Below are 134,925 nucleotides of genomic sequence, written 5' to 3' on the forward strand. Positions count from 1 at the left end.
AGTGTACAAAGATACAAAACATTTTTATTATTTGGAGCTGTTTTAGAATTTGTTTTCAGAGATATAAGGAGATATAAGACTTGCCTAAACATTATATAATCATACCAAAGGTGTGCGAGGTTTGGTAAGATTTATTTATATATGTATTAGTCTTTGTAAATTGGTAGCCTACCATATCAAGGTTTTTTTGTGCTATAATGCTCACTTCACTTAGAAGGATTTTTGGACTTTGATATCACAAAACCAGTGGATTTTTTTTTCTTTGGCAGTTTGCAGATAAAGGCAAAAGCAGTTGTTTGACATTATGCTGTAAAAAGTTATTTATATGTTTTAACAATAATTATGATTTTTTTTCTATAACCATATGGAATATAAATTGACTTTATTATGCATACAAACAGAAGAACATATGGTGATCCATTATGTTATATAAACTTTAGTTGAGAGTTTTGGGACTTTAGCAATAGAACTTTTCCTGTTGTTTAAAAAAAATAATTTGGAAAGTTACAGAGTAAGAGCATATTATGCTCCTTAATTGAAAATAGACCTTGCAAATTGCTATTCATCATCCTAACTATGAAACAAGTTCTTTTTCTAAGTGTTAGGCTAATTCATTGGAAATATGTGATATTTTCGAAAGTAGGACTGTAGCACCATCTTGTGGAAATATTCATACAGAGTAATTGACAAAGGAGGAAAAAAGTATATTCCTGTATGTTTTTTTTTTAAGTTATTGCTTTAAACCAGTAATGATCAAATATTTTAAAATATTACCTGCCTTTATTTTTACCTCTTTTCCTTGGAAGCAAAGAGGATTTTATGTTAAGCAAGGTAATTATATTGTATTATATTTGATAATGAACCAGAGAATAATTCTGTTGTTTGTCAGTGTTATGGCAAAGATGTGAAGTGTTAGTCGATCCAGATGATTCAGGTTAAAGGGATTTAACATTGAATGCATATGGGTGATGCAGGAAAAAATAATCTTTCTGTAAGTGTGCAATTTAATACAATCTCTCTTTAGTACTGCAAAATTGAATATTTGAAGTTGTTCAACTATTTTATTCCTCCAGAAGCTTAAATGTAGTACCCCACAATGGGATTGAGCCTTTGTAATTAATGGCTTTGCTTCTGTTTTCAAGACCAAACAGGAGCTCACTTTGATCCAACTGAAGCCAAGGGTTTCTTACTGTTAGGGCAATTGCTGGTTTTCTAAACGTTAGTCCCTGACATTTGCTTTCTTTTTTTAAATTAAATTTGATTGTGGAAGGTAGTACCATCTTTTGAAGAAGAAATATAATGCATTCAAACCTTCTTTGTATGTTTGAGTTATATGTATAAATATTTAATTATTCAGTTTTATCATTGGAAACAGTTAGTACTTGTAATGGTATATGTCACAGTGAAACTTCACCGAAGTTGGGAAATACATGGCAAGACTGAAAATAGCAACAGTATTTTAATAACCACTTATGCAGTGCTACTTTGAGCATTGTCGCAACAGTTGAAAGAGTTGACATTCTATATGTGCGTGGGTGGATCTGGCTGAATGACAGGCAGATGTTAGATACCTTCAGAAACACAAATTACATAAATGCAGAGAAGATTCCTCACTACAGTTTCTATGATGTCTAGCTTTCTCCAGTGACTTGGAAAAATTCCTGTTGTTCAGATGTATGTTCTATGATTTTAAATCATTAATTGAATTACCATGGTTTCTTGAAGTTACTGAATTTAGTTATTAGTTTAAAAATCTCTAATTTTGTAGTGAAAAATTGTTTAGACAACTTTCATTTAACATCAATAGGATAATTACACTTTATATTAAGGAAAGTATTTCTGTATTATGTGGGATAATGAAGCATTATTGCATTAAAGTAGAATGCTAAAACTGAAGCTTCTATGACTATATACTTACTTTTTTATAGCAAGATTCTAAATCTAATAAAACTTACAGGATTCTCATACAGATATTTTTTCCTTCTGCTTTATGTAATGTCAGTATGTACTTTAATTTGTTTATTGGAATTACAATATGCTGTAGAAAGCGTGAGAATCTTCTCACCCCAAATCTGTAGCATTGAAAAGCAGTCTGATAACCTCTTTCAGTTACGTTTTCAGTTTGTGTATATACTGCCACGTGTTGTGGAATTCTAGTGCTCAATCATAAATATTAAGAAAATTATTGCAATTATAAATAAGAATATATTCTTTATGATGTTACTTTTTGTGTTTTCAGATCTGATACTTAAATTGTATTGTAGATCGCTCAAGTCTTGCTTTACCTAAATACGAGACAGTCTAAGTTCAGTTATGTCCTGGTGTTTATGCCTAACTTGGAATTTGTTGGCATCAGAAGCGTAACCAAAGCTCAAAGCCTTAATTACTAAGTGTGTTTTATTTCCTTATAATTATATCTGATTTTCTTATGCTTATTCTTATTCTTGGAGTTCTTTTATGTGTTTCTACCCTGCTTTAGCCTCGTATCTCATGTCAGGCTGAATTCAGTTTCTAGTTCAATAGCAATGGTGCAGAAGAAACCTGGCCTGAAAATGTTTTACTTTCTTTTAAATTTGCCTGATACAGAGTACTTGTTGTCTTGAAATCAGGTCCTCTTATGGAATTTGCAGAACTGACATCTAGACTCCGTGGAGAGGGAGGTTACTTGTTTTTCCTTCACTGTCTGTCAATGATTAGTAGAACCAACTTGTTTGAACTGTAATATAAAAATAATTTTGTTGCCTTTTTTTTTCCTGGTGATGTGATACATTTATTATAGAGTTTCAAAGAAATATACCTATGTGAAAAATGTTGCATCTGTGTTATTTTTTTTTTTTTGTTAGCTTTAGCTGCTGGTAGCATGTGGTGTTGTGACTTCAGTTTATATATACCTGAGGAGGCAGTTTTCTTTTCTCCCTGTGGAAGATCAAGTAGGTGATACTTCTTTCAAATGAGCTATATTTTAGAATTCCTTAAACTAGAGTATGATTTGGGCTGTGGAGATAGGTGTCTGGTGCCCATATGACTTCACAGCAAATTTTATGTGTTGCTGAAGTTGCTATTATAACCTGTGGTTAGAATCAGCCTATAAACCTACTGCTCATACTAAGCCAAATTTTTTTCCTAATGGCTGTTTTGCTGTTCTCCCTCCCTTTGCTCACTGGCTTTTTTGTTTGATCTATTGTATCTATTTTTATTTTGTTATAGTAGTGAAGAGCTAACATTAAGGATGGACACACTGGAGTTTGAGAAGTTCATTCTTGTCTCGTATAAGTTAGCTTTTCTGGAAAAAAAGTGAGCTTATCAAAATATATGAGAAACTGCTAATATCTGTGGAATTTACTTAGTTACTCTTTTTTGGAAATGCTTAGCATTCTTTAATAATCATTGGTGAACAGGGATTAAAACAGATTTTTCTGTCAGCTGCTTGTTTTGACATTGCAGTTAGCCATCAGTTTGAACAGTTGTAGTTTTAACATATTCTACCTTAAAATTATTTATTTGGCATTACATTTATCTTTCCAAGCACTTTATACTACCTATAATTCCTCTTTGATTTCTTTCCAGGATCTTTTTTTTTTTTTTTAACTCTCTGTGGTGACAAGTCTCAGTTGTTCACTTGTAATCCTCAGGCAGCAAAAAATTCTTATTTAGGAAACGTATTAAATCTGCAAAAATTATTTCATGATAGTATGTTGCTTTTGTGTTATTTAGGCAGATTTCTGTGTGATAGAGGTCTGTGTTGTGTTCTGTGTAGGATACTTACGATGATGCAGTCCATCAGCTATGTCATTTGAGTAGTTGATACAAGGATAGTGGTTAAAACACTTCTGACTTAAGATCCAAATGCGGGGAAGTCATCACACTAAAATAGCGATATTCCTTCCCTCAAGCATCTTGCAGTTTATTTCATGAGGTGTAGTAAGCTTAGTAGCTCTGTTTATGCAGTGTGACTTACAAAACTCATCCTGCATAGACTCTTCTCAGAGCTGATTTGGAAGTAGTAACACTTTTTACTATCTGGGAGAAAACTGCTCTACTTATAGGTGCATAACAGGAAGCAGTAGTGTGGAGCACTGGTGTTCAGTACAGCTATGTGTGTTGGTTTTCCTTACCCTTTATCTTTCCAGTTATTGTAAAGGAAGCTTCATATGCCATAAAGCAAAGTAATTTCTGATGACAGCAGCAGATACTTCATTTTGCCAATGTTAGATTTATAGTTATTCGTTTTTAGCATAAGCTATATCAAAGAATATTATGCCTCAGGGTATTTTAATCAAAGATGCTACTATATTTCAAAAACATACTGCAAGGTCTTCATAAGCTTTCACACTTCTATGTCAGTTTTCATCTTATCTGGTGTTGCTGCATTTCATTGAGTGCAAGTTGAAATATGAACTGGGATTAAGAGAACTGCAGTTAGAGAGCCTTGAATACATTCCATGTATGCTGAGAATAGTTTCACAAAGCTGAAGTTTTTGGCAGTTTTAAGGGATTTCCTCCCGCTGCTCCTCATTCCCATCTGATTATGCTATGAACTGCATTTTGTAACTGCTGTTACCTAAGTATACTCTTATGAAAATATTGGTTGTGTTTTGGGGGTATTTGGTTTTTGTTGTGGGGCGGGGTTTTTGATTTATTTTTTTTCCTTTTGTGTGTTTTTTATCCGTGCATGTTCATTTATTTTATAGGTGATCAAGTTGAAGGCTTTTCCTGTCGTCCTGACTTATGATCTGGGATTACACAGAGTTTTTATCCCTAAATCATTGCACAAGTAATTTATAGTAACTTCTTTGTCTGCTTCCTCCAACTATAAAATTAGGTGATTACTCTTGTTTTCCTCCTGAGAGTATTATGTGGCTTGTTTCGTTGTGTATGCCCACTTTAAGAATTACAGGGGGAAAAGCTAATGCAAAAAACTGTATTCAGGTAGTAAGAGTTCTCTTAATTGAAACCATTCCAACCATTCGAACCTATGGATCACCTAAAGGGTGAGTTCATGAGCTTACCTGAGCTTATGTATTAGTAGTAACTTAAGCTCCAGCTTCTTGTACTTTTAAAAATAGTTGACAGCTGTGATAATTTCAGATAAAGTAGTTGTGCTTTGTGTGAACTACAGAAAAAGAGGTGCTGATTTCGTGGAACATTGCTGGCCTAAATACTTTATCAAATTCCTTTTTAAGCTGTGACATAACAACTTAAGACCATTTACTCAAGTTTTCTGTAAGGTCTTTTACCCATGACTGTTGCAACATTTCTGTATTCTTTATATTACCTACAGCCTTTTTCATGAGGATGTACCAGCAAACGTTTATAGCGCTAAGTATTTTGTGATTGAATGTCAACTTGAAGCTGACTTCTACTTGTATAATACTGTTTTGATGCACTTGTCCTAAATTGTCTTCAGTGTGAAATACCCTCTTACCTCTATAGAGGGGGCAGAGTCGTTTTATTATTTAAGCATGAAAAAAAAACAACCAGCAATTGTTCTAGTGACTGTGAGGGCACTGAAAGAGGTTTGATCTGTTTAGTTACTGCATTGTTGATTTCACAGCTTTAGCCTTGAGTGAAAGTATTTTTGTTACAGGCATGGCTTTGATATACTTTGGATTTTTGATTTAGTGAGTTTTGTGATGGCCTTGACACCAACTTAAAAGATTGACATAAATATGTACTAATACTGATCTAGAATTACAAGAAGCTGCAATGATCTATAGGTGTTCTAGTAAGATATGTGAGCTTTGCTGTACAGGTAAGTTTTACCTTGTTAACAAACGAGATAAATCATCGTGACCCATGAATTATAGAATCAGAATAGTTAGAGCTGGAAAGGACCTTAAGATCATCTAGTTCCACCCCCCCTGTCATGGGCAGGGACATCTCACGCTAAACCATGTTACCCAAGGCTCTGTTCAACCTGGCCTTGAACACCTCCAGGGATGGAGCATCCACAACTTCCCTGGGCAACCCATTCCAGTGCCTCACCACCCTTAGAGCAGAGAACTTTCTTATATCCAATCTAAACTTACCCTGTTTAAGTTTCAACCTGTTACCTCTTGTCCTGTCACTACAGTCCCTAATGAAGAGTCCCTCCCCAGCATCCTTACAGGCCCCCTTCAGATACTGGAAGGCTGCTATGAGGTCTCCATGCAGCCTTCTCTTCTCCAAGCTGAACAGCCCCAACTTCCTCAGCCTGTCTTCATACGGGAGGTGCAGCAGTCCCTGATCATTCTCGTGGCCCTTCTCTGGACTTGTTCCAACAGTTCCATGTCCTTTTTATGTTGAGGACACCAGAACTGTACATAATATTCCAAGTGAGGTCTCAGAAGAGCAGAGGGGCAGGATCACCTCCTTCGACATGCTGGTCACACTCCTTTTCATAGAATCATAGAACTGTTAGGTTTGGAAAGGACCTTAAGATCATCAAGTTCCAACCCCCCTGCCGTGGGCAGGGACACCTTACGCTAAATCATATCACCCAAGGCCTCGTCCAACCTGGTCTTGAACGCTGCCAGGGATGGAGCATTCACAACCTCCCTGGGCAACCTATTCCAGTGCCTCACCACCCTCACAGGAAAGAATTTCCTTCTTATATCCAATCTAAACTTCCCCTGTTTAAGTTTTAACCCATTACCCCTTGTCCTGTCACTACAGTCTCTAATGAAGAGTCCCTCTCCAGCATCCCTATAGGCCCCCTTCAGATACTGGAAGGCTGCTATGAGGTCTCCACGCAGCCTTCTCCTCTCCAGGCTGAGCAGCCCCAACTTCCTCAGCCCATCTTCATATGGGAGGTGCTCCAGTCCCCTGATCATTCTCGTGGCCCTTCTCTGGACTTGTTCCAACAGTTCCATGTCCTTTTTATGTTGAGGACACCAGAACTGCACACAATACTCCAGGTGAGGTCTCACAAGAGCAGAGTAGAGGGGCAGGATCACCTCCTTCGACCTGCTGGTCACGCTCCTTTTGATGCAGCCCAGGATATGGTTGGCTATCTGGGCTGCAAGCGCACACTGCCGGCCCATGTTCGTTTTCTGATCACCCACCACCCCCAAGTCCTTCTCTGCAGGGCTGCTCTGAATCTCTTCTCTGCCCAACCTGTAGCTGTGCCTGGAATTGCTTCGACCCAGGTGTAGGACCTTGCACTTGGCATGGTTAAACTTCATGAGGTTGGCATCAGCCCACCTCACAAGCGTGTAGAGGTCCTTCTGGATGGCATTCCTTCCCTCCAGGGTATCAACCGAACCACACAGCTTGGTGTCATCGGCAAACTTGCTGAGGGCACACTCAATCCCACTGTCCATGTCACCAACAAAGATGTTAAACAAGACCAGTCCCAACACCGACCCCTCAGGGACACCACTCGCTACTGGTCTCTAGCAGGACATTGAGCCATTGACCACAACTCTTTGTGTGCGGCCATCCAGCCAGTTCTTTATCCACCGAGTGGTCCACCCATCAAATTGATGTCTCTCCAATTTAGAGACAAGGATGTCGTGTGGGACTGTGTCGAAGCTTTGCACAAGTCCTGGTAGATGACATCAACTGCTCTACCCCTGTCCATCGGTTCCGTAGTCCCATCATAGAAGGCCACCAAATTGGCCAGGCAGGATTTCCCCTTAGTGAAGCCATCCTGGCTGTCACCAAGCACCTTGTTGTTTTTCATGTGCCTTAGCATGCCTTCCAGGAGAATCCACTCCAAGATTTTGCCAGGCACAGAGGTGAGACTGTCTGGTCTGTAATTCCCTGTGTCATCCATCTTCCCCTTCTTGAAAATGGGGGTTATATTTCCCTTTTTCCAGTCATTAGGAACTTCACCTGACTGCCATGATTTCTCAAATATGATGGCCAGCGACTTTGCAACTTCATTTGCCAGCTCCTTCAGGAGCTGCGGATGGATTTCATCAGGTCCCATGGACTTGGGCACGTTCAGATTTTTAAGATGTTCTCGAACCAGATCCTCTCCTACAGTGGGCGCAAGGTCTTCATTCTCACAGTCCCTGCGTCTGCCTTCCAAGACTTGGGTGGTGTGGTCAGAGCCTTTGCCAGTGAAGACCGAGGCAAAGAAGTCATTCAGAACCTCAGCCTTCTCCAAATCCTGTGTAGCCAGTTCTCCTGAAAGCTTCCTGAGGGGGCCTACATTCTCCCTAGTCTGTTTTTTATTTGCTATGTACCTGTAGAATCCCTTCCTGTTATCTTTAATACCTCTAGCTAAGTTTAATTCTAACTGGGCCTTAGCTTTCCTAACCTGGTCCCTAGCTTTTTGGACAACATCCCTGTACTCTTCCCATGTCACCTGTCCTTGCTTCCACTTATTATAAGCCTCTTTTTTCAATTGAATTTTCCTCAGGAGCTCCTTATCCATCCAAGGAGGTCTCCTGGCCCTCCTGCTGCACTTCCTTCTAGTTGGGATGCAATGCTCCTGAGCTTGCAGCAGGTGATCCTTGAATATCAACCAACAGTCTTGGGCCCCTCTGCCCTCTAGGGCTGTATCCCATGGAACCTTCTGAAGCAGGTTCCTGAAGAGGTTAAAGTCTGCTCATTTGAAGTCCAGGGCAGTGAGCTTGCTGCACGCTCTTCTCACTGTCCTGAGGATCTCAAATTCGACCATCTCTCGTGATCGCTGCATCCAAGGCTGCCCTGGAGCATCACATTTCCAATGAGCCCTTCCCTGTTGGTGAGCACGAGCTCAAGCATGGCACCTCTCCTTGTTGGCTCCTCTATTACTTGCAGAAGGAAGTTGTCTTCCACACAATTGAGGAACCTCCTGGATTGCTTGTGCCGGGCCGTACTGTCCTTCCAGCAGATGTCAGGGTGGTTGAAATCGCCCATCAGAACAAGGGCCTGTGAGCGTGAGGCTTTTCCTATCTGTCTATGGAGTGCTTCATCCGCAGGTTCTCCTTGATCGGGCGGTCTGTAAGAGATCCCCACAGTAATGTCTCCCATAGCTATTTTTCCTTTAACCCTGACCCACAAACTCTCTGTGGATTGCTCACCTGTCCCCAGACAGAGTTCCATACTCTATGCTTTTGATGCAGCCCAGGATATGGTTGGCTTTCTGGGCTGCAAGCGCACACTGAAGCCGGCTCATGTTCGTTTTCTCATCACCCAATGCCCCCAAGTCCTTCTCTGCAGGGCTGCTCTGAATCTCTTCTCTGCCCAACCTGTAGCTGTGCCTGGGATTGCTCTGACCCAGGTGTAGGACCTTGCCCTTGGCATGGTTAAACTTCATGAGGCTGGCATCAGCCCACCTCACAAGTGTGTCAAGGTCCCTCTGGATGGCATTCCTTCCCTCCAGGGTATCAACCGAACCACAGAGCTTGGTGTCATTGGCAAACTTGCTGAGGGCGCACTCAATCCCACTGCCCACGTCAGCGATGAAGATGTTGAACAAGACCGGTCCCAACACCAGTCCTTGAGGGACACCACTTGTTACTGGTCTCCAGCTGGACATTGAGCCATTGACCACAACTCTTTGTGTGTGGCCATCCAGCCAGTTCTTTATCCACTGAGTGGTCCACCCATCAAATTGACGTCTCTCCAATTTAGAGACAAGGATGTCGTGTGGGACAGTGTCAAACGCTTTGCACAAGTCCAGGTAGATGACATCAACTGCTCTACCCCTGTCCATCGGTTCTGTAGCCCCATCATAGAAGGCCACCAAATTGGTCAGGCAGGATTTCCCCTTAGTGAAGCCATGCTGGCTGTCACCAAGCACCTTGTTGTTTTTCATGTGCCTTAGCATGCCTTCCAGGAGAATCCGCTCCAAGATTTTGCCAGGCACAGAGGTGAGACTGACTGGTCTGTAATTCCCCGGGTCATCCATCTTCCCCTTCTTGAAAATGGGGGTTATATTTCCCTTTTTCCAGTCATCAGGAACTTCACCTGACTGCCATGATTTCTCAAATATGATGGCCAGCGACTTTGCAACTTCATTTGCCAGCTCTTTCAGGAGCTGCGGATGGATTTCATTAGGTCTCATGGAGTTGTGTACGTTCAAGTTCTTAAGATGGTCTCGAACCAGATCCTCTCCTACAGTGGGCGCAAGGTCTTCATTCTCACAGTCCCTGCGTCTGCCTTCCAAGACTTGGGTGGTTTGGTCAGAGCATTTGACAGTGAAGACCGAGGCAAAGAAGTCGTTAAGGACCTCAGCCTTTTCCAAATCCAGGGTAGGCAGTTCTGCTGATAGTTTCCGGAGAGGGTGCATGTCTTTTATTTGCAACGTATCTAAAGAATCCTTTCCTGGTATTTTTCACGTCCCTAGCTAAGTTTAATTCTAACTGGGCCTGAGCTTCCCCATCCTGGTCTCTAGCTTCCAGGACGACATCCCTGTATTCTTCCCAAGCCTCCTGTCCTTGCTTCCACCTTTTACAAGTTTCTTCCTTCCCCCCCCCCCCCCCCCCCCCCGAAGTTTCCTCAGCAGCTCCTTATCCATCCAAGGAAGTCTCCTGGCCGTGCTGCTGCCCTTCCTTCTAGTTGGGATTGTAGCTTGTAGCAGGTGATCCTGAGCTTGTAGCAGGTGATCCTTGAATATCAACCAACAGTCTTGGGCCCTCCTGCTCTCTAGGGCTATATCCCATGAAACCTTACTAAGCAGGTTCCTGAAGAGGCCAAGGTTTGCTCTCTTGAAGTCCAGGGCAGTGAGTTTGCTGCACGCTCTTCTCTCAGATAAAAATGGAACTGTAAGTGAAACAGGAAAAGAGCTCTGGATGAACTAAAAGTAGGTGCCAGCAGGACATATTTTTTTAAATAATGTGTAAAAAGTTAGGTTCATAATGTAATGTGTCTGACAAGCAACCTGAAATACAATAATAATACTGAGCACCATCTGAAATTAAAATCGCGCAAATGAGTAGGCCAAATACACTATAGTGAGATGGCCATACTGATAATACAATGGAACATATCTTTCCATGACCAAGGCAACATGAGAATTACAATATAGTCTTCAAAGGTGATGTATGGAAAGAGAGAAGAAAGTTCAGACTCCTAGACTCTTCAGAAGATCAGCAAGCTTTCCACCTAGGAACACCTCTGAAGCTGGGAGAGTGGTGAGCAATGGTGTAAAAATGAAAATGTTTGACATAATTCTGTTTTGTGTCTGAGGAACAAAAAAAAAATAATGAGGCTGCATCCCTTTGGTGAGAGGTGATTAGACTTGGAATCTGAACTAGTGTTTCTGTTCAAAGCTTTTATCTCTTGTTCTGCTTCCAGGATTTTAGTAATCCCCTCTGCATTCTCCATGTTCTCATCAGAACACTTAACTTTCTGTTAAAACAAAAATATCAAAACCTCATGCTTTAGAACGTAGTCTTCAAGGTCAAGGAAGAGTTTGTGTCCAGTTCATGCATGATTGGTAAGGTGTATTGAGGGCTTTTGTGGGGTGGAATGGAGTTTTTGTTTGCTTAAAAAATATATGGTCCAGTATTCATACCATGAATTAGCATTAGCAAATATCTGAATATAAATTTCATGGAAATTTTTAGTGCAGTTTTTTTCTTGGCATGTATTTCCTCCTTTGCTGACAGCCATATGGACAGCTGTTCAGGGTCCCCTCTGACTTACAGATGGAGTGTCAAAGATCTTGAATATATTTTACTTTCTCTGCTTCATGAAGTTGATTTTTGCTTTCTGGCTTTTTTGGGGCATATCTCTGCTAATTGGTGCTGAGACACTGAACAGGTTTCCCAGAGAAGCTGTGGCTGCCCAGTCCCTGGCAGTGTTCAAGGCCAGGTTGGATAGGGCTTTGATCAGCCCGTTCTAGTGGAATGTGTCCCGTGCCCACGGCAGGGGGGTTGGAATAGGTGAACTTCAAGGTCCTTTCCAATCCCAACCATTCTATTATTCCATTATTGTTTTATATATCAGGAAACTGCACATGGAACAGTGTGAACTGAGTCAGTTCATTGCTGGAGAGAGAAAGAGATTTCAGCAAACTGAATTGGCTAGGCACAAAGAGCAACACCAGAGGAAGAAGGCAGGAGTAAGCAGTTGGGGGGCACTCCAATCAAGCTTGGGGTGTGTACCCTCATTGGCAGTAACAAACTGTGATATTGTTGCATTACTATATTTATTACACATCATACTCAGTTTCCTAGGGACTAAAAATCCCTTTACTACTACTTCTTGTTACTAGATTGATTGCACAATTAAATTGCCTTTTTTATGACTTATGAGGTGAGTGAATACTCTGGTACTTTGGTCTCCTCTTAGAGTACCTCCTCAGGGAGGCTCTTCTCAGCCTTCTTTTGGTCTGATGTGATTTTTGAGTGGTGTAGCATCTAAAATGCTACAGGTCAGGTATAGTGTCACAGATATCACAGTCACTTTGAATGCAGTGAAAACTAAAGCATCGTTCTTGGGTTTTAGATGCTTTTTTTAGGTGTTGCTAGACAGCTGGAGTTGTGTGTCGTGTTATATGTCTATATTCTTCCTGTCTTAAAATGACAGCCATGGCTACATAGCTGTGTAAGAATGAAACACTGCAGTAGTAAGCATAATAATAAATATGGTCATTATTCCTAGCTCTATAAAACACACAAAACACTCTCCTTTGATCAGTGAATTAGTAATATTCACTTAACTTTGATTAATTTTTAAATACCTTCCAGTGCTTTTTAAACTACTTCATTTTGTAATGGGCTAGAAAAGGAGAAATAAATTGTTAAGGTAAACCAAAAACTAGCACAGTAAGAAGCTCAATGCTAAAATAGTGATTAGTACACAAAATGAATTAGCTTCAAGTCTCTGAAATACAGCAAAATGAATTCCAGCTACCCATTATGTAGGTGCTTGTAGTTGAGCTGATGCAACAGATGCATACTCCTTAAAGATCCTAGTCCTTTTCCCACAGTTGACTGCAAGGTTTCACTCACTCTCTAAGCCTTTTCTCACCTCGAGAACTGTCCCAGAGTTCCATGTTTTGTCATTGAAATAGGTGCTTTGTCCCTGCAGGAAACCATTACAGCTGAGCACCTATGCAAGGATGGCAGGAGTTCCCTGAGAAAAGCAACAGGACCTGGACCAGATTGGCTTACCAGATAGTCAGACTACATCACTGAATCTTCTCAGGGAACCTGTTGTGTGTCTTCTGATATTGTTGGTTGTATGCTTTATTCTACACCAACATTACCTACTGTGCAAGTCTGTTCCTGTATTTTCTTGCAGGCTTTTAAAGTGCTACAAGTTATGTAACACATACTGTCTCAGTAGTAGGACAGTAATACTGCTTCAGCAAATAATTTCATAGACTTTTAGTCCATGTGAGGATTGAATGTGACAGTTGATAATCTTGAATGTTGCACACATCACAGACATGTGAATGAGAGGAGACAAGTTAATTTGGCAGGTTATTTAAAATTGCACAGATGTCAGAGGGCGTTTTTGCACTTTGGATAATAGACCTTTCAGACCTGTGTTGACCCTCAGCAGCACACTTTAGCACATAGCTAACTTAAAAGAAATCCACCTCAGTTAAGTTGTCTTGATTACTCATTTCACTCTTTCTTCGATTGCAGTGTCTTCTGCATTTATCTCACAGTATGAGTCCATCAGGTATGCTAGTGTCAGAAAGAGCGACTGGAATCAAGAGAACAACTCAATATGAGTTATGCTTCTTGTTCATTTTATACAAATCCTTAACCCCTTATATACTATTTCTTACGTGCACTTACAGTGATTTGGCATATTATGATTGGATACATGTCCTGAAGACCCTTAGTGACTAACATTTAATTGGTTAAACACAGGTGTGAGAACTCGACCTCGAAAGCTTGCCAACAGTTCACAGTTCTCATTAACTCGGTGAATTCCAGCCTCTTATCTTGCTTGCTTAAGCTTCTTTGGGCCTCTCATGGCCTTGCTGTATCTTTCAGGATTATTCAGAGTTTATGTACCAACTATGCATTCTCCCGTGAGAACACTGTCTCCACATGTTAGCAGTATTTCTGTTATGCATTTAATACTGAGCAGGGGAGGAGAATGTTGGGGCAGGGGACTTTGTTGTCTGCCTGTTAGTTTAATGTGGACACTTAAACCCCAAGTGTACTCAGCAAGCAACATTAAGCTGGCCTAGGTAGTCTTTTCACTCTTAAATCCATTTAAATAAAACTGTAACTATAGCATATGTAAGCATACCTAAGTTATCAGTAAATTAAGGAGCTCAGGTCCTGACTTGTTGCCATTAGTGACTTGTAATGTTGAGGTCATCACAGCCCGCGAGACCCAGGAAGTCTGTTGGCCAGAGCATGCTAATCTCTGTTGCTGTAACTGTGCTCTTGATGATAACCTGGCTAGTTTGACAACTCCAGTCTTAACAACTGGGGCAGAAGCATATATCATTAACTGAATGGGGGATCTGAAGTTAAATGATATTCTCAGTAGTTCATGTTATGCAGTTGTAATATCCCATGCATCCCACAATGATTGTTATATGCATATTTGTGTTTCACTACGGGAACTAAAGGGAAAAATACATTTTAAAATATGAATAAAAAGATCAAAAACCTAACTTAGTTAATATTAGGTTTTTCTAGAAATTACAAAATCAGGTAAGAAATAATCCTTTGAGCTTTTTCATAACACCTTAAAACTAATGAGTTTTTACCAAGCCTGAACTTACCTGAACTCAAGATTTCTATTTTTAAATGGGCTCAGTGCTATCCTGTTGAAAATTGAAGTTGTATTTGGAGTGATTTAAGGAATAATATGTTGTTCCATGTAAAGTAAGCCCACTAATAATGCACAAATAATACTTTTTAATCTGAACGTTGTCAGATAATTTGCTAAAGGATTGTTATTTTTTTGTTGCTCTGTTGTTAGTCATTATACAAAATTAAAAGTTGACTCTTACTGCAAATAGAACCAATAGCATGTTCATCTAAATAAATCACAAGTTATGATACATGTTTTCTATTTCAGTCTAGTTTATTGGCAAAGGTAGACAGACTTGTCTATGATAATATGAATAGTTTGGTCTTGAAGCTACATTTTCTTTATAGAAGATCAGCATTTGCTGCTTTTTCCAAACAACAGCAGCCAAGGTTGTCTTATCAGGAAAACAATTAGCTGCAGTTCTCCAAGTCATAGAGAAGGTAAGAGGAGCTTTGAAAAATGAAACAATGGTGTGAGCTTGCAGCAAGTTTCCTGTGTTTGGGAAGATTAAAAACTAAAGAACTTCCCAACAAGCTGACAAAATCGGCCCCTTTTTACATGTAAAAATCCTCAGAAGCTTAGAAATATCACCTTCAGATAAACATGTTAAGTTATACAAGTTATTGTAAAAAAGCTTAAGCTTAAACTGTCTGCAATATAGAGAATATTTCAAAATTGTGGCGTTTTTTTCAGGTAAATTTTATGTTCACTCTTTACTGTTTATGTGGGCCCTTATTTATAACACTGACCCTGAGTTGCAGATATTTAATATCTTTTAACTTTTAAGAGAAGATGCCCAAGAGTGTTTTCTTAAAAATCTCTGTAGGAATTGCTGGTTTATTTCTTGCATTTCTAAATGCCTTTCTAATCCCTCAGTATTTTCCTGGTGGCAAAGACAAATTATTGCACATAGTGGTGGATAGGCCCAGTTAGTTCTAGCTCTCTTACTGTTGTTATTAGCAATTATGTTACATAGTCCTTATGATAAGTTCAGTTAGAATTATTTTTGTAGCTGAAATGGAGTCTTACTTCCCTCTTTTCTCCTTTACTTTTCCCATACTCAGCCTGCTAATGTTTTCCTTCTTTACAAGTTGAAACTGTGCTTTTCTGTTTCCAGAAACTGCTTCTTGCATTTAATGCCTGGAATACATATCTGGGAGAAGAGAGAAAAAAGAATTCTTTGCTTTTGCTACCAGTACTAAAGCTGATTCTCTTTTCTAGTTTTATCTTCATATTTCCTGTTGTTGAAAATGAAAAAAGGAAAAGAAAATGAAAAAAGGAAAAGATCAACTGCCTATATTTTAGGATAAACAGAATTTACTCTATGATTATTTGAAAGAAAAAAGATCCAAACCCAGGATCTTTAAGAAATGTTAAAAATACTGTTTCCAGCTGTATTATTCTAATATGGTTTTGAGCATACCTGTTACCTTAACTTTTCTGAATAACACTGTACTTAAGCAGGTCCCTTTTTCTCTCCTTCAGTAAGCAAGAGGTAAATTATTAATGGTGTTTACCACAGTACCAGGTGAATATGTGTTTTGCTTGTCAATACTTTCATTTATGCCTTGCATTTCGGAAAATCTTTTTCCTGACAGCTTGCTTCACCTTTTTGTTGTCTGACCCTTAACAAAGTGTCACTCTAGAAATTTCAGATAATTGTCTGAAAGAAAATTCAGGAATGTCTATTCAGAACTTTTTCCAAATTACAGCCTTGTAGATCCCTATATTTCTGTTTCTCTACCTGTTCCCTTGATTTACCCAGGTGAAACAGTTTTACCTATTCACTTCCTTTTTACATTTCTTAGGACAAACATTGGGTTCTTTTAGCATGTTAGCTCTGTATGAACTGTGAGGCTTAATGGGGAACAATGAAAGTATAATTTCTCAATTCCAGAAATATCTCTTTAAAATTAAGATGCTTTAAAAGGCTTCTGCTTCTCCTTTTGAGACCCTTGAGGATATTGCATACCTAATGTTTATAGGACTTAAAGTTAGACATTTGTCACAGAAAAGTGCAAAAAGACAATATAGATAAACTTGGTGGATTCTAATGAATGAGCGTTCCTCTCACATAATTGCAGAAACCACAACTCTAAACTGAGTGCAGCACCCTTCAAAGGGAACTTAATTTCATACCATGAGTGGTGTAACATAGCTTGCTGTTTGGTACTTAATAACAACTTCAATTTAGGGGTAATGGTTTTACATTTAAAGTCCCATTAAAAAGATAAACACCTTTAAACTGACCACTCAGATCACTTAACAGTGGTGTCTGATCAGTAGAAAGACTATGCATTTTATCCCCTTTCTTTTGGGTTTTTGAGGCCCTCTGTCTGGTAGTAAGCTTTAACAAATTGTCTGTGTGAGACCTTAAGGCTACTCATGAAATTCAGGAAGACTCAGAGCTACTTACTTATATAGATAAAATTGCATCAGATGACCTGCGAGAAACAGGTACCATTGCAAATTCAAGTTACTGTTAAGATTCCTGTCAGCAATTTCAGCCCTTTCTTGCAAAAGCAACCAAATAAAGTATTACTCAAACATCTGTCAACAGAGACTTGAGGGTCTAACCTTCAGCTAAACTAGAAACCCGTAATGAAGGACAGCTGGTCCAAACTGCTTCTGCTTACATGAGGCTTCAGCACTTCTTTGATGTATAGGTAGGTCATGTTTGTGACAATATAATTTCCTAGAAGTAATCTGTCTAGCATAATTTATGCAGTCTGCTTAACTTCTTTTCGTTAGACAGCTTTGTTATTTATCTTCAGATTCTTAACATACTCTGTATCCAAATGTGTCATGTCTTTAAAACTGCTAAAAATTGCTGTGCTAGTTTTTATACTTGTAAAGCAATGAGGTATTTCATAATTTCCAAGCTAAGCAGAAGCCTTCTGATCTCCTTTCTATATCCCTGTCCTGTAGCAAGGCAGTAGAGCCCACTTCCTTCTCTAAAATGGTAAGCATTCCACTATTTATCCATAATACTCCCTGTGGCTTCTTCCTCTGCTTTATTTTAATGTGTGTACATGCTATTACACCCCCTTATCAAAGAGCTGTTTTTTTTTCCTTTAGATTCACCTTCTTTCCAGGTTACTTGGATGCTTCCAGAGCTTTTTCAAAGCTCAGGGTGATCTAAAAGTTGAGAGCTAAGAAAAACTGAGATTTTACATTGCATTTCCAAACGAGTTAAAAGGGGGAAAGTGAAAGGCTGTTCTTGACAGAACAGTGGATAATTATTGTCATTTCAGTAGACAGTTTAACTGACAAGAGATGGGATAGTTAATTTACTTGGAAAAAACATAGGAAGACCATTAACAATTGTTTACAGTGCATGACAGCATCTTATAATTACTACTGTTCTACTAGTAGTAACTTGAACCTCACTGTTGTCTTGGATCCACATCCCCCAGAAAACAGTGTCTTTGGGATCTTTTGGGTCTCTCACACACCCCACCACCCCCCCTTTTAAATTAAATTACCTTTTAGAAGCTTAAATTTAAGTACCTAATGGTTGAAGGTGTTGCTGAACCTGAAGATTTATCTTTTTTTTTTACACTGCTGTTCATTTTACTGTTCAAATTTGACTTTTACAGATTTCTTACATTGCAAACCTCCTGTGTTTTCTCTTTTGTGGCTTTCCTGTTAGGATCCCTGATTCTTTGTTTCAAATGCCATGTAGAAACTGTTGAACAGGATATTTTTTGGAAAGTGAATATATACAACCAGGGTCCTTAGTTTCTCAACCTTGTATTTAGAAACCCTAATGGGACTAGAATCAGGGTTAGCTGTCTTATATAAAACTGTCACCTTCCTCAAGAAAGTATAGAAACTTTTTGTAGGTGGAGAGTGGTTCCTTGGTGTGAAAAATCTTGTATAATGCTGAGTAATACCTGACTATTTCAGGAATTCTTTAATGTGTATCCACACTAAAATGTTACTTCCATGTTTGAGGGTGAGTTGGCTACAGCAGGCCCACGTTCTTGCTTCTGAGACCATGATGGAGAGGTGACCCTAAGAGCTGCTGACTTACTGTGTGTAGGTAAATGAATTTAATTTTTTATTTTTTTATTTTATTCCAATGTCTCTAACCCTGCATTAATTTTTTCTTTTTTTTCGTATCTCCGGGCATTGTTTTAGGTTACCTTGTTCCTTCTTAACATGTGTGAGTATGACTGGTAAAAGCCTGAAGCACATAGATATATCTGAGGTGGTTTGTTTGGGTGGTTCTTTTTTTTGGTTTTGTTTTGTTGTTTGTTTATTTGTTTGTGTGGTTTTGTTTTCTGGTTTTTGTTTTTTTAACAAACCCTGAAAGTGATTCAAAAGCCTCTGTGGATTTTATACAGACTTTTGGCTTCTTTGTGGTTTTAATTAGGTTTTCTGTACAGCTTTCATGCTTGAAAGCTACACGAGATTTAAAGTGCATATATGAATTGCACTTCTGTGTGTGGAAGGGCTTTGCAGTGTTCTGCTGTTGATGAAGTAGCTTGAACTATGCCAACCCTTACTTTAACAGTGACCTTTTCAAAATTTCCTAGTGTTTACTGACTTACAGTAGCTTTTATATCATTAGAAAATAAATCTTCCTTATATTTAGAAGAGAAAATAGTTCATAATTGTGACATGTCCCGCAAACTTCTTTGAATGACTGTTCCTGTAGATGCTGCAGGTTTGTCTTTGCTGATGCAAAATAACCAAGTTCAGTAACATGTAAGCTTTGTCATTTTTCTCACACATGCTAATAAAGTTATATTTTAATCAATAGAAAAATGTTACTTCACAACATAAAATATTTTTCTCACTGAAAATGTTCCACTTTTGGAAATTGCCAAGGGGAGTGTAAATCCATTTCTAAATGCGCAACAGATCGAAGACCCCAAACTGGCTGTGATAAACATGTTCATGTAATTTTGTTACCTATTCTAAGGTACAATCTAAATAAAAAAACTCAACAAGAAACATACCCACAAAATTCTGTCATTTCTCCTCCTTGTTTTTCTCTTCGTAAAAATAACCAGGCTTCTAATAGCCAGACAAATTACTGATGCACAGTGCTCCAGCATGTTTTCTCCTTTTAATATTTAGTACTACTCTCTTTGTGTTCTTGAGAGTATATTTTATGTATTTACCATAGATTTGGAAGACATTCACATTGTGGTACACACCTGTGATTGAATCATGTGAATAACAGGTGTCAAGCATAGAGCAGATCTCAATCTTGCTGACTAATTTTCAGAACTGTGAATGAAGAGGAAACTCTAGAAAGTACTGCCTGTTCATGTATGTATATGTGTACCAGTCCATTTTCTAAAGCTAGAAAACCTGAACTGATATAAAAATCTGAAGTACCATAAGAAAATTTGGATGATTAAATTATTTGAACTCTACACTTGGAACTCAGTAAGCTAAATACAACACAGAACCAGTGGTAACTGACAGAAACGCATTGGCAGATAAAATGTTAACAATATTCCATATAATTTAAGGAAAAAAAAGTCCAAACTATTGGGGCTTTTTTTCCAAATACATTAAGAAAAAAAAAAAGGAAAATTTGAAGAATTATTAGTTTTACTAAAGCAAATGTTATTAAGTGCCTATTGAGACTAAATTGGAATGGTCAGAAAATAATCATTCTAACAGTAACTGGGCCATTTCCATTCAATGAGTTACCTAATAGCGGATATTTTACTGGTTCCAAATGTTAAACTCTTAGCATTTCTAGTGGAAATCTCCATTACCCATCTATTGTTCTGAAGTAAATATAAAGAGAAATATATGTGTTTATAAATTTATAGAGAAAACAATCTCTGGTCAAGGAACTTCTTGGCTGGCGTGAACAGTGTATGAGCATTATTCAGGCAGTCTACCTCAGCATGGTGTCTATAGAGCATTTAAGTTAATTTTTCTTCTAGTTAAGTAAACTTGAAGTGTATCACTGTACCTTTATCTTCCTGGAATTGAAACATAGGACGTAATATGACTGACTGAGTTGCTTGCTAATCAAAGCTATCTGTCAAGATAATGAGGGAGGATTTTTCCAGTGTGGGATGGGATGGGAGGATAGGGGAAAACCTCATTGAAAGTAGAAACATGATTAGTGGGTACAGGCTTGGGAGCATTTGCATTAGGGTTGGCAGAGAAGTTGTTTTGCACTTTACGCTCAGGACTGATGTTTGAAAGTTGTTTATGTTTGTTATGCTGAGCTGTTTTATACACTCTCTAGGCATGTTTTGCTGATACATAGTAACCACGGGATAGCTATTGACTTAAATTTGAAGAAAACTGCAAGCTGTAGTTTAAACTGAATTGTTGCTTCAGAGTGAAAATTTCACTTGCTTACTGTAATACTTACAACTAAGTATGAGATTTGGGTGGTGTTTAACCCTCATTTATCACTTTTACATACCCCCTTTTACAGCTGGATTTCGAAATCTGGTTTTAAACTTCATTTAACATGCCTTCCAGAAAGTAAATATGTCACTAAGTTTTGGTTTATTTTACGTACTCATTCTTTGAGGTAGTTTAACTTGGTACAAACCGATGCTGCATTCAAACTTCATTCAGAATTGGTCAAGACTAGTTTATTTCATGTTACGGAAAGTGATTCAGAAACACCTGGAGCCAAGATTTATATCCTTACCTAAATTCTGAAAGCACTGTGTTTTTATAGCTCTTCAGAGGAAAGGCAGGAACTGCATTAACACCTGTTAGAGCAGCAGTTAATGCAATGCTGACTAGAACTTCAAAACCCCAATATTAATGTTAAAATGTGAAGGGGGGCAAAAAAGAATGTTTTATTTTTAATGACGGAAATTATTTTTCTCCTTTTTCAAAAATAAAATAAATCGGTAAAGTCTTAAAGCATTTGAGGGACATTATATTAATGCAGACAGGCTTGCTTCTTTATTTTCTGTTGTATTGAAAATGAAGACCTGGGGCACTTCTGAAAGTGATTATATTGGAATAATTATATGCAGATTTTAAATCCTCACGGATTACGTACCCCATTTGGAGGCTTGGAAACTGTTTTATTTCTTAAACAGTTGAAATATCTCTTTCTTACTGAAAGTTACCTTGTGCTTTGCTTTTTATTGTAGCAGAGGTTCATGTCCAATATGTCAGAAATCTAGGTTGCAAGGATTTTAAAATATCTGACTTTGAGTGCTTTTGTATAGTAATGCTATATCAATTGCAAAAAAAAAAAGTGTCTGTGTAAACCTGTACTGGCGTTTAAATTCTTCTTCAGAGATGGTGAAAATTACACTGTGTGTAGCCTCAGGCTCCATAATCTACACTGTGTAATTCCCTTGCATGAAGTAGATAGTGGAAAGCTGCTAGTTATAGAAATTTGGTCAGGTTTAGGCACTCCAGGTGGCTTTTTCAAGGTTTAAGATAGTGCAATGATGCCATCTTTTACTTTCTTCAGTAAATTTCAGTCATCCGGAATTGTCGTTCATCACTGACAGCACTCCATTCAGTATCGTTTCACTTGAGTTAGGGTTATAAATCATACTGTGCAATTTCTCTGAAGAGTATAAAACGGTTCCAACACTACATCTGTTAAGAATATAATGCTAGTCTTTCCATGCAGCAAAATGTTGAAGATTTAATCATAACAGCACCATTTAGAGGTGTCCATTCATGTATTTGGATACTTTAACTAAGAAAGATGGGTTGCTTCCTGAATGAGAAACAAATACGTAGTGGGGCAATCTCTTCTATCCAAGCTATTTTCTTTATGAAATGGAATTTTGAGGTATAGCTTTTTAAAATACCTTCAGGAGCTTGAAAGCAGTAAGTGTTTCCAGTATTTCTACAGCTGTGTGAAATGGTTTGCATATAAAAATGAAGGTGATAAATTATGGTTTCAAAAAAGGCACAAGCGAATTCTGTTAATACTTTCGGCAAAAGTTGTTTTTGTAACTTTCTTGAAGAGCGTAAAACTCAGGTAAAAATCACTACAAAATACATGAAAATTATGTATTGGATTTTTAAGTTATTTTTGTAATAACATTGCATTATTTTTGTCTGCCTCCCTAAATATATTCTGGAGAAAAAGAAATTTCTTCAGGTATTGGAGTGAACAGACATGAGTTGACAAATATGTCTCTAAATAGACCATACTCTCTTTTCTACTGCCTAAATTCCCAAGACTAATTTATACTTTCTGTTGTCTCCCCTTCCTGTATCCTTATCTCCACTTAGTCTAGTTTGTACTATGAACAGGTAGCTTTTGTAGCCAGTGTGATATTAGCTATCTTTAAGGAGCTGATACATGTTTTAAGTCTTCTTTACTGGAGAAATATTCTTTACATGCCTTTTGTAATATGTAAGTCTTTGGGTACTATTATATTTAAAAAAAAACCTGCCCAAAGCCCTCAGTGCTCATTCATACCCCCTTTAGAGCATTGATTCAAAACCTACTGAAAAGCTTTATTTGGTCACAATTCAGTGAAGTGGGTTTTCTTTGTTGTTGCTTTTGTTGGTTTTGGTTGGCGTTTTGTTTGTGGTTTTTGTACGTTGTGTGGTGTTTTCTTTTTTCCCCCACTAAGCCTTTTTCTGTTCTTTTCCGAATGTGCAACTATCACATTTGAATATTATGTTGTAATGCTTATGGATGATTTCACACTTTTAAAAAAAAAGTAAATATTGAATACTGGATTGCAGAATAATTAATTTTGTGCTAAATGTAAGTCTTTTATAATGCTTTTTTACCTGGTCATTTGGCCTAGAATTGGAACATGTAAGATTATAATAGATGTACTGGGCAGGGCAGTTGTCAAGAAGTTAAAGGAGAATAGCTTTCAGAAAGTATGTTACAGCAAAAAGTAAAGTCTTGTGATTAGGGGAGAGGTAATTTTAGTAAGGTTAAGTCTATCTTGGTAAGCATTGCAGTAAGACTAGATCTGTGGGCTGAAATAGTTGGTAATATGGTCCCATAGACTGAATGCCTATCAGTAGTTTGAATTTTTTAGCTGCCCCTCAACAGCTGGCAAACTGTTGCTTTTGTTAAATCTGACCAATTTAACAGTCCAAAGGTATATGAAAATTTGTCAAATATATGACAAGAAATGAAACCAAATCTAGTACTTCTTCTGAGGTTAGCATGCAGTTAGTGGCAAATTAATTTCATATATATCCTGTCATTTTGTCATGGTTTGTACTTTTAATTTTGCACTGTAACTGTAGTTTGGACAAAATGATGATCATTGGCCTAATTTGCAGGGTTGCAGACATCCAGAAAATATTTTCAGAGAGAAAACATTTCCTGCTGTTTGCCTTGCTCTTCTTGGTATATATGTTTATTATTCATGTATCTTTCAAGAACTGAATTGTTTTAACTGATTAAATTAAGTCATGAAATGTTCTCTTCCCTGGGGTCAGGGAGGAAAGGCATGGGAACATCTTAAACTGGCTTTGCTGGCTGAAGACAAGACAATATGTTATGTAACTACCTTAATACAGATGTATGGATTCTTTTGTATTCCTTTGAGGGAGAAGCCGATCAAGTGCTTAAGCAGTTCTGCAGCACCACTAAACTTTTTAGATGTGAAATTATAATTCATTGGACTGTGGAACCCTTTGCAGTTCCTGTCAGAATTAAGTACTCTCAACAGTGCAAAGGAAATTAATTGTTATAAATTATTTTAATACTTTTGTATAGAGCCCCAAACAAGGCTGCATATTGTCCTAAACAGCAATTAAGGTATTAAAATAAGGTTATATGTAAAAAGCAAAAATAACAACCCAAACAAGCCCTTTACATGTCACCCAAAAGGTAAGAAGTAATTTGGCAAGATAAGCAATACTTTGAAGACAAGGCTGCATGTTACTTTTTTCTTTTTTTCTTTTCTCTTCATGAACAGCTTGGAAACAAAAGCATAGATTCATCACCCTTGGCCAAAGAATTCCTGTTCAGGAAAGGCATTTTATGGGGAATTAACTTGACTCCCGGCCACTATGCGCTTGGATGTCAGGTGCATACCAGGTGCTTTCCTGACTTGGGACCTCTATCAACAGATAAATACAGAGGAAAACAGGTAAGATTATAAAGTCAGTTTCAAATAATAGCTTAAAGTAGAAGGATGGAAGATGGGGGGAAAGCTGCTTAAGGAAGAACATTGTATGATAGATACTTGCATGCAGTATGTGTGTGTATTTGCTGTTATCCATCTTAGGCAGCCTTTGCCAAGAGAGATTATTTGCATCAAAGTGCTTTCTCCTGGTTTACTTTAAATTAAATTGGTTTATTCATTTTGTCTCCCTTCAAATGGGATAAACCCAATTAAAATGTGGATGCCTTTATTTTCAGACAGCATGTTTGATTCATCTACTTTTCTCTGAATCATTTTGTGTATTCTTTTTAACTTCTCTTTTTTTAGTTGTCTTTTGAACATATGCTCACCTGCTTCAATGGATCCAAAGCTAGTAATAAAAGCACCCCTAAATATATAACAGATGCAGAAGTGAATATAAGTGGAAACAGTTGAATAAGGGAAGCAGACCCAGAGCTGTCATCAAGGTCTTCACAGTCACTAGATTTTTTTTCACCTGCTCGTGCAGTTCTTGCTCAAGATCTGTTGGCAGTGACTATGTATTTCATCTCTCACCATTTTTTTTTTTTTCTCCTCAACCTCACAGGGTTTTCCTGAGAGTTTGTGGCTATATTAGGTTCATCTTTAAATCCTACTAAATGTGCTAAACAGCGTAAAATGGTTGCCATTAAAAAGGCAAATTTTTATGCTGCCAATACTAATCTAGGGCCTCCTTCTAAAGTTTGTTCCTGGAGGCTCTCTGGAAATCTTCCAGCTTGTGAGAATCTGGTGTGGAAGGGTGCATGTCAGCTTGGTGTATGGAGAACTGAAGAACTAGGAGTTCATGGGTTTGTTTTCCTATATAAACAAAATGCATTTTGTAAAGAAAGGTGGAAATACCAGTTGGCAAACGTATTTTATGCAGTGCTTTGAATCTGAGGTGTGGTACATACAGAATCAATTAAAAATATCATGACCCTGTGTCATTGTGGCTTAAGAGCAAAAGAAAAGAATTCACATTTGTCTTTCTTCACAAATGTGTTTAAAAGCAATTGATGCTTGCTGTTCTCTGACTCATTCCGCATAGGAGAGTTGTGTTTACAGAGATTTTTCTAGATGTGTGAAGAAACTTCTGGGCAAGATGGCTTTAAGCAGGGTGCAGAGAAGTTTTGATTTTGTTACAAAAATAAGGATTCCAGATATTATGATATCTGGATTATTATTTTATATGCATTCCTTTCCTTTCAGAAGTGTTCTTAGATCCCGCTGAATACACCAGGCCTTGTTGCCTTTTGTACTTTGTGAATACAAAAAAGAATATAGATGTATCAACACAAGCTTAACAATCTCTGATTTGAGATAATAAAAACAATTATATGCTTCATTATGATCTTTATCTCCATTTCTTGGTTGTAATAACATAGCTGGACAGCAAACTCATCGTAAAAGGATCGTCTCAGTGGCACACCAGCATGATTCTATTAAGTTAAAAAAGAACACTTAAATGAAACCAAATTGACAAATTGCTTTTAAGCTCTGCCTACATAGACATAAGGATCTTTTTAGAAGCTTTCTCAGGGACATGTGATTGGACTATCTCCATCAGCAGCATAGAGTTCCCTGTTCTCTAACACAGAGTACAGACAGAAAAAACACTTTGGTCACCTTCTCTTTCTCTGTCCCCTTACCCCTATTCACATGAAGTGAAATGCAGCATTCCAGCAAATAGTGACGGGATTTTTTCAGCCAAATTAAACAATAGCATTCTGGTGCATGTTCAAAGGCATTTTGTAGTTTGTGGTCTATCTGTGTTCAATATGACTGCTTCGTTTTCCTTCCAGATCTGAGCTACAGTGTCCTCTGCTTTCTTATTCCATAGACCTCTTGAAACCACATTTCTTTCTTTGTTGTTCACTGTAGTGATCACTTGTCTGTACAGAGACAGAGCAGGACAGTAGTGAAAGTCAGTTTGGTGGGGGCTTGTGAAACTGCTGCTCTTGTTACACTGTGTACTTCCTTTCCCTCTGCTGAATATATGCCTTTAAATATAAATCTCAAACTAGCTTTGCCATAGAGGCCTATTTCTCTGTTTGTGAACAGGTGCTTTGTCCAGTGGGCATACAGGCAATTTATAAGTAGAACTTTCCTTTGTTTCCAGCCTCATTAGTTCTATATGGTTCCGAAGCTCTAAATATGCATAGAAATAACTGTGCACTAAAACATATGGATCCAAGTGCTGACTTCGGTTACATCACTGTAAATCTAGACAGTAACTGTTATCATTTGGATTTATGCTAGTGCTATTAAAATGAGTGATTTATTAGTGATGAACAGAGTTTTTATGGCCATGTCATTTTTGCACAAGTTTATAAGGTTGTTTAAGTACCAATAGTCACAAGTTTAACTCTTTCTTTTATTATGTGTAAAGAAGTCTTTGGCAGGTCATTCATTGTGCAGTAAGTGAATGGTATCTAGAGTATATTAATTAAAAGTCCCCTCATTTGAGGAAATGGCTTATTGGATTTTCTTTAGTATCTCTCACAGAGTCCTTAATGTAATTTTTTTTGTTGTTGTTTTTTTTTTGTTGTTTTTTTTTAGTTTAGTTTTCGTTTTTTAGTCTTTGTTTGATACATGTATCACTATTGCATGAGAATATCTTTGGCTCAAAGGAAGAGCATTAGCAAGACAGTGAGCATGTTTATAATTTCTTTCAGGGATACAGATGTGCAAGTGTTCCCTGTGGTACATTTTTTGACTGCTTGCAGAAATTATAACCAATATTCATTCGAAAGAGCAGAGGGGGCCACAGGGAAAGCTTGTTTCAGGGGTGTTGATTGTGATTCAGAATAAATGCTGCTAAGTCTATTGTCCTTCCATTCACAGCTCTTTGTGTTGTTTCAAGCTGCACTGAAAAGGGGATATATAAATAGGTTTGCATATGTAGAAAGAGTAATATAGGAAAATGATAAGCTGTAAAAACTTTTATCTTTGATAAACACTTTAAATATGTGTTGAGCATAAAATGCTGTGATTTTATGTCTTTTAAATAGTCTCTAAATAAATTAGTATCTTAGGATATACTTAATTACTACATTAATGAATGCTTTGAACGTTGTAAACATTCTGTAATGTGCAGAAATGAGGCTCTTGTGAGAAAACTGACAGTAAAATAATATGAATTTAGAGGTCACAGAGAAGGCAGTAATGACTTCTCTTGTAAGACCTGATACAGCACCATTTAAGCCTGTGGCAATGCTGTCTTGTGCAGTAATCGCTGACTCTCTGAATAAACCATACAATCTCTTTTTAAATGAGCACCACTGTCAATTCAGATTTAGGAGAATTTGAAGGCTCAAGTTGTATTTATGGACCTGAGCACCACAAAATCATAACTTTCAGGAAGAATGCTTTAAAAATAAATCTTTTAAAGAAGGTCCCTGATCTCTGCATCCTGAAGAACTGTTCAGTGTCTAAGAGTATAGCACAGAAAGAATTATGTACCATTGTGTCATTAATATAAGCAACATGTAGAAAGTAGGAATTTTTCTGAGATACTTATATGAATATCTGTGAAGTCAAGGCCCTAAGCAGGCCAGAAATACTTAGCCGTCATGATGTCCACAGCTTTTCAGAATAGATCCTACTTTTACTGAAAAAAAAAATACTGTAAGCAGCTGTTCTCATCTTGATACACATGCATAAAAGCTCAATGAGTTCCCAAGAATCTGTGAGAAATTATGAAAGTATACTGCGGGGAAAAGGGGCACAAAATCCCCTAAAGGTAGATGTTTAAATGATACAGAGAAATTGTGAACTAATATAAAATCCTTATTGAGGATGCAAAAGAAAGCATGGAGCTGTAGTCTTTTCAGACACGCTGAATCAATAGATCTAAAATGCTGAAGTGATTTCTGATGTCCAGCTCTAAGGCAATAAAAGTAGATCTTCAGATTTTTATGTATGAAAACTGGGCTTATAGAATAATAATGGCCATCAGGAGGATGCTGCACATTTCAGACCTGCCATTCTCAGTGTTGATATGCTACCCATATGTTTCTGTCTGCAATTTTGAGGCCACTGAGGTTGCATAACAAAAGCTTTTTTTCATCCAGCCTCTGAGTAGCCTCCCTCTGTTCTGAGTACAAGCAAGGTAGTTTGAACTTTGTTGTGTGGGATTGCTTTGCAGTCAGCTGTTACTGTTTGCTCAGCACAGCAATTTAATTCTGTTCTGAATTGAAGGAAAGCATTAAAGATGTCCTGAAGTAGTTTTAAAAGTAGGAAAAAGGAAGACTTATCATAACTGGTAGCATTATTCTTGGATATTTGTTCCTGATTTAAATGTCTTTGGAAGAAGGGCAATGTAGTAAAATAGAACTGGTAATTTTTAGAATATTTGTTTAAGAGTAGATTGCTTCCATGGAAAACCCACTATGTTGTTATCCTGCATGAATGAATGAGGAATAAAAAAAATGGCACAAGGGTAGAGAAGCAGTCTTCGAACTGGAAGTGGTTTAGTCAAAATCTTGGAGGGTACCATTTGGTTTTACTTTCTGGCTTGTTGGGTTTTTTCTTGTTTTCCTTCTAAAACCTCAAGGAACAGGAAGACTTTAGAAGGACAGAGTCTTCACCTTGCAGTCGTTACAGAATCTCAACATTCCAATTTATAGTTTGAAAAAAATATTTGAAAATTAAAGTAGGAACATGAAACTTTTCAGCTACTTTTTAACATTAAATACATTTTTGCAGGCAACTATAGGAAAGTGCATTCTCTGAAAAAAAAATAAATAAATTGTTATTCTCCAAAGCCAAGCAAGCTTTGGTAGACTTGAAGAGAGTCTCAGAGCATAGGAGAGTCCTTAGAGATGTTCTACAAATGATTCATTGTTTAGGACCCAGATATATTCCGATTCATGCAGCATGTTACCTGAGTAGAAAGTATTATAGAACCAAGAGAGTTAATTACTTGTTGCAAAATATTTCTTTGGTTCTAATTCTCCACAGTCAAACTGACATAAAGTCAACAAATCTAAGTTGAAGCCAGAAAGTATGGTACCTGCTATGCAATGCGTCGCCATTAATTTGATATTTGAACACTCAAAAACTATTGGAATCAGCAGTGGAGTCAATTTTGGTGAATTTGTCCTGTTGCTTTAGTTTTTGAGCCTGAGAGCTCCAAATCAAAACCTCTAAGATGTTTGGCATTAGTATGTATAGAACAATTTTACCTATATGCTCTATAAAGTAAGAGGCAAGTCTACTCATATCAGCAAATGAGTGATGAGGTAATAGATTGCACTAAACAGAATGAAGTACTTGTACCTGCAGTTAAATAGGTAATTTAACATTTAAGAAATGCAGTCGTATTTATATGTAATATATAGTCATCTACAGATCAGATTTTCCTAATAAATTCTGGTGATTTGTGTTAAATTAGTCTGTCTCCCTGTGTGATACTTGCATACTGGTTTCTGCGGTATTCTGTAGAATTATGCATACTCACAGAGATAAGGAGATCTAATACTAAAACTGGTTATTGTACTGGACAAAAGAGGTATTAATTAATTTCATTATCCTGTCTTCATTTAAAATGAGTTTTTAAGAGAAGTGATTTAAGTATAGCTGTCAAGGACTTCACCTGTAATTAGGTGTGTAGAAATGTTTTCTCACTGTGTTCTGCTGTATTGTGATTTTTAACTGCAGGATCTGCAGAATTTGCATGATAACAGAGCACTGTGGTTTGGTGGAGTTTCTGGTTTTGTGTGGTTTTTGTTTTGGGTGGGGTTTTTGTTTGTGTTTTTTTTTTTGTTTTTTTTTGTTAGGCATGTGAAGTACCCCTGATATTTCATTCATGGATTTAAGCTTATGTCTGTGCCTAAGCTTTGAAAGATTCCAGTCACATTCTTCCTAAGAAATACATTAAGTAAGAAGCACCGTATGTATTTATACATACAGCATATGATGAATTCTGAAGGTCTTCCAACTTGTCTGAACTAAATTCAAGGTAGAATTTCTCCAAGTTTAACTGAATTCTGTGAACAGGTTTCATTTTAATTTGAGTTCTTTTCATTGCAACACATTTCACAGTAGCATTACATAGTTCTAATTTACTTTCAGCCCAGTTAGTGAGGTACAGTTGATATTTGGTCTGCTATCAGGATAAGCCAGCAGGATAAGGTCATTTGTCCTTGGATTTCACCTGAGAGAATTTAATCCAGACCTTCCTCCTGTGGTAGGTACTGATTTTTCTAAAAATACTGTGACAAAACATTAGCATAATGCTTTATGATTTCATTATTCCAATCTCTGGAACAGACAATTTTTATTTTTGATAACACAGTGAGAAAATACCACATATGACAACATGTATTTATAGAATTTATGGCATAGGAATAAAGTTAACTCATGACAACATTTTTCATGAGTATCCTTACAGGCATGTTGTGCTTGCTAGTTGTTTTACGGGCAAGTATCCAATATATATTATATCACATCCAGGAAACAGCAGCTTTTTGCCAGCCTTACTTCTGCCAAGTTCTGTGTTTGAAGTGGAAATTATTTGCTAAAGTCTTATTTGTGTAGGCTATTAAAGCATGTTATACATTGGCAAAGACAGATACCCAGATAGCTGATCTTATATTTGAAGGATAAAAATACAGCATATTTTTGATAGAATGGCACTTCTTGTTAATGCAGGCTCCAGCTCAGCCCAGGAGCAGTGAAAGAAATGAACGCATTGAAGTTCCCTATCCATCTAGCCACTTGCGGATGGAGAACTACCTGGGGTTTGAGGGGGGGAGGGGGGGTGGGGGAGTTTGTTTTTATTTTTTAAATACATGACTGCAATAAAAAAACAGCTGGGTTTTGTGATTGGGAATTGAAGCCCTCTCCAAGCATGTGGTCCTATGTCCTCCAAGGATGGAGCTTTTACCAGTTCTTTGGGCAACCTGTTCCAGTGCCTTACCACCCTCTCTGATAATACCTCTATAAATGTATTTTGTAAAATACTGTATCATGGAAGTTAATTGTTATGATACATACTTGAATTATCAGATTACCAACATCTACTTTCTCTTTGCTCTTCCAGTAGTAACTGGTATTTATGGTCTGAACTGGGCATAGTAGTGGTCTCTCAGTAGTCCCATCATAACTGAGGTGGGCCTCTTTGTTACAGTTTTCACTCAAGTAAAACGTGTTTCATTCTACTGTTGGTCTCCTCACCCCCTTTGCCCAGTAATCTCCTCTGCCCCATACATGATGGACAAAAGTTGGCTTGCTTGTGTTTTGGGGGCAGACAATCCCCAAATAGCCTCTCTTGTGACATTTAGGATCTTGGAATTCAGTAGTCTTTCTGCTGGGGAAAATAAAGTAATAGCGTATTAAGAAAATGCTGTAGAATCTTCATCAGCTTAAGAATGCCAAAGTATTTTCTTAGAGCTATTTTGGGGGATGTAGTGCAAGAGAAAAGAATTAGGGACATTAACTTGAAGATAGAGTAGGTTCAGGTGAAAGTGTGGAAGACTTCACAGGTTTGTTAAATATATCAAACTGACAGCTCAGAAGAGGCATCAGAGCATATTTACAAAACTTTGGGCTTGATCCCAACTGTAGTTTTGCTGCAGTTACAGTTCATGCTGCAAAGTTGTGTCCCTGTGTTGTGATAGTTTGCTTTTTTAACTTCTATGGGTGGTTCCTTCAACATTATCAATCTTGGTATCATGAAACTCTGATAAACAGAGAATTACACAAGGTCTTCTCCTTTTGATGACTTCCTGATATAACCCTAATTGTAAATGAATAATTGTTACTTATAAGACCTGAGTGAAAAATACATATGTTGTGATTCTTACAAGCTGCAGGTGGGAGGAAGCGTGTTTTAAACTGTGAAGGGTGATGGAGAACTTCTTATACAGGTGCTTCCTTCATATTCACAGCAATAGCTGGTCCCAGTATGGCCATGAGTTCTGCTCAGTGATACTGGCCTTTTTAAACAACTTTTACATGTCTAATAAGTAAGAGCAGCGTACTAAAAGAAAAGGAAATTTCCTTTTGATATGGTGCTTGTTCCAGCAAAGTTCAATCAATGCAGATCTATACCACGAGATGGCGGTGTAGGTGCACTTTTTAGCTTTTCTAAGCTAAACCAAACTGTCCTGCCAAAAACCAAAATCGTGTTGGGATAATCTAGCCATGTAAAAATCTAGGAATTCCAAAACAGGGTTTTTATAATGCAGATAAGTATGTTTTAAATAGAGCCGAGAGGCATCCAAAGGCCTTATTTTTCCGAACCATGAGCTGGTTTTGATAAGATGTTCATTAGGGATTGTAGTGATAGGACAAGGGCGAATGGGTTTAAACTTAAACAGGGGAAGTTCAGGTTAGGTATAAGGAAGAAGTTATTTACTGTTAGGGTGGTGAGGCACTGGAACAGGTTGCCCAAAGAACTGGTAAAAGCTCCATCCTTGGCAGTGTTCAAGGCCAGGTTAGACAGAGCCTTGGGTGACGTGGTTTACTGCAAGGTGTCCCTGCCCATAGCAGGAGGGGTTGGAATTAGATGATCTTAAGGTCCTCTCTAACCCAAACCATTCTACGATTCTATGTTAATGTATGTTCTGCCAGATTATTATTTTTTTTTTTTTTAGACTGTCCAGTAGGAAAAATAAGGAGTAACCATGTTTTCTTGTGGCCAGTGGATGATAGTTTTTTTGTGCTTGTTACTTTGCTCATGGTATTTGAGTGTTTTAATTTGTACAAAATTAGTGCAAAAGTTCAAAAGAAAATGATGGACTCTGAAAACATTTGTATTTAGGATATTTTGCAATATCATCCTTAAGCACTGGAAAGAAATTTTCTAGCTTACTTTCTGCATCATAAAGTAATAAATTACTGTAATACAATGTGTACTTGATACTAATAATAATTATTTATTTTAGAGTGGAGAAGAGAAATTATTTTTCCAGTCAAAAGGACAATTTATGAGAATATAAGGCTTCAAATTAAATGTGGTTGCATTATCTCAGTTCTTTGGAAAATGTTAAGGGAAATTCTACTAATCATAAGCAGTCAGCAACTGTGTTGTCATGTCTTACAAATGTAGAAAATGGGCAATATATTTTGAAAATATCACTGTTGGACTGATAAAATAGATTTTTTCAAACGGGATAGTTAATGCTACTTTTTGTCTGAATTGGACTCACTAAATATTTGAAAACAGACTTCTGTGCATTATTATACAGTCAGGATTTCTATGTTTATACACCTGTGGTCCTTTCTTTAGATACCTGTTAATCTGTGCAGTTCTTAGAGGCCTCATAATGCATTCAATCTGGTTATTTGCTACTGTCTGTTTTACAAGTTTAGAAGCAAGGCAGGATTATGCTCTTAAATAATAGAAACTGTAATATACAAATATTCCTTGCATGTTGTTTGAGTTTTTTACTATGCTTGTGGAATTGAGTTGTTTCTGCCTATACTAATGGTGATATGGTAAGAGTTAGAAGTGAAAGCACTTTAAAACAAGGAAGGTGGAGAGGCAGAGAGACTGGAAGTTAAATGTTTGTCAAGCAATAAATGTGACTGTAGAGTGTGTTTTGGAAATTGAACTATAAATGCTCTTCTGTACATGTCAGTGATGAATAAATGGCAGGAAAAGTTTCTAAAGTTAAACTAAATTTCCTGATTTATTTTTTTGCCTTTCTCTCAAAAAGGAGAAAAACTCCATTACCTTACATTAATCTTACATAAAATAGTCTTACATAAACCTTCTAACATCTAAGAATTTCTGCATACCACATTCAGTGGTATGTCTCTCTAATCAGTATAAATAATCTAATCATTATAATAAAAATTGTCCAATAATATGTGCTCCAGCTGGCTTTTGCACACAGTGTTTGAAACTTTTCAGTTAAATGAGCTCAGTTGTAATATATGAGTTATTTATTTTTCTTGACTTGGATTAAAATGTGCTCTCCCACCTGTGTTCCCAAGTACCTGAAAAGGCAAACATACAGCTACAAAAGAATAAAGGTCAAACCATGGTCAGTGTGCCTTGCCTAAATAGGGCATTAAGAGCATATTGAATCTCTACTGTATTATTTCTCTTGATTTCAATTATTTCTCTTGATTTCAATTTGTAGAATTGTCATTGAAGAAGAAGTGATAGAAAGTTTCTTGGGGTTTGGTTTGGTTGGTTTTGGTTGCTTGTTTGTTTGGGGTTTTTTTTATGAATGGATGGGAACGAGATGATTGCTACAGAATACAATTTGACAGTGTAACAAATGAAACTGGGCTTTTAAATCCCATTAGTTCATTGGTAATCCGTTTTGCTCTAAATTTAGTGTAGCAGTAATGAAAAGCCAGAATCTGAAAATGTTTACTACAACTTGATTTGACTGCAGCCATGGGAAAGTGGGGAAAAAATAAGGGGGAGCTTCAGTAAGAAGGCGCTACCTCATCACCATTTAAAATGTAATGCTGTTTATCTGTGTCAAATAACTTGCTGTGTTGTAGCAAAGCACAATACTTGTGCTACAGTCTTGGAGGATTAACCAGTTAAGCTTTGTTCTTTGGCCTATTTATTATCTGGTTGGCAGAGCCAAATCTGTATGGTTTTCAGGGAAATGTTGAGGCTCTTAGTGCTTTACACAGGTAAGTTACTGATTAATGTTGCAGCTGTTGTGTGTGTTATGTCTCCATAAGTGTATTGAGATACGATGGAAAGAACATCTTGCTGGTATATGGAAGATAGCTAACAAAGAATGCTTGATTAATCCCAACAACCAGGATTTGGTGCAAATATGTTTACTATTTTGGTGCCCAGTAGGATCTGTGTTATGTTACCCAGGTTATTGAACAGCTTCAATATCGTGCTTCTGTAGCTGATAGGATGTTCAGGAACTTCCCTAGTTGGCTGGCAATTATTGTAGTGAAAAGTGTTTGGCAATCAGTGAAGTCATGGAAACTTACCGTTCAAGTTAACTACTGATGTTTGTTTAGCAGATTTCAGTACCTTGTTGAGGTCTCAGTCACTGCCCTGAGGAATTTACAATCAAAGATACTTAGAGATAACAAACCCACATTGTGTTTAATTGGTTGAAAATTGTTAGCCAAGCCAAGCATGACACATCAGGTATGGCAGATATCATATACCTTGCATTCCAGTGTTAGTAAGCCAGTGAAAACAATTTGCCTATTTAAATTAAATACAGGAGAAATTAAATTGGAATTGGGACTGGAGGAATACAGTGGAAAATGAGGTAACTCACATTGCTCAGTAAAAACTTTTAAAAGGGGTAGATTTTTATATTCAAAAAGCAGATGGAAGTTGGAGATAGGATTATTTTATTCTTCAGAGCAAACTGTTTACAGAGAAAAGTGGCCCAGAGAAGTTTGACCTTCATTATTGTATATAAAAATTAATCCTGGAAGATTTTCAATTATTCCTCAGCATTTTGAAGATGAAAAAAATAGGTATCAGCTTTGTGTGGGAAATGACTTATCTGGCTGCCTTCAGAATAGATTTTTTTTTTTTCTTTAAAGCAGTTTGCCTCATTTGGTTTATTGGGTCAATGACAGCCCAGACTTGAAGCTGAGTCACAAAGTGTGTCAATTACTTAGCGACCTCAATGCAAGCCTGCTCTGTGCTCAGTTTGCTCTGCTTAGCACGCTACTTCATCACATTGGTATCAGTACTTCATGGAGCGTTCAAGTGCAAGTCCTGCATAGTTGTGTGCTAAAATAGGCTATTGTATTTTAATCAAATTTAAAGCTGTCCTTTCTTATCTAACAGTGATAGTGATGTGTTTTGTCACTTACAAGAGAGTCACATAAAGTGAATGTCTTGTCGGTAAAACCATAACTATCTATATAACACAATTGTTACAGATCCATCATCAAGGTCACCCAATTCTTGCTTGGTTTTACTCAACAGATTTATTTTGGCTTAGTACAGTTAGATGGAAAAAGTAAAAGATGAAAAATAGTTTTTCTTTAATATTAAATTTGAAGGTTGGTAATATAGGTGGAGTGAGGTAAATACTGATTCGCTTTATTCAAATTCTGCATGGTCTGCAAGAAGAGTTGGAGGGAGGATCTAAGGAGCTACAGGCCTGTCAACCTGTCCTCGATGACAGGAAAGGTTATAGAGCAGATCAGCTTGAGCGTCATTATGTGACATGTACAGGGCTACCAGGTGATCAGGCCCAGTCAACATGAGTTTAGGAAAGACAGGTCCTGCTTGACTAACCTGATCTCCTTCTATGACTAGGTGACCTGTTTAGTGGATGAAGGAAACGCTGTGGATGTTTTTTACATAAAGTTTAGTAAAGCCTTTGACAGTATTTCCAACAACATTCTCTCAGAGAAACTGGCTGCTCATGGCTTGGATGTGTATACCCTTCCCTGGGTAAAGATCTGGCTGGATGGCCAAGCCCAAAGAGTGGTGGTGAATGGAGTTAAATCCAGTTGGTGGCCAGTCACAAGCGGTGTTCCCCAGGGCTCAGTACTGGGGCCAGTTCTGTTTAAAATCTTTATCAATGATCTGGATGAGGGGATCAAGTGCACCTTCAGTAAGTTTGCAGATGACACTGAGTTGGTTGGGAGTGTTGATCTGTTGAGGGTAGGACGGCTCTGCAGAGGGATCTGGACATGCTGAGACCAACTGTAACTCAACAAGGCTCAGTGCCAGGTCCTGCACTTGGGTCACAACACCCCATGCAATGCTACAGGTTTGGGGAACAGTGGCTGGAAAGTTGCCCAGTGGAAAAGGACCCAGGTGTGTGGGTCAACAGTCAGCTGAATGTGAGCCAGCTTGTGCCCAGATGGCAAAGAAGGCCAATGGCATCCTGGCTTGTATCAGAAATAGCGTGGCCATCGGGACTAAGGAAGTGATCATTCCCCTGTACTTGGCACTGGTGAGGCTGCACCTCAAATACTGTGTTCAGTTCTGGGTCCTTCACTACAAGAAAGACATGGAGGTGTGGAGCAAGTCCAAAGACGGGCAGAGAAGCTGGTGAAGGGTCTGGAGCACAAGTCTTATGAGGAATGGCTGAGGGAACTGGGGTTGTTTAGCCTGGAGAAAAGCAGGCTTAGGGGGGGCCTTGCTGCTCTTTAGAACTACTTGAAAGGAGGTTGTAGTGAGGTGGGTGTTGGTCTCTTTTCCCAAGTAACAGGTGATATGACATGAGGTAAAGGCCTGAAGTTTTACCAGGGGAGGTCTATATTGGATCTTAGGAAATTTATTTTTTTTCACCAAAATGGTTCTTAAATATTGAAAGAGACTGCCCAGGGAAGTGGTTGAGTCACCATCTGTTGAGGTATTTAAAGGATGTGTAGTACTTGACATGGTTTTGTGGTAGACTTGGCAGTGCTAGGTTAACAGCTGGATTCGATGACCTTAAGGGAACATGCCATCAGACTCGGTGAAGGTCATTTCTTAGAATAAAATAAAATTAAGTCTGGATTTGACTGTGAAGGAAGAAGGCTGATTACTAGTAATTAGGTTTATCCTCTATGGTAACTACGTTTGTGAATATTGGGTGTAATGATGTAGGTGAACCATCCTCTCTGGTAATCACACTTTATGTTAAATTCAGTAAGCAACTTTTTTTGATATTTCATTTACTAAAGGAAAATATGAGAAGAAGGAAAAAGTATATTTTTATAACAAGGAGTAGTTATTTCTTCTGTCTTATCCTTCTCAACTCCATGTACAATAAAAATAGAATGTTTTTTTTTTTAATTTTGTTGCTTTTTACATTCAGATTATTCAATTAGAACACTCCCAAGGGGTCTGTACATTACAGTCTAAGCAAGCTCAGGAGTATGCTTACTTAAGATTACCTCCCCATCTTGTGTATTGATGTACCTGTGGATTATTCTTCTGTTCAGTTTTCTAGTGGCAAAAGCTAACGGGAAGAACAGGAAAGGGAAACATTACTTGAAAGACAAACAAATAAAAACTGCTCCACAGGAGTGGGAGGCTGATTTAGTGCAGAGGCAGTGACCATATAGTTGATTTGCTATAGAGCTTGGTAGGAGTTGCGGCTGTATTACCTCTGAGCTGGATACAGACTTTGTACTGATGGGAGTTACAGCAGGATTATTTGTAACCTGAAGCTAAATAGTCCATTAAGGGATCATGCTACTGCATTGTGACTTCTACTGTCTCCAAAATCCTTAGCAAAGGGTATTTAACAAATAGGTCTGAGGAATAGCACCTTTTATTTTACATGTTTCTAGTAAGGTAGTTCTGGGGTTGTTAAAGGCATGGAGCCCTGACAATCCTGACTTGCTCTGGATCTTACTGTAAGCACCTATCATATGTAATTGGTAGGCTTATAGCAACACCCTTTAGTGGAGAGTTTACCAGGTATACACACATTTATAATAGGTTCTTCAAGATTCTGGAGAAACCTGAATGAAAATGGTCCCTAGGAGTCAGAGTGCACTTCCCCCCTTTTTTTTTCTTGAGGCAAGAGCACAAATGGGGAAGCTTACAGTCGATGATGCCCTTCCTGCAAGTGAAAGATTTCCTTCTCTATTTCCTTGAGACTTTGTAGGGCTCTTTCACCTTCTAATTCAATCTGCATCACTCGAGCAGCAGTGTATTGCTGAGCGCTGTCAATTGCCTTGTCTAGTTGCTAATCCTTGAACAAAAACATTTCAGATTTCTGATTTTATTTTTCCATTGTCCCATACATTCTGGGGTCACACTGTGCTCGTTGGCTATATGCTGTTTGGGATGAATCAGATATGTGTTATGGCACTAGTAATATGGACTGGAGTATCTCACTGGAGTCCCCATAATAATAATAATAATAATAATAGTGACTATGAGTCAGCTCAGGAGTGGCTAAGATTAACTCAGAGTTTTGAAGAGCCAAGAGGTGATTCATCCGTTGAAATAAAGAGAAGCTGCTAATAAACATTAGTAGACATTTTCAGAGTTGTTTGCAGTGTATCAGTACTTGCTGTAGTTAATGGGGAAGTAACACAAGGAACTGAGAATGTCATATCAGCAGCAGTTCAGTAAGCAATGACTTAGTAGATGCACACTGAGTTGTCACTGCTGTTGGTAATAGCACTCTCTAGTACCAAGATGCAGCAACAGACTTTACTGGTTCTGATACTGCAGCAGCTGACTTTTTTCCCCAGTCCTTAGTACTGGTTTTTTACACTTGAGATTTGCTGGGTGTTTCCTTGAATTACTGTATGTTAGGTGCATTTTGTCAATAGAATATATGTTTAATTTTATACAATCATAGAATGGTGAGGGTTGGAAAGGACCTGAAGTTCCAACCCCCCTGCCATGGGCAGGGACACATCACACTAAACCATGTCACTCAAGACTGTCCAACCTGGCCTAGAACACTGCCAGGGATGGAGCATTTACCACCTATTTGGGCAACCCATTCCAGTGCCTCAGCACCCTCACAGGAAAGAACTTCTTCCTTATATCTAGCCTAAACTTCTGTTTGAGACCCATTATCCCTTTTCTTGTGCTACAGTCCCTAGTGAAGAGTCCCTCCCCACCATCCCTATAGGCCCCCTTCAGGTACTGGAAGGCTGCTATGAGGTCTTCATGCAGCCTTCTCATCCCTAGTCTGAACAGCCCCAACATTTTCAGCCCGTCTTCATATGGGAAGTGCTCCAGCACCCTGGTCATCCTTGTGGCCCTCCTCTGGACTTGCTTCAACAGTTCCATGTCCTTTTTATGTTAAGGACACCAGAACTGTACACAATACTCCAAGTGAGGTCTCACGAGAGCAGAGTAGAGGGGCAGGGTCACCTCCTTCGACCTGCTGGTCATGCTCCTTTTGATGCAGCCCAGGATACGCTTGGCTTTCTGGGCTGCAAGCGCACACTGAAGCTGGCTCATGTTCATTTTTTCATTGACAAACACCCCCAAGTCCTTCTTCATCCAACCTGTAGCTGTGCCTGGGATTGCCCCAGCCCAGGTGTAGGACCTTGCACTTCAGTTTGTTGAACTTCATGAGGTTGGCATTGGCCCACCTCACGACAGTGTCAAGGTCCCTCTGGATGGCATCCCTTCCCTTCAGCATGTCAACTGAACTACACAGCTTGGTGTCACCAGTGAACTTGCTGAGGACACACTCAATCCCACTCTTCATGCCCCTGACAAAGATGTTGAATAAGACCAGTCCCAAAACTGGCCCCTGAGGGACACCAGTTGGACATTGAGCCATTGACCACAACTCTTTGTCTCTTTGTGTGCAACCATCCAGCCAATTCTTTATCCACCGAGTGGTCCACCTATCAAATTGATGTCTCTCCAATTTAGAGACAAGGATGTCGTGCAGGACAGTGTCAAACGCTTCGCACAAGTCCAGGCAGATGACATCAACTGCTCTACCCCTGTCCATCAGTTCTGTAGCCCCATCATAGAAGGCCACCAAATTGGTCAGGCAGGATTTCCCCTTAGTGAAGCCATGCTGGCTGTCACCAAGCACCTTGTTGTTTTTCATGTGCCTTAGCATGCCTTCCAGGAGAACCTGCTCCAACATTTTGCCAGGCACAGAGGTGAGACTGATTGGTCTGTACTTCTCTGTGTCTCCCATTTTCCTCTTCTTGAAAATGGGAGTTATATTACCCTTTTTCCAGTCAACAGGAACTTCACCTGACTGCCATGTTTTTTCAAATATGATGGTCAGTGGCTTAACAACTTCATTTGCCAGCTCTTTCCAGACCCACAGATGGATTTCATCAAGTCCCATGGACTTGTGCACATTTTATGCATAATTTATAGTGTTTAAAGTGGAAAATGACTCAGATAACAGGAAAGAAACTATGAAGTAGATTCACTGATCAGGAGAACGAACTTACTCTCCATAGAGTAGATGTGTTTGTTCCTTCAAATTGCAGTAGTTTTTGCATATCTGCCAAATCATTTTAACTGGGATCTCATGCTACTCTGCCTGCTGTGACAGTCATTCTGAACCCCTACTACCTCAAGCCATCTTCACAATTGAATACTGAACTGTCCCTGGCTGTTTTCCTATGTGGTTCCAGGTCACAAACTCGTTTACTTTAGATGAACAATGGTGTGACACTTATTTTCTCCAGCTATCAGACAATGTTTTGGACTTCTTTGCTGGTGTGTCCACCTGTAAGAGAGCTTTTGTACTTTTTATTTGTTGTAGATTTTTTCATTTTATCTGGTCAATGGAAAGAGAGAGATCAGACCAGACTCGAGAGTATCATGATACACTCCAATTGGTATCCAGTGTGATACATCTGCCCGCAGGTATTTTGTGCCTCCCTGCGTGTTGCTCAAAGTAGAAGCTAGCTTGATGTGTCATAAACTGTCATTCTTTTCCTGGTATATTTAATGCACATAACAACTGCTACTTTTGTTGTCTGTGCAATGCCTCAGACTGTGGTGGCCAATGCTCTTCCTTTGTCCGGACAAAATAGATTAATTGTATAAACTAATAACTTATGTTACTTTTAGAGGCAGAGACAGGACAGAAAGCACCAAGGATACTTTTACTGGCTGCGTTTGTGTCCTTGATTTTTTAAATTATGTATTCATTTTTTTTTCTGGTATCGGGTGTTAAGTGATCCAAGACCTACTTCACAAACATTTCCAGAAAAAAAGTTGTCAGACACTTTTCTTAACACCCACACACTCCTCCTATCAATGTTACTGTAAAATTGATGGATTTGAGACATGCTTTTAAGATGTGTTTTTCATTCTGTTTTTAATCAAGAAAAAATTATGTAATTTTCATTGCAATTCGTCTTCTGCATTAAAGGCTTTTCACTGACTGTGTAAGTGTTTTGAGGCCATCATTCACACAAACAACTGTCAAACATTTTACTCAGCTTTCCTATTTGTGTTTTTTTGAACAGAATTCTCCTATACCATGGGGAAAACACCTTTGTCTCTGTAAACTCAGGAGTACTTCTGCAGTTTGTCATCTCTTTCAATGCTCAGCTATCTCAAATTCAGTATGTGCACTGTTGAATGTTTACTAAATTCCTCCTTTTTGAGAAATGATTGGCTTAAAACCTTAGTTGGCTTAAAACCAAACAGGTGTTGTTTGGTTTGTGTCTGTATAGCCTTGCTTTCGCAGGAAAAATTCCTTTCAAAAGAAAGACTGTTAAGTACACATCTGCTTGTAGCATTTTATAATGTTTTACTTAAAGGGAAAATGTGGAGTAGCTAGTGTTTTCAGAGGGACTTCCTCCATCCTTCCTTTTAAAGTTTTTTCTCATGGTCTCTAACAGGCTGGTTTATAAATTGGGCTGAGCTGACTCTGATTACATATTTGACCTATATCTTGTTAAAATATTTTGTTTGTTCTGATTACTTTTGTGTGTGTGAGCATACTGGGTTTGGCTGGGATAGAGTTAATTTTCCTCACACTAGTTTATATGGTGCTACATTTTGTACCTGTGACCAAAACCAGTTTTGATGCAGGGGTGTTTTTATTGTTGCTGAGCAGTGCTTACACAGTGTCAAGGCCTTTTCTATTTTTCTTACTGCCCTGCCAGGTCACAAAAATGGCTGGGACAGCTGACCCTAACTGACTAAAGGGATATTCCACACCATATGAAGCTTGTGCTGAGCAATAAAAGCTGGGGGAAGGAGGAGGAAGAGGGGACATTTGGAGTGATGGCGTTTACCTTCTTAAGTAATCATTACACATGATGGAGCCCTGCTTTCTGGGAGATGGCTGAATACCTGCCTGCCAACAGGAAATAATGAATAAATCCCTTATTTTTCTTTGCTTGTGCTTGCAGCTTTCATTTTATCTATTGAACTGTCTTTATGTCAACCTAGGAGTTTTCACACTTTTACCCTATTGATTCTCTCCCCTAATCCACTGTGGAGGGAGTGAGCGAGAGGCTGGGTGCAGCTTGGCTGCCTGCAAGGGGTAACACGTGACAGTAAGTTGCCTTGCTCCAAAATTTTATCAACTCTCTCTTAATGAGCTCAGGGGTACTGTGCTGCATGTGAAGAGTTTATTGATCCATCCTTCTGACATATTCAAAAGTGGATTGTCCTTGACTTCAAGTGAGGAATCTGCTTGCAAGGAAAATATTCAGGTGACACTGTATGGGTAGTTACCATATAAGATTGCACAATGGAATTGTCTGAAAAAGAGATAGAGTTAAGAACATGTAAACATTATTTTGTTTCACAAAAATGTAAAACATACTTCTGTGATCAGTGAAGTGATTACTGTATTTTTTTAATGCTTTTGTGTTGCAGGTTTTGTTAAATCAGTAAGGCACCTGACTAGTTATGTCCCATCTGGCAACACTTCTCTAAAAGAGATTTGTATTATTGTAATAATGTATGTAATCTTAGTGAATTTCTGTCCACCACAGGCACTAGGGATCTTTCTACCTTGGAAACTGAATTACTTTGTACAAATATTTTGTGGTTTTTTTATTCTCACACTACTCATTTAGTACATGCTACTGCTGCAGCATTCAGGTAGATTAACTTCCCTTTCACATTTGAGTATATACACATATTTTTCCCTTTCCCTGGTAGAACTGGTAAGCATTATATAAATTACATGCTTCCTAAAACTCAGTGTTACTTAAGAAAACTATGCAAGTTTTCCCAAGTTGAGACATCTTTCTCCATACCTTCTTACAAAAGTTGTGTCAACTTTATTTAATTAGCATTGATGTGATATCAACGAACGACTGTACAGGCTGTTCAGAGACTTTTGTGTTGCAATGTGGTGTTCCTTTTCATTGGGGGATGACTAGATTGCTCTGCAGTACTGGCTTCCCTCATAACACATTAAAATTTAACCCATTCATGTTCTGGAAATAACAGGGTTTGCAGATAGCATTATACTAATGTGCAATAGTAGAAACCTTACTTTGTGGAAAGGTTGCAGCTTGAATAATTTAGTGTGAAAAAGTGTAATTAGTTTAGGATTCCTGAACATATCTTAGACAACAGTTAGCAATACACACATGCACAAAGCAGTCCATATTTTGAACATGGAGTGAGAAGAGAAGGGAAAGAAGAAGTTGGAAAGTTGTCTTTATGCTGAAGCTATTTCAAGTTCTTAGTAAGGTAAAGAAATAATCAAAAAGCTACAGGACAGTTTAGTATTGAGCTCTCAAGCAGGTGGAGTCTATTGCATTTTTGTTCTACTCTAAACAGTTGATTAATTCCTTCAAATTAAATGCATGTTTTGAAGTAGGAACATTCCTGTGTCCTTGTGAAAGCCACCAAACTCAAGGTGATTCATAGTAAGACTCTCCTTTGCAGGGATCCTGAATTAATCAAAATAATGCAGATATCCAACATCCAGAAAGACTGAGCAGTTTTGTTCAATTTCTTTTGATATGGTCTATTTTTATTAATCTAACTCTGCATGCACACTGGACATAAAATGGTATTGCTACATGAAAAGAATGTAAACATACTTCCCCTCTTTCTGTTGTGTAGTAAGTCTTCACGTTTTTTATTTGGAAATTTAAAGTAGATTAGTCAGTTACTAATTATTCATTAAACAGAATAGTTGGCAGTGCAACCTATTTTGGAAGTTTGCATCTCTGTGCTGGCTCCCAGTGTATTTCATAATAACTGTGAGCTATTTCTCTTTACTCTGTGAGCACTTGGTGGCCTCTGTCTTCACTGTCCCTCTTCTTTCACACTCAGCTGCGACATGGCCTTTGTTTCTGTCCTGATATTGATTATTAGGTCAGAAAAGTGAAAGAAAAACAACAGATAAAAAAGAAAGCAAACATCAGCTTGTACTTGCTTATGTTTTTCATGTGCAGATACAAAGGATAGGAGGAATTATTTAGTATAGTCCACTGAACTAGTAGCCAATACAACAGGATGAAATCTATAAAATAAAATTAGGAATTGAACATGTGAAAGCTTCTTAAGAGTGAAACTATGACAAAAGAGACATTTGGTAGAAACTATGGAAGTTCCAGCATGGTGGATTTTATAGAACAAACTACATCAAGTCTTTTCTGTAAAGAGCAGCCTGTACTGAGGTATGCTGGATGATCTAATCCAGCAGGTCTGTCTAGGTGTTTTGAGTTTTTTTGAATGACATAGAAGGACTGGATGCCAAAGATAAAGAAAAAAAGGTTAACTTTGAAATCCTAAACTAGTGCTCTAATTATCTGATGTGATAATACCTGGCAGCAAGAGGAACAGAAGGTGATATTAAGGTGAACTGCAACACGAAAAGTCACTCCCAAGTTTCATCTAAATCCTCCTACTAGGTCACTTAATTCCTACTCAATACAAAACCGTATTTTCATTGTAACTTTTCATTATCTTTAGAAGCTATGTATTTTTTCACAAGAAATTTTTCTTTTGTGACCTCAGTTGTCAGAGAATAACATTTTTGAAGCTTTTGATGGAGAAATTTAAATGAGTTTACAAAGGTTGATATTATTATAAAGCTTCTTTAAACTTATTTTATGCTGAATTTTCTTTGCAGTTTGCCCAGTGGGAACATTCAACATTCATATTGAAAGAGGTCCTTTTTCCATCTTGTTTTTCAATTCACATTTGAAATTACTTTGAAGGTGTGACTTCTTAAAGGTAAGGAGACTATCAGAGCTGTGGAAAAAAAATCATTCTTTAGACTGGTTTCACAGGATGCCTTAAAAATTAGAGGCATTTTAGGAAGGTCAGAATGACTTTACCAAATTATTATATTGTCCTGAGAAGCAGGACTAGGTTCACTGAAGTCCTGTAGGCAGTTACTGTTAAAGTAGATAATATAAGGGAAACTACTTTGATATTGCTAATGCGTTTCTGTAGAAAGTTGTGTAATACTTTATCCTGAATTTTAATGATGACCAAACACACTGCATAATTCAAACCTCATTGACAGAGCTTGAGGGTGGTTGTAGAGTGGAAACCTTGTACAGTTTGTTTCTGTTTGCTACCACTGGCAGTCTTGCATTAGAAGTGTGTGTGTCTTGGCTGGGAAAAAGAACGGTCTTCTATCATTAGGCAATAGAATTGAGCAAGAGATGGGATCTTGGGCTGTGATGGAGAAATTAGATGTTTTTTTGGAAATACACCAAAAGGTCAAGAATTTTTATGTAGCATCAAAGCCAAAGGAGGAAAGAACAGGCTGATCCTTTGTAGAGGTAGCAAGATTATTCTTGGTTTTTACAGTTATTTTCAGGATAGGTCGCTTCTAGGCAGGGATGAGTGTCAGATAGTGGGCACAGCTTTCCAGGATAGGGATATCTTGTTACCGCTGCCTGCTTTCTTCTGACAGTGATAGGGACTGCTATCAGTTTGATAGTTTCTGTGTACTTTGTAAGTAACATTAACTGTTTGCACAAAGCAGAGGGAAATATTTTCACTCTACATTGCTTTTATTTTAAATGGAGAAAAGGAACCCCAAAAGACTAAATGAAAAGTCTGTGTGCCAGAGAAGTACTTTGTAAAACATGCAAGAGAAGCTGTGTATGAACACAGTTCAGGTATGAACTTTTTAACTGAGTTTTCTTTTCTTACCCTGTAGGTAGAAGGAGCAAAAAAGACTGTGCTGTCCCAATTGTTGGGATTTCATAACAGTGTTGATCCTTTCCTCCTGTATAAAAAAACCCTCAAAGACTGTAACCAGCTACAGAATGTTCCCACGTACGTCATCTGCCTGACTGTAGTCAGTTCTGGGGTTCAGGATCTGCCCTGTTTACAGTGACTGAAATTAATAGATTTTCCTAGTTTATTTCATTTGCTTCTCACAGAGTAAATTAATTAATCTTACTCTTTTTTTTTTTTTTTTCCAATGTGGAAGCAAAAAAGAACAAAATTAGAATAATTATTATACAAAGTGTTCCCAGAAAGCACAGCAAACAAAAGAAAGCCAAGATTGCGACAGATAATATATGTCATTAGGAACATAGCTCAGAGCTATTGTGACTTGTGGCCATAAACGCAGGAAGTATTTTTCCTCCTGGATCCTTTTTAACTATAGGAACAAAAAAAAAAAGGAAGTCTGGTGATTGCAGGTATGGTGTGTGGGAGATACTGATAGGCCATATACATGTCTGAGCAAAAGGATGGAGGTACCCCTGTGTTTGGGCACAGCAAAAGCTTTTGAAAGGATGAATGACTTGTTTGTATATGAATTAATAACTCTTAATTGTTAAATTTTTTTTTAGGATGCTACCACTAATAGACCAGCATCTGAGATGGAATTACTTAACTTCTTAACAGAACTTCCTTTCTTAACAGTCAAATAACATGGTATGCTGCTCTTAAGCCCTGAACAATATGTTCACAGAATTGCTTAGAAAAACTCTGTTTCCATTATGTCAACATCCAGAAGTACATGCACAAGCTGTAGGCATTTTAATAATGAACTGTCTAGACTGATTAAAAACCAGAGACAAACACCACGTATATGAAACAAATTAACCCTGCTGAGATAATAAAACAATTTAATCTCCAGAACTTTACCTTCTTCTTCAATACAGATCAAATAGTGTATATGATTATCTCTATATGTATAGTGTATGTGTTTATCTCTACATGTGTTATTTTCTATGATTAATAGGTAATTTTCAGCTTTTATTTAGAGTTCAACAAACAGAACTTTCACTGCTTTCTCAGGAGACTTTATTAACATTTATGTTTGTATATTATATACATGCTCTTTAATCCTTCTGTAAATATATTCCTTATAACAACTGATTTTTTTGTGCTAAAATTTAGCTAAGTATCTTGCTAGTGGTTTTTTGACTCAACTCCATGTTTTTCATGTTGTATTTCACGGTTAATTTGATCATATTCAAACTGGCATAATGTTCAGCAAAAAATACATATTTATCACTTGCTGGCCATCTCACTTTCCAGTTGCATCTTTCCTGCAGTTCACTGATTTTTCCTGAAATGTTTTGAAAAAACTAAATTTTATCTGCAAATATTCTCTCATTACTATTTATTCTGCATTTAAATTAATTCTTCTCCAAATCTTTGTTTGTACTACACGCTGAGGGAAAACCAGTTGCCTTCATTTTAGATTCATACAAGCAGCTTCCGGAACAAACAGAAATGAAGTTTTGGTGAGATAAGCAGAGTTTGCACATTACAGGAACTCTTTCAATCTAGAAATCAAAGCTCCTAGTATATGAAATTACCACACTTGGAGTGAAATAATTATCTGTGTGGTATCTGGGAAAGGTGTTGGGGTTGGTGGTAGTCTTGCAGGTTGTTTATTTTTTTAGTATTTCCCAGAGAAAAGGTTGTTTTTCTTTCCAACACTAATTAAATGCTTGCTAGATGCAAAGCGAAGCACTGTTTTCTTTAAAAAGGACAGGTGGTTAAAGAGCTACCCAGAAGTTTATTTCAACACCCCATGGATATCAAGAGCCCATATGAATCTTGCCATACAAAATATCTCCATTCAAGAAAATAGTAAAAGCTCATAGACTTCTTGAAGGTAGGACTCTCCCTGTTTCAGGTCCTCCCCTATATATTGCAATCATTTTTGATGGCACAATCGGGCATATAAAATAAAGAATATGCTTCAGTAATGTGAGAATGGTAATTGTAGTAAAACATAAGTTAGCAGTGCAGAATGTGATGATTGCAAGAGTGAGCTTTCTATAATTTATTCAATTTTACTTATTTATCTCTTTCTGGATCCCCAGCAGGGTTATGGATAGTGCAAAGAAAACGTCTGAAGTAATCAGCGTTCCAGAAATCATACAGTGGACTCTAGAGGAAAGCATGCAAGCAAATTAAATAATGCATGTTTAATTTCATTAGTGGTTAGACATTATGTTGATCAGAATATAAAAAAAAGTTGGCAAATTTCGTCTCAAGGGAAACAATACTGAAGCTGAAGCATTTAAATTAAAAACAATATACTTGGACTTGTTTAAAGGAAAAGTTTTAAAACTTACATTTGTGATATTTCATGTCAATTCTTTTCATAATTATAAATAGTTTTTCAAAGAAAAAAGTGGCAAATTTTATGCATATTTTTCATTAATTTTTAGTGACTATATTGGAACTTTAACCCTATCAGGTTCTATGGGGAAAATGTAATTGAGGTCTTGATGTTAAAAGAAGATAAAGTAGCTTACAACACAGCCTTAAGTCAAGATTGACTATTACTAGCTCTTATAATGTAAATTTAAAGTTAAGATATTGAAGGTCTTGTTGGAAGCAGTGGGGAGTCTTCTAAACTAGCCCAAGATGCTACCTTTGAGAAACTTGCCAAAGGATTATAAAATCATCACTGCAAGTTTCATCATGATTCTTGTGAAAAACCTTGTTTTTTTCCTTTAGGCTGCTTTTCCTAGAAAAGGCTCATCTACGTAACCCCTATTCAGCAAAAGCTGTATTTTTGAGGGAGAGGTTCTTGGTAAGTGTTTTGAGAAAGATTTTTGGTTTTGCTGCAGTATTAGTCATGTAAATGTTTAGGGGCTATGTCCAAACAAGAGCTGAGTAAGAGATGAAAACAGAAAACATTGTGTAATATTTTGATTGTATTTTTTTCTGTTATTTGGAATTTCAGGTTTGTTTCTTGAGATCTTCATTATTCAGTCTTTGTTTTCTGGTTTGATTTCTAAATCCCTTTGCTAATCCCAGCCAGAAGCTGCCGAGTACTGTTAGCTTTTGAGAGTTCCTTTTCTTCAGTGTAGGCAGTTTGAGAAAAAGATTTAGGATCAAGGTCAGTGGTTTGGTAGACCAAGGACAGAGTAAAGGACTCCAACAAACTTCTGAATGAAAGATGCACTTGCGTGTGGTCTAGCAAAGACGAGGAGAAGGTGTGTGATTCAAAATTACCTGCCCCATTTTTCATGTTTTTGTTTTGTCTCTTGCTGAGAAGAGTTTGTTGGGAGAAAACAAAAGAAAGGGCAGTCTGCGTCTGCCTATCAGCCACTTAGTACTTCATCAGTCTTCCCTACCTTTAGACACATACGCACACACAGGCTCTAGGAAGGCAGTGCCTGCAAACCTTGTAGCAGGAAGTCAGATCTTGTAATGAATGTATTTTTTCTGCATCAAACTTTTTTACTTAAATTAAGGCTACTGATTTTATGCTGTACTATTTCTGCTGAGAATAAATTTCACATGGAAATGCCTCAGGAAGTAGGAATTTCACAAGACATTTTACTTGCAATGTTTTTCTCTTGGTGTTTGGTCCACAGACCTTTCATATTCTTCTGTAGCATTGGCTGGTGCAGGGTTTCTAGTGAGAGACAGGATGGTCATATTTATTAAAAAATGGTTTCATAGCATGCCAGAAATCACAAATTGTTTGGAAACCAAGGATACATGGAATCCTATGATTCAAAGCATACAAGTGCAGAGAAATTGAATAATTTTTTATAACAAACTAGCGGCAGACAGCTAAGTCAGAGGAAAAACCTGAAGGCAAATAGAGAAAACTATAAACGTACCATTTAATTCCCCCCAAATTCCAGCAGCTCTACATTAGCAAGCACCCTTTGTGGTTTGGAAATTAAATATTATTAAAAGTTAATCCAGTAAGCTTTTCTTCTCAGGCCAAGTGTAAGAAAGAAAAGCCGAACATGCAAGCCTGGTCATATATGTCTAAATATCTTCCTGCGTGGTCAGGATGTGGGCTCCTTGTGCCTCCATGATCCCGTTCTAGTGCTGATGCTAGTGCTCCCTAGTTGTATGAACTGGCTCAGCCTTCTGAAAGCTGAGTCACACATATTGTGAGGTACAAAAGACTGTGGAGATTATGTTGGATTATTTGTACCACTGTCAGCAGCTGGCTTGTTTGCAGGAACAGCTCATTGAGAAAGCCTGTAATGTGACCATGATGAACATCTGGCAGTGAAGGAACAGGGACAATATGGTTATAGTCAGGTTCTTGAGCCACTTTTCCCTTTTTACCTGCCATCCTAAATTTCAGCCCTATCTGTGCATTTAACCATGACCACCAAAGCTGTAGCTTTTCAGTAACCTTACTTGTGTTACTCCTGTTTTACACAAGAAACAGAAGGCAGAATACATCTGTTCCATTTTTTTTTCATGGATCCTGTTTAGTTAAAAGTTATTAGATGTAAGCTGGAAAGAAGAAAACCCAAACCAATAAACAAACACATCGAGCTATGTAAAGAATGTTTCTTTTTTTCAAAAACTTATGAATTACACAATCTGTGGTACAGGTCACATGGTTCTTACTATGTATTTGCACATATGATAGCAGAAACATTGCAATTCAGCCTTTTTTCTGAATAATAATACAATGTCACCTTCAAAAACCTGGCTGGCTACTTTAAGTGTTTAAAAGAGAATAAGGAAGATAAGGTGTGCTCTGTTACATAGCTGTTTTTAAATATTAATAGAATGAAATATTTTTCGACTCTTTCCCCGACCTTCTTTCCTTCTAAAATGTATTTTCTTTCCTTCTAAAATATGTTGTACCTTGAAGCCTAATTTGTTTGCAATGCAGTATGATAAATGTATGACAACTAGTGTTCATGAGAAAACAGAAATCGTATTTGAGTATCAGTTAAAAAATAGAATTGCTACACCTACACAATAGGGTAGTCACAGCACTTAGTTATGCAGCTCAAAGTGAGTTTCAGTTCCAAACAGGTCACGGATTCTTAAGAATAAATGATATGAGCTGAGGCAAGTAATGCTGGAAATGCTGTAACAGCACAAATTATCTCTGAAATAGAAGTGCTTTTCCTTGAGCTTCCCTACCTGCCAAGAAAAATAATGTAAGTGCTTCTAGGTACCCCTAGTCTCAAATAGACAAAAAAAAAACAACAAAACAACCAAATCAGGATTGTGTTTATCACTGAAAATAAAATTCCATATATGAAGCATTTTTTATCTTTTGGATAAAATGGAACTCCTACTTTTCCCTTTAATGCTTGAAAATATTAAAAGCTTTTTGAACATGATGCTAGCCCAGCCAACAGCATCTTTTGAGAAATAAAAGATTAAAGAGAAATCAGAGATATAAGAATATTTTACTAATAAGGAATTTGATCTTTTTATGTGAGGAAGCCTACCTTACTAAAGTAATCCTATTTAATTTGACTTCCATCTTGAAAACTGTCTGCTTTGGCAAAGCCAAAAAATATTGTCTCAGAAAATGTTGCAGCATTTCAGTCCATTTTCCCTGCTTGCTTTCTAAGCTTGCAGCTCTGTTTTTGCCATGATTTGCACACCGTGGAATTAAGACCAGCCAAGGATGTACTTGTGTACTCCAGATTAGCTGATCGATTCCTGCCAGTACATAGACCAAGAAAGGGAAAGGCAGGCAGGCACAATAATGTCCGCAGATCTCCTGGGCAAAGTTGATATTGGAGAGTATACAGGCATTCAGGTTATACTACTTCATTCCAGTCTGTCAAGTCTGCAGTTCCCTTAATGTAGGAGTGTATTGCTGCTTAGGAAGCCCTTTGAAATGTTGGATACTTCCTTAATGACTACTACCCCTTCTCATCCTTGACCATTGGACACCCTATCTCAAAGTGTAAAGGCATGAAGTTGCAGGTGTGGAGGGCTCAAATATATAAAAAATAATTTTTATTTTTAAAATATTTTTAAAATATCTTTAAAATATTTTAAAAGTTCAACCTCGCACTAACAGCACATGAAATTAAAAACAATGCTTTACTAGATAAGGAAGAACTGATTGTACATAAAGAGGCCCCAGTCCTCAACTATCAAATGTTCTATCTGACTCTAACCCACATCATTTAGAACAGGAAACCCAGAAAAATCTGTTTCCTCCAGATCATGTAGACGTAATGGTATACAAGCTAATTAATATTCTGGATTTCCAACTGGCCTACTGGAATCCTCAAAGGCAAAGTAAGACAAGAAAGCAAACAAAGCATTTCCTTTCTTTTCCAGAGAAAGATAAATAGGAACAGCTAAGCAAGCTCTGACAAGCTTTAAAATCTGATATGAAATTGGATTGTATTATACCACCTAATGAGGATGCCAAAGTCATCAAATTGATAAGAGTTGGTTGTTCCACTAAATAAACCTCTGTTTTATGAGGGAAAAAGTAACAGTTGGTGACTAGAAACTCTTTTAATCCAGAACTGATATGCTGTCTATGAAACTATAAGGTAATGGTTTAAAAAGCCTAACAACCATTTGCTTGATATTAAAGGACGTAGAGCAAATCAACTCTCAAAACTTTTTTTCTTTTTTGATCTTGAGCCATTTAGTTAGGAAACAACTCCCCGAGGATGAAATCTGCAGGAAAATAGTGGAACAGATCTCTGAATGTTGGAGACCAAGTACTTTGGTATTACTTCCAACTTTGGCTTAAAAAGCAAACAAACATGCGTGAAGTTTACCACCCTTTCCCCTGTCTTTTTCCTAATTCAGCTAAGTACTTGGAAAGAATGCGCAAGACAGGTAGAATGTGTTTTCCCTCTGCACAGAAGTGGCTGTTGGTATGCAGCTTGCTAAAGCCGATGATACTTGTGATGAATTGATTTTGTTATTTTAGTTTATCTACCAACTTCTGCTATCAGACATGATGCAGGATCCTGGTGGATTTTAATGCTTTTCTTTTAATCAAAAGAGTGATATATGGCAAGAGTTTGCTTTTTACCAGCTTCAGGTTTTTCCCCTTTCATTGGCCACTAAGTAAAAGGGTGGTGCAGGATGTAAAAAACCTACACTGGTATCTGCTCGATTTAATGAGTACAGTTTTAAAACTAATTTTACACAAATTTATCACTCCATTTCATTTTTGTGATATGTGAGTAGAGTTATGTATCAAACAACAGATATGCAAAACCCTCAAATACTGCCAAAGAATACAAGTTATACAAGCGGGCATGTCACAGGCTGACTTTGTGACTCAAATCTTGGCAGCTGCCCTATAAACAAAGCTACTGAATTGGTTTGAATCTGTCTCATCTTAGCTTCTTATGCAGATCACTTTCAATGATATGCTTTAAAGAATTACTAGAGAGTGAAAACTTGATCAAAATGCATGAATTACTAATCAGTTGAAAAATTAGAGTAGGCTTTAGAAATCCATTCATATGGGTTATATTTCAGTCTCTGAGTTTCAATCAGACAAGAATGCATGCTAAATCAAAATGCATTCTTTCTGTATTACCATAATCTGAATTTCTGCTTTGGGACTCAGGCTGCAACTCCTGTACCACTGTTAGAATTTCTGATCAGCTACAAAAACTGATTTTGAATATCAAGCAAACATTGAGGATCCAGGATCCAATGGAGTAAGTTGCTCTGTGGATGATTAGAGGTGTGTTCACACATTCTGAGTCTTAAATTTACAAAAAAAATAACAGTGTGCAAGGGAAAAAGGTAAATAATTAGAAACCAGTCACTGTGAATTTTCAGGTTAGATCTTTCATCAAAGTTACAGTGTTATAGAGGGAGCCGAGTTCCAAGAAAAGGGTAGTCATGCTGATTATTGTTATTTGCCAGCTTATAGAAGTGTATACTCCAGAGTGTATGGAGTGTATACTCCATTTATACTCCAGAGTGCAATACCACTGAGTATTAGGTATTCATATTTGTTGAGGATACCTCTGCTAGCATAAAATTTCCTACTTGATTGATAGCAAGCCACCTTAAGTAGATACCTATAAATATTGAAAATTTAGAATGATTGGTCTACTGTAGTGCTGGGGTCTTTTTAGGCAGATTTGTGCTAAACTGCACTTGTGACTATAGTCTCATTTTAATGACAGTTTTTACTTTCTCTTTTCATTTCTTCTAGAATGTTGTTTGTTGGCTGCCAGAACTGGGGATTCAGTCACCGCTCCCTGGAGACAAGGGAAAGAGTATATTTGTGGTACCTTTGGCATTTCATTTAGAAATTGAACATGAGATCTCAGTTTATGTGTATTTTCAACTGCCATTAGTGAAACCTGATGGTTTGTCACATGCCCTGGAGCAGGATTTACTGTTTGTTAGTGCCCAAGTCCATGCAAGTTAACACTTTTACATTTTTTTTAAGGTTGTGCAGGTCAGAAGCTATGGCCCAATACATTTGGAGATGAACTTCAGTTTTCTGCGATATGCCAAAAATTACTTTTGACTGAATGTTTCTCTGGATATCCAGAATTTAAGGGAAGCTGGAAGTGAAGATCTAAGACTAAGAGAGCTAACAAAGCTGCTTTTCTCCAGAAGGCAGAGAGCCATGTCATGCAGGAGGAGCTGGAGGCACTGAGAAAATTCCAACTTGTTTCTCTGGGGAATCTTACATAGTTCTCGCCTTCCCTGACTACAAGTGCTGTCCAAAATGCTTAGTCCTCACAGGAAGATCTGGCAAAGTAGGAAAGCTCAACACCTTTAGGACCTGTATGCAGTTAATGCCTCACTGCTATATGCTCTCTCACAACTTTTTGTCTATAGCGCAGAGGTAGGATCTGATTCTGTTGACTTGTACACTGATTTCAGTCTCACTGAAGTTGATAGGTTCTAAGAATTTCCATGAAGCTGAGTGTGCATTTTCAAATGTTATTTTACATACAGATATTTCTACAAAATGACTGATGCTTCAGTGCTGAAGTTCCATTTAATTTTAGAACACAAATATTTTGGTGTAAATGTAGTACCAAGTCTTGACATTTTCAGAAATTAAACACATTTAGTTTATTTAAACAACTGTGATTTTCAAATTATCATTAATTGAAAATTCAATTTAAAAAGTCCAATATGTTTTTAGTCCCTGTGTCTGTCAAACAGGCCCCACAGATCTTTGTTGGCACCCTGTAATATTTTAATTTATACTCCTAACATATTTTCATGGTCAAATGTTCTATGAAACTCTCCTTGGAAGCAAAGTAACTCTCCTAAATCAAAACAACAGCAATAGTTTTGATAAGTGTCAGCTAATTTGTAAGCATTGCTGAGGGCAGTGTATTTAAAAAGTCTTACAAATGCAGAGCAGAAAAAAAGCTCCATAAAGGAACACTGTATCTGTTTGAAGTGAAATTGCCAGAAGGATTTTGTACAAGGAAGCTGATTCACTTTTGTAAGAGCTGTTCCAGAATAAGTTGCAGAGATTTCAATATTCTCTGCCCATCTGTGGGTCTTTCTTGAGAACTGCAGCATTCATGTGTATGTGACGTTAATTTTTTGTGGTCTTAATTGCAGAAATATGTCTTCAAGGTCAAATACTGTACAGGATTCTGAAATGTTAGTCATTTTTGTAAATAGGAATGGCTAGATGAGCTGAAACACAACTATTTTTCTGAAGAGTGTTACATTCCTATGTTCCAAAAATATCTTTATTTCCTCTTCTTTTCTGTGGGTTTTGTTTGCAGCTGTGGGAAAGTGCGCTCAGAGTTCTCTTTGTGCTTTTTTTTTGAAAGCAAGCAGAAGTGTGCTTAGTCTCATGTCCTATAGTGGAGGGTTCAAACTGAGTAACTGAGAGCCTTATTTCCTATTCTTTCTTTAGTTTCTCATGGTTGTGGCTGCTAGGAAAAGCTCGCACTGAAAAGATAAAAATGCTACTGAGATACTTGGAGCCACTTCTGCAGAGTGGAACATCATGTGAGCTGATAGACTGGCCTTAAAGTTTGTCTGAAGTCAGTGAAATGAGTAATGTCATAAGTGAATGTGTTCTTGGTGACTGCTGAAGAGGTGCAGTTGTGTTTTCGTGCAGCTGTAGTTCACTGCTGAAATGCTTGTGTTTAAGGTGGTCCAAAGGAAAGATGCAGAGAAGGCAGTGGCAAGATCAGGGTGATATGTAAGAGATTCAGGAGATATTTTGCATTCTTCTGGGCTGTCACTACAATAATTGTCTGCTTCATGAGGCTAAATCTAGAGCCTTAAACCATTCAGAAAGCCTGGGCTAGATATCAGAGCAGTCACCAGATGATCAACCTGTCCTGTATGGCCTCTCTTCTATGTGAAAGCAAGAGGGCTAGGAACCCTATGATGAAAGTGAAAGCTGAAAAAGTGCTGTTCAGGAGCAAGAAATTAATTCTGCCTCTGTAGTGGTAATAGTCTGAAAGGTTTGCCCAGCAGATGCCAGCAGTGAATTAGCACAGAGCTTGTGGAAGAATAAAAAGAGCTGAATAAATAACTGCTTAAAGGATGCCTGCTTGAAATAAATTAAATATTTTTCATTAAGGTTAATTTTTGCTCTGAAGATCTTTTTTTTGTATCCTCTGAATTTCTGAGACTGTCTCTATATGAGTCAGAGAACATTCAAGTTTAAGTTTCATCCAGTTCATAATAATGGCCTTCCACATAAACCATGGGGCAAAGTTACTTATTTTAAAGATGTTTTAGGTTTTATCTTTTTGCATCCTATATATTTTTACTTGACCTGTTCTCTTCCTGTTTACTGTCTGCTTCAGAGTATGAGCATAACTTTTCTTATTTACTGTCCCTCTCAGTTTGAATTATAAATTTGACCTGACATTAAGCTGTTGCTTTTTGTACTGGGGGGGGGATAAAAATTAATAATCTAAGTCATGTGGTATTATCCTTCACTTTCATTGAACCATCTGGACTTCTGGAGCTGAAAACTGTCAACATCTCTTAAAATCACAGAATCATAGAATAGTTAGGGTTGGAGAGGACCTTAAGATCATCAAGTTCCAACCCCCCTGCCATGGGCAGGGACACCTCACACTAAATCATGTCACCCAAGGCCTCGCCCAACCTGGCCTTGAACACTGCCAGGGATGGAGCATTCACAACCTCCCTAGGCAACCTATTCCAGTGCCTCACCACCCTCACAGGAAAGAATTTCCTTCTTATATCCAATCTAAACTTCCCTTGTTTCAGTTTTAACCCATTACCCCTTGTCCTGTCACTACAGTCTCTAATGAAGAGTCCCTCTCCAGCATCCTTACAGGCCCCCTTCAGATACTGGAAGGCTGCTATGAGGTCTCCATGCAGCCTTCTCTTCTCCAGGCTGAACAGCCCCAACTTTCTCATCCTGTCTTCATACGGGAGGTGCTCCAGTCCCCTGATCATGCTCGTGGCCCTTCTCTGTACTTGTTCCAACAGTTCCATGCCCTTTTTATGTTGAGGACACCAGAATTGCACACAATACTCCAAGTGAGGTCTCACAAGAGCAGAGTAGAGGGGCAGGATCACCTCCTTCGACCTGCTGGTCACACCCCTTGTCCTGGGTTCAGCAGTAGCAGTCATTTTTTCCCCTTCTTGGTAGCTGGTGCAGTGCAGTGTTTTGACTTTCAGCTCTGGAACAGAGCTGCTAACAAGGATGTTTTGGTTTGGCCAAGGACTTTGTGAGCCTCATGCTCTGCCAGGGAGGAGGGGAAGCCAGGAGGAAGCAGAGACAGGACACCTGACCCAAACTGACCAAAGAGGTATTCCATACCACAGCACGTCATGCCCGGGAGGTAACTGGGAGTTACCCGGAAGGGCTGGGAGAGACTGCAGGGTTGGAGGAGGTATCGGTCAGAGCTTGGTCGGGGCTGGGGGGTCGAGTTATCGGTTGGCTGGTGCTGAGGTGTTGTATTCTCTTCCCTTGTTATTTCTTTTATCATTATTATCACTGGTGGTAGCAGTAGTGATTTGTGTTATACCTTAGTTACTAAACTGTTCTTATCTCAACCCGTGGGAGTTGCATTCTTTTTGATTCTCCTCTCCGTCCCTCCGGGAGCAGGGGGAGCGCAAGAAAGGGGGGGAAGTGAGTGAACGAGTTGCCTGACTGGGTTTAAACCACGACACCCCTTTTGATGCAGCCCAGGATATGGTTGGCTTTCTGGGCTGCAAGTGCACGCTGAATCCGGCTCATGTTCATTTTCTCATCAACCAACACCCCCAAGTCCTTCTCCACAGGGCTGCTCTGAATCTCTTCTCTGCCCAACCTGTAGCTGTGCCTGGGATTGCTCCGACAATGATGTGAGGGCGATCTGTCTGCAACATCTGTCACCCCTTTGATCGCCAGGGTTGATTCGGCTGATCTGGCTGGCTAGGCGGGTGTGCCCTTCCTCCCTCACCGCTCCACGTGCGTCCCTCCCAAAGCTTTGCGCTCGGTCGAAGAGGACAACCTTCCCCAATACAGGCGGTACCATTCATTGGTCCCGGGTATACGGTAGTTGCACTCCCCTGCTAGAACCTCCAAACAAGCTCTTGAGACAAAGCAAATAGACTTAGCTAAAAGGGAAGTTCAAGCTGGAGAATCATCCTGTAGAAAGTTTAGAGCAGTTCAACACTGGAGGAAGGAAATCATTATCTGTCAGAAGAGGCCCATCCTGCCCAAAAGCCATAGCATTAGGTAAATAATGCTGTTCCTTTAAAGATTAGGCTCACATTCAAGATTTCAGTGGAAACCAGATTTTGGTTTCATTAAAGTTTATTTTTGGTTTGCTGTTTGAAAAGCTTGTGTTCCAAGCAAGAACAAGAAATATAGGCTTTCTTATTGGGACTTTCTTAATCTAAGAAAACTACAAGAAGGACTTGTTATGGCATGGATCACCCCCGCAATAATTAAATTGATACGCACATGATTTTATAATACACATAATACAAGTCAATTCCAGATCCTTCTGAACTGTATAGGAAATAGTGTGTTATCCACATAATTATGTTATTGACTGTGGTTATGTACATTTTTAAAAAGATTTCCTTAAATCAAGGGGTTAAATAATACAAATAAAGTAACACTGTCACTTCTCAAAGTGGTTGAAATGCCTTATGATTTGGGCCCCATGACTTTATGTAGGATCATAAGCACTGAAAAAATGGAGGTCACTGATAATATTTATTCTTTACTCGTAAGATTCCTATTTGAAACTGTAAGGATCCAGTGAAAAGTAAACTTGTGTCACATGAGATTGAATGTTCATTGCAAATAATGATCATTATATAAGTCTAGATTATTACTTGTCATTTTATGTTCTTGGCAATTAGTGTATCTCATTTAAAATATTTATTCTTTCCTTTTGGCTGAGTTTCCCTACAAAACTGGAACAGTCCTCTTAAAAGCAATGATCTCCCAGGCAAAATAAATTACATCTTGGAAATATGTCAAGACTTTTAACTAAACACAAAATTTCAGAACAATCTTTGCGCAAAAATGAAACTCGCTCTCTCCCTTTATCTCATGTTTTTACCTACTGCTTGTCTGGGTGTTTCTGTCTGTAAATCAAACATATGCTCTTCTCTTGCTTTCTGGAAGACTTCCAAAGGTTGGGGGGAAGTCTTACAGGAAACCTTTCCAAAACATATTTAGGACTTGTTCTTCCTGTGAAGATAAAACCCTCAGATGTGTTTTAGTACAGACTAAATGAAACTGAAAAACTGTGATACTTGGTTTAGGTTTTGTTTTTTTTTTAAATTAAAAGAAATTTTTTGGCTATTAGTATTTGTTACTTCCTTGTTTCTTTCAGTGAGTTCCACATGTGCTAATAATTTGAGATTTATCTTAGTATAAATGCTTATTTGATCAAACAAGCGTGTATTGCATTCTAAGACTTCCTTATCGGATTATCCTATGGAAGAGAATGCAGTATCTGCCTTTCATGAAGTTTTCTGTAATGCTTTGATTTGAAAATGAGGCTTTGAGTTACAAAACTAATCCAGAAGACCTATATATACAAGAAAGATATGGACTTAATTCTTTCCCAGATATAGGCTTAGATTTTCCAGGTGTCCTGGAGTCTAATTGCATATTTTATTAATTTGATTTTGTCTTGTGTAATTATTGATATACCACATAAATGGAATCCATTCTTAGAATATTGACAATTCAAGAATTAGATTTTTGTACTAGTGCAACACCATGAGTTATTTGTGCAATGTCTAGTGACTGGCTGTAATTAACTCTATTTGTTTTTCTTCCTTCAGAGAGCATACACCAGACTTTTGGTCTATTATTACTGACATTATTATATATTTTTTCATTGATCCCTTGGAAAACTCAACCCTCCCTGTTTAACAGATATTTCTTTTGGGGCAGCAAGGAGTAACAAGCAACAAGCATTCAAGGCAACAACGTATCATCAACATACATACTGACATTTACAACATTCTCATTGTTATTTGACGTATGTTATTAAGAGAAGCTTCAGAGTTACTATCTAATTTAGTGTGGTGTTTGCTAGTTACCATTGTTTGCATATATTGTGGTCATTATGAAACCTTCCCTTGTTTATAAACTACATTGACATGCTGCCTAACAAAGAGAGGAGAGGTAGATAATTATCAGTGCTAGAACCTAACTAAAGCAGCATGCTGACTTTACGTTTATATCATTTTTTCTGTCATGTATTAGGAAAAGCTCTGATTTTAATGAGACAAAAGTAGAAATTGATACAATCAAATTACAGAGTAGTTTTTAGTCCACAGGGATATACAGATGCTTTCAGGGATACTGGTGGTGTAGCTAGCATCATATATGCATTCAAGATAGGCATTAAAAATAGTGTTAACATTATGAAAAATAGAGGTGGGGGAGAATGATGAGTAATTAATGGTATGTGTGTCTGCTTCTTTTCTTTTCTCCACAGTCTTACTACTCCCTGACTTCCAAAGAAGGTAAATATTAGTGACTCCTCTTTTTCAGTTACAATGCTGAAAAAAACAGTGCTTTCGTCAGTGAAATTGAAGTCAGTACTCTTAAGGAGGAGAAATATTAAATGTTGCCAGCTTTCACAGGAGTTATTAAATCTTGTTATGCTATAAGCCTAAATAAATTACCATGTAAATTTATTTTTCCCAAGCATGTAACCCATACAGTATCAAGGTTTATTTCATAAATGTATCTGGGGACTGACCTGGATTCAGAAGGTCCAGTGATGTTCAGGAGGTAGAAGCTCATTTTTTATTTTCATTGCCACTATATGATGTGTTGCATCTAAGAATATGTATCATGATACAAAAATGGGCATATGGTAAACATGAAAAAATCAGATAATTCAGGATTTAATTGAGGTTTTAGTCAATCAAGTCAAGAAACTAGATTTAAAGTTTTATAAAATCAGATTTAATAAGTAGACATTTCAGTCAATGCCGAAGTATTCATCCTTGTATATACAGAAAGAGAAAATTCATATGTATATATCTATAAAAGAAAACAAAAATATTACTGAACTGTTTTATAAATAGCTAAAATCTAGGAAGATAAAAATCTGTAGTTTTTTGTGTCATATGCAACATAGTCAGTTGTGTATATAAAGGAGGAAAGAAAATTTTGCCCTGTGTTCTATTTTAGATTTCATAAGAAAAAGTAAATTCTTTACTCCTTATAGGTATATTTGTGTTCTAGATTCCTGAACTGAATCCCAGTTTGAAGAATTCAAGACATAAATAAGTAGACACTTAAGAGAGTGAAAAGAATTATATGAAGTAAGTCAGGTCCACCAAAATATGCTCGGAGTATGTAGATCAGAACTACCAGAAGGGAAAAAAACTGGCCCCTATTATTATATAATCAAAAAAATCTTCAGAGCAGTGTGTTTATTCTACTGAATAAATACTATTATTAGTGCTTATAGTATTAAAATAAGATGGTAACATCTGCCCACACCAGATTTTCTTGTCCATCTCTTTGTTATTAGGATGTGAACATTTGAACTGCTCTAGATACCAGCACTAACCATTTTTTTCAAAAATTACTCTTCAAAATTTTCTATATTTAAGAAAAGACCAAAATAATCAGCATAAACCAATTATTTATCTCTTTGATGTAAAAGGTGTTTGGCTGTATTGTTGAAAATGAATCCCTTGGGATGCTGTAATCTTCATAACTTCTCCATTTAGCGTATCATCTTCAATAATTGTTATCAGTCCCTCAGCTATTCTTGATGGGCTGAAGAAAAAAAAAGTAAAATGTTATTTGAGAATCATGATGCAATAGAACATGTGAAAAGTATAGAAACTCAGTGTAAATCTATATATCCTGAAAATTAAATAAACTGGTATTTGAACAAATTTATTTTCAAGTCAAGCAGAGGTGGTGGAGAATTTCAGGAGATAAATTCAGTCTCCTCAATCAGGACATACAGGCTAAAACAGCAGCAGCTTTGCAAATCATCATTTGTTTGCTCTAGTTACTGCTAAATCCCTGTGGACATCCAGCTGCCTTTTGAATCCTATTAAAGTTTTCTCTTTCAGGGCAGTGGACAGAAGTAATCCTCACACAATCCTCTGCAGCTCTTTGCTTTTGATTTATCCTGTTCCTGTACTGGGACTGACATGCAAATTAGCGTAAGGAGGATTTCCTTACATGCTGTTTGCTGTGATTAATAGGTGCAACATACTTTACGTATGAAAAAGTGTGGGTGAAATAACACAACCATACAGTTTCCTTTGTGCAGAAGTATCTGAGCACCTAATTGTTAGAGACTGAGAAGGTGTTTAAAAAAATACTCCTTTATACTACTGTTCTTGTTCTCACACGTTTTCCTGGCTGTCTGGTTTTGGCCTTTGTTTGTAATACCTTAATGGGCTAGGTAACTCTTTGATCCAATTCATCATTGTTGCTACTATCCTCTTGTGAACCTAGTCCAGTTTTCTAAGTTCTTGGTCAGATTTCTATCTTGGTTCACTTATTTTTTTCTTTTAAATTTTGTGGAAATTCAGTAGAAATTATATACCCTGTATCTCACAACAAGTTTGGTTAAATGAAATTCTGGAAGTACACCAAGGGCTATTAAAAACTAAACCCATCACCTTTAACTTTTGAATTTGATTTGTACTTTGATGCATAAAGGGAAATAATCGCTATGTAGATAATACTCTTAAAATAGCCTTAGATATCTGTAATTTGTTCCTTGTACAGAGAACATTTGTATAGAGAACACACTTGATAGGCTTTTATCTGAAGCAGTGTTTCCTTTTTATTTTCAGTTTGCTGAAATTGCAATTTTGTCTGCTTGTTCTTCATTAACAGAGGGCAAAAAAACTCTGTATCTGACTTACTCCATCACGCCGTAGAATCGCATCATATTTTTGATCTCATCCTTATATGAATAATATTGTCCCATATTCTCTTCTTTATCTATTGACTGAAGAATTGGTGTGTTGACGAATCCTGGACAAATTGTGTTGAGTCTTACACCATAGTTTTCCATATTAGCAGCTAACTAGGAAAAAAAAAGCAGCATTTATCACCATTTTAAACCAGCATTGTGTAAGGAATTTTTCAAAGAATGATACTTACCACTAAGTACTTTCAGCCCTTGCCTAGTAAGCAAATCTTGTTTCAACAACCAAGTTTGAAGCATGTTTTCTCTAGTAACGTACTAGATTACTAGGAAAAAGAAAATCTGTTTTGCTTGGAATTTTAGAAGAAATCAACACTCTTCTTCCCATGCAGCTGTTTTGGGTTTGGTGTTGTTTGTTTTTTTTTTTGGTTTGGGTGTTTTGGGTTTTTCTGTTGTTGGTGTTTGGTTTTTTTTGCCCTAATATTTTTGTTGTTATTTTGTTATTAGTGCTATTGGCATATCATTAACAGTATTCTGTGGTGATGATATAAATCTGTTAAGCAAAACAAAGTAAAAAAAAAAAAAATCTTCAAAATGTATGATTCCAATCTTATAAGAACTTCCTTACTGGAAGAAAACTATCTGAAATCAAATTAAAAAAAGAATATCAAAAAAACAAAAAACCCAAATCACTTAAACAGAAATAGCATTTGGCCTGTACCCCAAGAACTGTGATGCTGAACCTTGCTGGCTCCTCTATTGTCCATGCGAAGGGACAAATCTGTCACTGAGCATCTCCACAGGAAAGTCCCTGTAAACTCCAGGAAAGAGGCAGCAGGACTGTTTTTTTTCGGGAACATGATGAAAGCAAGAAGCACAAATTGTTCTAGGAATGATGGAACACTTCATTTGTGGTGCTACCAATGCATGTGTGTTGCAAAGAAGTCTGATCAGCATCCAGGCATATGTTGAATGCTGGATGAACTTAGTGATGGCACAGAACTTACAAATTATACATGATACATCCAAGATAAATTATAACAAGTGTTCAGCACTGAGTTCTATTTATTCTAACACTTAACAGGAATCTTTTCTGGTATTGCATAAATCACGTCATTTTCATGGTATGGTAGCCTGCCCTTTTGGTCTAGAGGAGAAAAGTCCTAGATGTTTTGTATCATACCTGCCCAGCATTAGGCTGTACTGCCTTTCCTGGTAAATACAGTGATTTGTTTATTATTCTTTTTCCCATCGACATTATCATGTTCCACAGAGACAGCATTTACTCTAATTTTCTAGCAGACCCTTTATTTTTAAACTTAGATGGTGGTGTTTATTTTATAATGAGAAAACAAAAATAGAAAACCAGGTGCTGGGTTCATGATCTGGCTAATATTTGCAACACTTATCCGTCCTAATCTGTTTAGGTTAAACTAAAAAAGAATCTATTAGGATGGGGGCAGGGGCATAAAATATGGATAAACCATCTAAATGATCATTTTGGGTAGTTTATTCTTTAAATTAGATTAGAAATCTTATATAAGTAGGCTATTTTTAAGCTTAGTCTGTGAAAGTGTAGTCATATTTGCTCCCTCCAGGTTATTTTATCATACTGCTTGTCCAAATTAACTAGAAAGTTATGGAGTCAGAGGCTAAGGCTTACTGTATGATCATATAACATCTAACATGTCCGATCCTGAATATGTCATCTTGCATTTTCACTGCTTTAAGAGTTGGTATGAGTAAATAATGGTAAACATTTTTGATTTCAAGTCACTTTCTCTACATTTTAGCACCTATTTCTCATTAAAAAGTCATCAACCTGACTTAGAAATACGGAAGCCGAAATGTTAAATGACCGGCATGGAGTTATGAAAAAATATTTTTAAAACTTGGATTAGAATTTGACTTTTGGGCTCCTCCCATTGTCCTTAAATTACTTTGCAACATCTTTTCTCCATGCTCTCAGAATCTCAGATCAGTCATAAACACACAGGACTGACTTATTTCATCTTTGTGAAAGGAAGGAACCTCGTGTGCTTCAGATATTTAATTTTCTTTAAGTAAATTAGTTCCAGTTGTGTGACAATAGAGAGGGAACATGAGAAGCTTAGCAAAGCTGCTGATACTGTTTCCAAAAACACATACTTACTGCTATTGACCGTGTGAATCCAATTACACCATGCTTTGTAGCACAATAGACAGGTTGAAATGCAGCAGGCATGAGTCCTTTAAAATAAAAAGGTAGCTGAATAAAGATGCTGGGTACTCCTACTTATGATTACCTTAAACACACATATAGGTCTATACTGTACAAAATAAGTGATGGATTTACAGATGCAACAAAATAGATTAGTTGCAATTTTCAAATTATATTTTGTAATCTGAGGTAGGCTGAGAAAAGATATGAGAAGGATAAAAATGTGAAGAGGCAAAAGAAGTGTAATAAAAAAGTAACTTTTTAGAGGAAAAGTTATATCTATAAAGTATGACTTAAAATTGAGGACAGAATCTGGAAGAAAACTGAAGGATGAGATTTTTGAACCTTCTTTGAATCTGTAAAGCACTTAAAGAATGTAAAGTATTTTAAGTTTTTTTTATATAAACTTTGATTGCTGACACCCTAGGTGCTCCTATGTAAACTGAACACCTGCAGTCATTTACAGTGAATTCAGGGAGGAAGTGTGGAAAAAGGTAAGGGAAATAGCAAAATCCATTTTAACTACTGTAACTGCTTTAATTTTATCTTTGCAATATATCAAAACATAAATATAATGTCTGACTTAAAGCCCTTGCTTATATTGCTTCTGTGGAATAGTTACAAAACTCAGCCTCAGATAAACCTTTTCTCCTCACTCTAATGCGAGAGATGAGAATAAGTATGCTGCACAGCTGACTGAAGCACAGTCAGCTGGTACATCTACCCATGCAGTACTGTTACTGCTTATTTATTTGATCATGTGGTTAATACTGTAACAAATACACCACACTTTTGCATAGTGGGTTTTGCACTAGGGAGCCACTATAAAAAAAACTAATTCAGACTTGATGCACTACCCCAGGCATTGTAAACTTTATTTTACTTACAAGAATACTCTGATGATATTTCATAAGTGATAGTTTTTTATTTCTTTTAGAGAGAGTAATATTAAATAGGAAAGCTGTTTTGCAATAAACAAATGGAAAAAGTACTGAGAAGTGAATGTAGAACCTCAGTGCAGATAGAGTGTATATATGAGTAAACACTGTGAATGGAATGGCAAGATGAAGGCTTCAGATAGCAAGCATAAAGAAATGAAAGAGATGTGGATAGAAAAGCTTTTTGAAGCATTATCTAGATTGAATTAGGTTGGCTTAAAAAGATTTCATGGTATGGTACCTCCTACAGTGGGCCCTGTTCAACGAAAAAACAAGATGAAGATTTTTCAGGAGGGAACAGGAAAAAGGTAACGATGGATAATATCATTGCCATCTTTTGTAAGGAAAAGGAGAAACAAAATAAAGAAATGACTGCTAATATTTTGAACCTTTATGGTGGGAGTGGGACAGCATAAAATTGTTATTTGTAGTGGAGAAAGGAGACAGAACAGAGGTTTTGGAGGAAAATTGAGAACTTAATTCTAGTAAGACTGAGTTTGATGTCAAAAAGCTGGTTGAGAGGAGATGACAGACCATGAGTGCATATAAACTTCTGTCCATTATGGCAACAATTTCCACGACAGAGTGACAGCTGAACTGGACCACATGAATACTGTAGTTACACCTGAAATCTATGGTCTTGTGAATAGGAAATCACAACCTGTCATAAAATTAGAGGATAAAATTTGTCTGCATTCCTGAATGTGGCACTGTAAAATTGGATACTGGTTTTGATGCGTTAATGTTTGATTCTAATGGCAGTCATTCCAATTAATATCTCAGATATATTTTTTCATTCTTCATATCTTTAAGTGACATAATGAAGAAGGAGTGTGCCTTACCTCAGTGGAGATGAGAATACATCACCCAGCTTTAAACCTGGATTTGCCAGAAAATTTATGTATGCCAGACACTTGCATGGGCTCTTTGCTCTGGAATACATTTTGTCTGAAGGAAAAAACGTTCTAAGACAGCACAAAGCTCTAATTACAACCCTGACAGCTTCAAGATTTTATCTCGGTTTAAATGCTACACTGGTGATCCAGTGACAGCAACACTGTTACTAGCACTGTTAAATGCTAAGTAACTTAATGGCTGGTTGTTCTCTTAAACTTGTGTTTATCTGCTTAGCTTGGATTAATGTATGTTTCTGATTGAGAACTCACTTTGTGAAAGTGGCTTTTGTGTTGTCTTCTGTGGGTTGTCATGGCAATATAGGCTTAATATTCCACTATTTGGTGACTTTTGATAATCATCACTGTTCTTCAAATAACTGGAAACCTTGGAATATTAGCACATTAGAAATATTCTGATAGTAATTTTTAAAAACTCCTGAATAGTTTTACATGTTTTAAATAAAAAAAAACAAACAATCCCAATGAGGCTGCAGCTGACAGATGTCCAGAAGTCAAACTACTGGGGAACACAGCGGAGGAATTTAGAGGTGGTTTTTTCTTTGGTTTGGTTTGGTTTGTTTTAAACACAGACAAATTACTTGTTACTTGAGAGGGAAGAGAAACAAAGTCAAGAAATAAAAAAAGGAAGGGCACAGCTCACAATAATGAAGTGGAATAAAGTTCAAAGACTTACACTTAAATATCAAAAGACAGCAGGAATAACTAAGCAGGGAGCGAGGACCAAGTAATTTATTTTTTTTTTTTTAATCAAAGCATTAAAACCAGTTACCTTTTGACACTATTATTTTTGCTAAAGTGGAGAACTAAGTAAAGAAAAACACTAATTGACTCACTTTGAGCCAAAGCAGTGACAATGAAGACTAGTCCTAACATTCCTCACCCAAAACAATGACAGTCCTGTCTCACTTTTGTTCCTGAGTTCAGTACACAAAGCCATGGTGTGGGATTTCCAGCTCTGAGCTTTTCCTCTGAGCTGAACCTCCCTCTCTGTTAGTGGTGTGTCCTAGGGATTCTGCTAGCAAGTATTTTGGGATGAATCTTGTGACATTGAGCCTGCCCTGCCTATGCATTTATTCAACCAGTGAGCAAGGATGAGTTCATAGCATATTAATTAGGGCATTCATTTGTTAAAAAATCTGGATTCTATTTGCTTCTCCATGAAGATTTAATTATCTTACACAAAGTGGAACGGCAATAAAACAACAGACTGGAGAACATTGTGCACAGAATAATGGTGGGAGGAAGGGGATGGTGTTCAAATGGACAGTCATGGAGCAGTGTGCCCTGGAAAGTGACAGTGTGCTTCTCAATCTGCCTTAGCAAGTAAGGCAACAATGCTGCGTCACTGAACTGTTACATGAAAGGGGACAGGGAAATTCCTTCTCCCCTGAAATGATCTTCACCGAGAACTAATTGGTGAACTGCAGATAATTTCATGATGACTGAAGGTGCTCTTCAGCTTATGAAAATAAGGTAAATGTGGGCCAGTGTCAGCTGTGCTCTTTTCTATTTTTGTCGGTTCCTGGCAGCCTGACAGAGACTAGCCCCTGGTTATACTCTGGTCCTCTTATCAAGACCACTGTACCATCTGAGACATAGTGTCAGGCTTCTCACTACAGGTGCTTATTTATCATGGTCAGTAGTTTCAAATCCACAGCTTGAGTAGTATTGGAGCTGGAGAATGGTATCAATAAGCTTCTTTTTATCAGTAAGCTTTGTTGAAACCAGAATTTTCTTTCAGTCCACTGAAGAGCTTTGATAAATACAGAATTAATAATTTTTCCCCAGGCATGACATCCCACATGTTGCCCTCAGAGATCTGAATAAGTCTCTTTCTTTAAATAAGATTTATTAGGTTTTAGAAGACGTTTCTACCCTCTATTTGCTCTATGGGTGCACTGCTAGGCAGCTTGAGACAAATGTAATTTCTGTAAACAGAAATAGTATCTTTAAATTTCATTAATTGTTGGAAGAGTGTACTTCATGTTGCATGAGTATGGCACACAGAATGAAGAACCATAGTCTGTTTTCTAACTTGGCTGTTGATTTCATGGAGGCTTTGGATTCATCAGAAAGCACTGCTTCTACGCTGTGATTTTGCAGTGATTAAGCTCTATTCCCAGTTATACTTTAGAAAAATATATTCACTCTCTAAATATTTAAATATTCTCTCACTAATGTGATAAACATCAGTGCCAAGTGGCATCCTAAAATTCTAAATTTTTCCTTGTTTATGAAAGAGATATGTGAAAAGCTGAAAAGTTTTGGCAAACTGGTGGAACTTATTTAAAAGCAAACCAAAACTGTGCTTTCCTCTGTCCTGGAAAATATTGCCAAAATAATTTGTTTTCTTTTCTGTATTAGATTTGGTTTATAAAATATACTTAACAAAGCCTATCGCAAAGGAACATCACAAGATTTAACTGTATTTATTTAAATTAAATGTGTTTCCAAACCACATTACAGAAATCTCCTCTGTTGCCCTTAAGCAAAAGTCTGGATACAGAGTATGGAATATGCTTACAATGTTCTTTAAAGGCAAAACCCGCTTTTGAAGAAGCGGATATGTAACTAGAGAAAGAAGCTCGGGGCATGATGATCCTACAGAGCGATGACAGAATTGATTAAAGGGGCTTGTATATCATACTCTATTCTTAAGAACAGGAAGGCGTACAAGATCATGTTCACTGTGTCAGTTATATACTGCTGTGATCTGTGTCAAAACAAAGGAGATACAGAAATCCTTGCAAAAATTTTAAACTGTGTCATTTCTAGGAATTTTTTTTAACATGAACTGAAGTCTCAAGGGAATAATTTCTACATTTCCTACACTCATTCCTGTGGATACTGCTCAAGATCCTCCTTTTTACGAAGGTTGGGATGTGGGGGGATGGACACCAGAAGCTTTTTCATGATGCTGAGCTGAAGGCCCCAGCTATATAGCCATTTACACCTTTGCTCCACTGTATCACTGTAATAAAGTCTTGCCTTTACTCGATGTTAACCTTATGCTTAACTCTGTTCTTGTAATATATATAGAACCAGGTCCTAAAGAAGCCTGCTTGCTGTGAGGGGTACTTTAAATATTTCTTTTGCCTGCAGCTTTCTATAGGAGGAGGACAAATGGCTGCTTGTGATGCCCGAGTACTTGAAATTGAGTGCAATCAAACTGCAGGAATGGCTCTACAACAGGAAGTTATCCAGATACACTACACATGGAACAACCTCTCAAAAAAAATAGTGTGATTTTATATTAAGAGTTTTACCAGTTTTTAAGACACCTATGAATATTTTGATTTGATTTTATCTGCTAGAATCCAGACAGATACAAATTCAGTTTTACAGAATACCTTCTTGAAAATATGAACGCTATCAAAACAAAAGTGCGTGCATACACGAGTTCCTTTCCCCTTTACTTACTAGAAGTATACAGGTACCAACCACCAAAAGGTAAGAGACTAAGCTAAATTTAATCATGTAAATAATCTCATTTAGTTTTATGTGCTTTTTTCTGCTGGTTGTAACTATTCTGTTACAAGTAAAATTCATGTGCAGCTTCCTACTGGAGAAATTTTAAGTCATTTTACTCTTTGAATTTGAAATGGAGTTTACTAAAATGCGAAAACCTGTGGTCACTGGCATTATCTTTTATGGGGAAAAGTTGGCAGTAATGTACATTTCCCGTTACGTCAGCTGTTTAGCAGCATGACTTCCTCTTGAAATGAATGCACAAATTTCCATAAAATAAAGAAATTTTTATAGCTTTGAGATGCAGTGGGTTAGGATTGGGTGCTTGCTGCATGTGTTCGCATATTTCTCTCCCTTTCTTGATTAGTCCTGTCTTGTGGAGACACTGAAGGGGGGAAAATTCAGTACTGGAAAGAGTGGATGCTCTGGCCTCCATCCAGCTGAATGAACAATTTAAGCATCCACTTCATAAGAAGTATTTAAGTAATTCTGTGGATGTTTGGAAATACAAACCAGTAAGGCATGATTCTGTCCCCAGTTCAAATCACTGGCAAAATTCCCATGGTGAAGAACTGGAAACTAATTAATGTGTAAAGCAAATATATTGAATGTTATGTAAGCACTAAATATAACTCTTCTTGCTCTTCTGCAGGACACAAGAATATCTGCTGTCTGCAAACTGTATCTCATAAAAATCTTATAGAGAACTTGGACTGGGGGGGATAAAAACCACTCAAAAGTTTAATGATCAACAGAAGCTAGCTCTGAGAAAACACTCAAAAGTAATGTTAAGCAAGCTAATGGCAGTTTTTATTTTATCTATAGAATAAAATACAAAACTTATACCTCCAGATTGAAAAGGAGAATTAGAGTCACAAAGCACAAACAGTAGTAAATAAATAAACTATACAAAATAGTGTATGTCAGCTTTTATAATGTGGTTTTCCTTATGACCTTGGGAACAATTGCTAAATACAAGCCATGTGAAAGGAAACATAGCAGAGAACACTTTGTTTTTGACAGATACCCACAATCATTATGGCACAATGTTAATGTTGAAAAAAGGAAGCAAATAAATGCAAATTTTAAGCAAATAATTAAAACAGCACTTAAGATCTTAACAAACCGAGAACAGCCCTAAAATCATTTTGTGTTCATTTGAGGCTAGTTAGAAAAGGAGTCAAACTATTTGCTACCTCTGACCTTTCTTAAGCACAGCATGGGCATCTGCACTTCTGTGAAAACGTTTAATCTTTTACTTGTGCTGATGAACTCTTGTACTGCAATAGCAGTTTCCTTCAGGTTAATCTGGTTCTAATACAATGTCTATTTGAGCCAACAGAGATGAACTTACTGGCATCAGTAAGCAATGTGTTAGGCAGTATTGCAAGTGCTGGCTTAAAGGTATATGGAGGCTTTATAAAGACCCCCTCGTCCATATGAGATATGTGCATGTATTAAGTCAGATCCTCAAGATCTACATGCATAATGTCAATAGGGTTTACCAGACTTCTCATTGCAAAAGCTAAGTTTACAGAAGAATTTAATACTACTTGGAACATTCACATCTATCCACAATCAGGAACTATGTCCGCTGCTGTTTTGAGGTTTTTCATTGTTAAAACACATAGGAATACCTAGAATAAGGTTACTATCATTTGGTATTCTGCATGTATACCAAAGAGAACACTGACAATCCATGTGTAAGCTAGCATATGTATTGTTTTTTCCAGACAGTATGACAGGAGCAAGAGAAAACAAACTCTTCAAAGAAGAGAAAATACAGGTTTTACCCTGCACATTTTTTGAGGAGGGGTGTCAGGTGCATCCTTCTCCATTCATTTGCCCTTCAGTTGTGCTTTTTTGCTGTGAGCCCAGCCACTGCAATGTTGAGCATACCTACAGGAAAGGATGCAGAATTCTGCCTCGTGACTAAGCAGCAATAATCCTGACTGACTTAAAAAGCATGTATTCTATTTTTATTCCAATAAAATGAAATACCGTTCTAACATAGGTAAGTAGTGAGAAAAGAATGTTCTTGCTTAAACTTGATGAAATATGACAGTCTTCACTAATAAAGTAGACACAGTCTAATCTTAAGTATTCCTACAGTTGTGCTCCTATGGAGTTGAATGGAGGACATCTTATTGCTTTCTCCCTTTCTGTGAAAAAAAAAGATTATCTGATTTTTCATATTTGATAACTTCATAATAGAAAAAAATCAGATTTAAAGTAACCCTGTATTTAATTAGGTCTATAAGTTAGACTTCATTTTTTATACACAGTGTGGTTGGTGTACATTATCTTTTGATTCAGCAGTGTTATTTAATAGTGTTGAATAAGCATGATGAATTGAGGCTAGTTAGGTTTTCCTCAATGTGTGGCAGTATTGAATCCTGAAAAAAACTCTATTTACATCATGCTTAAGATTATTAAGTATGAGACTGATAAGTTTGGAAAAATACTGAACTTTACATTGAATTGAGTTTAAACAAAAGCAAAAGAAGGTAGTGGTCTTTTGATATTATTTCTGTTGCTATGATGAAAACCAAATCAAAATGGGAATAAATAGAGAAGAGCCATAAAAAAGAAGAAAAAGTACAACTGATCAATATGATGCACTTATTTTAGAAATAAACCAGTGAGTAGAAAGTGTTCAGATAGAAAATATGCTCACCTGCCAAAGATGAGATATTAATGATTACTCCTCCATCACCTCCGTTTCCTTTTCTCATGTATTCTAGGCCGAGGTAGGTTCCTCTAATCACCGATGTCTGAAATAGGGGGAAAAGGGAATAGTTCAAAATGTTTATCTTCTGTACTCCTAAGAAATGAAACTTGCTTTTATTTTGGTGCCTAGAACTTGTATTGCTTTTGCAGTGATCTTATTTATAATTTGCAGATTATAAATGCAACAGACTCCACAGTAATACAACTCAATAACTTCAGAAGCACACTTGCAATAGAGAGAAATAATATCAGCTTTATTATTTTTCTTAATAAGATACCAATCAAACCAAAATGCTACAAGGTGAAATGAGTGGCAGATGAACTGATCCAAAATACAGCATTTTTGTTGGGACACACTGCTCTACATTATAAAAAAATGTATGGACTGAATCTGAAGATTCACACTAACACTAATAACTTTATTTGGCTCAAGGCATGAGAAATTTACACTTTTTTAGGATCATGTGATACATTAATATAACAATATTTTAATATTACGCTATTGAAAATTTGGATTGTTTTCTGACTGCCAGAGTTTTACCATTTCTCTCAAATGAAAGTCAGCCTAAACAGACAAATACAGAGAAGGTTAAAAAAGTATTCTAATAGATGCAGCATGTTATTAGCATAATATTTGCTGCACCATGTGATTTTTAAATAGATTTTTTTACTTTATTTCTGTTTTAAAGTAAAGACTTTGAGGAAAATAATTTTATTGAGACCTGTATAATCATGATTCCTTAAGATCTGTTTCTAAACCCTGTTGCAATGAGAAATTCTGCTGGGATTCCTCCCACTGAAGTTCAGACATTTAAACTGAGATGCCTAAAGATGCACCAAGCCTGGGGTTATCAGCCTCCTGAACGAATCAAGAGAGTCTCTCCCAGAAAGTAAGCTGCTTGATCTGAGATTTTATCAACTTATAATAGAAAGTCAGCAGACGGTGCTCCTAGTGGAAGATACAAACTTTTGTGAAATGTTGCAATGTTTTACTGCATTAATGATGTTTCAGAATTATTTACTGAGATTTTTAGATCTCCTTGTAATCAGTTTACAACTTCAACTTAAAATGAACAAATGTTTGGAACATTTCTATTGTTATTGAAATATTATTTCATCTTTTAAACACCATTTATATCTTATTACTGTTTAGTCTATTTCCTTGACCTAAGTAAAGATGATAAAATGATGAAGTGTTGATGAACTCAGATGAACTGAGACTTTTGACTGGAGAAGGCCTACAGAACTGTGAATTGTGGAGAGGAAAATTTCTCAAAGTAATTAAAAACCACAGTGAAAAATCTGTATATGCCTAAGACCTAATGGAAAGTGGCGAGTTGTACTGGGAAAAAAAAAACTTTTAAAATCAGAATATTAAGAGCTTTTATGTCTGTATCTAAATTCCCAATTCAAAACTGGAATAATTTTAAGATAGGTTTTACATTTGGATATTACCTTTCGTTTTTATTACCTGATATTTTTAGACATACGTGTTATAAAACATGAAGTACAACTTCTAATTTAATTTCATGCTTGTTGGTTTTAACACAAATCAGATTGGGAAGACTGCATGTCCTGCTTTATTATTATTACTTGTTCATTTCCCACCTAACATATAGTTATCCTGTCCATTGACAGAGATAAAAGAACCTGGGACCTCATTACCAAGTTTGCTTTGGAATTTTGATAATGAATGAGCTTTTTTCTTTTTCTGTAGTTACAGCATTTTATGTGATATTTTCCGTATTAATATATTTCCTTTTTAATATATTTAACATGTATTTTCTAGGAAACCAAGTATATTACTTGTTTCCTAGGATAGTGTAAAAAAAAAATCACAAAATATTAATATTTCAAAATTCTGAAATATAATTTTAAATTTGTCTTAAACAAAAAAATTCCCATGAAAACATCTTTTTGTTTCTCTCCTGGAAAGTTTTGTTTCAGGTAACATGCTTTTTTAAAATGTTTTCATTAATACGAAAAGACTGTTACTGATTAAATGTTTTAACAGCAACTTTCTAAAGAACTAGCTTCCATGGTTTGAAAAATACTAAACTAAATCTGATTTCTCTTGCATGACCTGGAAAGTAGCACAGCCCTTATAAACATAGTGCAGTGCTGTTTAATGTTGTCACATATAAACTTTAAAGGATTAATTGAAAACCAAGATCACTAATGCCTGGTAGTGTTGCTGTAGTGGATGCTTATTCTGAACCTAAATTCATTAGCAGCTCAACTGAAATTAGATTTGGACTTAAGGGTGGATGATGGTTTTTTAATATAATAGGTTCTACACAAGACATTTTAGAATGTTTACGGAGAGTAGGTGCAGGTCCTGTCATGCCCTGGAGCAGTGGCTCAGCCTGCAAAACAGACAAAGAAAATTCCACTTACGATGATTAGAGGATATAAATCAGTTGCAGAACAAAGTAGCTTGGGGCTCCTTGAGGATTTTCCTATTCGTCCAGCCTACTTATCCAAAGAGATAAGAGAGCTAGATGAGTCGTTGGCCAAACCACAGTTATAAGACAAGAAAAAAATGAGTACCTTGACTCTACTATCAAACTCACTGTACTGCTCTTTTTTCTGTCTGGAATCCACTAACTTAGCATTTCTTTAAGTCTCTGGATAAGCCTTCACTTTTGTGTAGGTATTATGAGAGGCTGTCTTCAGAATAATTGCATACTTTCATTTGGATATTGCCCTTACACTTGGTGTCATACTTGCATCATCAACTGTGGCTGGTCAAAGGTGACATGGCTATTTCTGATGTTTGGGCTGATAACATAAAGGATTACTCTGGAGATAAACTCTGAACCAAATATACAGGTAGAGAATCACCTAGCTGTCTGTGCAGTCAGCAGATGACACTTCAGATGAAAGGCACTATGTGATAGTTCTCCCATTCTTTTGCCAGAGTTACCCACTCTCTCCAGGAGAGAAAGTCCTCTCAATAGTTCTCCAAAGAATAATAGCAGTGTCTGAAGTTAGTTACTATAGTATTAACTTTGTACACTGTGTGCTTAGAAGTCTTAGTGCCACTTTCTGTTTGAGCCTATTGATCCAGCTGAGCTAATCAAGTGAAGCTGGCTTTCATATCTGGGTGCCAAACACTCAAATGGGAAAGAGGTTTTCCAAAGAACAATAAACTTAGAACTATTGGTTTCCAAAGAACAGCATATTGGGTTTTTATTTTGACTATTTTAAGATGAAAATACGTTGGGAGACTTAACTTTGTACAAGAAAGTGTGATGCATTTTACAGTTATTTTTTTTTTACAATTCCTTTATTTACAACTGCATTTAGCTGCATGGATGTTGTCCATAAACATGTCAATGACAAAGAGTAGGAAAATACTCAAATTTGCCAGTAAATGCAGGTAAAAGGAAAACTGGGACAGATGACTCTTACCTATTTTTTTTGCTCCTGGCTACTGAAAAACTATTATGATTAAATTAGGAGAATAATATAAATGGTTGTCCTCCAGGCTTCTGAAAAACCTGCAATCTTAGTGTTACTGCTGTTTTCTTACCAAAGTATATTGTTTTATTATAGCGCATAATGAAGATGAACCATCGAGGTCCACTGCAGTCTGAGTGTGCTCCTGAGAGGCATTTTACTCTTCAACTGCCAGAGTAAAAACTTTGTGGTTTTTTTTTTTTTGATTGAATTATTTCCAATGAAGTTATAATACTGAATGTGGGACTATCTCCTTGTATTAGCTTCCATAAATGACAGATTTAAATTACAGGAGATCAGACATTCTGAAATACCATATAGTAATTAATCCAAAACCTAGTGCCTGACAGCATGGTAAACATTGCAAACTAACTGTGCAAATACTCAAAACATTTGCAGTTGCTTTTGTAATATCATCAGTAATTGGTAACTTATTTAACAAATGGTTAAATAGCAATTTAGGTACAAGTGTCAAAATCAGAAACAAAACTTACAAAATCTGTGATTCTTGACATGTTTCTAAATCCCATGGCTGTATAGATTTAATTGTATTGTTCTAAAAAAAAATTAAAAATCCTTTAGCGCTGAAGATGAGTACTGTATTGTTACCAAGGTCATAAGGCAATATGAATTGCTTTGAGGAACAAAATTGTAACTAGTTCTAACACTTTGTGTAGTTGTCTGAGTTAATCTAGTTCAGTGCTAGGAATACCAAACAATAAACAAATGAAAGAGCCATTGAGTTGTGGTTTCATAAAGCAGGTTAGCACAGAGCTGGCATTTGACCCATGATCATTTCACTTCCATACTGTGATGTTGTAAATTGATGGCTATCTATAAAGGAACATTTCAAAGTACTTTATGAACTGCGTAAGATGACCTTCGAAAGTCTGAAACTAAGTGCTGCTAGTGATATCCAAAATTTTAGCATTTTCCTGTTGGACAGGGAAGTGGGACTGATATTGTCTTTAATGTAGATTTTCTAGGAAGCAGACATGTTGTAGCAAGCATGAAAGTCCCTTGGCATTCCTAGGTATAGGTTAGTTTACATGCTATATGAAATGAAATTTCAGGCTCTTGAATTTAAATTTCCTGCTCAAAGTGTGGAAAACAAAAAGCTTAGGGAGGGAGAGGGAAAAAGGAATAGGAATGTGCAGTAGGATTTTATCATCTGCTAGAAATCAGTAGCTTTTGTACTATGTTTTAGTTTTTTACTGTTCAGTTTTCTTTATTTCCTTGTCCTTAACCCTCCAACACACATCCCTGAAAAATTTTGGGATGGTGTTGCAATTTGAGTAGCTGGGCTTAAGTAGTTCTTATATCATATGTAGATACAGTATTGCGTTCTGTTCTCTGTAGTACTCATCTATTTTGCAGGGACAAAGCCTGAATTAGGTAGACTTAATTTTAGAAAAGGACTTTCCTAAATTCACAGAAATTTGTTACCTTTGCCATTTATGGAAGCTAATTATGCAATGCCATGAAAAATGTAAAAATTTGGAATTGTTGGGTATTACCACATTTTGCCTAGTAATGTAGGATGTCACACACCTGAGCAAATCTTACATGTGTGTTTGAATTCTACTTGTGTTTGGCCATCACTTTAATACTTGAATCTCATATGACCGTGGTTTTTGACATGACCAAGTTATGGCCTGCAATTTAAAGTTTTACCGTGTGTGCAAAATCATCACATAAACAGGAGTTAATTATGATTTTGCTGTCAACTCCTTTCATGAATCCAATTTCATTTGGGAACTGGTTTGACTATATCTGCAAAATAACATGTTGGCATAAGAAAACAATAAGATAGTTAAAATGATACGTAAAGTGCTTTGGTACTTTTGATTTAGGTAATTAGAATGTAAGCATATTGTGATACCAGTACTGCTACATTTAACTGCATTTTGCAACCTATGTCAGTTTTCAGAAACCTCTGATAAAAGCATGAAAAAGGAACCTGAAAGTAATTTTTGGGATTGTCTTAGTGTAAAATGTGCTAAGTTCATTTGTAAAGAGAAAAGATACTGTAATTATAGCAGCTACTATAATTACAGTGATTCCAGAAAGCCTACATAATCAAAACGAGATAAAATTAGGGAAGCTTCTTAGAATACTAAATTGTATTTAACCAACATATATGTGCAAGGCCCAGAAAGATGTGGGCACTTTTTTTAGGGACTGGAGGGGAAAAAATATAAATTAGATTATAAAATTTCTGGATTCCTTAGGCATAAGTTCTTATAAAGCTGAATGCAAGAAACACTTCTTATCATGCTGGAGGACTGTAGGTAGGACTCTTGATAAGCCTGTATGTGTCATATGTCCTTGCCCTATTCTGTGCATGGGTGTGTTTGTGATGGACTTTTGAAATGATATTAGTAATATACATTTAAGATTAAATTTCTGTATGGTTGCCAAGATCTTTTCTTATATACTATAATAACAAGAATGTACATTTATAAGGGAATGAGTAGCTGAAGCTGCCATTGATCAAGCTGATATTGATCAAGTCAAACTTATCAGCTTTGGAATTTTGAGATGAGGAATAGATGGCATTGCTGGAATATGTAACTACAAAGGTTATTAGAAATATTAATAAAGTAATGAAAAGGTGATGTTGTTTAGCACAAAATACAGCAAAATGGTAAAAAGCACTGCAACAGAAATCTCTTTTTAGTGGTTGATACTTCCCTCTGACTCCCCCCACTTTATCATGATGTCTTTTCTTGCACTTAGAGAACTGTAATGAATACAAGTAGGAATTGTTTATTATATCTCTTTTTCCTTCTGAATTAAGTCCCACTTTTTGAACCTTCTTCATAGTTTCTGTTTTTCAAGCTTTCTCAAGCAGTAGTACCAGGGAACTTCCTTACACTCCTTTAAAAATATTCCTGAAGACCAGCTGGTTCTGTGAACTGTTTTAGCCATAAAGAACACACCCCACACGTGTTTGTTCCAATTTATCTTGCTCTGTACTACTCTAGTTTTGTACTTTGTACTTTAAACTGAGGCAGGGAATATTTGTTGTATTGATATATAAAATATATCACTAAGATGAAGACTGGCATGGTAAGAATTTTTTCTGCCCTTTGTTCAAGTAGAAATTACATGCATAATGTGCATCAAAATGTGTGGCCATAGAAGTTATTCATGTTCTTGGTGGTAATACAAAGGATATGATGTCAGGGAAATAGAGGCATTTTAAGATAATGTTTTTTCTATATGTTTTGTTCCTTTCTTTTCAATAAGCAAAAAATATTTCTGGAACCAACCAATATAACATATTACATGCAGCAGCTGTTATTCTTTTATTGTTATCATTAAAAAGCAAAAAGTACAACATGTTATGTATTAGTTTATGGAAACTACAGCAACTAAATAGAAATAAATGAGTTAGTCAACTCAAGTTTAGACTTTCTTAGAGGAAAGAATATTAAATTAAAGATAAATGCTCTTCGTGTCCTTGATTTAACCCACACAGGTGTACTTCTACTCTGCTTGATCATCTTAGACATTCTTAATCCAGTCACCAGCACGTATTGCTGAAATCTTTCAACTCTTAACCATGGATTAAGTCATGAGGACATTTATGGTGAATTTATCGATACAATAATGTATAAACTATATGACCTTCCTTTTTTTAATTTTATTTTTTTATTTTTTTACCCACCTATGGCTGGCTTCAGCCCAGTCACTGGTAGTAAGACAAAAAAAAAAAAAAGAGTAGAAACAGAATCATTTAGGTTGGAAATGACCCTTAAGGCCATTGAGTCCAACTGTTAACCCAGCACTGGCAAGTCCACCTCTAAACCATGTTCCTAAGCACCACATCTACATGTATTTTAAATACCATCAGGGACAGTGGCTCAACCATTTTCCTGGGCAGCCTCTTCCAATGCTTCACAATCCTTTTGGTGAAGAAATTTTTCCTAATATCCAATCTAAACCTCCCCTGGCACAACTTGAGACCTTTACCTCATGTCCAATCACTTGTTACTTGGGAGAAAAGACCAACATCCCCCTCACTACAACCTCCTTTCAGATAGCTGTAGAGTGACAAGATCTCCCCTGCGCCTCTTTTTCTCCTGGCTAAACAACCCCACTTCCCTCAGCCCTTCCTCATCAGACCTGTGCTCCAGACCCTTCACCAGCTTTGTTGCCCTTCTCTGGACCTGCTCCAGCACCCATCTCTCTTGTACTGAGGAGCCAGAACTCAACTCGGTATTCTAGGTGCAGCCTCACCAGTACCCAGTACAAGGGGCAACCACTTCCCTAGTACTGCTGGCTATGCTATTCCGGATACAGGCCAGGATGCTGTTGACCGCCTTGGCTACCTGGGCACAAGCTGACTCATGTTCAGCTGCTGTTGACCAACACCCCCAGGTCCTTTTCTGCTGAGCAGCTTCCCAGCCACAGTTCCCACAGCCTGGAGCATTGTATGTGGTTGTTGTGACCCAAGCACAGGACCTGACACTGAGCTTTGTGGAAACTTCAGACAACTGGCTTCAGCCCATCAATTCAACCTGTCCAGGTCCCTCTGCATAGCCTTCCTACCCTCCAGCAGACCAACACTCCCACCCAAGCTTGTGGTGTCTGCAAAATAGCAGAAGAGGTTCTCAATGCCTTCTGTTTGAAGGTCTTGGAATTGAAAAATTACTTGGTCATCACTCTAAGTTAGGAAATCCACCTGGACATTAAATATCTTCAAGAGATGCTGCTCAAATATGCCTTCATTTTTTGAGCTACATTTAAAGGTGAATCACAGACAAATGTGTTTCCCACAGACTTCAGTTTTTCTGCTAATGACTGTCTGTGCTTGAAATTTTGACAGGTAGATGGCTGCCTACAGGAACTTATATCCTGTGTTAAACCAGGCACTAAAATAGAGAAAGAATTAATCCAGAACACAGCTAAATTCTTTCAAATTCAAGGGATCTGTACTGATAGATATTGATATTGCATAGCACTGAGGATGCCACATTCCTGCTACTTCACAGTGTAAACTTTACTGATGTTTAATTTGTCAGAATATTTTAGAAATGAAAGGAAGAAATATATTCAGTTAAGTCTTAAAGGAAATGTAAAGAAAAGACAAAGGAAATCGAACAAATGTATTTCTCCTACTGCAAAAATGTCTAAGTTCAGTCCCTTCCAAGATAAGGAAATCTGACCTTGGATAGAAACTAAAGATCAAAAAAAAAATTATTAAATTCTAACTTTTTTCCCCCGAATACATATTCTCCCATTATTTTTTCTGTAACTTGTCTCATATACAGCTTGTGCTGCTTTTCCTGGTTTTGTTTGGTTGGTTTTTGTTTGTCTGGGTGTTTATTAGTTCATTTTCATAGAGTTATTAGGATTCGAAGACTTGGGTATCTTTGTCCTTAAAACTTTCCTCAAAAACAAACTCTTAATTTTCTTATTATGAGCTTTCATTTTGCATTGACAAATTCCAAATGATTAATTGGAGAAAACTCCACTCTTACAAGCTTCCTTTTGCTACTTTCTTTGCAGATCATGATGATAACACACTGTGAAGATGGTCAGATGTGACTTGCTGAATCGCCATCGAATTAGAACTTCACGTGGTAAAATACAAGCTAGTCAGAATTTTACTAACCTGGAAAGCTAACCTTTCCTTTGGAGCTTAGCTCTCCTAGCAGTGTAGTCTAAATTAATGTTTTTCTGCCTGAGAAACAGATATTGTGGTCTCACCTGATGACATACCAGATAATATCAAAGAACTGGTAATAGTCTTGAAAATAAATTTTACAGGCTTATTGAATGTACTGGATTTAGTAAGTGCTCTTAAGTGGTGTGCTTCTATCGGTAATGATGGTGAAATGGCCTACATTAAAAGCTCAGATTGTATGCTTGCTTCATTGGTGAAGCAAATGAGTAGATCTTGGTTTAAGTTTTCTTTTAATACCAACAAATGGCAATTTACTCTCTAATGCAGGCCAGCTGAGTCTCACAAGAACTAAATGTTCTAAAACATTCATATAAACAGACTGGCCTCCTTTAAGTGCAGCTCTTCTGCTTTTGGCACCAAATTGTTACACCAACCTGGGATTCTGTTGGGTTTTACAGAAAGAGAATGTTTGGTATTAGCCTGAGTACCTCTACACAGTTCTGTATGTCTTGGATAGGAAACTTATCCACACACACACACATATTAGTTAGTACATATGTAGTTATGTGGTTATTCTTTCAATAGCTGTACTTACTAATCCAGTAAACAATGTTCGGTGATATGGCACAGTCTGTACCAGCCGAGGGCTGTTAAGTGTATTCCAGCATTAAATACTGAAGTATGAACATGTGAAAGGAGATAATGCTTACCAAGTTAATTTGTATAGTGCTTTCCCAGTCCTTCTCATTGTTCACTCCAGCATTATTAACCACAATATCCAGCCTTCCAAAATGTTCAATTACCTTTTTGAAAGCACCTATAGTAAGATCCAAGGGTGAAATTTCTTAGCACTAATGCAAAGTAAGACCTAAAAATACAACACATGCATACAAATTAATGTTCTTTTAGTCTACCAAAATGTCTTCACTGTTTTCTTAACAACTAATGAGCAATATGCAATGAAGTTCTTTGTCTAACATATGTTAAACATATTCAGGAATAATTAAAGAATCAAGATACCATAGTTGCCTTTTCATTGTGTTTTATAATGCCTACTAACAGGAGCTAATGAAATTTCTTAGCACCCATACATTTTATATTAGATAGGATATTTGACACCCTAATTATATAAATTAAACATTTATAGCTTGATTTGTAATAGTTTGATATATCTAGTGAATTCAAGATTTGGCATCATCTGTTTTAAATGCAAAATAAAAGCCTTGTGTTTGGAACCGTTTTCTTGGTTGAGTCTGAATTCAACCTAAGAACCCAGTGCTTATTCAGTGATGTAACTAATATGAATCTTTCAACTACAAATAATTCGGCATAAATGGATACATTTCTATACCTCTTACTTGTTAGGTAACTTTAATAATATGTTTCTCAAATTCAAATCTTCTTCCTTCTGTGGATGAAGACAGTGACCCATGTTCCAAAGAATTTCAAAATAAAGAACTGAGGAACTTCCACAATCACATTGTGTTCTCCCAGGTGACAGTGTCTGAACTAAGATAAAAGATGTGTATGGAAAAACATGATGATGTCATAGTGATGAGCAAACTCATCTAGGCTGGCTCCTGCTTTGACAGGATAGTTGGATGAGATGACCTCCAGATGTTCATTCCAGACTAAGATTTTCCACTACTGCAGACATTATCTACACGCATATACAGCTCAGCTTTCTTTTCCTTTTTCCCTCTAAATACTGTTCCTCATCACTAAATATTTATTATGTAAACAAGATGTCCCCCTCCCCCATATAATTTTAAAAAATATCATTTGGTGATGGAAAAACACCCCGATCTTAGGGTATTTCAGGTACATTGAAATTATGCTTGACAGGACTTTATTAAACCACTTCATTAAAAAGTAATCCCAGGACCATCTTAATCCTCTGACCTTTACTCTTTGGCTATTAGTGTCAACCAGAAGCAGAGCAGCAGCTTTGAGACATGTACCTTTTTGCAGCAGTTGCAGGGGCTTACAAAGTTTTTTTTCCTTGCACCAGATGGTCGGTACTGCTACAGCCTTTTCTTTGCCTGAATGCTGCAGGTCCATCTCAGTCATCATCTTGTCATCAGAACAAGAGCTGGGCAGCTGATGGGAAAGGTTTTATTTGTTCAACTGCCTTTATTGTACAGCTTTTTCTAATATTCTGTACTAGAATACTTTAATATTACTAAAATTCTATTTTTGGCTGTCTGCCTTTTTGGCTTCTGCTATGTTTGTTGCTAATTCATTCTCTGGTTTCTCTACTTAACTCTGCAATCACTTCTCATCTTTCCAATCCTACATCAGTATGGTCACATGAAAACCTTTGGCTTTATCAGGAGCAGAACTGATAATTTAACATAGTTTCAGTGAGTAAGATAAGTACAAAATAAGTACAAAAGAGCTTCCAAATTTTGCATAGCAAAGAAATAGCATCTTTTATCAACCTCATTCTTAATATTTTGCCTTCAAAGCCCACTATGGATAATTGTACTTTTGCCTATTATTTGTTAAATCTATGCAGTCTTAATTGTAGTTTTCTAGTTTACACACTGAGAAATGATCCAAATGCGTTTCAACTGTTTTCATATCCAAATAAAAGAATGATTACCAAACTTGGAATTTTTCTCATGAAGTTTACCTTCCTACAGTAATCCCTTATGTTCCCTATAAATAAAAAGAATCTCTTTATAAATTCTTTACAAAGTTATCACCTGCACATCAGTTTAAACTGACTTATTCTTCTCCTTTTAAATGTAGAATAATCCTGTGTTTACATTGCACGCTAGTTAGTGCTTATGGAATCATAAAAATTAAAAGCAGATGGTCATATAAAATACTGTATGAAGAAAAATGAAAAATTAAGAGGAAGATCCATTTTAGAGGAGAGGTAAGAAAGAGTGGAAAGTAGGTACAGACACCAGTGAGCTTCCTAAACATTCATAGAGAGCAAAAGTACACACATGGTGTTTTTTCAAAAGTAAGACAAGTCAGAGTTTTGGGGGGGACTGTGTAAAAAACCCACTAGAGAAAAAAGCAGAGGCAAGACTTGAAAGTAGATGAAGCCTTACAGATACTAGTTCTAGTACTGCGACTTGTTTCATACCAAAAGGGCTAAAGTTAAAATAAGAGGAACTTCTTTCATACACATGACCTTTCACAGAAAGGACAAGTACAGGACTTGATGCATCCACTAAGAACTTTAAACACTAGAATGAAATTAATCTAAGTTTATTAAGTAGTGGCTTGTAATTACAAGTGCAAAATTAGGAAAATAAAGCAATAAAAATAATAACCAACAAAATCACTAAAAAATGCCCCAGAAACCCCAAAGGATTGTAAAACAGGATTGCAAATTTATGCTTCCTGCATCAGGATTAATGCAGTATCAGAGAAGCATAAGTTCTTGCTCTCATTCTTTGTGAGAGCCCATTATCCTGATTGCTCTTCTACTAAGTTCCAAAACCTCCCCTGCAGACCTGTCCTGCTCCCCCCAGTTCCCCGCATACACCCCTGTTGGTCTTGCACCAGCCGGCACTAAAGGAAGGAGTGATCATGGGGGAGAAAGCACACCGAGGTAACACCCAACCTGCAGCACATGCTATTCCTACCTCTTGGATGTTTTTTCTTGCTCCTGGTTTACTCCTCCCACTTGCAGAAAAAGTCAATAATCAGCCTACCTGATAAAAACTTTGCTTGTCGATTAGAGCAGAGCTCAAATTTAAAGTCCAGCACCTCTCTTACAGACAGACAATGTAAAGGTTTGGAATTAAGCATAATCATGTTAGGTTGGAGTGGTGAAGACTATTGCCGAATCCTGAACTGGTTGCAATGAGCTGTGAAAGAGGAATGGATATGCTCAATCACTGCTGATGTTGAGAAAGCGGCCAGTTAAGTGTAGTGAACAAAAGCAGAACTAAAAATGTTCACATCTAGCCTGGCAAAAAATTACTCTGGGGAACGGGCACTGACAAAAGCGATGTCAAAATCTGAATCTGAGTCACTACCTATGAATGCATCATTTAATAATGAAACTTTGAGAAGTGATGTGCCGGATATGAAATATTGTAAAGAGCACATCGATGTTATATGATACACTAAGAGCTCAGTAGGGAACACAACATATTTACTAAGTGAAAACAAATGCAGATCACGCCTGAGGGAAGCTCTTTGCCATTCTCTGCATCGGCAAAATGTGTGTGAAATGTTATCAACCCATACTTAACACTGTGTAAAGCAGCGTGCCATCTTTTGCCAGCCCAGCTTTCAGCTACAACAGCACACGTTGAAAGTAATTGTGCTGTATGGAAAGAGCAGTGCAACCCAGAGCAGAATTTATTACTCCTGTGACGAGGGAATGCAGCTTGGAGTCGGTACTGAAGCCTCATAAAAAGGCAGTCCGTGCTTTAAAGTTTATATATATTACTCATAAAATAACAATTATCTCCTGTAGAGGCTTTCATGCAAAAATATCACACACAGCGCTCAATGAAAATGGTTTCTTTGGCTTTTCTTTACGATGTGCCAAGTAACACACTGAAATACATGCATGCTGGTAGCAATATTTCACATCTGCAGGTTCAGAAACAAATCCTTTTTGAGTCACTGTCAGAAAAGATTGGGAGTAGGCTGTCCTCCAGAAACCTTAATTGCACACTTATTGGTGCAGCAGCCCAGGCTCCTTCAGGTTGCTGCATGTTAAACCGGAGCCCAGCGCTGACAGCTTCTTCTTACCTTTCAGCTGCTCCTGGTCCGTAACGTCGCACTGGATGAACATCGTCCTCTGCGCTTCAAACTGCTCGTCCAGGGCCGCCTTGCTCTCCTGCCCAGCCTCGGAGTTGCGATCCAGCAGGGCCACCTGAGCGGGGAAGGAGCGGTGGGTGGGCAGACGGACAGAATGGCGGGTCCCCCACCGAGGAGAGTCCGGGGGCTGCCGCCGCCGCCCCGCACCCGCTGGTGCCAGGCGGAGAGGCGAGGCGGGAGGCGGAGGGGAGAGCAGGGGCTCCTCCCGGAGCTTACCTTGGCGCCCTTGCCCAGCAGCGCCTGGACGAAAGCCCGGCCGATGCCCTGCGCCCCGCCGGTGACCAGAGCCACCTTCCCATTGACGTGCATGGCCTCCCCTGCCAGCCCCGCTCCCGCCGAGCCGGAGCCGACCTAGCGCGGTGTCACCTGCCCGGTTTCCTCCCTCCTTCGCTCGCTCGCTCTCTCTCTCCCTCCCTCCTGCCCTCCCTTTTTCCCTCCTCCTCCTGCCGCCGCCGCCGCGGCTCATTCCCCCTCGCTCCCCTCTCGTGTGACAGAGGGCAGCCCGGAGCAGCCTGGGCGGAGGGAGCAGGGGTGGAGTAGGTCATTAGATCGTTCTCCCGAGTGCCTAGATTACCCCCAGAGCTGAAGGGCCAGAGAGGGGATCAACTTCAACCCCTCTTCAGTCCCCGGGCTGCCGGCGAGGACTGGCTTCCGCCCGGCAGCCCCAGCGCAGGGGTCCGGGGCACCCGCCGCTCCTCTTGGCGTGGGGGAAAAGCCTTTACACCTCCGTAAATCGCGTGAGAAGTGGCTACAAGCTCTGATAAGGGCTCTTGGCAGCTCCTAAGGCCGTGTACGTTTTGGTTGGCCCAAGTTGTGTGTGCAGCGGGGTGAGGAATTAAAAGAAAGTTCAGGCTCGGAAAAAAAACAAACATAGTACCTTTTATTCACACTTCACAATACCCTACCAGCCTTCTCCCTTTCAGTCTGTCAGTAAGTAGAATTAGTGTGTATGATATAAACCCAGCCATTAGAAGTTACTGATAATCAGACATATTGATATAAGTACTTTCGAGATGTTTTCAGCTCTATGGCTAACCTAATTGTACCTTAAAATATGTTTAACCACTATTACAGTTTATAAACCAAATTCTGTTACATGATGTGACTTATATGCAACTAAAATTTATCAATGCAGTAGAAATAAGAGCAACCTTAATGGTCTAAAAGATTAAATAAATTTTCTTGTTTGTTAGCCTGTTATGAGATTCACAAATGGCATTTCATAGAAAATAACAATGTTGTGGAGTGTTGGGTAAATGGGAAAAGTCCATTGCTCCAGTCTTCAGCTGTGTGAACATATGTGCATCATGTACATGTGTGTGTGTATGAACACATGGCTGTCTTTTGGGTTCTCTGTTTTCTTTTGCCTGGTGTACCAGTTTTAAGCTTTTTGCTTGTGTTTTCAGCCCTGAAGTACTCTGACTCAGACTTCACCTCTATCATTAATACTTGTTGCCATGTTAACTTGCTTCTCAGCAACAGTGTGCCTATTTTGTCCCCCTCTTATCCCAGCTGCCTATTTTCTACTAGGTTGCCTTCATGTATGGAATGCCTTTCTTTTGTATTACCTAGAAGAAACAAATTATATTGTTTCTAACACCAGCAAACTGTTAGAGAACCATTAAGGTAACTATGCTACCTAATTGAGTAAATTGAGTAACACAAGATCTTGTTATTGTAACCTTTGTCCTTAAAAATGTGAACTAATACAATCCAGCTGCTAAATTGGACTGCAGCCATTTAGTTTTCCTAAAGATCATGATTCACTTCATAAAAGCAGTTGAAGCTGGCCTCTGGGGTTAGTGATTTGTTTGAATATGATACCTGTGTTTCTGTGAGGCCTCCAGATTGCTTTGGAGCTGTGAAATTTGTGCCACCTAAAGTGCCATGCCTAATGAGCTCTTTCCCAACCAGCTGAGCCAGCTTCCCTGATTTGTTGAGAGACAAGTAATAGTGTCAGGTCAAAGGCGCATCATAACAAAAATATTACCACATTAGGGACCTAACAAAAGCCTTACAGTGGAGTCTTTCACCCTCAACCCAACCCTCAAAAGCCCCCTCCCCACCCCCTTTGGCCAAGTCATGATCAACATCTTCATAGCCTTTATTTCAAGGACATACTAGTGTTTTTTCAAGTGCTAAGCAAAGGAAAAGATCAATAAACCCCCTCTGTGTTTCCAAACAGCTGTAGCTGGAATGACCTTTGGCAACTGCACTAAGTTGTTGGTAACTTGGCATGAATGTTAAGAACAATCTGGACTCTTCTGAGATGCTGGAATGCTTTAAGAGCTGAGTGCACACAATGTTTCTGTAAAACAAATCTTACAAGTTTGTGTCCCAAAGATAAGTTTGGTTGAATGTAATGGTGGGTGTCATATGTTGAAATAGTTTAAAAGTATTGTGATAAACTAACCCAGGGCTTCTGACTCTGGTTTAATTGGCTGAATGGACTCTTTCCATGATTCCATTCAAGGACCTATCTTCCTAAGTGGCCAGCTGACAGAAGACAGAGCATATGCTTTGGGTAACTTATTCTGTGTGTGAGAGAAGCTGATATGCTCATTTAAGAAAATGTGGGATAGTTAAAACTGATGTTGCAGTATTCAATGGTAGAGTTAAACCAAATCATATCACATTTAAGATTTTTTTTTTTCACTGAAAGATGCTCTAACACTTGTCCAAGGGGTTTATTATTCAACCTTGGCAGAATACATTTGAAATTAGAGACAGTGATGCTAGCTAGACTCAAAAATATGACAACTATTATCTGAATTCACAGGCATGAAAAGATATTAAATGACTCTGTGAATGTTTGATTTGGGTGCTTTGGGAGACAAATAATGCACTTTCTGTTCAAAGTTAAGAAATAATAATAATACTAAATAATGTCTTATATGCCAAAGCTGTTCAGATGTTGAATACATGTTAACACTTGCATGTTATTTGTGTGCAGGATATGATTTCATTTACTGTTTTCTAGGAGACCTTTTGTCTAGCAATACAGCGTCTTTTCCTTTTATGGCTGTGGTGCTTCCTCTTCCATTTCAGTCCATTTACTTACATTTATTCTTTTCCATGGCCCATGGCTTATGTTCCACTGTTCCACATGAACCACAGTGGCATCAAAGCATGAAGAGGTTCCAGGTGGTTTTAATCTGGTTTTGAAAAGGAGACTAGAATATGACCTCTCACAGACATGTGCCACCCTATTAATTAAAAAATAGTTTTTCAAATGCCTCATTTTTATTACCATCATGCAAGGTGCTACTCAAGTTGCTATGAAAACTAAATAAGTGATATCACACCTGCAAATGGATCAGCAGGCAATGCTTTTAGGAGAGTGTTCAAACACAGTTATGCAGCATGTGCACTTTGATACGTAGTTTTGGTATGTAGTACATTTCTACAACTTCTACTGAAAAGAATGGTTGGAAAACAAAGCTAGAGAAATGCCCCAAATGTCTAGCATTGTGTGGGGTAATTAAAAGATGTTTCAGGTCACATACTGAATATGGTACCAAACCTTCCTTAACAAGAAACTTAATTGTTCAGCAAATATAAGACAGGTTTCTATGTCTAAGAGTTGTTTTTTTTTTTTGTTTTTATGTGATTTCTGTGTGATGTTTCTGTATGCAGTAAGGTAGAAAGGCAGCAATTACTGCATAAGAAAATGAGGTTATATAGCTATGCTTTATTTCAGATATTCTACCTAGCTATTAAAGCAAAATAATTCAAGACAGACTGTCTGCCAGAAATGTCAAAGTAACTTAGAGGGCAAGAAAATGAATGAACACCAGGCTTAGAGATTTGCCAGAATGCATTTTTGCAGCATACCATATTATCTCATACTAAGTCAGTGGCTAGATTATTTTACTCATCCAGGACAACAGCAGTTCATGTACTTCAGGAAAACGAGAACCCAGGATACATCAAAGCAGAGTATAAGAAAATAGTTATGGAAAATCTATTACCAAAGCTCATATTGTATGAGTTCTTCAAGACGTCAAGACTTCCATGGCAACGTTTGGAGGAAGACACAAAAAGAAACAGCCCTGTGGTTGTCTGTCTTTTCAAAAATAGTAGGTAGGATAGGAGAAAATAGAATGTGTTTTTTTAAAATATAAGAAATAGCAATCGTAGTTAGTAGTATCATCAGAATAGAAATAGAAGTTAATGCCTTAGGAATATATGAATATAAAGGGGCTTGCTTGGCCTAGGAGTTTACGAAGGATAATAAAGTGAAGACTAGATCACTTTGCTTTATAAAGTAGAAAAGGGAAGTCACTAGAGACATTCAAAAACAGAATGAGAAACTTTTACACTGCATTTCCTGATTTGCAAGAATGCTTAGAAAGTATGCAATTTTTGTGAAAAGATTTGTCAGAGCACGTGGGAGGTTGTTCCAGTAAGTGAGGTGAGAGAGGTGATGACTGGTTTTTAGATTACATTTAACCAGTATTAAAGAAGGAATGCTAAGAGTTAGAGAGCTCCCTGCTACTTTGGAAATACCTACTACAACTGAAAGAGAGGCTTTGGAGTGAAGAAAATTATCTAGTGGAAAATATCTAGTGAAGAAGGGTAGGAATTAGCTGCCTAGGAAGCTAAGGACAAAGTGATTTAGGAATTCGGTCTCAGATACCTGTTCAGAGAAGCTTTTTTAGCTCTCCAGCATGCCTTTCCTTCATCAAATTCCTACTGTCATGCTCAACATTACCATAGCCTGTATCTTAGGCATAATAGTACATTTTTCAATTGGTTGTCCTGCATAGAGGTCAAATAACTGGGGAATGATAAGCTGCTAGTGTTTCACTTTAAATGCTTAATGCTTTTAATGAAAAACCCTTAAAGCAATTAAGGTAACAGTGGTCAATGAGGATACAAGTATTATTATTTAAAACCCTTTAAAAGTCACTAGATAACTGAGGGAGTTTGGAGTTAATTCCATGCCTGAAAACCAATAACACATTTAAGAAATAATTTTAGTCTACTAGAAGAATGCAAACACGATCACAAATGTGTATGGCCAGGGCAGTACAGGCCTTGCTAGGAAGGCAATCCTTCAAGGTGTTAAAACTTCTTAAGTCTCAAGCCAGGCCGTAAATGCATAAGGAAGGATTCGGTGTTAAAGCATGCCCTGCCCTTTCTCTATCTGATATAATTATAGGAGAACCTTTAAAACCCTGTATTTGGCACTGTCTTTAAACACCACAGCAGTATAGCAGCTGGCAGTAAAAACAAAACAAAAATATGTGAACCCCTCCCATGCCTCTTGCAACTTTGGCAACACACTATGTGAAGGGCTGACTGTCTACCCTGTTCATCTGATTATCAACTCATCAAGTAGTGCCAATGTCTGTACATTTGGAAATTGTTCTGTGCTTAGACTCAAACTGTAAAAGGCTTCTTAAAAAGCTAGTGTGAGCAGTTAAATCAGACCAGCCACCCCGTAAAGTAACTTCTATTAGAACCATGTAATTCTGGTGCAACTAAATTGTTGTCTATTTCCCTAAAAGATTACAACCACATGCATAAAAATCATGCTTTTTTATATTTGTTGAAAAACTAGTACTACGCATTCTTTGACTAATATCTGTTTGAAGAGAGAAGGAACACATTTTTGATTATGTTTTAAGTTCTAAAAAGTAAGAAATACCCGCCTACCTCTCTAAAAAAAAAGAAAGGAGGAGAAATCCCACAAAACCTTCATTCCAACTTTGAAAAATGAATTTGCAGGGAGCCTTGAATCCAGTGAGTCCTCCTTATTCTGCACTCCAAATTTCTGCAGGGGCTGACAGTGATAGTTGTCTTTCTAAACAATGTTTTGGCTCCCTCTTTTATTTTCTTTCTTTTTCTCCACACACAATCACTGTCTAGATACATCAATTTCTGGGTGGTCTGTTTCAAGGAAAAAAGTATCACCTACAGAACTTTTTTTGACGTGGTGCAGAGTATTTTGTGCTGCAGAGTTGTTGTTACATGTATGTTTTAGGGAAGTCAGAGAACTTCCACAATTATCTTGTGCACAAAAACCTGGAAGTGCTGCAGAATACTTGTAATGTACTACATCTTATCATCTGGTCGGAATAATGATGGGGTGACATTCAGAAATAATGCAGAAACATGGATGAGAACTCAAAGAAAAGGTGTGAAAAAAAGGAAGCAGAACAACTGATGAGTAATGTACTTAATAGAAATGACACTTTTCACTTAAGATGAAATTGAGAAATTAGTTGAAAATCTCATACGTCAACACCATGGCACTTTTTTAAATAAGTTTATGATTTGAAATAATTTTTTATGCTTAGTGTTATGAAATACAGGAAATTGAATCAAGAACTGAGTAACAACAAAAAACCATACAAAACTACCAGAATCAAGTTATTAATTTCACAAGGAAATGTAACTGTGATATGATTTGGTGAAAATAAAAAAAAGCATAAATCTTTATTTCAGGCATGGTCAATGTAACTTTAAATGTAGATTTTAAAAATAATAGCAGTTATTATAAGAAAACATGTATATTAAAATGTGAAATAAATTAGTTCTATGTCAAAAGAGAGCCCATAGCTAATACTTAAAATTTAAGCCAGTAGGTTGTTTGCAAAGTATTTTAACTATTAGATGTTTACAGTCAATTACTGGATATTATTTCTGATAACTTAAAATGTTTACAGCTACAAAATAAACTGCATTTGCCAGTCAATACTGAGATCCTCAGATGAATCTTGACTTACAAAATGCAGAACATTCCAGGTTTTAGGGTAGTGAGCTGTGCAGCTTTGTGAAAGGAGCATGTTATGTTGGTATAAGCACCTTTACTTTTAATGAATGCAGTCAGATTCATCCTTCCATCCATGTTAAAAGATCTAACCAAAATATTTAGTTCAAATTTATGCTGCATCTGTACATGCTGAATTCATTTGATGAGACCTACTAATTACTTCCTAATAACATTAGGAAGAAACCAAAATCGTCAATGCAATTATTAAGCTAAGTGAAAATTGGCTGTTATATTCTTGGATATCTGGAAATCTTACTAATAGGTACATTCCTCTATCATAAATATCTAGATATCTGTCTTCCATTTTATATTTCTGCTATTCAAACATTCAAATAAACTTATCAATTTTGAGAATTAAAGACAAAGCCTTTTCTACTACTGGAAAAAATACATCTTTGACTGTGTTATAAAACTTGAAACCTTCTGACATAGTTGTTGAATTGCAAAAATTTTTATGTGGAGCCATATAAATAAGTCTTCCAAGATATTTCAGAAATCATATAAAAACAGAATCCACAGCCACATCAAATATGGTAACATACTTAAGTATTCAATAAGGTCACCAGTATGTCATTTTAAATGACAATGCAGAAAACCTAATGGAGAATTATTATAAAATAAATTAGGATCTGGAATTTTTCTCTACAACCCATTAATGTAGCATTATGCATTTGCATTTGCAGAGCAACCTGGGAACAGTTTCTGGAAACAAAGAAGGAAAGCAGATCACTGCCACATTTTTCAGAAAATTACTTTTTTTGAATACAAATGTACAAGGAACTTTTGAACATGCATCGCAGCAACTAAAAGGTGCTCAACAAAGCAATGCACTTACTTCAAACTAGAAAAGTAATTGATTACAATGGTGAAGAAACTCCACTAATATCGAGGTATGCTGGATTACATAAAAACCCCATATGAGGCTTCCTCACTTAGGAAACTGCTTTGGTTTGCAATGTGTGTATTGTCCAGAGATGTCTCTAGTGCATACTGCTCACTTCTCTGGAAGCTGAGTCAGACAGTTTCTGACAGAAAAGTAACTGATGCACTCTTCTTAATGTTTCCATGTTTTTCAATTAGTAGCTACAGTACAGAATTAATCAAAACTCAACAATTATTGGATTAATTCCATTTTGAGGTAAATCAGACAGCAGCTGGCAGCAAAAATAGTTTAACCATACTTCATCTCATATATGCACATTCATAAAAAGAATGGTATAAAAAGATTAAGGTCTTGTATATCTATAAACTGGGGACAATAAAAAAGATCTTCAGAAAACACTGTTTTGTTCATGCACTGAAATCACAGCAGTGTATAAACTACTTTTTTTTCCAAATACAGTGGGGTTTTTTATTTTTAAGTTTCACAAGTATTGATCTTAATTAAAGACAACATAAAATATTTGCTTAGAAATTATTATGTGGGTAAATATAAACAGGATTGGTAGCATATTCTAAGAAGCAGTCTCACCTTTCTTATTACAATTAATCCACTTAAAATTCTTCATAATTCTATCATGACAAAAGTAGGAAATTTTCATATCATATATTTTCCTTAAATTGGAAAACTGCATGCAAAGATAAGTTAAATAAAAATTGAGACTACTAAGATTTGTCTGGTTAAGTCTGTTGAATGGTAATCAGAAATTTGAATTAGCTCTGGTCTGCCATGGAGTTCTACAAGAAAGGAAGGGAAGCCTTGGAAGCTTCATAGTCTACATTGTTCTGTTGTTTTGGGACAATTAACAAGTCTTTACCTTTTTCTGCTCCACTTTCCTGTTCATTCCTCCCTCTGATTCCCAACACTAGGTATGTCCTTCCATGCTTAAGCAGCTGTGCAAAAAGACAGTATATAAATATATCTGTCAATAATAATATCTTGTCATGTGCTTTACAACAGCTATCTCAATTTTCATATTTATTAAATCTGATAAAAATGTTTAATTTTTGAATATAGCGTTGATAATTATTTCTTGCTTTCCAGTTCTGTTTTGTTTTGTTTAACATTTTACTGCAGCATTGAGAAACCTGAATGAGTACATTCAGGTTTGAGAACAGAACTCAGGTATGAGAACAAATAAATTGGGAAACTGCCTTTTGGGGATAAAATGCATGATGTAATAGTATTTAATTTCCTAAAACTTTCCTTTAATTTAATATTTTGAAGATGATGTTTAGAGTGAAAACTGCGTGTGTAAGAGTGTACTAGAACATTGAGGATTAAAATAAAAAAAAACGGAATTAATGTACATAAATACACTGGAATGAAAATTAGTTTAACACAGGGATATTCCATTGAAACCCAACCACTTTTCTTTTGATGGTGGGATTAAGTAAGGAATATATCAACACTGACAATATGAAGCAGTGATTGCCTTGGAGAAGGTGAAGATATGTGAACAGGTAAGGACATTGCTAGTTGTGTTTATATGGATTAAATATGATATCTCATATAATCAAAGTTAGTGGACATAGGATAAGGTGATTGAAAAGAATTCCTCATTCTTGTGACCTTTTATATATTGAAACACAGAGAGTTATTGTATTTCTCCCTCGGCTTCATGCCTCGTGTACTTTGGACATGTCATGCAGAGCTACATCTGCAAAAGGACTTCAGTGGTTTTCAGACAAGTGCTCAGCCACTGCACCCTTTGGGTATTTTTGTTTTTACCAGGAAAAATGTCTCACCAACAGTGTTAATGTGTAAAGTGTAAAGTGTATGTTAATCTTTGTTTAGTACATGCATAAAATCTTCTGGTCTTCTGGCCGGTCCTATATGCTGCGACGCAAGCAGTGGGCACAGATCATATTTGGCCTTTGTACATAATACTGCGGTGGTGCCTCTCTCACTAGATTATGTTGTTGCGCAACTCCTACTCTTCAAAATAATTCCATGGCAAAATATTTGCCTAGTCTGTGGTTCTTTTCTTTTTCCTGTCAGGGAGAGGGGAAGGTTCAAATGCACAACTATTTTGGGAGGTGTTTACTCACCTAAATTTAAGCTGCTTTAGGGCTTAAATGCTTCTGACATTCTTGTGATACATAGCAGGCAACAGTGAAATTTCATTAGGCCAGGTAAAAAGTGAAATATAAAGGCAGGGACAAAGCAAATACCTTCCACTTCTTGTTTCCTACTTACTGCCTTTGACCATAATTAGGTGTGTAAAATTAATGAGCTGAACAGCATTGTATTAAGCTACGCAGAATTTTTACTGGGATGCCTAATTTCCCTCCTGTATTTTATATGTACCACTGTTGATGGACTTAACAGGTCTATCAAAATGAAATATTTCTGTGTTTCATAGATACTACTGAGATAAGTAGGTATGGATCTAGACCTTCATCCTTATGTGATTGAATTTTATTTCTTGGAATGGTGATTGTCAATACCTTAGCGTTATTCTAGTAAATAAAAGTATCTATTTTTCATAGAATTGTAGAATAATTAAGGTTTGAAAGAACCTTAAGATCATCTACTTCCAACCCCCCTGCCATGGCCAGGGTTCATACTAGACCACGTCACCCAAGGCTCTGTCCAGTCTGGCCTTGAACACTGCCAGGGATGGAACATTTACCTGTTCTCTGGGCAAGCTGTTCCAGTGCCTCACCACCCTCACAGTAAAGAACTTCTTCCTTATATCTAACCTGAATTCTCCCTGTTTAAGTTTAAACCCATTCCCCCTTGTTTTATCGCTACAATCCCTGATGAAGAGTCCCTCTCCAGCATCCTTGTAGGCTCCCCTGAGAACTGGAAGGCTGCTATGAGGTCTCCATGCAGCCTTCTCTTCTCTGGGCTGAACAGCCCTAACATTCTCATCCTGTCCTTATACGGGAGGTGCTCCAGCCCCCGATCATCCTCGTGGCCCTCTGGACAATGAAAGCAAGCATTTTGTGAAATGCTTTATCAGTTAAGAGGGAAATATTGCTGCCGTTTGAATTATTTTATGCCCTGTAACATTAATGAATAGAGCATAATGTTTGAGACATTAAGGATCACTTATTAGTTTTTTCAAAAGACAAGTGAAAAAAAAATAATCTGAAAACTGAAAATTTAAAAAGCCAGAATAAGAATATGAGAATGAACATAAGTAAACACCCTATCAAAAAAGTGTGAACCATGTAAGACCAGATTCAGTCCTGGTGACAGCTTAAGAATTTTTGTAAATGTGAAGTGAATCAGAGTGGATCATTTCACCTCCCTGGCACCCTGTACCACACCATATTTCAAGTCACTGTTCTCTGTTCAGTGTTTCAGTATTAAGAAAGCCCAAATCTCTTACGGAACCACAATTATCTTGACAAGTTTCAAAGAAAAAGTAATTAGAACAAGACTGCTTTTATTTCATTAGTAAGGCTAAGATTTATTTTGGCAAAATGAATGTGTTTAATTCTGAATTTGTTCTGTTATTTTTTATTTGGGCTTTTATAGTCTATTAGTTGTGTTATGCTTTAATGTAGTTTCTATTATAGATAATATTTCTTTTTATATTTCAATTTTCTAGCATTTTTTCCCAGAATTTCCCATTTCATATTCCATGAATAAGTGTAGAATTTCCTGAAATTCCTTTGCAGTGATAAAACAAATTGTGAAATGTAAGAATTCTTCATAAAATTGAACTTCAAATTTTTATCCATTCTAGTCAGGGGTTTTTAAGACTTATTAGACAGATTTTCTGCCTGTAGAACAAATAAAGATAATACTACTAGACTGCATTCCCATGAATGAAACCATCGATTTAATCACCCCATGATTTTTAATGTCTTTCAATTATTGCCTTTTCTTTTTCTTTAGTCATGAAGGTCCCACAAGATAGAGTGACTACTGTACAAAAATTTATTAGATATACCAGGTTAGTATGATAAAAACATCATCCTCTCAGTTTTTGAGGGAAATTTTTTGGCTTGTAAATCCCAGCCTAGGTGTAAAGAACTACGTAATCCATTTCTAAGCAGCTGAAACAGCAAAATCTATAAGGTAATTTACAGTATTGCAGCAGAAGTCTTCCACAGAGTTTAATTAAAGTGTTCTGGTGATCTGAAGATATTCATAATCCAGCAATGAAATTAAAGAAATCCACGTCAACAGAGCTTTTTCTCAGGCTGAGGATGCCAGTTGGCATTCCTATGCATATATATATACACACACATTATATATAGTTTGTATAAATCCACAGTTAATGACCAAAATACAGAATAGTTGTTCAATCACCTCCAAGTAAGTGAAGCAATGCCAAATTATGAGGCTTCTAGTCCCAGCTGGTTGATTCAGATCACTTAAGTGAGGCATTCTTTGCATAAACTTTTTATACAGTTCATGGAGAGAATGAGGTGGGTGATCTGAAAAGGGAAACTTTTCTGCTGAGCTACTTAGAGCTTGTGAGTAAGAACGCTAAGCATCACATAGGGCTGAGCTCTGTGCTTTGGATGTCTGTTCATTTGGCTCCAGCATCCCTTCTCAGCACCAGAGTCTAACTACAAATAAATATTTAGCTATTTAAAAGACAAATGTTAATCATGGTGGAATCATTACCAGATGGACAATGCAACTAGACTGTGGAACCCATTGCCATTAACACCAAATTACCATCAATGAAAGTGCAATAGCAACATGTGGATGAATTACAGTACATATATATTCTCTTTTGTTCTAGTTACTCTCAAATAATATGTGGATCTTTGTTCAGAACAAGTACAGTCATGTTTTTGGAATTATGTAAATACTATAATGTCTACTAAGCTAAATAAATCTATTTCACATATTTTCCAGTACATTTTTTCAAGATAAAAGAGACTATTTTTGAAGAATATTTGATTTTTTCACTTAATTTAGATATGTTCCAGTCTTTCTATATCAATATGTATTCAATAATCAAAATATATTTGTGTGTGGGTACAAATATACATAGCCTGCATACCTTTTTATACCTAGCAAATAGTGTAGTTCTCCATGTCACTAATTTCTATTTGAAAGATAAATTAGCCCATTTCAAACTCCCCAAACTGGTATAACCTGGCAAAAGGGCAACAGTATTTACAGAGTGAGTTTATGTTTTTCTTCCTGGCTTAGATGACATTAGGTGGGGCTGATAGAGTTCAGTGCCAAGAAAAGCATATGTATTTATCTCAAAGTGCCTTTTAATGAACTTATTCCACTTCCATACCTTAAAAGAAATATTCTTGTTTAAATGAGAAGAAATAAATTTTTATATCAGACAAGCTTGAGTTATTTTGTAGCTCTGATGCTTCTAAGGACTGAGAGTCTGGTATAATCATGATCACACACACTAAAGACCATTCCACCACAGAGCTTATAATATGGTTTAAACCAACAGACAACCAATATTTTATAGGGAATGAAGAAAGATAATAGCACTGGTTGGAAGAGATTTTCATAAATGGGTTATTTGCACAAATTATAGTTAGAATAAGGCAGGGAATATTTTTAGCATATTTTTCATGACTGACTTGAAACGTAAAAGAATGAGTATTCTTCATAAAGAAGGAGAATAGCGCAATGCTTCTTATTATCATTGGATAATCTGTTCCTGGGTATTTACTTATTTATTAGACTTTTTGTTTTTACAAGTAAACCTGGTTATTGCTTTTTATTTATGTCTATCTTCTGCAGGGGAGAAATATGTTCTTTTGAAGTCAGTTATGTGTGGGCTTCCCACATATAAGACACAAAAGTCAGCTCTCCATATGTTTATTCAGAGGTGGCTAGTGAGTGCAAATGATGCTGATAGGCTGGAGCCTTCAGGTTTCCTGTTGGTAGTTTTTCTGAGATAAGTTTTTGCAGCATTGGGCCTGTGGATGGAGCATTTGTTTGCTCAAAGTTTTTAAAGCACCTTTTACACATGAAAAGTGAGGGTGGATCTTGGCACCACTGTACGTTCTTTTTTCATATCTCTCTTGGCCTTTTTTGAGTTTCTGGGCTCTAGCTCAAAGTTACTAACCACATCTGGTATCTGGTTCATAAAAAGTTCAAGGCAAGATGTCTCAATGGTCAGCAAAGATGTCAAAAAATGTAGAGACTAACTATGTGCAAATTCAGACTCATACACTAGGAATCTAGGAATCAAGACAAATCAAATATTGCATGACTAAATGTAATCCAATGAACCTAAGCCACACATGAATTATTTCATGCTGATTCACTTAGGTATATGACTAATCAGTCAGAGCTAACAGTAGCAGACTCAAAAGGGAGAGAGAGCTGGAGAAATCAGCAAAGATGGAGAAAATGTGAGTAACTGGGAAAACACTTTGCTTAACACTTTTAATTTATTGCACAAGTTCATTGCATAGCTTCCTTCTATTGCTCTGAGAACAAATAATCAGCCTAAACAATCAGAGATATGTCTATACTAGCCTTTTGCCCTACATCTTTCAAGCATTAGTTGAAAGGGAGAGAGCAGTCCTCATGGTAGCTGATACAGTAACTACTAGCACCAGTAACTCTTAGCATGTCCAAATGCCGATAGTGTGGTGGTCAAAAGTAGTAGTAGTAGCAGCAGCTTTCCCATAGCAGACCTATACAGTTTCTCCTAATACTAGAATTATTCTAGTTTAAATCAAGACTCAGGGACTTTTAGGCCAAGATACACAAAAATATTAAAGTGCCAAAAGTGGATATGTAGATGGTTTAAGCATCTAAATCTAAGACTATGATTCTCAAAGTCCTGTTGACCAATGTTAGGGACTATATTTTTAGCAGTACAACTCCTCTAATGCAGAAGATTCCACTCTTTTCAGTGACTGCCATCTCATTAGGATGAAGACTGGCAGCTGTTTGAAACTTAAGTCTAATTCTAATAGAATATGGCAGTAGGGATTTCAAGACTTTCCATAGAATGAATTAACTGAAATCCATATCTCCCTAGAAAGTGTCTTATCCACTGTGAGGCTGTATGGTGATACTGTTTTGGTATGGGGGACTGCCCCTAGCTTGAAACTTCACTGTAAGAAGTCTTTCGTGAAGTATGCCTGCGTATTTTAACCTAAATGATCATTTTATGTAGCTGCAGAAATGGTCAGGCTCATGTAAGGTACTTCTGGCTTTTATTTGTTGTTAGGTTTTAAGTTTAAAAATATACTGATATGATTCATTTAAACTCTAAACTAAATAATTCCTTGCAAAGTTGCTTTCTCCCCCTGTGGGGAATCCTGAAAAATCCTGAAATAATTAGCTCTAATAATAAAATACATCTTGTCATAGCTGGGGATTAATTATTACATCTAGATATTGCTAAAAAGGTCTTCAGGAAGATCACAGAATGAAATAAGAGGGATAGATGCAAAAGTAAAGTAGAAAGATTATGAGTCTATTGAATTCTTATTTGTTCTTTTAACCAAGAAGTTGTATTAGCAGGATATGTCAGTTATCACGACATTAACTGGTTGTGAAGAGTGTTTAAAAAGGGTTTGTTTGTTGTTTTTTTTTTTTGAGAAAAAGTGATGTAAATACAGCTGAATGTCAGTGTAGTTTGAGATAAGTGTTCTCTTTCTGGAATCAGACAGCATTTTTGGATTACAGAATCCAAATGAACTTTCAGTGCTGTATTTATGGAAGGCACATGGAGTTAGAATTAATACAGTATTAAAAAAAAGGAGAAAAAGAAGGAGAACTAGAGAGAAAGAGATAGAAAATGAGAAAAGGAAATAAACACACAATATGCAGTAACCACAGTTTAGAACAGTTTAGTGCATCATAAAGGTTAAATACAGATGGAGTATCCTGTGACGGGGAAGTTGCAATTAAACACCTATTTCTTCCAAGTTTCCAAAAAAAATTAGATCTGTGTATGATGCCCAGATGTTTAAGAAACTAGACTATCCAAACATGTCAGAAAACATCAACTTCATATTCAGATTGTAAGAAGTTTCTATGTTTATAAATTGTTTTTAGCATAGTCACTGACAAATAAGCAGTAGTCAACAAAAATGCAGATTTACCTCTTATGACTGGTTTTTTTTTTTCCTTTAGTTCAGAGACAACAGAAAGTATGCCATCGGTTTTGTCTACAAACCCCATGTCTATTATGTATTCCTAAATTAGGCCAATGTTCTAATTTTTGATCAGTGGCTATTCTGGCTATTTTCTGTTCCCTAAGAATTCTTGACAGAAAGCATCAAAATAGTTGTTGCTCAAAGGTCAAGTATTCAACCGAGTCTTTGACCTGCACTATACTCTGTAATATAACCTTTAGTTTAGAGACAATAATGGGAAGGATTCTGCTGCTTAGTCATAGGCATTCACATAATTTTAGATGCTTTAAGGAATTTTAGATACCCATTGACAGATATAAGGCAGTCAAGAAACACAATTTTTGTGGAGCAGCAGTGAAAATGTAACCACGAACATAACCCTGAGACACCAGTCTGCCCTAATGCAACAAGTGGAGATTTCCTATAAGTTAGTGAGTTTGTTTGTGGCATAAAAACTGTCATATGCTATTGATAGTCTTTACAATCCTAAGATCCATGAATTATGCTGAGGAGACAGAGTTCATATGTGTGTCATACACATGCATAGGTGGAGACAAGGAGTTAATGAGTTCATGGTAACGTAAAATGTTTGTGATCACAGAAGTGATTAATTATCAATCCATTGCAAAGTAATTTAAGTCTAGTTGTGTCTCACCTCAGAGCAACTCATGCTAAAGGCATCCTAGCCATGGAATAATAGAAGGTGATAAATCAGAAATAATTTGAATATTTTGGCTGTCATATCAGGATGTTTACAGCTACAGAGTATGAAATGAATTACTACCAGAGGGTGACTCCAAGAAGATATATTTGTATTTGGAAGATGAAAGATTAAAAAAAATGTTGTTTCAGGCATACAAGAGTCTGTTATTTATTTCCGTTTACTTAATGGATTCATTACTAGCATTTAATTTAGCTGTGGTGTCTATATGCCAATAGTTGTTATATAGATTCTTTACTGCATAAGTACAATCAAATGGCTATTGGTTTACATGTCTTTAGCAAGATTTTAGCTCCTCAGTGTGTTCCTAAATGCTAGCACTACTGTATTCCCCCTGAATAGACAACAGATTTTTCAGGCAGTCACAGAATAGTCTGAAGATCAGATCTCTGATGTATTATGAATGTATTCTGCACGTTGCAAGAAGTTTTCAATAATGTTGGTCCAAATTTCTCATGAATGGCATTTTTCCGCAGAAAATACTGGTAAACTAAAGCCACATAATTTGTATTGGTTTCTGTAAAATTTCCAGTAGCATGCTCAAGCTAATTGAAAAATGTGTTGCCTATTGTGGCTTTACTATTTCATTCTGGGTTTATTTCAGGAAGTTTTACTTATGTTATATGCTATTGCATGTGTCTGTTGACCGTGTGAGTTCACACTGATGATACATGTGGTTTACTGTAGCAAACTGAAATAACACTAAAAGTCTGCCCCTTATTGTAGTTGTTTGTCCATTTAAAACTGTGCCTGTTTACAGGGAAACAGCTTCCCAGAAGAACAGAACTAGAAGCAGCAGTCACTGAAGAGGATTCCCTAGAAGAGCAGGCTAGTTGCATAAATAAGTATACCTTTTGAATGATGAACAAGAGGATTGAGAGTTATTAATTTTCTTAGTTTCAAGAAGGAAATAGAACTTTCTCTGATAATGCAATATTGCTGTTTGATCTGGCAACCTCACAGTTCCCAAAGCCACAAGCTGCGTTTATGGTTCTAGGAACAGCGGTAAAGGCTGTTCACAGACAGCATTCCTCCTAGTGGTAATTTAGAGGGAGAAACAGAAAGAAGTCCTCTATGTCTGGAAGCTTGCTAAATGGAAAAGCTAATCTGGAAGTTTTGCAACACGAACCCCAAGAATCAGCAAATACACATTAGCCAAACTCTGACCCTGAGGCACAGCCCATCACTTTGATAATGTTAATTGTGTAGAACAGCATCTGAAATCAGTCTAGGATCACCTGAGATAACTTCTCCAAAGTCTTAGCTGTTGTTGGCTATTTCCCAGAGATTACCACAGTTATGCTTTCTTCTTGGGAAGAAATTACCATTCTGTAAGTGGTCTGGTTTCTGTTTTGGCAAGAATGTTGTTTTTTTTTTGTGTTTTAGTTTTTTCACATCACCTAGCCAGAGGAGTTCCCTACTAGGAGATCAGGTAGCATATTACTTGGTAGAAACCATCTGCAGTTCTAATTGTTAAATTCTGTCAGCTTTTGAACCCAAACCTTCTGAATAACACAGTGGCCATTTGATGGTTTTACAGATGTTTTTGGCTGTAATCCCAAAAGGGTGGGGACATTAGGTATAATAAAACAAATTATAAACAATCACAGAACAAATATTCCTAAGGAGGTTACTTCAGGTGAAAAGGAGGCAAGCACTGTACCTGCTAGCAATCTGAATATACCACTGCTGCTTCTTGTGATTTCGTCAACTCATTCCAGCAGCATAGCTGAACAGACTTTAGCAAGTCTTTTTGGAGGCAGCAAAAATATCATTGTAAACACCCTGGAGTCATGAATTTGGTCATGTAATGTGTGCGGATGCTGACCACAGTTATGCTTTCTTCTTGGGAAGAACAGAGACATTAGATGTTTTATTGCTACTGCTGCCTCCAGTGACAGGTTCCCCATAGTCTGAAAAACCGGATTCCTAAAATGTTTGTAGACCTGTTTTCCAGGTGGTTGATGTCACTTTAAAATCCAAAGTGAGTCATATTTGGTCTTATAGCAAATTGGCACTTCTGTGCATTCGGAAGCTGAAACTGATGCATCAATTGCTACTTCCTTTCGTTCATCAGGAAGCAACAATACAAGGGGAAAAAAGTAAAAAACACCCTGACAGACATCTCTGAAATCTATGTATGTTTAAGACAGTATCTGTATCAGACAGAATGAGCCTTTAAATTTTGCTACAAAACCCATGTTGAATTCTTTTTGGTTATATCTTGCTAAACATATGACTCTTCTTTTTAATCCTGTGGATGGGACCATGAAAGTGGCTTAAAAAGGCAACTCTTTTAACCTAGAAGCTCTTTTTCTGGTTTTGACACAATCATGTACGTGATTGTATGCACTGCATCATGTAATTGCATGCTGTCAAGTCAAAGTAAATTCATGCACCACCCTCTAATTGTGAAAAGGAAAACAACATCCACAACTATAAAAAAGTTCAGAAAATAGAAATCCTAAATAAACCAAATTATCATTAAAAAACAACTACAAAATCACTGCTGAATGGTGTAATTGAAACTCTTTGTGCTTACACTGTTCTTATACAAGTCAAAGGAATGATTTGGTCTAAAAAATTAGTCCTGTGAAACATTGTTTAGGGAATTTAAACTTTCTGTTAATACAAATTTTGTCACCACTTTGTCTGGCATTACTTGTTGTGAATTCATATTTAATATGTAATGGATGAGAATTTAAAAATCATATATAATTCATGACTGTAGTGACAGGACAAAGAGTAATGGGTTAAAACTTAAACATGGGAAGTTTAGATTGGATATAAGGAAGAAGTTCTTTACAGTAAGGGTGGTGAGGCACTGGAATGGGTTGCCCAGGGAAGTTGTGAATGCTCCATCCCTGGCAGTGTTCAAGGCCAGGCTGGACAGAGCCTTGGGTGACATGGTTTAGTGTGAGGTGTCCCTGTCTGTGGCAGGGGGGTTGGAACTAGATGATCTTAAGGTCCTTTCCAACCCTAACGATTCTATGATTCTATGATTCTGTTTTTAGACAAAGGCTGAATTGACTTCAGCTTTGCCTCTCTAGCAAAATCTACTTGTTTACAAAACCACATTCTCTAAGTTAGGACAAAGGATAGATAACCTCCAAGACCTTGAAGAACTGTACAGGAAATAACAGGAACTAAACTGTCTAATATTGCAAACACTGTTGTTGCTCCTTGAAAATATGTTCATAATGTACATTTCAAAAATGAAAGCAATGGCCCTCTTTAAGGAAGTTAGGAGTGTGTTTCTTTGGGAGATATCTGATGTTAGAAGATATGCTTTCAGTTGAAAGTATCCTAGACCACAACCAAAGGGTCTGAAAGGCTGTACATTAAAGAAGTCAGACACATTGATGTGACAGTTCTGAACAAAAAGCCGTGGTGACCACAGAAGCTGTGGTCGATGTAAATGCAAAATACCTCAAGAAAAGACCCAGGATTTGATCTAGGAGACTAAAGTGTCTTCTAGTATAAACTGACAAAAGCAGTCATCCTTACGTGGTATATATTTTGCCTTTAGGCTTGCATGAATACACAAGGAAACACAGTTTTCTTGGTTTTAAGTTGTTGCTGCGCAAATTCTAGCTGATCAGCTGCAGTTTTTGGAAGATCTAATGGCAGTGCCCGAGGTATAACTCCATAATGGCTTATTATTACATTATTACAAAATTCCATAGAGAATCATATCAAAAGGCCAGTATTCCCTGATGGTAGCAATTAGCATTTTGATATAAGAAACAAGGCACTGCAGAATGGTTCTTTCCCTGTTAGGCACATAAGGATTTAAAAGCATGGGAAAAACAGCCCAGACTCAAGCTCAGAGCTCCCCTTTAAAAAGCTGTTATGCATCTCCATGCCTCAGACAGTACTTCCAAGTAAGAAAATCATTCCTTGGCCATTGGGCTGACCTGGAAGTTTCTGTCAAAGTGTCAAAATATGCAGCTGCAAGAAGTTGTGGTGACTAAGATATGGGAATGAAACAAAAAATAACTTCTCTGTTTTGGCTGCTGAAGCAGAAAATTAAAAGAAACAAATATTTTCTATTGAATCAAGATATGTTTTGTTGTTTGGTGTACTGAAAGCAGCTTGACCCTTACTTTCCTCATGAATGCTTTCCTGGTTTTGTTGAAAAGCCAGAGTAAGGAAGAAGTGTATTCACAAAACCAGTGAAAGATCATGATTCCTTTTGCTGGGTGGCTAGGGGTATTTAGACATAGAGTCAGGGGTCTGGTGTTTTGTTCTCTTAGAGAGATTTTGAAATCATGTTGTTTACCTCCTGAAAGAGCATCCTGACTACCTGAGTGCTGAATGGATGTCTTAACTACTGTTTTGGTCTGTCCTATGGAAATTGCAGAAAGAAAAGTGTGAGACAAAAAAGTAGGAGGGAGAAGGGTGACTCTATTTTGTCACTGGGACATTCACTATAGGAATGAGGCACCTTGATTCTAATTTCTGCAGTTTGTTACTGTTTGTAAGGATAGGTAGAGCACACCTATCACTGACAAGGATGTTCATTTAAAGGGTGGGAGTTACAAATAATGAGCAAGTTGTAAAGTAGGTCTTCCCAGCTTTAATCTCAAATAGGCTTCTCTACACAGGCTGGTGCCTACAATTCATCTGCTCAGAGTTCGGGAATTAAATATTGTATTCCTTTTCATCCTTTCCTTATTTCTAAGGTATGAAAAAATGCAGAATTTTTAGTAGTTTCACTGTATTCAGTATTTTGGTATCTAACAAATACCCTACCAAACTAAAACATTTTACCAGAAGAAAGAATTTTGCTACTGTGGATTGATTTACAATGTTTGTTTATATTTCACTGCACTTGGGCGCTGCCAAGTTTGGTTGTTGATTTTGTTGGAGTTTTTTTTTTGTCTGTCTCTAAATGCTTATTATTGTATGAGCAAGCATTATGCTTAATCCTGTTGTGGTTAAATGAGAAGATTTAGCAATTTCATTCCATGCTTTCATCCTTAACTGTTCATAGCCATGCATTCATGTTTCTTGCTACTGTTTGATCTGTCCAGAAGAAATTCAGTCCAGAATGTTACCTATATGGGCTTTCATTAAGGGTTATGGACACATTATTTGGGGACTGTTAACACAAAGATTTGCTGTAAGTTTCATCATCTTAGTTAGAAGTAGTTAAGGAGGAGAAATTTAAGGGATTATTGATGATCACTACATGGATGCAAATTGCTATTGGGATGGCACAATGAAAAAAAGGCAACTGTGACTTTGAAAAACTTCCCACCAGGAGAATTCCAGGAGAGAAGCCAACAAGTGGTGTTAGGCTTTGGTGTGCAGTCATCTGGGATAGTCAAAACTCCAGTCACAGACATGGCAAAAAAATGAACTGAAACTAGTTCATTTGCAGAGAAGGCGGCTAGGGTGAAAGGAGGAATGGGGAATCTGATTAATGAGAGGAGGTGGAAGGGTGTGACTTGTTTAAATTTGCAAAAGGAAGGCCGAGAGGGGATTAGATTGCTCTCCTCAGGGATAAACACCATGAGGGAACAGATCTGTTTAAGTTAAAGAACAATGTTGGCACAAGAACAAATAGGTATAGGCTGACCCTGAAAAATCTTGGGCTGGATGTTAAAAGAATATTGCTAAGTATTAATAAAATGTTCTTCAAGTAGTCATAAGCATCTTGCAAGGATGACCAGCACACACCTGTACCTGAAGCAAAGGAATTTGCATCTCTGAGTGAGGGTGGATAATCCAAAAGAAGGAGAAATTCTAACCCTGTAGATTTATTTCTCTGTCACCAGCTCATTTCCTTTTAAATGTGGCTTACCGAATGAATCTGATGTTGTCTTGCTTTTATTAGCAAAGGGCCAGGTGTAAAGACTCTCTTCCCAGCACATATTCCTAATAAGGTCCTAAAATTTAACTGTTAGAAGTTAAATTCTTCTGTACTGCAATATATGCCAGTTCAAGAGCTAGCTTGCAGCATTTACTTGCTGATCCATTACTGATCTGCCATGTGTATCAGGTCATAACAAGCCCATTAATCTGTGGGTGACCTGACCATAGGTTCACTGGAACCCAGCGTTTCTTTGGTATTTATAGATAATAAATACATTTTTAAAAAAACTGCAAACGATTTTTGCCAACAGGGATTTGCCATCAAGCTTTGTTATGACATTTGTGAAGAGAAAGTGAAGAGGCTTTGAAAATTACATCACTTACAATAGACTATTTACAGTTGGCTGTCACTAATGGAAGATATAGCACTCTGCCCAAGTTATATTGCAGAACATCAGGGGTTATGAACTTAAAAGCACCTGTTTTTTTTATGTAATAGACTAATATGAGATGTATTGTCATATACTATAATGTTTTGCTTGCAAGTAAAGCCTCTGCTCTGCTTACAGCATTATAGTGAAGACTTTTTTTGCTAAGATATCTTCACTTTTGTAGGGAACAGAGACTTAAGGCCAAACACTGGGCATAAAAAAAGCTAAGATAAGGTCTGTTGGGAACAGTATATTTACATAAAGGAAAATAAAATGTAGCTCTGGAATAAAATAAAGATTAAAGCCTCTAGTTACTAGCTTCTCCTGATTTAACGTATCACTGAGGTCTTAGTCATGTTTTTGTAACTCTAAGTTACCACTTTCTAAAATTTAAATCACGTCCTTGCACTACATGATTTACAATCCAGTGAATCAATCCAGCAAAAATTACATTGAGCATAAACCAATGGTTAAAGAAGCAAAATAAATTTAGATTACTACAAGGACCAACACAATTTTTAGAGTGACAGCAAGTAATAAAGCTTGGCTTGTGCAGCAAGGAATGGCCTATTTTCAAAAAACCTGTTTTCACAGAAAAGTGGTAGATGTTTTTACTTTATTTCAAAAATATTGCAGTTTCTTGATGCAGATAGCTCAATGATCACAAAGGTTAGCCTGTTTTGCTAGAAATGTCTGCCTCACATTTGACTTGCTTTGTTTTCTAAAAATGACAGCAACTTTTCCTATGGTAGGCATATTTTAAGATGTGTCTCCCATGGGGGTTTCTTTGTGTTTAATAATGTACGAACTGACTCTGCATCTTTTCTCAAAGTTTTAAAAACTGCATGGTCTGGATTTTCTCCCTGGCCATCTCTTTTCATAGAAACCACCTCTATCCTTCTACAAGAGCTGTTTAAAATCTGTGAAACAGTTTGAGAGCTCATGGGAGAAACTAAACAGTCACAAAAATATACACTGACAACATATTCACATCACTCTTGTTTCCATGGAACATCATCTTAAAGATTAAAAGAAATGCATTCAAAGTATTGCCTGTTGTTCTGCTTTCTTATGATACTTCTGGTAGCCATATTGATAGTTGTTTTAATAGCCTGCTGTACATATTTTGAAAAAGTAAAAGTAAACTCAACAGCAAAAGAGAAGTTACCTTTAATCTTTCGAAATGGATAACTTTAGAACTTTAAGCATTTGATTGTACTTTATCACCTGACTAAATCTTGTTCTCACAGAAACTGTGAGCTAGAGTGGGACAGCAGAAGAAAGGAAGCAAAGGAAAGATGGTAAGTGAAAATTAGTTTGAAATGCTCAGTCTTCATTGAATGAGTATTTGCTGAGCAGTAAATTGAAAACCAGTGTACATCTCCTGTGGGAATCTGGAGTGTTCAGTACACATAAACACAGATGTGAATTTACTGATGGGGAGGAAGACCATTCCCCTAAGACATGAAGCCACCGAATTCTGCTGCCGAAACGACACCATATGTAATCCTAGGGCTGCGCTGCAACTTCTGTTTGATGCTTGACCCTTCACAAAGATAAATGGAGCAAAGATGGGATGTTGACAGCATATAAGTGTTGTTTCTCTTTTGTCTATTGCAGACTGGCTAGCATCACCCAACATAAACCAGGGAACAGCCTCTAGTTCTCTCTTTTTTTATCATCTCTTTAGATGTCCTTGAAGCCATAAATGTTTTTTCAGAAGTTCATTCTTTACTGTGAGGGTGGTGAGGCACTGGAACAGCTTGCCCAGAGAACTGGTAAATGCTCCATCCCTGGCAGTGTTCAAGGCCAGGTTGGACAGAGCCTTGGGTGACATGGTTTAGTGTGAGGCGTCCCTGCCTGTGGCACGGGGGTTGGAAGGAGATGATCCTAAAGTCCTTTCCAACACAAACCATTCCATAATCCTTTGATTTCATTACTGTGCTATTAAAGAAATTATATGCTTTTCTTTAAATGCAGATGCTTACCCAAAGGTACTTCCAGTTAACTGTAGTACATTCAGCATTGATCGTACATCAAGAAAAATACAGAAAGTTTTCTCACAGACCTTAGTGGAGATGCTCATTTAGAAAATGTACTAGTTTACTGATGAAATGACAACTGTGCTTTTAAAATGGGATATTCAGGTCAGAAAGGAAATCAAGTGGAAGCTGATGGAAATACAGTATTAAGCAAAAAGAGCAAGTTGTCCACAATAACCCCTGTTCCTTTCATTGACTGTAGCTGAAGTGCTTGCTGTCTTAACATTCCTGAATGTGCCATGGACATAGAGTGTGAAATGGGTTCCTGGAAATAAATTTTTGGCCTCTATAAGAAATTTTTCATGTATCTAAGTTGACTGGTGCACAGTGTTTTGTGTGTCTTCTTGTGTGTGTGTCATTGAAAAGAATTAATAGGAATAACAAAGTGTAAGAAGAGAACTGAAAATTTACGATTCTGTCGCAAATGTGTGGCCAGAGTCCTCTGAGAACAGCTCTGAGAGATTTCATGTGAGCTGGCAGTGTTTGTTGGACACAACACCTAAAGGAAATAATACACACTGAAAGTCATATTAGTCTGAGCTTCCCCTCAGATGTGCCCTTTTGCTTCTTCATATGAGAAGTGAGAATCTTCACAGGGGAACTAAAGTACAGAACTTAAGGTGAAAAGTGTCAGGTCTGAATTTTGGCATGCAGACATTTCTCTAGGACATGTTCACTATGTGGGCTGAAAATGATCTTCAGTTAAGTCAGTAAAAGGCAGTTTCCACTTTAAAATCCATCCCAAGTATCCCAATTCACAAGGTAATTTATTGTTAGTACTCATGCTAAAGGTGTTTTCTGCTAGAGGCAAATACAAAACAAATATAGAACAAGTACACTAGTAAAGGAAGTTTTAGAGAGACAAACTTTTAAGATCTTCCTGTTCTTCTCTAAGATCTGGAAGAACAAGCTGTAACTCCAGCACCTGCCTTGTGCTCTGTGTATCGTCTCGGCACATGCACCATCTGTTAAGGCCTGATGCAGAGACAAAGTTGTCTTCAGGCCTGCAACAGTGTTTAGATGGCTGCTTAGTTTTCTATTTCAAACAGATATTTAGAAGGCAGACTGACGCAGAATGTGCTGTTGAAGATTCAGTTTACAAGATACATCATTTGTTAGTATCTTGGTATCATTAATCTTTTCAGTTTAAGGTAGGTTAGACAAATTAGTAGTGATATCTAGACCAAAACCCCCCAGAAGCCTAAGTAGTTACTATCAAGTGGATTACTTGCTGCTAGGACTTCTCTGAGACTGTGCAAAGCAGGTCCCACATCACCAGTATACCTCAGCCACTGGATATTGCAGGAAGAATAAGGAATTGGCCTAACACCAACATTCCTTTTTTTTTTTTTTTGAAGGTAGGAGCCACTTTTTGTAACTGTCCTGTTGCTTCCGTATGCCCCAAGAGACTATCCACCCATGTCTGGTGCTGCTTTCCCACCAAGGTGCTGTGTTTGTGTCCAGCCAGGCGAAACCTTCACCCCTTACCAATCCCTCTGGCACTGGGGTTAAATGAGAATGACTCTGCAGCTCACCATGATCCCCTCTTTGGGAGTCCCTCATCCCTATTTGTCTATCCAGTAAGTTTCAATGTCTGTGGATCACACCACAGCACGACAGTGGGGCGATGAGTCGGGCCTGGTCCCTATGGGCACTGTGGGAGCCCTTGCAGCTCTTGGTTAATATGCAGAAATTGAGTTTGAACATGATAAGCATGGGGTGTCATTTTCATGAGTAAATGGTTGTGTTTAGTAACCCATGCCTTTTTAAAGCTCTGATCTTTGAGAAAAAGTCTTCACTAACCCACATGTTCGTGTAACTCCTATAAAGGGAAGGGAGCAGGTAGGTACTGACAGAAGCATGTCTACAGTCATAGGGAGAGCCAGCTGTGGAAACTGGGGAGCAGGGAGGTTGAGGTGGAAGGGGCAGGCCATATGAATACAGGGACCAGCAGATACCAGGAAGGAAAGGCAGCAGGTTGTTACAGATCAGAGACCACAGCAAAAATACTCTGCCCTAAGCATTCACATATACTATAGAGACATGTTTAATACACATAATTGCTGAAGTGCACTGGATTTGAGTGGGTAACTTGGAAGTTATAGGTGAGCAAATACGGTAACTAAATATCTGTGACCTACTTGTCCTTGCACCCAGCAGCCTTTCTGTCAGGAACCTGGAAAAATGCCTGTTGTAAAAACTGCAACCATCCCTGGGATACTTTAGGGACTTTCAAACTTAGCATATGTTGAAAAGTTTCTGATAACTTCAAGATTTCTTGTGATTCCTTGTTAGACTATTTGTTGTTTGTCTTTGCTACTGCTGTTCTGGTACCAAAAGGTCAGAGAGAACTCTGCTTAGCAGGCATACTCAGCTAATTTGCTGGGAACACACCCCTTCACTGATAAAATCACCCACAGTTGCCACTATCCCACCCCTTTTCCTCCCCCCCCAAGTAACAACAAATATTGTCAAGGTAAAGAATATTTCTTTCTTTTGCAGCCACACCCAGCATACTGTAACCATGACTCAGTCTTGAGTTCATCCTATGCAGCAAAGTTACTGGCCTAATTTTGCAAAGGTAAGAATAAATGACCATTCTTTTTCCAGCTGACAGTGTAACGTCTTCAATATTTCTTTCCAAGGCAGAATATACAAAAAATAGACTGCAGAATACCCTACTTTTCTCCTTAAAATGTCTGATTATGACTGATGATAATAAATCTTATTTGCAGTTGTTTAAATCTGGAACATATCTGTTGATTTCAACAAAAAGATTCCAGATTCACACTTCTTTAGGCAGAATTTTCCTTAAGTTATGGTTTAAAAAAGTTCACTGGATTACAACATTTAAAATTTACATTGTACTGTAAATTCTGAAGCAAAATTTTGTTTTTACGTTAAACTCTTGTAAAAAATCATTACATATGCCCAAGGTGCTATGAGAATATTTGGGGAATGTAGAACTTCATGCTTCTTTTATCTCCAAATCTCAAATAAGTTTGAAATAAGTCTTATGTGTAAACTGGAAAACTATGATTTGTTTGTCAAGTAGTCCTAACATGTCACAACATTTTTTTGCCTCGGGAACAAAACTAAGGTATCTTCCTGGTTAGAACACAAAGCTATTCCTCTTTTAAAGAAATGCTGTAAAGATCAGACCTTGCAAACATTTTGACATGTGCTTAAAGTAGGTAAGCAGTTTCTATTCAGTTCCATGGAACTACTTTTGTATAATGTTTACTTATAAATTGAAGTCCTTGTACCTGAAAAATGAAGTTAAAACAGGGAGATGAACTTTTGGGGAAATGCTTTGGCATGTGATATGAGGATAGAAAAAATGTGAAAAAAAGAAGAGACAAAAGCTCTGAACAATAATAAAATTGCCCAAGTAAATTGATACAAAGTAATTAGCATTTGCAGTCATTCATTGTTAGATTAGGTTGATTTTCCTAGGTACTGCTGTACCTGTCAATATTCTGCACCAGAAACTGACAAAGTTAGATGTAATGTATGTGGTGATAGACTTGCCATTTAGTTTATGTACTCTCAATACATGAGAGATAATTTACTAGGTATTTGAATGATCATGGTCTTCCCAAGAAAGGTGACACAAACATCACTGAGGAAGAGACATGTTGATCACTACTTACAATTTCCTGTTAATACAGGTTATAGAATTGACAGCAACTGAACATAAAATCAATCAACACACTTCACTACCTTTCTGGAACCCAGTTTCTGGAATCTTACTAAAGTCAATGTGGAGTTTGATTTGGCATTGGTACTGCAAAGTATGGAACTTCAGTTCATTTCAGTGGTTAAAAATTTATTTATTTCTCATTAATTATTATGATTTTTTATTATTTATTTATGAAACATTATTAATGATTATTAAATTCATAGAATCATAGAATAGTTAGGGTTGGAAAGGACCTTAAGATCATCTAGTTCCAACCCCCCTGCCATGGGCAGGGACACCTTACACTAAACCATATCACCCAAGGCCTCGTCCAACCTGGTCTTGAACACTGCCAGGGATGGAGCATTCACAACCCCCCTTGGCAACCTGTTCCAGTGCCTCACCACCCTAACAGGAAAGAATTTCCTCCTTATATCCAGTCTAAACTTCCCCTGTTTAAGTTTTAACCCATTACCCCTTGTCCTATCACTACAGTCCCTTATGAAGAGTTCCTCCCCAGCACCCCTACAGGCCCCCTTCAGATACTGGAAGGCTGCTATGAGGTCTCCACGCAGCCTTCTCTTCTCCAGGCTGAGCAGCCCCAACTTCCTCAGCCCGTCTTCATACGGGAGGTGCTCCAGTCCCCTGATCATCCTCGTGGCCCTTCTCTGGACTTGTTCCAACAGTTCCATGTCCTTTTTATGATGAGGACACCAGAACTGCACACAATACTGCAGGTGAGGTCTCACAAGAGCAGAGTAGAGGGGCAGGATCACCTCCTTCGACCTGCTGGTCACGCTCCTTTTGATGCAGCCCAGGATGCGCTTGGCTTTCTGGGCTGAGAGCGCACACTGAAGCTGGCTCATATTCATTTTCTCATCAACCACCACCCCCAAGTCCTTCTCTGCAGGGCTGCTCTGAATCTCTTCTTTGCCCAACCTGTAGCTGTGCCTGGGGTTGCTTCAACCCAGGTGTAGGACCTTGCACTTGGCATGGTTAAACTTCATGAGGTTGGCATCAGCCCACCTCACAAGCGTGTCAAGGTCCCTCTGGATGGCATTCCTTCCCTCCAGGGTATCAACCGAACCACACAGCTTGGTGTCATCGGCAAACTTGCTGAGGGTGCACTCAATCCCACTGTCCATGTCAGTGACGAAGATGTTAAACAAGACTGGTCCCAACACCGATCCCTGAGGGACACCACTTGTTACTGGTCTCCAGCTGGACATTGAGCCATTGACCACAACTCTTTGTGTGCAACCATCCAGCCAGTTCTTTATCCACCAAGTGGTCCATCCACCAAATTGATGTCTCTCCAATTTAGTGACAAGGATGTTCATTAAATTTGTGTCTCTGAAGTGGAAATATAGATGCATAAATAGTACATCCTTATTCCTTATGAATAATAAGTGGAAACTAAAATAAAACAATATGTTGGACAATAAAATAATGGGGACATTATTAAGTAGTTAACATCTTTGCTATGTATGAGTGTTTAAATATACAGCCAAACTATTCTTATAACTTGATTTTCATTTAGATAATATTTATATTTATTTTTTATTGTATTTATTTAATATTTGTATCTCTGATTCCTTACAATCAGATATTCTAAGAGCTCTGTTAATTCTTTAAAATAATTATACAAAGTTTCTGACTTTAAAATAGAACAGTTTTGTTTAGTCTAAGCTGTGACAACATGAAAAAAAAAGGAAAACAGAACACAGATATTAGCCCTCCACTTTGTTGCTTTGTCTTACCAAGAGAAAATCGTGAATTTGTATGTTAGGAAAAGAACACTATCACAGCTCATTTAAAATCTGTGTTATTTCTATATAGAATGTATTTTAATAAAAAATCCAGCTAATGTTACAATTTTATCTGAGGTGACAAAATTAAGCTTATTTCAGAGAGGTGGACTCAGTTAAAATAGACTATAGTCACAGAAATCACGAATATTCTTTCAGTGCTAGAAAGAAAAGTGTTTTATTGGCCTGGAATATTTCCAGATCTCAGTAAGACCAAGGAAGCAGCTTGTTTCCTGAGATGTGAAACAGTGCTTATGCCTCTTTCAATCTCCCCTTTTTGTATAAAAGAAAAATATAAAAGGAATAAAGTAAAACTATCTTCTTTTTCCCTATTATGAGACCAATTACGACGCAGCTATGTGAAATTCATATTATATCAAATAAAACCTGTTTTTGCAAAATAAAACCAAAACTGTTGCAACCTAGAACATACATACAAGCAGTGCCAAACATAGCAAAGGGAACATAACAGAATCATAATGCTTATCTTGCTTACACCACTGTGCTTTCATTGTCAGAAGTAATTGGGAAGGGAAAACTCAACAAATTTGTCAGAGCTTTCTGATGCTAAGTGGCAGCCATGCATAGGGACAACTATTAATTATAATGCTGCTTTAGATCCTAGGCTTGACTGGGTATTGCTGTAAATTGCTTTTGATTTACACCTGCTCCCATTCCAGCTGTCAGGGCTTGCTCCTTAGTCTGTACAGTACATTCTGTAATTCAGCTTCATGGGCAATAGTATGTGATCCATTGGTTTCCATACTTCCTAATTGTTCTTCCTAACTGTTGCACGATCAGACCTGAGTGAGACAAAGACTGTATCATTCCAGACAGAGCTCTTCTAAGGAGGTTTTAGTTGACAATCACTTGTGCAGATTAGCCAGTTTTGCAGACTCTGATCCAGTTTCTGCTTCATGTATGAGACCTCTCCCAAATGGAAGCTTTCTGGTGATTAAACATGACTAATTTTAAAAGATGGTATCACAATACACTACCTCTGCTATTTCCCATTAAAAATATCTCAGACAAATAATGTCCTCATCATTAGGCCTGAGGCACACTTCTGACAACCTGCTGATTATACCTGTGTAGGTTAGAGATTGTTAACACTTAACTCATGTGAGCTCAGTCTTTATCACCTGCTCAAGTCTGGATGTGAATACCTAAGATTGTCATGCAAGTCTTTATATTGTGTGGTATAAGCCATTTGGCTGCTTCTTTTGGCATAGTACTCTCTTTATACCTTTGAATATTTTACTGTAATGTAAATTTACTGTGAATCATAGAAGTGTGCGACACATATAAAAAAATCATCCTTAATGTCCTATTGTGAACAGCTTTTCAGGAAAGTAATAAATACTTGTCAGTGATGCAGTACTCAGCTTCAAAAATGTTCTGGATCCAGAGTGAAAATATGTATCTGTCTCGAGAAGCATTAGCTTTCATGTTTGACCATTTTCTTTGGAATTATCGTTATCCAGACCTGGAGTTAATAGACTTCATTCCCTATGATTTCAAAAATGTATCCATTCAAAATTGAATTACAGGTATTTTGTGACTCACAGGAATTCCTTGTCTTTTAAATATTCTTTACAGCAATGATGGAATGTATTCACTTGTTTAACAGATAATGGACTTAGCACACTGTGGAACAGCTTTCCAAGCTTCTCTACAAGAGCTAATCATAAGAATTGCTTACGTTGGAAAAATATACTGATGTATATAGTTGTTAACTAGAGATTTCATCCTAACAGTATACATTTTTTATTAATTGTCATCTACTTCTGATATAGCAATAAATTGATTTGCTTATTGAGTTATACCTACTTAACCAATACATCATCTGCCTAGTACAAGATCTTGTGCTGTGAAAGCCTTACTCTAACTATAGAAATGGTGAAGCACATAAGTCACCTGCTACCTACAATCTGTGTTGTAATAAAATAGTTATTTTCCACAGGCCCAGACAATTTTGGCTCCTCCGGTAATCTGTTCTATAACCTGGCCACAGTTTTCTATATAGTTTGCATTGAGGATTTTTATGTGTGCGACTTTTACATAGTCACCTAATTTGTGAGAGCTGAAGTTCATAACATAGATCAATGATTTTCGCATCAAGTACAGCAGTCCATTAGATGCTGTTTATGGTAATGTAACAGCAAAGCATATCTCCATTACATCTGTCACATTTCCTGCTAGTGAAGCTTTCTGTGTTATATTTCCCTCTGGCTAACATGGCAGCCAGGTTCTCCTTCTTGGTTTCCATAAAATTTCATTCTGTTTCAGTGAGCTCACATTACTTGTAGTAAGAATTTCCCAATCCAGCTGCATGATGATTGGGCCAGAGAGGTTAATCTAGAAAAGTACAAAGCGCATGTAAAGCAAAGTGATGATTGGAAAATCAGACAATGGGAGAGTTAAAACTATGAATTTATGTCCATGTATTGGACAGCAAGCACTGCAGTCACACACAGCAGAGCACTGTGTCTAGTTGCTGCAAAGCTCCATCATGTTTCTCTGATCGCTGCCAAGTTATATCCTGTTGTCTCAGCACAGCTGTCTTCCCTCGGGTGCCCTCTGTGGTTAGTCTAATTATCTGCAGGATGTTTTGTAGAGCTTTTTCGACTAGAAAAATTTCACTACTGCTGAAGTCTTCATCTTTGCTGTCATCCACCTAGATTCCTTTTGTATTTGCCATCATCCATCCTTCAATTACCGTTCATCCTAGAATTAAATTAATATTTTCTAATTGGATCTTTGCCTTCCTTTTCTTCTGTTTCTGATCATGTTACACCCTGATTGACTGTAATTATCATGTCCCCAGTTATTATGTGGATGTCTATAATAACTCCATATGTTTCACTGTTGTTTTGTTGAAACAATTTCGTCATTACCCTTATTCCAAAAGCTAGATGTTATCTATCTTGTAGCTGCCTCAGGAGTTCCATAGTCTAAATGATTCCTCATTTAAACAGACTTGCCAATATCAGTCTTGAAGATAATATTTGTCTAGAAGAGTAAATATGTTTTCACCAAGTAGTTTATGTTGGACATCTGTTCATGAACAAATGGAATAATGCTTAGAGAAAGACCTGTTAAAATATCTGGGATTAGGATAAGTTATGAGGTTTTTTCAGTTGTGACTAAATTATAAACCTCTGTGGATATGTTCATTTTGGCCTTGACCTTCCTTTACGAGATGCTTGGGTACAATTTTGAGTCTGTCTCCTGCAAAGAGGCTGTTTTTCTGGCCTCTTGTTAATAGTGGCTGACTGATATATGTACTCAGCTGGCATATTTACAGGCCTGCAAGGGCTTCTTGAATAGTATAATCAAATTTTTTCATGTGTGCTGGCTGCCTTAATACTTAAGAGCTGTATTAAAGTATTGTGGCTTCTCAGTCTAACACGATAGACAAAGAACTGAAGACTTGACTCTAAATGGTTTTCAGCGGACTTAGCTTGGAACTGTCATCTGTTATAAACATAACACCAAAGTAGGTGGGACCTTGGCATCTGTCTCAAAAGCTAAACTGAGGAAAAACTTCAAAGTGTCAGCCTTGATTATCAAAATGTGGAAAATTGAGATTTGCTCTGCATGTTGAACTATTCTTACTGCTCAGCATTATTCTGTTCTGTGTTCAAGTTTAATTAGATTAGTTTCAACCATGCGTTTTGAGTATTACAGTACAGGTAAACTTGGTTCAACTGTGCATATGAAAGTGTAATTACTTAATTTTATAATTTTTCAATGTTACTCTGAAAGCAGAGCAAAACATAGTATGTGGACACTATAGCATACATGCACTTTTCCTTTGTGTGAGCTATTGATGTCTCTTTTATTTAGGTTAGCTAGGAACAAATTGCTGAGGACACCCACAAAATATGTTTGCAGTGTGGAAAGGTTACTTCAGGTTAGCTCTAGGCTTGCAGAAGACGAATGTCTGTTACCAACTAAAGTGTTTTAGGTAGAAGTGTGTTAAGTGAAGTCCTGTACTATATCTCAAATCTCATCCAAAAGAAAATCAATTAGTGCACTCTGAGACTGCCCTGCAATGTAAATTAGTATGCAGTTATTGGAGACAACTGAGGGAGGGACTTGCTTCACAAAGGCACCTTGGAGCTAAAATAGAATGCTGCTTCAGAGGTAGCTGCTGACTCTGAAATGTTGTGATGCTTTCTAGGACGCTTTGAGCTGGCAAGAATTGTAAGGATGGAGTGAGATTTCTATTTCCGTGCTAATGTCTTGCAAGAGCCTGATAATGGCTATTAATTTTTTCCATTCCAAATCAGTATCTATGATAGTCTTTTCTAAAGTCACCTGTTCCTGTCTCCTGCTTCATCCTAACTACATCTTTTTTTGGTATTTCCAAATACATAATTTCCTCTTAGCTGTGCTATATTACAAGTTTATGTTACTGTTTTTTTCCTATACAGAAAAATTGATAATCTGTATGTAATTACTCTGAAGACTTTGTCAGAGTAAAAATGTATTCATAACCATTACACCTAATAAAAGGCTGTTATAAGCTTTGAGAATCTTGGTTTCTAACTAAGCTGCACCAGCTACTAAGAAGGAGAAAAAATGACTGCTACTGCTAAACCCAGGACAATGAGAATTAAAACAGAGTGTTTAAATCCCTTTCTACTTTAGTTTTTTGTGGAGACTTGAGCTGTATGGGAATGCTGGTCCAATCACCTCAACATTCCTGGCAAAATTGCCAAGAAGAAATTAGGCTGGGAAGAGCTTATAGTTCTTCTATTTTTTTAATATTGTTTTTAAATTTATTTGTGGGGTGTGTTTGTTTTTTTTTTTTTTTCTCATATATCTATAGTCTCAGACAAAATAACCTCTTCTTGCTTTAACCCAGCTGGTGTCACTTCTGACACAATATTTCCCAGCTGCTGGTTTTCCATATTACATGAATTCAGAGTGAGACCAAAGGATGTTGAAAACTTCCCTTGCCAAATACCATACTCTATTTCCAGTCCTCCAGACTAAGTATGTTTCATATGGAAGTTGCTTCCAACTTCTTCATCTGACAAAAGCTTACTTATTAGAAATGACTTATTGTAATGCAGCATCATTACAGTATAATACATTTGTGTTAACTTACTTTTTGAGTGCATTTATACTTCTGTATTTACTATAGAGGAAAAAATAGCCTCATGCTGTTGAATGGGTGATTCAGGTAAGCAAAATAATTAAACATTTAAGTACCTGTGGAGTCAGAATCTTAATGCATATTAAATTAATTGGTGGTAGAAATCTGGATAAATACAATCCTTTGGGAAGATTCAGTATAACTTCACTAAAGGGAAGTCCATTTCAGACATCTTGAAGATCTTCAAAGGCATCAGCAAACATGTAGCTAAAGATGATATGACTGATAGTTTACCTGTATTTGTCCAAAGACTTTTAAAGTAGCTGAGTAGTTATGGAATAAGAGGGAATGTTCTACTGATAAATGGCTGGTTAAGAACCAATAATAATAAAAAAGAATTATATTTTTTTTTTATAATAGAGGGAGCTAACCACTGTTGGTCCACTGCAGCTGTGCTCATCAATGTATTTATAAATTATTTAGAAAATGATATTATCAGTGGGTGAGACAGTTTTCAAATTGTATCATTTACTAGAGCATTTGAAGACAGCTAAAGTACCATAGAAGTCTAAGTGACTATGTAATGAAGGGGAAGTTGGCATTCATTGTAAATATATACAGTGTGATGCACACCAGGAAACACAATCCTAACTTCACATGTGAAGTGGCAGTCTGCAACTATGCCATTACCATTCACAAGAGAACTGCTGCTATGATAAACAGTTCTGTCAAAACATCAGCTTACTATTCAGCAGCAGACAAAAATAAACGTTAATTTATTCTGAGGTGAGTAGCTCGAGAGAGGACGCCTTCAACACCGGAGCGGGGCGCAGATCAGCGTCCAGGAGCCTCAGCTCAGAGCGGCAACAGCCACCGAGGGACCCCAAGTCCTCGACAGGACCTGCCCGGGAGCCGGCAGCTCAGCTGACGAGAGCGAGCAGCTGACTCACAGGGGGCGGAGCCAGGAGGAGCGGCACCAGCCCTGACTGGTTAAAAGCCTGCCCCAAAGGACCGCGTTGCTGTAGTTTGCGTGGGCTGGCAAGCGAGGTGGTGAGCCCTCATCGTATGATCAGGGCCTGGTCCGGGAGCTCTGCTCTGGCTGCCCCGGCGGTGGCCAGCGTAGGCACCCAGACAGAGCCGATGAGAGGGGAGGCTGCAGTGCAGAGCTCAGGGTGTAGAGAGTGCCTGCACTGGTCTGGTGAGGGGAGGGTGCACAATGGGCAGGGCTGCACACGGTGCTCCCTGGTGGAGGTCCTCCTGCAGCAGGAGCTGAGCTGCGGGATGCTGTTAATAGGCTGCGAGATGTCAGGGAAGCTGAGAGGAAGCAGGAATGCCTGCTCCAGGCCCAAACTGTGCAGGGCCCTCAAGCTTCTCCTCTAGCTCATGAAGGAAAGAAGGAGGCCGTTAACCTGGGAAGCTGGGAATTAGTGACAAAAGAAAAAAAAAAAAAAAGGAAAACAAAGGACGAAAAGGATGATCAAAAGCAAGGGGCTTCCTCCTAAATCTGTTGTCCCCACGCAGAGCTGCTTTGCTGTCCTGCAGGGGGCTAATGAAGAAACACACTTCGAGCCAGAAACAGCTGGCTGATGCCGTGGTAAAGAAGATCTCTACTGGTGCTGCCAGGAAAAAGTGGCGGGTCGTAGTAGTAGGGGACTCTACGTTGAAAGGGACAGAAGCACTCATCTGTCGGCCTGACCCGGTCTCAAGGGAGGTGTGCTGCCTACCAGGGGCACGGGTCAGGGATGTGGCAGAGAGGCTGCCTGCTCTAGCAAGTCCCACGGACTATTACCCACTTCTGGTGACACATGTGGGTGCTAGGGATATAGATAGTAGTAGCCTGGGGAACATAAAGAAGAACTACAGAGCCCTAGGAGAGGTGGTTAGGGGCTCTGGAGCTCAGTCTTTTCGTCAATTCTCCAGGATACAGGGGAGGACCTAAAAAAAAGCTAAGAGGATTGCCCAGGTTAAATAAATGGTTAAAAGGATGGTGTCATAGTCAGAGGTTTGGGTGTCTTGAACATGGGACCCAAGTTTGTAGGCCAGGTCTAGTGGGGGCTGGTGGAGCTGAGATCTTCAGCATCGGTCTGTAACTCCTGATGTAAATATACAGCAATGCAAAAAGAACAATAAAATACCATCCCTCTCAAATTACCATTTTCTAAAGTAATAAAACAAGAAATTATCTTCACTGGAAAACAGAACAAGCCAAAAAAAACCAGAAAACACCCAAAACAACAAACAAACAACGACCAAACAGGATTCTAGGAACATCACACGTGTATGTTTCACTTGGAAAATCAGGCAAATCACTACAAACCTGGCTTAGATTTTTAAAAGAATGTAAACCTGCAACAACAACAAAACTATTTTATTTGAAACCCCCTATGTGACTGAGTCTAACAGTTTTTGTCAAGAATGGCCCTTGACAAAGGACAAATATCTATCCCCAAACATAGTCCTTCCCCACCCCACAGGGATCATTATGAGTTATTTGCATTTTAACAGTTTGAGAAACTTCCGTCTTTTGTTAACACTGAGATGATAAAGATCAGCAGACTATTCTCAATGTAATCATTAGTAGACTTCGTTTTCAGATGAATCCTAATTTAGACCTCAGGTAAACAGATAAGCTATCTCATACATCGTTTTCTCCAAAAAATCAAGGTGGTCGTTACTTACTTCATCTAGCATTTAACAAAGATTACCAGTATGAGATAAAATCCTAAATGGAGATAAATCAGTTCATAATTTCAACATGAATTTGAAGATCAGGCTGGTCATTTTCTGCGGCATAAGATGCTATGGCAAATTACTAATGTGTGAAAGCTACAAATTGCCTGTCTTCGTCAGGAATTTAATAGGCATTTGTTACCGTAGGTGAAGACACGCAGTTTCCTAGTAAAGACACGTTCTCCATGAAAGTGGCTTCAATGCTTGGAAAAGGTTTTGCTAGCTGCAGGCAGACAAGTAACTAAGCAAACAGACTTAAACACAGTTTACTATCATTTGGACTACTTGCCTGCTTTAAATTAAGCAGCTGCTAAATGCTTTGTGGCTCACAGCCTACATTTTGGAATTTGTGACCCTTCCCCCTTCTGCTGTCAAGACCTTTATGAAGATAGTGTGATGCAGACCTTTAAACATTTTGCTTAGAGAGCTATGTACAGTAGGGTTATGTTTAATTTATCTAGTTAATATTTGTATTCTTAACAGGAGGTTGCTTATTTTTGTTTGTTTTACTGTTTTTTTTTTAGTTCGTTTGCACGAGATGATGTTCATGTAGTAGAAAGTTTGTGGAACCTAAAGAACAAATAGTAATGGTGCTACAGGGTAGATAAACAACCCAGCTGAGATTAAGAAAAAGTGACAGGAACTACTATCTAAAAAAGTCTGATGGGGTTTTACTTGTTTTCCAGAAAGTTAACTGAAAACAAATTTAGCAAATGGCAAGATTCCAAATGCTGTAGCTACAACATGCCGTAATTAATCTTATAATTGTTTTGTGATGTATGACACATAATGATTCATTTTGCAATAACTGTTTAGTTTAATACATGAGTGTTGTTTTTTTTTTATGTTATGGAAGACTGAAAACAAAAAATGTAGGAAAAAGTTGTCTTACTAAGCCAGTTGTGACTGTGAGAAAGCAAGGGATATAGGAATGGACTGAGGATCTAGGAAGGTACTTCTCTTGCAGTTAAGACAGATATCTTAAGAGAAATTGTTGATCCAATTGCACCTTTTGTATGTCGATTATATAGTGGTAATTTAAAGAGCCCAATGTATGTGGTATTGTTTACATTCATGTATAAGCATACATAAGCTTGCATAGATGTATTTAAACAATACAAAAGAATTAGGAAATATTTAACCATTTGTTTTCTCACCTTATGAGTATCACTAATTCAACAAATTAATACAAAATAGAAACTGATAAAAATTGTAGCTCAAGAACTAATCAATGAAATTAACAGCAACTATTATGAAACAACTTATACTCTTATCTAAACTGATTTCTTTTTTTCTCCCTTTTTCTTGCAGACCGTGTTTTGAATCAGTTCCATAACAGAATAGCAGAAGGTCATTCTGTAATCAGTTATCTAATTATGCTTAAGATTCATGGTAATTATAACATCTAGCATGACAGAGCGTATTTCCCAAATAGAAGGTTTTGATGTAGGTGTTCTGAAGAATCTCACATTTTCAGGTCAATGATCGCAGTGAACACAAGGCATAGTTTACATTGCTTCTCCAATGTTAAATTCAGCATGTGCTGAAGTTAATTTGATTTACTTCTAGAACATCTTGGAGCAATATTTTGACTCCCTATTGTTAGCGTCGAGACAAACACATAACCACCGGGATGGTTATATGAGGTGCCTTATTGAGGTGCTGGGAACCAGGGGTACGCACCCAAATCTGGTTCCGATTCCCGTTACATCGCGTTCGCAATTTATACACTAAAAATTTCGTAACTAATACATATTCAACACAGATTACATCATTAACTAATACATATGCATCAAAGATTGCTACATCAGTTTATTACAACATCAGCCTCTTCTGCGCTTGCGTCGCCCCCTCTGGTGGTCGTCCTGATGAAGTAAGGAGTTTTCCTCAGATGAAGTAAGAAGTCTTCCTCAGGACCTTTTCCTTACTTGGATATATCCCAATCCTTGTGTGGACGCTAGCACTTTCTTATCAGCTTCTGGTATGCTCTTCTGGCTACCTTATGCATAGGTTCCATCTGGGTATAGTCTCCAGTACATACCTTTCTAAATCCACCCATACACATATCATTGCAACACTGGTTACAGAACAGCCGTGATACAAAATTGCAAAGTTACAACATTTTCTAATATACAAAACCTCACTATTGATTTATAAATTTCTCAAACATAATCATTTCTACTATTTTATATAATTATTTTATTGTAAACACTTCACCCTCTCTAACACTATCACTTTGGCAGGATAGAAAGGGCTCTTAACTCTGATCCAAGAAAAAAGTAAGTGTAGAATACATGGAGCCCTTAAAGGTATATTATGCAAACTGAAATGGATGCTTGCATGTATACTCAATTTATGAAAGTTCTTTACTTGAGCAGAAAGCATAATATGCTCAAACAAGATTACAAAGTAAAGGTTATTTTGTTCTGCTGACAGGCATCTGGGTCTAAGACAAGCTGCTTGACCTGCTCTGAATTGTTGTGTAGGGTGCAACAAGTTGTTAGCAAGATCTCTAGCTTCTCTCAGTTTCCCTCTCAGCAACATCTGAGTAACAGCAACCACCTAGCTTCACATTAGTTCTCAGAGGATGCTTGTACAACATGGTGAGTGTATAGAATCTAACTTTGTGTTCTCACTGGTGTTCCACTCAGATGAATAAGTAAAATGATTGCTCTGGCTTTACACAGAGCATAATCAAGTCATAAAATGTGTCAAATAATGTTTTTGTCGTTGTGCATTTCACTTGACAACTGCCATGTATATTTGTTTGCAATGAAATGCAGCTTATATCAGTGTGGAATAAATCTTGCTCTTGGATGTTTTTTTATCTAGCTGTTCTACCTACTGGGCCTAGTGAAAAGAAAACAAGAAACTTGTGAGTGAAATCTCCAACAGTAATTGTCAAAGTGGTATAGTTTTATTGTGATAACTGCATACATTGTGACACAGGTCTTTTGCAGGAAGGATTAGTTATGCAAATTAATCTGATACTTGCCTAAATGTTTTTATTGTGCTACTGTCCTGAGTCCAGTTCAGTGTGCAAAACAATGCTTTAAATTAATTTGACTCTGAATTTCTTTTTGACTTCCTTGAAGTTACAAGACTATATGTTATTTTAAGAATTGAAAATGAAACGGTTTATTTAAAATATTGAGGTCATCTACAACTTTTGGTTACACCTTTTTTTATTTTTATTTTTATTTTATTTTGATAAAAACATTCAAACCCATTGCTTGCCTTCCTAAGATTGTCCAATAAGCATGGCTTTTTGATGTGGCAGGCTATGTTTATGTTCACCTACCTATTCAAGCTTGTAAAATGCAGAGTAATTATCTGCTAAGGGTCATATATCACATCGGGGTACAGCCAATGTTACAAAATCGTATACACAGAGACTTTAAAAATCTAGATCATATGATACCTTCTGCTTTCATTTAGTTTGTATAATGGCTAAATACTAACTGATGAGATTGACTCACCTTGGAATCTCTGGAAAGAGAGAGAAGTTAATTGAATGCAAACTTGCATATAGGGCGAAGCCTCATCCTTGCAGTTTGCCTAGCAATTTGTATAGTTAAAAGTGTATGAGACCTGATTACTAATAGTATTGGTTTGTTTGCTTGCTAGTTCTGTTTATGTCTCAGTTTGTTTTTAAAATGGAAATATAGAAGAAATTTCTGCTTTTAATGACATATTTCAGAAAGGACTTACGATGCTTTTTTGGCTAGTTTGTGATTATATAAATGAGCCAATGGGGAAAAAGTGATACTCAGAAAATATGTTTTAGAGCCTTTATCTAACACCTGATGTGATTTCCATAGCTTTTTCTGTGCAATAACACTACTGAATCAAAACCAGGGCAGTGTGGAAGCTGTGTATATTTTAGAAGTTTCAGAGATGATAAGATTAAAAACTAGCATGTGTCCAGTAAATTCAGGCAACAGTGACCTTACTGTCACAACGAATGGACTTTTTTTTTTTTGGTTTATGTTCTTATATGCTGTTTCTCAATATAGAGAGGTAAACTACATGTATTTGAGAGGCCAACACTGGATTAAGGAAGCAACCAGAAAAAATGATGACGTGCTATGAGGAACAAGTGCTTTTCCATGCAACATTTTACTTAGTTCTGTCTTACAAAACAAGAGCTGTCTTCTCGTCCAGGCAGTTTTTAGGAATACAAGGTCACCATAGACAAAAAAAAAAATCCCACTGTGTAATATATTTGGAGGTAAAAACATGCTTTGAAACAGAGAAAAGCTTGCACAGAAAATCACGTTGGATTTTCAGCATACGGTACCACACAGATGTTATTTGGATAGTATGTGACTAGTGGTGTGCACTGTAGATATTAGCAATGGTATGTAGCGATATGAGCTTCACATGCACTTGATACTGAATCACTTAGACAGGATCTCTGGAGAATTTATATTATAATTACTAGCACCATCTGGAGAATGTGCTGTATGTCTCTGATGCAGTTTTACCCAGGCAGCCTAGAATTGTTACAGGTACACAAAAATGTGACAGTTGTGCTGAGTCTGATTTGATTTTATTTTAAGGCAATTTGATCCTTCTGACTCACAGATGCTTATGTAAAAAATGACTTGAGATAACTTGAAAAATGGTTGTTGTTGTACTTTAGGTTTTTTTTTTACGTGTATGAATGCTGAGCGACAAAATAACCCTCCATGTGTTACCATGAAAACAATCAGTAGCTAAGAAATTCCTGGTCTTGTAATCAGTAATAACTCCTGAATTCCAATCAAAAGTATTTTTCATACAATGCATAGCTGAATCTTGAAACTCCATTCTACAGATGCTGTACATACCAAAATTTTTATTTGCTCCCAAGGAAACGTGAACAAGTTCACAGGCTAAAACTCCAGTAGGGGTTTCTAAGTATGCATTACCTATATATATTTTCCTATAGCTTGGAAAAACCTGCAGACACTGGTAATCAGGAATACTAACAGAAGGTATGTTACGTGCTTTTCCTGTTCTTACCCTTTTTCTAGGTATGTAATATTGGCTCTTTTCACAGAGGGGCTATTGGACTACGTGGACCTTGGGTTTAAAGTAGTATGGCTCAGTTATGGTTCAATCATTCTTTTCAATCTTGAGAAAATTCTATATTTGCATTGTTATACAGATGAAATTTATGCAGAAGATTGACTCCTTATGTAAAAGAAAAAAATTAAAATAGAGTAGTTGCACACTGCACTAATAACATTTTTCTCAATTTATTATTATTCTTTTGAAAAATAATTAAAGGTTTATTGTTTTTTTCAGAGGGGAAAATACATATCTGTGGTGTAAAGTCTTTTTTCCATGAATATTTCTTCAGCTTTTTGATAGGGAAGTTAACTTCTGGTCAGTTATGACGTATGTCCATCTGAAACTGCTGAATTCATAAAAAGGGGAACTTAAAGGGCAGCAATAATGAGATTATTCGTTACAGCTCTCACTGGGATTGTAAAACGCAAAGTAATCTCACTGTATGCAGTCCCCAAGCAAAGATGCCTTTAGTATGAACAGGGTCTTTTATATATCAGTCTTGTAAAACTAATTAAGATTCTATTAAGCTTTAATATTCTTAAACATTTTCAACTAGACTGATTATTCTTTGTCTAATAGCATCACATAGTTATTTGTAATAGTAACAGTGGATGCAAAATGGCAAAAGCATAGCATAACACATCTTGGAACTAATTATGTTTTGAACTAAAAAGCATATCTTTTATTTTTGGAACTTGGCAGACACAGTTACACATATCAGTAATTAGTCAATGCATTTTTTAACAAAAAATAAATGTGATTTGAAACACGCACGGTCATTGTCATCATATGACAGTTCAGGGAACTTGACTTAGTTTTTGTTTGTTTGTTTGTTTGTTTGTTTCCCCAAGGGAAACAAAATTATCAGCAAGTGTTTTAATATCCTGTTTTCCAAGGCAATAACTTGACATATTTCTAAGTCAACTGACAACACTCTTGGCAAGTTTACTTAGCATGAATTTAATATGTGACAACTAACTTATAATACTTATGGTTTTCATACTGTCCACAAGAATATGTACACAATTGAGGGCAAAGAGAATTCTAAATTTAGGAGATCACTTCAAGCTTTAACTGAACAAAAGAAACAAATTTATTTTTCTGAATCCTCTGTATACCATTTCCCTCCTGTGTAACATGAATTATCAGGGCAAAAAAAGTTCTCCATCCTGTTCTTCTAGGCCATATGAAATAAGCTATTCATCACAAGTAGGAAGGCTCATCAGGGGCACCAGAACCTCCCTTTTACATGGTTTTGAGTTAACAGAATCAAGTGAGAGACAGTAGTCCATCAGCCCTCTTATACACAGATGAGAAGTCTTTCAAATAAACAGATGAAGCTGCTGAGGTAATGATTAAACAGAAGGAAAAGATTCAGGAGAAGTTTCCTCTCTGATTTATATGAGACTTATATTTTATTTCTGCAAGCACACACCCACTATCCCCCACACCCACTGATGACATGAAGTCGAATTCCTGCACGCTAACTTCCTGGACTATGGTCTCTCTGAAAAGACACTCTCTGGGGAATCTAGCAAATACCACTTTTGCAGTCCAGGCAGCTATTTCAGAATTTTCCAGAGTAAAAGTTAAAACCAAACAAAAGTAAACAAAACAAAAAGGAAAAAGCAAATAAATGAAATCTGTCTGCATTTCTAAGGAAAAAAATCTGAATTACAGAAAGAGAATAATTTATTTAAATTTCCAAAAACGCCCACTTCTACAGAGCATTTCAGCCACATATTTGATCTCCAATTTTTCCCCCTTCTCATAGCAATCCTCTTTCCGAGACTGTGTACTCTGAAGAGCAATTGCCATGGTTGTGAGGAAGCAAGGTTTAAAGCTCTGTGCCATACCAAAAACCAGCTTTATAAAATTGCACAAGTATTTACATTCACATTTAAATGTTGCAGTTTGAAGAAGTGCCAGGAAGTGCAAAATGCAGCTAAAGATACCAGAAGAGAAAGAAGAGCAAAGGTCACTGGTTTTGATTACACTGATAGTGAAGCTGTTATCTATAACTTGTTTTTTGGACTTTGTGTTTACTGTCATATGAGATAAAGCTTCCTGGTGTCACATAAAAACACAAAAGTTCACCACTTACTCTATGTGAAAGAGGAATCAAAAGAAACTATTCTGACTGTAGACATCATAAATGTCATACAGAAATTTTCTTCAAGATTTTTTAATATATAATATATTAATATAAATAATATATTTTTAATATATTTTATATATTTTATAATATATTATAATATATTTTCTAATTAAAAAAAAAAAGAATTTGTAGTTCAGAGTAGACCCAGTGACGGAAGGGAAAAAGAGTGCATCACTTGGAATTGGATGATTTAAGAATTTCAGGCCAGATATTATAAACTCAACGAAAGCAGATATATATCTGAGATTTTCATTATTTTCAACCAGTCTTTCCTAAGAACTGGTCAAGTGTTTTGACTCCATCCAGTCTGATTTGTAACAAAGCACAACAATATTTCCACAGTACACTGAGAGCACTTGTGCTTTTCAAGTAATTCCCTTCACAATGGGAAACCTCTCAACAAAACGTATGGAATTGGAATCTAGAGAGTTTAGGGGGAATTGAAAGGTATGGTACTCATAAAAATTTGATTGCAATCTATTTGCTGAGGCACCATAGTTTAATCTGTAGATCCGTGGGTCTGATGTTAACTGTCACTTCAGCATCATGCCTACATCTTACTGTATTTTTTTCTGTTGGCTGAGAGTATGCTGCTGTTGTTAATACCAGTAAGCATATGAGGTAGATGAAAGCAGTAAAGTAAAATACTATATTGACCCAGTGTTTCTTGTGGTATGATTGCATCATTTAAGAACTTAAGGAGGAAGCCTGATGCTGCTATTGGCTCAGTGTAAGCTCCTCTGCTCATCTCCTTTAGGGTTTTTCTGATTTTGAAATTTTAAAATAATTTCTCTTGGTACTAATTCATCATTTCTATGATACTGTAAACATGCAAATGGAGGTGTTAATGTGGTGTTCAGTATTGTAGAAATGACACTGTATATGTAAACCAATTAGATACAATTAAAAAATGCAGAATAGAATGT

At 37.2% G+C, this 134,925-nt stretch overlaps 1 protein-coding gene and 3 long non-coding RNA genes across 10 annotated transcripts; 3 read left to right on the forward strand and 1 right to left on the reverse strand.

Moving 5' to 3' along the window:
• The first annotated feature begins 16,581 nt into the window (after window positions 1-16,581).
• Window positions 16,582-25,972, forward strand: LOC134163813 (uncharacterized). Of its 2 annotated transcripts, none has more exons than XR_009965053.1 (3): window positions 16,582-17,315; window positions 24,519-24,692; window positions 25,035-25,972. It is a non-coding gene; the product is annotated as an uncharacterized LOC134163813 (long non-coding RNA). The 2 variants fall into 2 exon arrangements; XR_009964967.1 differs by lacking the exon at window positions 16,582-17,315 and adding an exon at window positions 17,326-17,611.
• Window positions 25,973-48,991: 23,019 nt separating this feature from the next.
• Window positions 48,992-69,915, forward strand: LOC134163403 (uncharacterized). 3 transcript variants are annotated; one of them, XR_009964746.1, is made up of 5 exons: window positions 48,992-49,108; window positions 49,963-50,038; window positions 55,388-55,451; window positions 67,154-67,972; window positions 68,478-69,915. It is a non-coding gene; the product is annotated as an uncharacterized LOC134163403 (long non-coding RNA). The 3 variants fall into 3 exon arrangements; XR_009964735.1 differs by lacking the exon at window positions 68,478-69,915 and having other exon boundaries at window positions 67,154-68,438; XR_009964739.1 differs by lacking the exons at window positions 49,963-50,038; window positions 68,478-69,915 and having other exon boundaries at window positions 67,154-68,438.
• HPGD (15-hydroxyprostaglandin dehydrogenase) lies at window positions 63,179-89,105 on the reverse strand. 4 transcript variants are annotated; one of them, XM_062617910.1, is made up of 7 exons: window positions 88,890-89,101; window positions 88,605-88,728; window positions 84,587-84,693; window positions 74,727-74,823; window positions 66,679-66,755; window positions 64,522-64,685; window positions 63,179-63,409 (listed from the first exon to the last, which is right to left on the reverse strand). In XM_062617910.1, the coding sequence occupies exons 1-7, from the start codon at window positions 88,980-88,982 to the stop codon at window positions 63,274-63,276; spliced, it is 798 nt and encodes a 265-aa protein (XP_062473894.1). In that variant the 5' UTR covers window positions 88,983-89,101; the 3' UTR covers window positions 63,179-63,273. The 4 variants fall into 4 exon arrangements, with proteins under 4 accessions (XP_062473894.1, XP_062474042.1, XP_062474133.1 ...); XM_062618058.1 differs by lacking the exons at window positions 84,587-84,693; window positions 88,890-89,101 and having other exon boundaries at window positions 88,605-88,713; XM_062618149.1 differs by lacking the exons at window positions 63,179-63,409; window positions 66,679-66,755 and having other exon boundaries at window positions 64,541-64,685; window positions 88,890-89,104.
• Window positions 89,106-89,241: 136 nt separating this feature from the next.
• On the forward strand, window positions 89,242-105,994 carry LOC134163502 (uncharacterized). The gene is made up of 3 exons (XR_009964758.1): window positions 89,242-90,299; window positions 96,138-97,857; window positions 105,924-105,994. It is a non-coding gene; the product is annotated as an uncharacterized LOC134163502 (long non-coding RNA).
• The last annotated feature ends 28,931 nt before the right edge of the window (window positions 105,995-134,925 follow it).

The sequence above is a fragment of the Pezoporus occidentalis genome, unplaced genomic scaffold, assembly GCF_034315485.1.
Source record: "Pezoporus occidentalis ecotype Australia unplaced genomic scaffold, CSIRO_AGI_Poc_V1 ctg1, whole genome shotgun sequence".
Classification (NCBI taxonomy): Eukaryota; Metazoa; Chordata; class Aves; order Psittaciformes; family Psittacidae; genus Pezoporus; species Pezoporus occidentalis.

What these genes read in the sequence shown, in the direction of transcription:
- HPGD (XM_062617910.1), bottom strand. Translation starts at nt 88,982, where the DNA reads ATGCACGTCAATGGGAAGGTGGCTCTGGTCACCGGCGGGGCGCAGGGC. An exon ending in TGCTGGGCAAGGGCGCCAAG is followed by an intron (nt 88,729 to 88,889) that starts GTAAGCTCCGGG and finishes TTCCCCGCTCAG; the next exon opens with GTGGCCCTGCTGGATCGCAA. An exon ending in GATTCACACGGTCAATAGCA is followed by an intron (nt 64,686 to 66,678) that starts GTAAGTATGTGT and finishes TTTTTTTCCTAG; the next exon opens with TTAGCTGCTAATATGGAAAA.